Source organism: Pipra filicauda, unplaced genomic scaffold (assembly GCF_003945595.2).
Source record: "Pipra filicauda isolate LSUMZ 115617 unplaced genomic scaffold, ASM394559v2 scaffold365_size864120_pilon, whole genome shotgun sequence".
NCBI classification, from domain to species: domain Eukaryota; kingdom Metazoa; phylum Chordata; class Aves; order Passeriformes; family Pipridae; genus Pipra; species Pipra filicauda.
Genome location: NW_024104493.1, coordinates 412,118 through 556,296, shown reverse-complemented (window position 1 = coordinate 556,296; position 144,179 = coordinate 412,118). Strand labels below are relative to the sequence as shown.

At 40.8% G+C, this 144,179-nt stretch overlaps 2 protein-coding genes and 2 long non-coding RNA genes across 9 annotated transcripts in view; 3 read left to right on the top strand and 1 right to left on the bottom strand.

The window, feature by feature from the left end:
* Positions 1-23,774: 23,774 nt before the first annotated feature.
* Positions 23,775-44,992, top strand: ASRGL1 (asparaginase and isoaspartyl peptidase 1). Of its 5 annotated transcripts, none has more exons than XM_039384638.1 (8): positions 23,775-23,834; positions 24,548-24,665; positions 25,068-25,336; positions 29,004-29,146; positions 34,123-34,277; positions 38,497-38,615; positions 40,579-40,689; positions 43,330-44,992. In XM_039384638.1, the coding sequence occupies exons 3-8, from the start codon at positions 25,150-25,152 to the stop codon at positions 43,563-43,565; spliced, it is 951 nt and encodes a 316-aa protein (XP_039240572.1). In that variant the 5' UTR covers positions 23,775-23,834; positions 24,548-24,665; positions 25,068-25,149; the 3' UTR covers positions 43,566-44,992. The 5 variants fall into 5 exon arrangements, with proteins under 5 accessions (XP_039240572.1, XP_039240574.1, XP_027601367.1 ...); XM_039384640.1 differs by lacking the exons at positions 23,775-23,834; positions 43,330-44,992 and adding exons at positions 23,954-24,028; positions 41,450-43,319; XM_027745566.2 differs by lacking the exon at positions 23,775-23,834 and adding an exon at positions 23,963-24,028.
* LOC120323889 lies at positions 30,056-61,444 on the bottom strand. Its single transcript, XR_005564803.1, has 3 exons — positions 61,316-61,444; positions 50,544-50,627; positions 30,056-30,518 (listed from the first exon to the last, which is right to left on the bottom strand). It is a non-coding gene; the product is annotated as an uncharacterized LOC120323889 (long non-coding RNA).
* A 2-nt stretch (positions 61,445-61,446) lies between these two features.
* LOC114000869 lies at positions 61,447-99,469 on the top strand. Its single transcript, XR_003545380.2, has 2 exons — positions 61,447-61,821; positions 98,819-99,469. It is a non-coding gene; the product is annotated as an uncharacterized LOC114000869 (long non-coding RNA).
* A 42,921-nt stretch (positions 99,470-142,390) lies between these two features.
* OGFRL1 (opioid growth factor receptor like 1) overlaps positions 142,391-144,179 on the top strand; it is a 15,713-nt gene continuing 13,924 nt past the window's right edge. Inside the window, exon 1 of one of the 2 annotated variants that reach the window (XM_027745582.2) lies at positions 142,391-142,748. In XM_027745582.2, the coding sequence (XP_027601383.1) occupies positions 142,500-142,748 (249 nt within the window). In that variant the 5' untranslated portion in view covers positions 142,391-142,499. The remainder of the gene's footprint in view (positions 142,749-144,179) is intronic. The other variant, XM_027745581.2, reaches the window with a different exon arrangement.

The following is a 144,179-nucleotide window of genomic DNA, read 5'->3' as shown; positions in this document are numbered from 1 at the left end:
AAAGAATTTTACTTTCTTTCTTGAAGATAATGCATTTACAATCACTTTAGTACATGCCAGTTGTCATGGTTTGAGATAGACCCAAAATCCAATTCCCTAGCTCCATCCCCCCTCCCACATCTCAACCTAATGTGAGAGAGGTTTTTCCAGACAAAACACACCAGACTCCAAAGTGGGGGAAAGGGAAATATATTACAATGACTGTACAAATAAATACCATATCACATTATACACATGATCATAACTATCTCTACCATGACATATAGTATTTACAATGGATCAGATCTCTTCTCCCCTCCAAATAAAAGTCCAGGAGGGAAAGAAGGACAGATCCCTTCTAGTCTCTGAACAGCAGCATCTTCTAAGGCAGCAGGTTTCTTCTCATCTCATGCAGCAGCTGATAGCTGGCTTTCTGCCAGCTCTCACGAGGGAGGTATCCAAGCTCCCCCGGCCCCATCGCCTCACAACCGAGGGGTCTTCCGTGGTCTTCGTAACCCCAGACAAGGTCGTTTCACCACGTCATATCACGAAGACACAGGGGGGTCTTCGTGACGGTCTGGTATCTCTTGCAGGGCCTCTGTGCCCTGTCTCTCAGGCTGCCACCGTGGCAGCAGTGCGAGGGGGGGGGAAGCCAAGGTCAACTCCCCCTGCATTCCTCTCGGAGCTCTCTAGCTCCTTTCTACAGTGCATGTCACACTTCAAGGCTCTTTCAAGTAAGAGTCCATCATCTTCCTCCTTCCAGGAGGTCTCAAAGGAGTTTTGGGGATCTGGTATCAGTCTTACCCCCAAGAACTCTGTAGCTCTCAGCTGCTGGCTCTCCTTTCCTCGACTCTCCTTCCGGGAGTCTCCTCTGCAGTGCTGCATGTTGCTTCTGCTGCTTCTTCAGTTCAGGTTCTTATCTCTGGCTCTCTGCCACTGTTTCTCTGGTCAGCGTCGGCTGCTGCTCTGTGCCCATGGAGAAAACATCTCCCGGGATACTACAGGCACCTAGCCCAGCTTTATGCTGTTCCAGGTCCCTGCAGCCCCCCAGCCAGGGGCTGGGAGGGGGCCAGAGGCCCCAAGGGGCTCAGAGCCCCTACCTCGTGGCTCTACAACATGGCCACCTCTCCTACAACAACCAAACTACAACCCTTCTTTTCCGGTCTGGTTGTGATATGTTTACATTTCTGCAGGAGCGCCCATTGGGCAGAACTTCAAAACTTCCAGGGGTTTCCACCCCTTGGGGTCTACCACTTCTCTTAGCCTCTGGGGAAAACAAGGTTCAAACCACTACAACACTGGACTTCAAAGCAGCTGCAGATATCCATTTAAGACATGGTTATAGTGATGCAGTTCAGGTATGCAAAAACCAGACAATGTTTTTCTTGGCACTTACTGGAGGAGGAAACACCGCTGTCATTATTGCATAGAGAAAGAAAGAGTCAACTCACAGGGTACAGACACAAGTATCCTCCCAAGGCGGAAGGCTGCTCTAGGGATCACACATCAGTCTTCTCTCCATTAGCTGCACAGGTGACAGAAATGTCCAGTTCTCATCCCTAAACTTCTGGTTTCTTATAGCACAATGGAGATTATGGTTGTGTCTGAAATACTGTATTTGAAAACAGAAAATAAACTTGGTTCTATAGCTGATGATGTCACTGACCTTTCATGACATGATGGTTACAGTAATAGTAAGCACTTTAAAAGCAAGCTGATGTCTCCCTCTGTCATCATTTGTTTCCCCATTTCCTCATGCAAAAGTTATACCCACCATCCTGGCCATCCAGATCCTGTTCCCATTACAGCAACAGTATTTAAGAAGCAAAAAACATTCTCACGGTTGTTAGAAAACCTTGCTCTTGCTTTCTCCAAAGGCTATCTCTGGAGAGTTCAAGGTCACAAATTCCCCAAAACATATCTCTGGACCTTTATGACTACAGCGCACTCAAAATTGAGTAACCATACAGATTTTAAGAGTGTTTAAACCAGTTATCCTTTACACATGAAAAAGTTCTCTGGGTCATTCATCCAAATGCTGTTAAATGAGTGCAGGTATTCCTGGAGCAGAAACAACCTGAAAAAAAAATCAACTCTGGCCATGTTGCCCAGGGTGGGTGGAGGAGGTCTGAGATAGCCCCTTACCAGGAGGTTCTGTGGAAGAAAGGTGAAATGCTTAGCACTAACTAGGAGATATCCCTCATTCACACACAGTGGAAGAAAATGGGTAAGTGGGGAAGACCGAACATCTTGCTGCTTTATCCTTTCATTCCTCTCTGACCTGAACTTCACTATACTACCTTTCCTTTACCAGGATGATATCTTTTCATTCCCACTCTTGCCTCACCCTCTACTTCACTCTTGCAACCCTTACCTTTCCTTTGTAAAACACCAACATTGTCACATGAGTGGCCTTACACATTGGATTCTGTTAAACACATCTGAGAGATCTCTATGAGCTTCTACAGATTGTTGCTTTGGATCAAAATTTGTTGGAAGTTTTAATCTCAAAACCCTCTTTTTCACCCTGCAAAGATGTGCTTAGACATCCGTTGTTGTTGCTTGGTAGTGTTTTCATCTCAGAGGAAAATTAACAGCAGGTGAAAGCTTATCAGGATTCTATGGTGAATCTATTCAATTTAAGATATGCATATTTCCCCCTACATTTAATTTATGCATAATATCTATGAAATATTAATTTACCATATAGGTAACTCTTAAACACTTGCTTATTTGGAAAAAAAAAATATAAAATTAACACTCTTTCTATACCAAATGATATTCTGTTAAAATGCTAAAAATAACTAGATTCCTTCATTATATGATGCAAACAGCTGAGATTTATTCTGGGAATCTTTTATCACACCTTCAGCTGTATCAATTATAATTAGAGTTACATGAAAATATTCCTATTTATTTGATTCATTTTGTCTTTTTGCTGTTTCTAAGTTGGCTGCAATTAGAACCAGAACTCCCTCTTGCTTTACATTGTAAAACCATCTTGAGAACTTGGCATTCTGAATTCATAGCTGAGGAAATGTAACCGAGGGGGGTTTAGACACAGCTCCTCGTGTACCAAGAGGCTCTCCTGGCAACAGGACTTGCTGTCCTTTTTTCCCCGACACTCCCAGACTGAAGGGTGAAGAGGGGCAGGATGCGGTCGCGGAGCCACCAGGCTATTGCTTCCAGTTTCCCCAGCTGGTAACCCACTAATATTTATATACTTGGTTATTTTTAATAATAAATTAGAATAGAAAGGAAATTGAGGGAAGAAACTTTGGGGAAAGAGGTAAATCCATTTTGACATCAATCCTTTCGAAGAGAACTTACTGCCACTCCTTACCGGTGCTACACAAAATATCCTTTAGGGAAGTCCAAGTCCTTCTATGGTACCAACCACTGGAAGGTTGAAAAAACTCAAAATAACATCTTTCAAAGAAAAAAAACAAATTAAAAAGTCCTTAGTTTTGGCTACCATAGCCTATGAAATGCAAAATCTTTCTGTGAGGTTGGAAAGTGTCTTAGAAGGCATTCCTTTTCCTTGCTTCTTGCATCACAATAACGGGAGGGGACCAAGCTTCAGTCTGTGTCTGGAAGGTCACCATCAGCAGAGGTTTCTAAAGATAAGGTAGAACAAACTTTTTGTAAGGAATGACTGAGGTTTAGCTGACTCTGCTTCCTGTGCAGAGGGTAGACTAGGTTGGAATTCCTCAACACAAGATCAGGGAACACTAGCTGCTTGTAAGAGAGCACACATGCCACTCTTGCTGAAATCACTTTCTTGCAATGCATAAACACATTTCAAAACAAGCAAGCAAACAAAATAAGGTAAATAGTTTTTCCAATTTAAAATTCATTTTTATTTGTTTTTTAATTAAAACTTGGTCACACTTACAGAAGCTTGTGTGCGGATATGTTCATAATGATTCTTGCACCAAAAAGAGTGGAGACACGCTGGAGCAGACATTCTCCAAATGGTCCTCTGTGATCTGAAGTTATGAAAACAGTGGAGCCTGGACATTACTCTATTTACTCCTCCCCTCGTATTTTTAAGACATGACTTGTCTGCCCGGTGCTTCACTTTGGTGACATTCTTCAGTGCACTTCAGTCAGCCAGAGAACAGCCCTGCCCAGGAGCGAGGGTTGTTTGCTTCACTTATCTCCACTGAGGGCCCAGCACCAGCTGATCTATCCATCATCAGCAACTTTCAGGAGTTCTGGCACTGCTGTTAGAGGATGCTGTATTAGTGAAATCTCATCACTGTAAGAGCACTTTATTTTATTAAAAGTGCAATTAAAACAAAATCAAATACTTTCATTAACTGCAACAACTAAAAATTACACTCCCAGTTGCTTTCTTCTCATTAAGAAAATTTGCATTTGAATAACTTTTCAACTGTGTGTATTTGTAATTAATGCAATTACAAGCCAGAGATCTGTTCCCAAAAGTAAAGAAAACTTCTTTATCAGTTTTACCATTTTAATTAGAATAAGACTTGCTATACTGAATTATTTAATGTCTGTTATCTGAAAAGTACATATAGAGATAACAAGTCAGCCTCAGTATTTGGGACTGTGCTCATTTATTTTAGAGCTGATGTAAGTCCTGGGAGCCACAGAGAATGAATTGTTGGGTTCAACCCCGGAATACTGAGTATTATGACTTTGTTGGTTTAAAAATAGGGTCTATTGTTTATTTAACTCTGTAAAATGATCTTTTTCTTTTCCAAATTAATATATGACAGATAGGAAGATGAATATTAGTGAAAGGGGAAACAAATTTTAGCTAGGTTGAGGAAAGATAAAACGTGTTCATGGCAAAAAAGGGAAAAACATATAGTTTATAAATATATAAAATAATGCAACCTGGGATTGCCACATACTCAAGGGGTTGGGGCATAACAAAGGTGATACCATGCTGGATGCTGCACAAACACATGGTGTTTGGAGCCTTTACTTCAAATAATTTTCTCTGTTTTCAATCCTGAAACCTTCTTTTGCAAATTTCTCCTGGGACTTCAGTCAAGCCTCAGCATTCACACAGTCTACATGTAAGCATTACTGCAGGACTCTGCATCTTTACACATGTAAAATTCCATGATGAAGCTTAGTTTGAAACAGGAGTCACAGGTGTGTGCTATCAGTAAGCTGACATGGGGCGAAAATGGTTAAAAAGATATATGCCCATAAATTGGACAGTTCATGAACAGCTTAAAAGGTTTTCAAAAAGGTGCATCTATTGTTAAACAACTTAGCTACTATTGCTGGGGTAATTTTTCATAACTACTACAGCAGTGTTCTTCAGAGACCTCTTAAAGGAGGGAAAGATGAAGACCGGGTTCAAGAAAATGTATGTATCACAAATACAGTGGAATTGAGCACCAAGGTCTAGGCCAATGCAGCTCCAGATTAGGTCTAATGAGACACAAAACTGAATTACAATTAGGATGGAGAGAATATATTTTGTGGGAAAACAACATATGAATCTGTTTGTGATTTTAAACTTCACAAAAAAATTATATCACAGAAGAAATTTTGAGTTCTGTATTACAGAGGGTCTGCTCTGCTTTTGCTTCTCATTCAGTTGTTGCCACAGCCAGGTCTGTGACTACATGGAAATTGGTAATCTTTTCTTAATTTTCATTTTTCATTCTGAAAATGTATTCAAGCTGTATGGAGTTTCTTTAAATGCTTTCTCTCCAGCAGTAAGAGAATACCCATCTTCCACTAGTCCTGAGGCACAAATATGTACAGACTTTTTTTATATGATGTGTTCAGAACCAAAACAAACCATATAGAGGGAGCAAACAAGCAGAAAGAAAAAATACATTATTTCCCAAATTCTTCTGCTCCCCCTCCTTTTCCTCCCTCAAAAGTACAGGGCTCACATCCATGCTCTCAAACTGTCTATCTTCTAGCTTTGTTTTGCTGCTGAAAGAAAAAAATTGCATAATGACCTGGACACCAAGGGTGCAACCAACCAGATGTAATGGACAAGAAGGAAATATAGTCCAATCAGGAATAGATTCAAAAATGTCCTGTCCACTACAGAATAGGTCACAATACGGTCACATTAGTTCCTTCAGGGTCATATAACGTTAAACCAGGAATTTGCCATGAGTTACATCTTAGAATCATAGAAATATAGAATTGTTAAGGCTGGAAAAGATCTCTAAGATCATTAAGTCCAACCATCAACCTAGCATCACCACCGTATATCTGTACGGGATTGTTCATTAGCAGCCATTTACTGTTTTCTCGTAAAAGGAGGCTTCCTTCTCTTCCCTTGAGGGGGCTGTTGCAAGGAGGAAGTTTAACATCACAGGAACTCAGTTCCAGAACTGCTAAATTTAATTTTTCTTCATTTCACCCTCATTTCTCTACCCTACTCATTGAACTGTGTAATTTTCCTCTCTCTCTGTACGGTATTTAAGCACATATAAATTGTTATTGTGCCTTTGTAGAGTTTTGGCTATCATGTAGCCAAGTGATTCAAGTTCAGTTTTCCCCTTTCTCTCTTCCACTTCCAAGATGTTTTTATTGCACTTATTGTGTACCCGCTGACTTGTCAAGCCCTTCAGGACACTGACTCATCCAGACTGAAACACACTACATCATGTCCAGATATACCACCAGCCCCACAGAACTCTTCAACTGCTCTTTCCTCATATCCATGAAGTAGTTTCCAGATTCCTGCAACAACTTTCACTGAATTTGGCTGTATGTCACAAGGGTTTCCATCTTGGATCAATACTCCCATCCTCATAAACCAAGAGCAAAAATACTTACATTAAATTTCGTGGCTCTAGGCCACGGATAAGGAACTCCTAAAATCTGTCATTTGAAAGTCCTCTGCAGGTGAACACATTTAGAAAATTTGACAGATTTTTTTCTTACCCATTAAATGAATTAATGGCAATATTGCTATATATTTTTCAACATTCACCAGATTAATTTAAAATTTGAGAGAACTACAGAAATCCATATTCCATCAATGCAAATTTTAACTATGACTCAGCACTTCTCATTTCCATTAAATTTCCACCCTTGTAAGCCACTGATGACTTATCCCTATTTATTTCTACTGTCCTTTTAGCATGAGTGCACTAGTTCAATATAATAAAAAAATTATTGGAGAACTTACAAGCTGCATCACAATCTTTGTTAGAGACTTTTCCACAGTTTCATATTATTTTACAGTGTACTCACTTATAGATTATTTGGAGTTTTGACTTTCAAACATTTGAATACTCTCACTGGCAAGAAATTTATTGGAATCTATTTAAAATCTAGAATCCTATAGATATGCCTCTCAGGTTTGAATTGCAATATGGCTTCTTTGATGGCTTTTCAATAAAGAATGTTTTATACACAACCTTTCCTTCAAAACTGCTCAAGGCACCTCTCTTCTTTGAACATCTTTATTCATGAAACTTGCACAAAATCACCTCAAAGTTTTGTCCCTTCTCAAATTTGGTTGAAATGGGGCACTAGATTCAAAAGTTTTTGAAGGAGTAGGCATGAGGCAGAAAATCAAAAAAGAAAGTTGAGAGGACACTAAGAAAATACAGATCTCATTTTCCTTTAGAAAATATATTGAATGGAGGTTTATAAAGCTATGCACAATCAAAGCCTAATTTTTTCACAATTTACGAATCACAGATTATAACTATATCCTCTACAGTTTCCTTTACTTGGTCTCTCAAGAATTAACAAGCATTCTGTACAAAATAAGTTGCTTTAAACTAGATACTACTGTGATTGCACAAACAATTAATCATACTAAGCTTTCCAGTTAATTTTAAAATTTGAATTAAGGTAATGGACCATAATAGATTTTTGACACAAAGGCTTTATGTTCTTTCAAACAGAGCCATTGATGGTCTGTAAAATAAAAAGGAATAACCTCCAGAAACTAGATTTAGAAATTTATTTGCAGATGTTTTGTTGTATCTTCAGATGTCACACAACAGTTACTTAAAGTTAACAAGAGTGATTTTTTACAATATTATTATTGTTCTGATACTAAAAGACATGAAATTGAGAGTAAGAAGAATGGAAAGATGCTTCTTGATAGATTACGTAAGAAAGAGGGAAATAAGTTCTGTCAGAGTGTAATTATTTCAAGGAAATCTACTGTTCAATAGAATAGAAGTTATATTTTAGAAGAATTCTATAAAAAAAACCAGCTAAGAACTTGTAATGAGGAAATTGATGATTAACAGATGAATCTGCTGTCACCTACACATAATGGGGAAAATATCTCAGATTTTGTCTCACAGGAAATTGAAAAAGCAATTAAATTTCTCAAATTTGAAAGCTTTTTACTAGTGACGGGTTTCCAATATTGTTTTGCAGACATTACTGACTGCACATACTTCACATACTTCAGTCTTTAATTCAAATAGATAGTCCGTGTACAAAAGAGTTACTTGGTATACTGCTGCGCAAACAGAAAGAATCTCTGCACTGCTTAAAATAGACTGGGGTCACTTAAGCAGCATCAGTTTGTTAAATCGAAGTCACTCCTTAATAAAGGTTGCAAATTCAATTTCAACCTTCTTAATATATATGCTGGCAAAATAATCTTAAAAAAATAAATAGTAGGTGTTAGGAGATATAGTTTATGTATAATAAAAAACCTCCTCAAATAAATAAAAAGCAAGCCTGAAAACCTGCTCCCCAAACTGTATTATACTAATTACCTAAAATGTCCATTCTGGAGTGGTTTCTGCTTTCCAGTGCTCTTGAAAGTCCTTTGCTTTCACTGAATGGCTGTGCAAAATTCTGAGTCACTTCAGTATGGAAAGATCTTTACCCAGTGGTTTAAGGCAGTGTTATTCGTGTAACATATCAGAAGATATTACATCTGAGAGATCATAGGAGACCAATTCTGTGACTTTTTGTTTGGAGACACCTTCTACACTGCGACCCCTCTGTATTTATGTAGGTGTATGTCACAAAACAGGCATTTCTCGGTACCTTTCATTTTAGCAAATGGCATTATCATCAGATAAGTAGAGGTTGGAGTCAGACAAACTGAAGCACTTCGAGGTGGAAATTTAGACTTTTGTGCTTGTATGATACCCAGCAAAATGCAGCCTATACTGATCAAAGATATCACAATATAAAATAAAACACAACTACCTGAAAGGAGGTTGTAGCCAGGTGGGTGTTGGTCTCTTTTCCCAGGCAACTATCAGCAAGACAAGTTGTGCCAGGGGAAGTTTAGGTTAGATATTAGAAAGAATTTCTTTACAGAGAGGGTAATCAGACATTGGAATGAGCTGCCCAGGGAAGCAGTGGATTCTCCATCCCCGGAGGTTTTTAAGAAGAGACTGGATGTGGCACTGAGTGCCATGGTCTAGTAACCGCAGCAGTAGTGGATCAAGGGTTGGACTTGATGATCTCTGAGGTCCCTTCCAACCTAGCTGATTTTATGATTCTATGATTAATCTCCCTTAAACAGCCTCTCTTTACATTGTATCTCATGTTCTTTTTCATCTAGACTGTGGATTGGGAAAAGTATTTTGGATGAATGAACTAGTGTAAAAGTACATATTTCGTGTCTGTTCTCATTTTACAGTCTAATCTTAGGCATGCTGAGGCCATAAACGAAAGAATCCAACTGCCTTATGAAACCTCCTGGTAAGTGTGTATCAGGGCCAACAACGCCTCACAAAGTCCTACATGAAGAAAACACTGCACATGTCCAGACGGACATATCAGCATATGGCATTCTGTCAAGAAAGCTCTTCCGCAAAACCTGTCTGCTATGTTTTCTGATAGCAATCAAGTACAAGAGCAGTGTTAGCACTGACCTTCTGGATGCTTCTTTTCTACTGCCTTTGATACTCTAAACACAGTGGCAGAATGAAAACAGGAAGGAAAAAGGAGTTGATTACAAATACCATGAGCAAACCCTAATAAATAATAGAAATCACAGAGATCTAGGTTTGCTAGTGTCCCAAAATGGGGGTGGATCTATTGAGAAGAAAATTCAGCATATCAAGGCCAGTCCTAAAAAATATTTGGATAAACTATTTCTAAAATTTTCCCACAGAAATATTAAAGAAACAGCAACGCAATAGAGCTTGTCTTGCTTTAGACAGAAGGCCTTCCTAAATACAGGTTTTGATAAAAAATGAAATTGGTATCTTCTTGCTTGAGTGACAGCTCCTGCCTTTGTAGCAGCTTTTTAAAGACTGGGAGAGTTAACGAGTTTCCCTTAAGAGATTCTTTATACACATAGATATGTACATATACATCTCATTAAACACTAAATACTTCTCACTGAACACATATAGCTAAAGTGTGAGTCAGACACCTAAATTAGAGGAAGTGTTCTCCACTCCCCATTTCTACACTGCATTCTGCTCTCTCTTACTGGTTGTGTTTTCTAAGACATTTGTATTTGTTGTTGTTCTCTGGATTCTCTCTAATGGTGTGTTGCCCTGTAGTAGCTCAGCTGATGCCATGTAGGGTAGATCGTCTACCTCCAGTGCTTTACATATGATATTTATTTAATGCACCACAGAATAAGCTTTGGCTTTTCATCAGCAGCATTATATTGTCAACTTGAACTGAATTTGCTGTCCACGGTGGTTTCTGTTTCCTTTTCTGTGTAGTCCAAAACTACTGAGGAGGAACTTGGCAAACGTATTATTCTGATAAAGAGTTCTGTGGGTTGGATGAGAAATTGTAAAGAAGGAGTGACATTGAGATGACAATATAAAAATAAAGCTAAATTAGAAGCTTGACTATTTATTTAACTGAAACAGAAGTAGATATTATGTTGGAAGAAAATTGTGTATCTCGTGCAGTGCTTAGTGTCAAAGGCTTTATACTTCCTTTGAATTGTATCTTTATACATATTTGCATGAAACTACTTATAAATTTTTATTACCATATTGAATAATAAAGTTCAGAGCTGGTAGGAACCAAATGATGTATCTAGTCCCAAGGCAGTATCTATTATCTCTGACAGATATTTGTCTGACCAGCTCATAAACAAGCAGGCAGAGAAGCCTCTACAGTCCCTGTGCTTTCAATATGCCTAGCAAAAATAATGTTACAATAATATTTAGTCTGAAATTTTCCTATGATTTAAGCCTATTTTATATTTTCCTACTCCCATTAGCCCACGGCATAGCTTATTCTCTTTTTACTTTCAAGTCTTTTAAATATTTGATATGTGTCATGTTTTCCCAGCACATTTACTTTTTTATAGTAACACAACACTGTTGACTCATGCTCAACCTAAGTACCACTGTCCATTCCTCATACTACATTTTAGATAAGAAATACCATCTAAATAGAGCAGTACTTTGAATTTGTCCCTGAACTGCATCCTGTTTTTCTCAGACTATTTTTCTATATCAATATTAAACCTCTCTTGGGTGTATTTCATTCCTCCCAGCTTTGAATTTTCTGTAAACATAAAATAACTGTAATCAATATTGAGAAACATAGCTCATGGATACTATATATTTGCAAGCCATTGCATACGGGATATTTTCTGCCATTTGAGATCAGTGTGAGACAAGAGTAGTCACATCAAGACATTTATTCATAAATTAAAAAATTGGAGAAGCGATTCATGTAAGCAACAGTATCCCTAAGCAATTCTAATTTATGTATCTTGCATTTACAGAACATGGCAGAAATCCACACTTCCCCAGCTTAAATGGTATGCACATCCATATGCAAGCCTAGCCTTAACTATGCTCTTAAATCTCTTTCTACAGGTGTTGAGGAATATCGAATATTTTGTACTTTAGTAATTTTTAAATTTAATAATTAATCCACTGTTTCCAAATACAATCCAGCTAATAATAATTTCTTATTGCTTTAATCAAATTGGTAAGTATGTGTTCAAAAGACACCCTAATAAATCAGTAAAGCCTCTTCTGTATCTCCCCCAAACCAAGGTTCATCCCATGCTGCACAGTTTAAGGTTTCTCTTCATCTCTTCAACCATACACACACACAGACTTAATCATCTGAAAATGCGCTGTTTAGTCCTCAAACACTGTTTTTTAGTTTGCACTTACCCTTTACAAGTTTTTATATAATCATCCCAGAATGCTTTTACTTTTCATTCTGTGAGATAACCATGGAGATCTGAAGGGGTTGACGTTTCTCAGCAAGGAGGAGTAAGGCACTGCTGCAGAGTCTTTGTAGAGAAAGTAATCCAAAACTAATCCTGTTTATTGCAGCAATAGTTGTTCTACAGCCTTTACCAGTCAACATTGTTCAGAATTTTTAGCAGATTTTTTTTTCTTAATCTGGATGCAATTCTAAGGAAAAAAAAAAAACGCACAGGAAAAAAGAGCATTTAATTTCCGTGAACAGTGAGCAACACGACCACCCATGTCAGAAAAACTGCAACAGCAGCTTCATGTGTTGTTCCCAGGCATGTTAAAGCAGGCTAATTTTAGCAATCCTTATGTATTCTCAGAACATGTGTTCATTCTTTATGAAATTGTGGGACATCTTAGTAGAGGGATTTAATGTAAATTATTTATGATTAATCCTGTAGTTTGGTTTGGCTTATGTCCACTCTTGGTGAAAGAACTTTAAACTTCTTAAGTGGAAGCATGGTGTGAAATATTAAAGAGAAATATTTATATATATATTCTCTTTCTATCTATGGATTTCAGACACGAGATAAAAGGTTTCTATTGTTGATTATTTCAGCTCTCTTGGTACTACTGCAAAGCACTCACTGCTGAGCTTGAAGCTACAGCCTGGGGATTTCAAACTGACAGAGAAATGCTCCAAACTAGCAGTCTCCTTTTGATTTGCCAAAAAGTCTTCTGAGCTAGCACCAGCAGTATTCTTCTGGTATGAAAAAGATCAAATATAATGAATCACATTCATCACCCTCTAGAGAAACAATTACATTTCTCTCTTAAATACCAGTTTGTATGAGGTAATGATTCCAAGAGTCCGCAACGGAGTCCTATCTGTATCATGCATCATTTAAAGTTTTGACCCAGGTAAGGGAGATATTAGCTGACATCACAGTCAGGTTTATATCCAAAACCAGCAAACTTCTCAGAGTCCTTTTTAAACAGATGCACTCAGATACAGAACTTGCCATGCTGTCCAGCCAGTTATCTTTAGAGTATGTTTAAAATGAAAATTAATTCAGTAGCTGCTCAAGTAATTTCCATTACCCTGTTTAATGCTCCCTATTATAGACAAATCTTCTTTATGGAACCATACAGTGACAGATTGGCTTTCCTTGTTATCAGGTATCTAGCAAGTGAGAATCATCAAACAACTCTGGTGACTATAAATGATGTTCTTGTTCCCCTGGATACACCCTTGTGTCCTTTGCAATTTTACCTTCCTTTGTCTTTAAAAGAAGAATTACCAAAGAGTAGAATTTGAACTTATCCACCAGATTCAAGGTTGTTTATAATCTCTAGTGGACACATTCACTATTTCTTACAGTTACCATATAAAAGTAATTTTGTCACCTAAACTCCTTCACTCTGAGACAACGCCCAGGGTAGAGCACTTATAGTTGTTGCTTGTCTTTTGTAATATGCCTCCTTTTCTTCCTGAAAGTCTGGAAAATCCTCTTTCCCCAGGAGATAACATAATATCTATATTGTGCTGTTTTCTCCCAGTGTGTAATTGACTGAGCAAGGCTGATCTGTGTTCCTGACTTCTCTTCACCCTTTGCTGATTTTGTGCTTTATCCATAAACTTGAACTTCCATATTAACAGAAAGGAAAATCCAAGGATTTCGATTTACCATGGCAATATGTTCCTAAATTGTGCAGATGACTTTTCAAACCACAGCAAAACAATTAACACCCTGAATTGCGAAGCTCTGTACAATCTGCATAAAGCAATATATAACCAGTTATTATACTTTCAATGCTACAGTAGGACTGTAGTGCTTTAGGTAAAACAGCTGCTGACCAACAAAAGAATACAAAAATTCATTGTGCTCTTTGATACAAAGCACTGCAGCCTGACAATCTGAATGCAATGGCAAATGGAAGAGTGCCTTATGGTGTCTGTGCCAGGCAGCAGCTCGGTACTCAAGGCCTTGCAGACACAGGAGAGATTAGAATTGTTTATGATTCAATCAGAGAGCACCCAAAATGAAGGCAAACTTTTTCAGAAAACCAAAGGGATTTTGCTGATTATTCTGCACATTCAGGGGGTGCTCTGTTAATTAAGTTACAAGAGGAAAAAAGTTTAAAATTGAGCATATTACACACACTACATACATACATACTACTACTACATTACATTGCATACTACTGCATTAACATTGCTGAGCATACTGCATACATTAACCATGCAGCAGGCACTTCTAATGCAAGCTAAACCTGACATTCAGAAACATATTCTAAATAAATTTAGAAAAGAATTCCACTCTGAATTGATGAGGTATTAGTGACCCAAGAATTATGATAGGAAACAATATGACAAATATTCATGTTGCCCACTTTAACAGCCGACAAAACCAGGCTAGGCTTCCTCCACAGTAAATACAGAGGGATAAGCACCTCAGAGGTTATTTCAGAGGATTCAAGCTAAGCAGGAGCAGAAGCCCTCTGGAGGGCAACCAGAGCACTACCTCCCTGCTTACATTATCTGCTTTGAAGTGTTCCCTGGAGGTGCCAACTCTACACCTACTGATTACAGAAGGTGCCTAGACTCTCGCTTAGAAGCTTAATTTGCTATCTAAAATCAGATGTGGTGAATAATTCCTGAATATTCACTAAGACCTTATAATTTTCAAATTGGCCATATGATGGGTTTCAATTAAATATTAATTAGTTTAAAGCTTAATTTTTTTTAAGTTCTGAAAAAAGGTGCACCTAAAGCAGTAACCAGTGGACAGTGAAGTTAATGTCATGTGCAGATGCCCCCTGCAGAGTGCAGATCTTCATGCTATATTTAAGCATGTACATGCTAACAACCTTTTAGTATATAAATACCAAGCGTAATGGATTTTACATCCAGTATCACTGGTATCAATACAAATCAATAATGGAAACTGATGCAGAATAAATATCATGCTCATTGCTTCATATATTTGTGTAAATGTAAATAACAGTTATCCCTTCCCAGTGGAATTTTTAAGGTGAAGGAACACCTTCTTTTCCTCACCTTGATATAGATTATTTAGCAAAAAAATAAAATCAACATATTTATGAAAGATACAGAAGAACAGCAATGCAGGTCCATCTCTTTTTCAGCAGATACTGCATGATCAATGGTTATACAGACTTTTTCACAATGACTGCATACTCGAGCCTCTTTTCATTAAAAGATATCAGCACTGAGTTCTCTCTCATATTAACTACCAGTCCAGAATTTAGCTATCTAGGGTAAGTTAGTCATCTAGGTCTCCCTCTGTCGTCAGTAGAGTGGCAGGTACTTCCAGAGGATGAGTCATCTCATCTATTTTAGACACATATCTTAGAACAGTATGAATCACTCTGAAAATCCCTCTCCCCACAGTTACAGAGGAAGCCTAGACATCCAGCTTAGCCAGGACACCTAACTTTTTACCAGCTATGTCATGTGCCTGCTACTCAGTGTTCTTGCAAAAAGGATGTCAGTTAGAAAAGACTGTTTCTTTGAATGTAGACACGTGTCAACTGATGGCAATATAGAGACATGTTCATGCTGAACTACCAGACCATAAGAGAATTAAATCAGTATCAGCCTGCCTTGTTTCTGACCTTGAGGTGAAAAATTCCTCATTCCCCTGCCAACTTTTTGTGCTAACTAATCCACAGTTGAACATGTTGATAAGGCAGGCGTAGCTGGGCAAATACCCCAGGAAACACCAAGCCTATAAATTAGTGACTGGACAGTAAATTTTTTCTAGTCAGTTCAAGTAGTCTTTAATCCCTATTGGTTAATATCACTTATTGTTTTTATATCCTTCTGATTCAAATTCATACAAGAATGCTTTTAAACAAATTCCATTCAAAATATGCAATTAAATTAAGAAAAGAATGAAGTATTATCACAGTGCTACATATATATATTCTTTTTTTTTTCCACTTCAAAACGGGCTAGAGAGGGAAAAAGGAATCTGCTAATTAAATTACAAAATTCTGAAGAGGTCAAAATAATGTAGCACACACCAAGCTCTGATTCAAAGAACACAGGAAGCAGTGCAATTTGGATTTGTCATCCTTTGACATAGTCTGTAACAATATAGTCAGGAGTTTGAGCGAAACGCATCTTTTTCATTCTTTCTCTCCCTCTAGGGTCACTGCACTGTGATCTAAAAAAAGGAGTTTCCATTGTTAAAACAAGTTGGATGCTCCCATATCTCACATTCAATCAGAGAGCATTTCAGAAAGCCTAGCGTCCTCCTTTCAACCTGGTTTGAAGTATTTCTACTGGTTATAGACATCGTTCATCCACAATGTTGTAATCATAAAAACTTTCATTTCTTAAAAAGTGAGGGGGGAAATGGGACTTCTAATAACTTATGAATAAATGGTATTGAAATACTGTCTTTAAAAATGCAAAAGCTAGAATAGGAACAAAAGCAGCAGAAAGATAATAGATCTAACTACATATCCTCAAAATTTTAGAGATACTGATGTCCAGATGTTAACTACTTATCCATCAGAATTCCCTTCCAGAAACAGCTCACCAAATATGGTGAATCTGGTACTATCTTAGGTTCTTGAATTTTATATCAACTTTAAATATCAATTCTGCATTGCCAGTTTCTTCATGAAGCCCACTGTACACCAAAGGAAACCTGGACGGGGAAGGAAGGGAGGAGAGAGAAAGACGAAAAAGATGAAAAAAAGAAAAGGACAAGAATGGCAGTTGTCTTGGAATTTATGATGTCTTGCTGATTACAGCATTACCAAACCGATTACTTTGCATTACCAAACACAAAGTATAGTTAAAAAAGCACAGATACCATTTTAGCCATAACAGCCTAAGAAGGAACACAAGCTCCATTGTCCACACCGAGACTCCCATGCACTGTCAAGGCTCACCAGTGTGCTACCTTAGGTCCATGCCACAAACCTCATAGTTTCCAAATACTGATCAGAGTTCAGCTCCCCTGTATGAAACATCCAGTAGTTGTAGAAAACCACAATTCCTGAGAGTCTCCTCTCCTTTCCTGTAACACTAGGAACTATGCAATATCCAAAACCAGAGCTGTTTTGTTTCACTTTATCTCAGTACATTGGTCATAAAGCCTGTTCCAGTTCTCTGGACAAATGTGACACTCAGAACTAAGTTTTTAGTTTCAGGATGAAATTTTGCCCTTGAAAAAAATATGATCTGTGGTTATGAACATACATACCAGGTAAGTTGTTTATTAGATGTGCATACATTTGGATGAAGAAATAAATCTTTCCTGCATAGACCACCAAAACCTTCAGTATAACTTCAATGTGTGAATGACCTTTAAAGCATCTGTTTCATATTGTACCAATTCATACCCAGCTGAAGGTGGCTACAGAATGTAATGGTACGCATGATGATTTTCAAAGTTCTCTTAATAACATTTTAAATTGAGACTACATTAAAAAAGAATATTAAAATAGGGACTTAAGAGATAACATCAGAGGCTGTTCATAGGTACATGAAGCAAAGAAAAAGAAGACTTTGTGGTTCATAAAAGAATTGATTTCCATCTTACAACTCCACCCAAATCTGGACAATAAAGCTTTAATACACAGTATCATGTTTGTATTCGCCTCATTTCTTTACATATATTTCAGTGCTGAAAATAGTAGAGTGGCACCAACATTTTGATCCTTAGCAATGTTCATTTCTACACTTGATACTCTTCTTAAATCAGCCCTAATTACATCTGTTCAATTGTTTGTGTGTTGTTAGCATTGCAATAGTTTTATTCTATTCAGGAAAATACACTGTGAATCCACTCCCATTCATTTATCTTTCCTTGAAGATCAGATGACAAATTGTCTCCTTCTGTAACCTTAGATTAGCACCTAATCCTGAGTTTTCTTTCCATATGAGATTGTTTAGAAATTTGCTGGCACCAGCAACATGATAAAATCATAGATATCCAGTTTTGCAGGCATCTAGCAATCCAGTGTGCATGTGTAAGCTACATTTCTGCTTACTAGAAGGCAAATGAAGTCTGCTGGTCTCAGCAGCATTAGGATAATGGTACCAAAATAAACAATATTCCCCACCCGTGATCAGCAGAGGGGAATGGACTGACACTACGGAATTCTCTGTAAATCCAGTCTTGAATTCTTCTCCAACCTCTCATGAAATTATCACCTTCTGTAGTACAGTTGAGGGCAAACGTCATTGCTTTCATTCCCATGATTGATGAGAAAAACAACATACTGCCCTCACATTCAGCCAACTCCACTGGTTCCCCATTCATATCACAATCAATTTTAAAGTTCTTTTTGTTTCCAGGATCCTTGCATGGCTTACCCCAAGATCTTACACAAATTTCATCACCTGTTACACTGCATTTACAGAGATCTGACATCAATTCTCTCTGTAATAGATCTATGTCTGTGCCTGGCAGACATCAATTGGCTATCTCATTTAGCATTCTCATTTTCAGATACACCTTCTCTCTTTTCCTCGCTTGATTTTTTTTCCCTGCCACCAGCCTTACGACTGACTTCTTTGATTTACACTGGAGAATTTTCTGTTATCATGCTATTTCTGGCCTACTCTCTGTAGTATTCTTGCATTTTATAAATAATTTGATCAAGACCTTAAAAAATCCACCCTTCGATCTGACTTTTAGATTGATATACTACAACACAGGTTTTAGTTACTTCATTAGAACTGGGGTTCTGACATAGGGATAGAAATAAAATAGAAGGTCAAGTTTTCAAAGTAAAACCCCTTAGTTCCTGACATTTCCCTTGAAATTATTTTCACATTAAAAACTACAAGCACAGTGATGTCTTAACTATAAGCTCTTCCAGTTTCATTTTTTATCATTGTTACATTATTACAGATATTGTATTAGTTTATACTTAGGTGGAAATGAAGGGAAATAAATCCAATTCCTTATTAAAAAACAAAAACAGATGTTTGCTCAAAAACAATCTGGCAGCAGATAAGATCTATGGAAAACAATGCAATTTTCTTAAGAAAGAAATTGAGGAAGAACTCTGGAGAGTAACTTTTCTAAACATGTCTTTTGAATCTTGTTTTATGTAAATTGCATGCATTTTTTCTAAACATTTCTTAAAGTTAATCACTACATTATGAAATACTTTTATTGGCTACATAAACCATTTGCATTAAACTTATGTTGTCACTTAAATTTTCATGGTTCTACTGCTACATCTTAGCTTTTTACTTCACTAAAACAAACATAATTCTAATAAATACACCAAACATATGAACTAAGCAAAAGTATCATGCCTTTATTTTTCTTTCTAATGGCCACGCATGGTCCTTATAATCCTCCTGGTAACAGGGCAACTGCTATGTATAAGCGTACCTCCAATAGAACACACACCCAGCAAAATTCCAAAGCTTAATTTTTCCCTGCCCACCTTTCTGCAAAAGTAAACACCTCCACAGGGTTGTCTGCAAATAATGATTATGACACCCTGGAGCTGCATTTACTAAGTTTTTATGATTTGAACCCCATTTTAAACCACAAGAGGGAATATTCCATCTGATACAAGAGCCCTGTAATTCTCTTCAATGCCTGGCAACTTGGTTGTCTTTAAAATGTTACTCAAAAGTAATTATTTTAATTCCATGACTGTGCCCCAACTTAGTTGCATTTTATTCCTATTTCATCTCTCAAGTATGAAGAGCATCTCAAGTATCATACATACACTTGGTATGTATCTGCCATGCTGATGTTCTTTTATTTCCTGCCTTCTGTGATATACTGCGTTTAGGTTCATTAAAGCTCCATACATTTGAGTGACAAGAAATTGCAGAGTAAGAAACTTTGACAGATTTTCATTTGTCATTTTGTTGTTTTTCATCCTGCTCCAATGAGGACATAGGGAAATCTTCTATGAATTACTTTAAACTATTTTGTGCGAAATTTTCTCCCATAGGTGTTTTATATATTTACAAGGCCACTTAAAACCTTTACTGCAGATACATCTATTGGCCTCAGTAAGCCTGCACACATGACAAAATTCTTAGAAGTGTGACTTAATTACTACTAAGGTGTATTATAATTTTGCCTGGAAATTGCTGGAGTGTTTGGAAGCTTGAGGCCTTATCTCAAGTAATATTTAAGCAAACATTTTCTAATGTATCTTAAAAAGTAATGATGGTTTTGCCTAAAACATGGGCTAAGATAAAAACCTTTGTTTTAATTATAGCCTTTAGCACGTTAATTTTATATCATTAAGAACTAAGAGAACTGCATTTTTCCTAATGTAATCAAAACATAAGACAAAATATATTTGAGAGGCACGTAAGGGAAATACTTCCTAGATTCCACAGGTTTAATTGCCTGTAATTGTGCAACCTCTGGAGTTTGCAAGTTTTTTTGGATAGGAGTGTGGGGTTGAGCCAAAGCAATTAAAACTCTTGCGGGCCTGAAGGTGCCCTTTTCTCTGAATGGATCGATCCAGAAGCCCCCTGCACTTGCTGGGAAACTGTAAGCTTCTGTCAGACATACAGACAAGTTTTCCAGCGTGCTGCCTATGATCTGCCTATGCAGATCAGCCAAAACAGGAATGTCTGAAAGAGTTTTACAGAGGGGATGTAAAGCTTGGGATAAACAGAGAATTGAAAATAATCTCAAAAAATTGAACTTGATCTGCCGCCTTTGAAGTTAAAGTGATTAGAATGGAGCAGGCTGGGATTTTAGACTTCACAGGCTGTGGGAGGGACTTCAAAAGCACAGAGGTGATAGATGAACATGTTTTTTCAGCTGTGCAGTGACAAAAATGCAACATGTTTTCAGGGCTGTTATAACAACAGGAAGAATATGGAAACAAAAAGTTCTAATTTTAGTCTCCGCCAGTCATCCATGTTTCAGTCTGATTGCCTCCTACCTAGGACGCTCACCTTGAATGCACCTTCAGCAGAGCACGAGGCTGATAAATACTAAGAAATTCTCAGTAAATACACAGGACAGAGACACAGGAACCACTAGGACCATTTTTAAACTTTAGCTTTGAAAACTGGTCAAACCCACTCCTAGGACCTGAATTGGGATTTCCCATGACTAGTGCTGCATCCTATGCTGCTCTGCCTCCTTCCTCAGTACGCAGGTTTCTAAGAGAGTTGCCCACTTCCGTTTCTCTGTTAGGACCATCCCACTGCATATGAAATACTCAAATACTGGGAGCAGTAAGATGCTTTTAACTTCTCATTTTGGACAATCTCCCCTATTAAGGACATCTGAGTTCTGGGGTTAAAATCTCCCCAAAGCAGTAAAAGGAACCCATCTCCAATTTAATCTCACTTTCAGGCAGAAGGAGAGAAAACATCATGGACACTGGTGAGTCTAGTCCCTCCTCCCAGGAAAATATTTCAGCTAAACTACTCAACATCCAACTCATTAATCAATTAGAGTTGACCACAATTGTATTTTAGTGAATAACTCATCTACCATTTACTGTCCTAATACTGCACATTTCACTGCTGATCTTACCTGAACATAAGTTTAAGAAATACTGCACTTTGCATGAAAAAATTAAACTGACTCTCAGAAGAACTGTTTTTTCCAGCTCCCCTAAATGGTGGCACACACTTTGCACTAAAAATATGGTAAGAAGTAGTTTACAGACTTAATCAAATTGTGCACATTAATGAAGTTATCAAACATGTGTAAGTTTTTGCAGGGCATCCTAATGCTGCAGTGATCTCCACAAGACAGTTCTGCCTAATACAAAAAGATCCATGTTTGCAGACTCTGTGAATTAGCATTCCCTTTCTGCATGCTTATGGCACTTGCTTAAGCAGCCTTAGCCTTGATCAAATCTGCAGGCTCCTACAATCCAATTAATAATATACAGAGCACTGCTTTCTGTTCTACATCATACTATGAAGGTTTTAAAATAGTTATGGATAAACAGACAAGTTGCTACATAAACATTTATTTAAAAAATAGATCTATTAATGAATATGTGTTAAAACAGTTACTTTTAGAATATATTTTACTTTCTTTGCTGGTTCTTAAAATTAAATTTTCAGTGAGATTCTAAGGGAATTCTTTCTCTAGAAGTAGGAGGGCATGTCCTCAATTTACGGGTTCCACAGGAAAATAGAAGGCACAAATACAGCTGTATTTTAGTCACTGGAAATGCAGAGCAGTATCTGCAGTATCAGAGTATTTTCACACACATGTTCCTCACACAGGTGTCCAGATCTCTTACTTCCCTGCTTTAGCCCTCTAGCCCTTACTCACCTGTGGTAACACATTCCCAACTCTTTCAAGGAAGGCACAATCAGCTGACAAGCAGGAAAGCTAATCTTCACAAGGCTACACATGCAAAACCCTAATTTATTCTGTATATTTTAAAATTTATTTATCTAGCAGTTGTATTTTGCAAAGGTGTCATGAAAATTAGCAAGAACAAAACCAATAGATTTTTACAGTAATTACTTAAAACTTATTCTAACAATTTACATAGCCTTAGGACAGGTTCCCGATGTGCAATTCAACGTGGTGATTTTAAAAAAAAAATAAATAATAGTTATAAAACTAAAAGTAATACTTTCCCATCTGCTCTGAGAAGCTTTATAGCATTTTAAAAAGCACATAAATGATCTGACAACAATGGAAAGACAGTGGCCAAGGAGGGCTTCAGGTAAAAAGCTGATGTAGAAACAAATTGTTCTAGTTCTATCAAGTGACATACTTGTTTTGTTGAATCGTAACATTAGACTAATATTAAAATTTCAACTTAAAGTTACTATGTAAATTTAGTGTTCAGCTGTCCATGCAAACAACCGAAATAATTCCTCTAAACTGTTTAATCTAACTAGCATTCATTTCCTGTTTTGACACTACCTGAAAGCAAGATAAATATTCTATAAAAACAGGGAACACTCTTAAATAATTCACATAAGAAATTTAAATTCCTCTTTGTTAATCCTATCAGTGACAATGAAAAACCATCAGGAGTAGTTCCTTTTAATTAAACCACACTAATTAATTTTCAACCAACCAACCTTCAGGATCAAAATAGATCTTGAATTGAGTGACTTTTGCATCGCCACATCAGTGACTCCCTGCATGGCCACAGCAGGCTGCATCCACTGGTCTCCCTGCAGCCTGGACTACAGCAACACAACAGAGACAACGAAGCAGAGCGGTGGTGAACTAAGCAGGAATGGTCAGAGAAGGCGTCCAAATGCTTGCTGGGTACAGTTTGTATAATTTTGAGAATTATTTGTTTACACTTCTAATTACAAAGGTAAGGAAATTCTGAATTGTGGGGTTTTTTAACAAACTCTATTTTTTCCACCAGCAGCCTATAATTAAAACTAAAATAAACATCAGGCTTATTCCTTGTCTTTGCTGTCAGTTTTGCATCAGTGGGGCCCCATACACCTTATCCACACCTGGCCTGTGCCAACCTGACACAGGCTGGGATACACGATGCTCCCCACAGACCAGAGACCCTTTTTCGCTTACGCAACTGCACCGGCAGCCCGAGCTTTGGGAACGGGAATAATCTGGCTTGGACAGAGGGAAGGGGAAGAGTGGGCACACGGGAAATGCTGCTAGGCATCGATTTTCGGGGAGTGGGGGGTGTGCCATTTTCCTAATTTAACTGGAGGAGAAATCGGGCGGTGGTAGGCGATGAGCTGATGCGACACTGCAACTATGGCCTCGCACAGCGCGGCGAGGGGAGAAGCACGCCGCGGGGTGCACGATGCGGCAGCACCCACTGCTGGTAGTCCAGGGCCGGGGGGAGCGGGCCGGCCCCTGCAGGGTGCTGGGCGGTACCGCCCGGGAACGGGTGGCAGCAGCCGCCATCTTAACTGCGGGCATGCCTCAGCGCGCGCGGGGGGCCATGTCCGTTAAGGGCGGCTGCGGGGCGCGGGGCTCTGCGGCTGCGCCCGCCCGGGCCGGCGCCCAGGGCTGCAGGTGGGGTCCGGAGCCGCGCTCCCGCTCTTCGCGGGGCGGGGGGCTGGCAGCGGGCCGGCGGTACGGCGGGCCCCGGCTGGGTGCGGGGCCGAGGGGAGCCCGTGAAGAGCATGGGAAGAGTTTAGCTACTGGTTGAAATAGAAGCCTGCACGGCCTCGCTTAGGGGATGTTTTGCCCCACGGCGTTCCAGGATGGGGTTTGCTGGGCTCCATGCCTGCTGCCATCCCGTCCGGCGGCCCCCCGCCCTGGGGCAGCAGGAGAGAGAGGAACTGGGCTGCGGGAGTCTCTGTCGGAAAGGTTTGCCTGCAGGATGAGGGAGAGGGAGTTAAGAGTTTGTTCTTCACAGTCTCCAGAAATAGTTGTCCCCGAGAAACTTTCCACGTGGGGAATTTTCACTGAGAGATGCCCTAGATTTCAGTGGGAGATGAGGCTGCTGCTGCTTCTTTGCTGCTTTCTAGAATCAAAAAATGTGATTTGCATCATCGGAGATTCGTAGCAACAATCTCTTTTCGCTCTCAGGAGGCCGTGAGCAGCAACAACAAGCTGTTGCCTGCCAGGTGTGAACGCCTTGTTTTCCTGCACGAAGTTCAAAGTTTTGCAAGAGGTCAGAGGTCTGGGATCCAGGTGGTTGAGCTGGGTAAGCTGTTAACTCAGGTCGGGTCAGCTGCCTTTTTTTTTTTTTTTTGTTGCCGGTTATATATTACTCTACTCAGACAGTGGAGCTACCCATCTAAAATAAAGAGCAGCTAGCAGGACCTCAAATGCTTGTTTGTCTGTAATGTATTATCACCAGACAGGGTTCATACTAAATCACAAGATTGTAGCATAACTTGGGCTGAAAAGGGCCCTTCCTGTGCCACCTGGCCCAGTCCCTTGCTCAAAGCAGGGCTGGCCTTAAAAGTTGTACCAAGTTGCCTGGGGCCTTGGCCAGACCTGAATTAGGAGCTCCCTCGTGAGTACTTCACTTCCCGAAAGGTAAAATGGTTGCAATCAAACTGCCTGTATCTGTTAACTAACCTGCAGTCTTCTCTCCATGTAGAAAGGAGCACGCGCTACAGACTACTCTTTCCAAACAACTAACAGGTGTGCTCTGCTAAAAGCCTTGGGAGGAACTTGGCAGAATGAAGCCTGTCATCGTGGTGCATGGTGGAGCTGGACGGATCTTCAAAGAGCGAGAAGAGGGATGTCGTGCTGGCACTGTCAGAGCTGCGCTTCAAGGTTATGGTGTTCTGAAACGGGGAGGCAGCGCCGTAGATGCAGTTGAGGAGGCAGTACAGTCAATGGAAGATGATCCTCATTTTAATGCAGGTAATTTTTCAAGAATTAAGTGGGCTTAAAATCGTCTTGTATTTCAAGTGTTTTGCCCTGATGCTTCTGAAAATCCTGGCTTGCGTTATTACTGAATTATGCACGTTGCAGTGGAGTAAATACTAGTGTCACAAAACAGTTGATTTCTCAGGATAAAACAGCATGGAGTGTGTGGCAGTTTCTCATGAGTACACTGAGGAAATTGAGTTACTCTGTTAACATTCTTCTTCTCCCATTTCAGTCATGTGGAGCTGTTCATTACTGTGTCATTTATATTCAGTTTTAAGACATGGACTCTATTATGGAGTATATGTTTAATTAACATTCATTTTCAAGGCACTTGGATATAGCTTGCAGCATTTGTTTAAGCCTTAACACTTGTCCTTTATCAGAGGAATGCTGTTCTTGGGGATTTTAGGTGTTTTCCTCTTCATTAATGCTTACAATTAGTTATTTTGTAAATAACGTTACAGAAGTAATGCAGTAATGGTATATGAGTCGTGAATCTATGCAGAAAGAGTTCATAACTGGATTTTCTAATGAGTAATGTAAATTAATGTTAATGGAAGTTGTCAAATATTTTCTCCTCTTGATTTGACTCATTTATGATTTTGATAAGTTTCAGCAAAAAAAAAACCACATTCTCACCAACCTATGTCAGGAATAAACATGGAAGGAAAGACCTGTCAGTGATCAGTGCTTTAGATAACATAACTATTAGTTATATGCTCAGTTAGTTTGCAGAGGTTCATTTTTTCCTGCTTACCTTGCAATTGAGAGCAAGGGAGAGCTTTTATTTCATATGAAACTTTCAGTGTTTTGTTACTGACTTGGGCTGAACATTTTGATTTTTAGAGCGTCCAAGCTGAAATCATGAAGCAAACTTAGACGTGTGGTGTGTACTATTACATAGTATCAGGGTGGCATTCTCTCATTTACTTTTTACTTAACTGGACTTGAGCCTTAAGCACTTGTTCAGGTTTGGCTGTGCTGATCTAAGTGTGGCAAATAGTCTGGTAATCACAGATATCTAATTGTCTTAATGCTCCTTAGATACAACTGTTCACAGTAGCTGGCAAAAATGAGGTGAAAGCTATGTGAAGAGGATGCTGATTGGAGTGCCTGTTTAAAACTCACTGTGTGGTATTTATCTTTATAAAAGAAAAAATCTGGTTTGCTGTAATATTTTCTAGGAAAACACAGACATTGCTAAGAGACAACGATAAACATGGGGAAGAATGGGCATAACGATCAGGTTGTGTCCTTTTTTGAATTACAGGGTGTAGCCATTCTGTGTAGGTTCATCTCGATGTTGGCTTGGTAGAAGGGCTCAGAAGCTATACTGTTGTCTAAAACTACCATTTTAGTGACTTGTGCAGCATAATGAAGCCATCCAGTTCTGCTTGTGATGAGGAAGTGGCCTTGGTTATATTTACCTCATGTGATTGCTTTGGCTAGCAGTGTTCATCAGCTTGGTGTGAATACTGCAGATACATGAATTGACACTGTAGTGGTCCCTGCACACTCTTCCGCAGCCTTTGCAGGGCACAGGACAGATCTGTCTGTAGACAGAGGTAACTGGAGTACTCCTCTCAGTACCCCACGTGTGATTTGACTAATCTTATAGGTTCATTATTTATGTCCCCTTAGATTTTCTGTCTTCTGTTGTCTCTGTTCTTTTCCCAGCCTTTTGCTTAACAAGTGAGCCAAACTTTTTTTTTTTTCCAGCACTGCTGCCAATGGATACCATGCCCTTGGTGGCTGGTAGTCCCTACCTATTGCTTTGAAAGATGGATGAAAAGGCAGTCTGTAACCATCCTACTCATCCTACCTGAAATAACCTGAAGTTCAGTATCTAGGTTTGTTGTAGTGTACAGACTTTCATGGTGGTCAGTGGAATGAAAAAGGTGACTATACAGCTAAGATGTAGGAATTGTGGAAGTAGTGGATGCCCCATCCCTGGAAGTGTTCAAGGCTAGGTTGGGTGGGGCCCTGAGCAATCTGATCTAGTGGGTGACATCCCTGCCCATGGCAAGAGTCCCTTCCAAACCAGGCCTCTCTATGATTCTATGGCAAGTGGGATGAATTGTTCGTAGGGAGCACCTGTCTCTCTTCACTAGCTGTAAGAGGAGGCTTTTGTAGGAAGCTGCCTTTGATTGAAGAAACTGTCTGCATCTGTTTTCTGCTCAGGAAATTTTAGGAAATCCTAAACTGTATCCCATGAGAGATGTCCAGTAGACATACGATACTATTAATGCAGTGGTGAAGGGGCCTGGTAGAGTTTCCCTTGGCATTGTGGTTCTGGTCACTGATACTTAAGAATCTCCTAGTTCTAGTGGGAATTTCAAGGTCATAGGCTAGAAAGCCTACCTTGTCAAAGGAAGTTAAAAGAGTATGGCAGGGTTTAGCTAAGTAAACAAAAAGTACTAACTCCTTACCAGCATAAAGGAAGAGCTGGAAGAATTATGTTAAAGCGGATGGCACAAGGCAATTAACCTGTAAGCTCTTTACAGATCAGTGTAGTCTAGAAATTAACACATTGTGAATGATGCAGGGCTGAACTCTGGAATAGCTTATGCACTCGCAGACAGGCAAAAAATAGCTTTTGGGGAGTGTGTCTGTATGTGGCAGGGGAAGTTTTGGAGATTACAGGAGGAGGATTACAGGATTTTGTTGTCTCTTGTTACAGGGGATTTAACTTCATATATTCAGGTCTGAAGTACACTGGTATAGAAGTCTTATGTCAGTTATTAACAGTGGTTTCTGACCTGCTTTAGTACTGGTTTAACAGAAAGAAAAAAAATTGCTTTAGCTATCTGCAATGTTCAGGTCTCTCTACCTGAGCTAATGTGTAAATCTGCCATGTTTTGGTTTGGCTTTTTGCTTCTTTTTAGGTTTAGTCTTCACCATCCTTATTAGCAAGGCTTGTGCATTTGATGACTTAAAACGTGTTATTCCCCTGAGATACAATTATTGGCATTACTTAAAAACCCCACCCTATTTGCATTGTCTCATTTTTTTATCTCATTAATTTTCAACTAGATTAGTAATAGCACTGATAATTATAGAAGAAAATAACTACCCAACATTTTATTCCTTAATTTTTATTTTTTTAAATTACTTTACTGTTTTTATTTGGTAATGAAGAACTTATTTGAGGCTTTTGCTACAGCAGTGAGTGGATGCTTTTATTCTGCTCCGTTATTTTGGCAGTTTCTTGGAGTGCTGTATGACACTAATCTGTTGATAGGATCAAATGCTATAGTATTTCTTTAGGTTATGTTGTATCCTCCTTTGGAAGAACTGTAAGGTAAAATACTTTTGTGCACTCAAAAGTGATCTGAGGAATAAAGAATTCTGTTTGTGATTGTTGTTTTAGCTTTTGGACCAAGTATATAATTTGGGATGTGATTGGAAGTGCTTTTCATCTTACAAAAAATAAAACTTGATTTTAAAGTAGATGTTGTACTCTGTGAGACTTCTCTTAATGGCTGGATTTTGTGGTTATACTCAGCAGTGTTTCTGCTGAGATACTTTCAGTAAGTCAGCAAACTGGGAAAGAGAAAAGTTGCTTGATAAGAGCTAATAATTGAATCACCTGGTGGTTAGGTCTTAATGACTTTCTTCTCTTTGTCTTCCTCCCTAATTTTTTTTCTTTTGTCTTAAGGTTGTGGATCTGTTCTAAATGAAAAAGGTGAAGTAGAAATGGATGCCATTATAATGGATGGAAAAAATTTAGACTCTGGAGCAGTATCTGCAGTTAAATGCATAGCAAACCCAGTAAAACTTGCTCGACTTGTTATGGAAAAGGTATGCTGGTTATAAAGCATGTTTTTCCTTAGAACTTCATCCAGTATATTGATACACATCAATGATGATATTTGTGTAGTGCTTTAAGGCAGGAAAGAAGGGAGAAATGGATGAAAGTGTTTGGAAGTTATGGTCATGACCATGAAGCATTTTTATTTTAAGGGTTTTTGAGAGATATTTATAAAAAAAAAATAACATTCTAAGAAAACATAAATTCTGCTTTCTCAAGGAGAAATTGAAATATGCATGTTGGTCTCCTGTAGTTCCACAGGTGGTGTTCAAGATATTTATTTTCTTTATTTTGTTCCCTTGTTTTTTGAAGAGCTTTTATGCTGTCACTGAGTCTTCTGCTTGATCTCGCAAGATTAAAGTTGGATAATACATTGTTCACTTTGCAGTGATAAGGCACTGGATTAAATGACCCAATTACGTATTTGGCCATGTAATGCATTCTTACATTGTTCCAGATAGTCTTCTCCATTGTGACCTGTCAGATGGTAGCTCTGGTGCAAAGTTGTAGTCTTCCAGCAGTAGAGGGTAACAGTAGCTCTGTTGGGTGGTGACTGATTTTTCAAGAGACTCAAATTTATCAGGGCAGCAAAATGATTATTACTTGACCTTCTACATAAGATCAGTCCCACATTACTCCACTAAGAAGTCCACCTAATATTTGCCACAACAGACTTCTCTTATTTTTCAGAAATGGTGGCTACTGGTGTGTGTCAGGATGGAGTAGATCATTTGTGTGATATTTGCATCTGTTTTACTTGGCAGTGATCAGAGTTTGTACTGTCTTTGGAGTTCACACTTTTCATCCTGCTCATGCAGCTGCCCCGTTGCTGAAAAGGGTTTCATATTCACTTATGAACAAAGAAGACTTTTATGTTTCTTTAACCTTTTAAAGTGACTTTTGAGGAAACCAAACCTCTTTTGGTGATCTATAAAGATGATTGAAATTTAATTTGTCCTCAGTGGCCTCCAAGGGAGATAGGGTTTTTTCATGTCCAAAACTGGAGGATGGTCCTGTTCTTAGAATCAGAACATTTCACTAAAACATTTAATATAAATACTTTGTTTTCTGGAAGACATACATTTCAATAATGTTAAAACTTGCAATGAATAAGGTTTTTTTCCTTCAGTTGGCTTTTATTTTGTCATTCAGCTAGAACAATAGTAAGTATAGGTGGTAGACAGCTTCACAAAACCAAATTTTTCAAAATTTGTGAATGTAGATGAAGAGTTGGGGGAGAGATGTCTTTAACGTGTTGTATTTCACTTAATTTCATTCTTGGAGAACTTCTTTTAATGCCCATTGTTCACTTCATATTCCAGAATCACTGATTTATTTTCTTGTCTTGTCCATGACAAAATCCTATTTAAGTGAACACAATATTGTTGGATTTTGAGAACATAACTTTACAAATTCTGTTTTAAAAATCAAAGAAACAAAAAAAAAGTCAAAAAAACCCCACCAAACAAAAAACCCTCTCCTTTGTCCATCTTGTCTCTTACAAGGTCTTTTTGTCATTGTGTTGTTTCTGGTGTTCAAAAGTTTTGAGGCTAAATTTGAAACAAAATCATAAATTCTGCTCTACAGGACCAAGTATAATGGTGTAGTCCTAAAGCCTTAACATTTTTGCCCAGAGACAAAAAAAAAATCTCTGTAGATGATAAAGTTCAAATGTAAATGGCCTAAATGGCTTAATATAGCTCAAGATGAGTTTCTGCTCCTTCTCCATCAGGTATTATAAATGGGAATACCAACTGATTCTGCTTTTCTGTTCATCTTGGACAGGAATTTTGGGACACCAACCCAAGCTATTTCACAGTATATTTCATAGTGTGTTTTGTTTTACTGTGCATAATTAATTTTTTTTCAACTTTGTGACCAGTGGGTAATAAGACTAATTTTCCTGGGGTCTTAAGCATGTGTAATTATTTTCCAGTGTTTTTGAGATGCCTCAATGCCATAAAGAATTTTGAAACGTGCAGTTCCCGAAAACAAACCAACCAACCAAAAACACCCTCCCATCTGCTTGTAATTGTATTTCCATCATATTATGGAACAGTATGGGCTCCATCTGGTGGCCAGAGTAGCTCCTCGAGATTGTTCTTGCACACATTTATCCCTTTGGGATGTCAGTTTCCCACTGGGCTTAAACTTGTCCAAACCTGTCAAGTAGAAAAAAGGAGGACACCACAATAATTTCTATTCAGCATTTACCATGCTGTCAATCACAGAGCTTCTAGAGGTGCAAGTCTTTTACTATGTTCACTGATGTTACAAATTCTTGAGAAAACAGTTACGTGTTTGTTGAATTATTCCTGTTTGTAGTGAACAGAAATGGAATGATACATTGAAATGAATTTTTTTTTTCAAATAGGGGGTGTAACCCCTCCCAGCTCCAACACTTCATTAGATGGGCTTCTCATGAACATTAGAGAACTAATTTATTGCTATACATGAACTGCATATGTGTTCCCCTACTATATTTGCAGCTCTTTACATTGGACAAAGGAGAATTTAGCTTAGAACACAGACTTCTTAATGCAAAGGGCTGGATTTTTGCTGTGCTCTGCGCTGCCAGAATTGTCAAATAAAGAACCGTGAGGATCTGAATTTCAGGTCAGCTGCAGAAGTTTGGGAGATTTGCCCCATTTCCCATGAAATTAACTAAACTTGCCAGCATTTCTTCTTGTTAGTAAGATGTCTGGAACGCCTTTTTTTTTTTTTTTTTTTTTGTCCTTTTGAATTACTTTTTATAAACGTCTCCCAGAAAAATTAGGCGCTCTAAGTTAGCAACCATATTCATGAAACTGTGGACAGATGAGACAGAAAAATGTGCTTTTGTGTTGTTCTACCATCTCTTTTGATTGACAAGATGTGTTGGAGAGAACTTCTTCCAGTAAGGACTGAAAAAGAAAAAAAGAAGACAACCACAAAAGCCTATCATAGAAGCTTACTCCTCTTTATGCAAGTATTTCTTGTTTGTGCAGCTTAGGAAGGTATGTTATCTGAATCTGCGTATGGGAGGGAACACTTGGAAAATGTTTTTAGAAATAACTTCCATTTATCACTGTAAAATACACTTAAAAACTGTATTTTTAAAAATCTTATTTAAAGGACCATTAATTGCTGAAGAAATCAAGTGATGGAGGACACATCCTCCTGCTACAGATAAAGACAAAAGAAAATTGCAGTGTCTTTCCTGAAAAAAAACTCCACCAATCAAAAAAACCCCACACTTACAGATAAAAACCAAAACTAGTTTGAATTTTGGATCGTGTACTTCTGATTGGGTTAGTGGCAGTGGCAGAGGGGGGCAGCATTGCACTAAGAAGTTGGCTTTCAAGTCAAAGAACACTACTCACCAGCTTTGTTAGAAATAGGTAGGTCTTATGTTAGAAATAGGTAGGTCCAGTAATGTCACTCAGCACGTAAGCCTGATGTCCATTCTTTCACATATACAGAGGACCTATTCCTTTTAACCTTTATTCTTGTTCCCTAAAGCAATACTCTCACGAATTGAGGATTAATTAAAAGGCATTTAAATTTTAGAAAACGTTTGATTCAGGGCCACATCATCAGGAATGTTTCTGAAGTGTAGCCACATTTCCCTCTTCTGTAACTGTCCAAAGGGGTTAGTGCAGAGGCTGTGATAGGCTTAAGTAGAGATCAGTGTCTGATTTGGGGAGATGTTTGTTTGTTATCCTTTAATAAACAATGCAGTGCTATGGGTTGGTCATGATAGTGATTACTTGTCATTGCTTTAGAAATCAACAGAAGTTGATGGTCTGCAACATTGTAAAAATGCAAAGCTTTGAGATCTAAATGTCTTGCAGAATATAGCATGACACAGAAATGCCGTCCTAGCTTCTGGCTGAGAGCTGCATATGTGCCACTTTGGTGCTTTGCAAGGCTCTGCTGGCCTGCTGCCTCCAGCATCAAGTGGTTCTACTTTTTGGACCTCAGCTGGTGCCTGTGTGCTGTGATGCTGCGTGGTTATAAGAGCTTGCTTGAAGTTAGGTGCTGTGCTCTGAAATTGCTCCATACTGTATAGTCAGACCACTGCTCCTCCAAAACCTTCCCAGGCTCTGATGAGTGATTAACAGCTGTGCAGTTGTGCAAAAAGTTGATGCTTACTTTTTGACATAGATTTAAAAAAAAAAAAATGAACAAACAAAAGAAATCAGATTTTAGAGCTACTACTAAAGTTTAAGGATTAATTAAACAAATTTATCTGGCAAGTTTTTCTGAAATATTAATTAACCCAGCTGTACAAATTTTGAAGCATGGAATTAACTAAGGTTGTTGAATTAAAATCTGGTCAAAGTGCTCTGTAAATAAAGGAATCCAAATAGAACTTGCAAATGTTCTTAGAAGAGGGCAAATGTATTTTGGTTGAGCCCATTAGAACAGTTTTCTGTTCTTAAATTTGAAATTGAGTCTATAAGAATAGCAGCTAGTTGAAGGATATGTTTAAAATAAAATTGTTCTCCTGATGTTAAGAAGCACTTCAGTATATGATATTTACATTTGTTGGTTATTTTACTATGTGTAATGCCTTTAAATGGAACAGGAGTTTATTTACCATTCCTCTAAGTAAAATCCTTCTATATCCCTTAGTTAACTGGACTAAACAGTTAGTTATGTAGTGATTTGGTGATTGACTGGAAACAGTACAAAGAAGTTGCATACAAATTAGCAAAAGAACAAATTTACCAATTTTTCTTCTCCCGTTATAGGAAGTGTGCACTAGATAAATGCAGTTTTCTACTAATGATGTGCTTTGGAGAGCTGACTTTTTTCAACTGTAGTGGAAGGGCATATGGACATAGAAATCTAGAAAGTTTAAAAATAAAATGTGGAATTTTCTTTATGTGGATACATCTAAAAATAAAGAGTGATTGTACAAAGCTGCTCAGTACAAGACAAAACAAGAACTGTCAATGAATCTCATGTCTATCTTCTGCAGACAAAGCACATGCTGCTGACTGATCAGGGTGCACACCTGTTTGCTCGGGCCATGGGTATTCCTGAGATTCCAGGGGAGAAACTAGTAACCGAGAGATCCCGTGAGAGATGGAGGAAGAACCTTGAACCAGATTTCAACCCTGAAGATTTTCAGAAGTAGGTAAAATTTTTCTTGAATTCAGGTAATTTAATTTGTGCCATCTGGTTACCAAAACACAACCCACAACCAAAAAAACCAACCAAAACCCCTTAAACAAACCAACCAAGAAAACATACAAAACCAAAAAAACCAACCAAACAAACAAACCCCCTTGAAGGCCTGTATTTCAAATGTTACATGGTTTGATACAGTCTTTACAGTATGTCTTCAGTGAAAGTACTGGAAAATCAAGCTTTCAATGAATTTGCTCAAGTTTAAATGACTGGAACCAACTCTAATAAACTTGTTGCTGCTTAAGGAGATTGTTTGTCACTTTAACATAGCATAGGTTTTACAAAATCAGAACTCGTTGTTCCTCTTAAAATCGCCAGTTACAGAAGAGCATAGAGCAGCTTTAAAAAACAGCAGGTGTACTTTTGTATAGCTCTTTTTCATGGAGGAACTGTGATTTTAGAAAACCTCCAGTACACATTTCAAAACAAGTCCATGAAAAAAATTTAAGAAAGCTGATCTCAGTTAAGTAGATGATCAGATTTGTCTTTAAACTGGACTAGGTAGTTAAATGACATCAGATTTTGGCCAGTAACTCCTTCCGAGTGCTGATTGTGGCTATTGTTTATGAAAAGGAATGAAAAAAATGACCAAGAAGTTCAGTGGTGGGTATGAAGGGAGATGCTACTGGATGGTATTGCCCAACAGCAAAACGAACGTCACTTGAAAAACAAGCCAGTCTCATATAAAGTGAAGGGGAAAGTGAGGTGGACATGAAAAGGAATGAAAAACATGAGGTGTCAAAAATGGGGTTTATGCCTGTGAGGTAGGGATAAATACCAAATTGTTTTGAGCTTCCATTTGTATGTCAGTGATTGTGCCGCAGGACAGCGCTGTATTACATTACATATATGCTGTACTATGTGCTGTTCATCTGATTTTTTTTAAATAGTAGTAATGAGAGAAGCAGAACTGAATTTGTAGATCAAAAGAAGTAAATTTCTTCTGTGGGCATGTTAATTAAAGACTTTGAAACAAGGCTATAAACTACAAGCTGTATGTTACTTTCAGTAGATTGCTAGAAGGAAAAAGAAATTAATAAGGCAAGCGTAAATATGGTCTTGTAAACAAAGTGATGTTGCTCCTTGACCATAAGGTCTCAGTCATAGTTCATCTTGTACACAAAAGAAGTTTTCTTTTGATACATGGTCTGTCCAAGGACTGTGTGGTATTGCCATTCATTATGAAGAATTTTGAGGATGGTGTAACCTCTGCTGCCACTTGGTCTCCTACACGTATCAGTTGGAATGGTATGGCATCTGTCTCCATTCATTCTTTGTAACTGCTTAATTTTTAAAGTTTTTTTCTGATAACAGTGTTAGGCATCTTCAATTTCAGCATTGTCTTGCTCTGGAATATCTGATAATAGAAAACTTGTGTATCTCTGAAGGGCTCAAGACTTTTTCTGGTGTTGGCCACGCTGTTCTTTTTCTGAAAACCAGTGCCCAAAACATCAGCACAAGTTCACAAAGTTGAAAACAGGTCGTTTTTTATGCAAGCTCATTTCCTTCTGTATCACATGTGGAATGTTCTTTTTCTCTGTTATGTCCACAGTGATTACACAGAAACTTGCCTGAGGCAAACAGACAGAAGGTGAAGTAGTGTTAGTCAGAGGCAACATAATACCAGATCATACTGGGAATTTGAAGGTTGATGTGTACTTAACTTCCAGTGCTCTGGTCCTCACAATGTTGGAAACCATGGGATTTTATAGGCTTTCCAGGCAAAGTCTGGTGTCTCCATGAGAGATACCTTTCTCTTCTGCTGATTAGGAGCCTGCATTCATTTATGCTAAAAGCTTAGGATTCCGTTGCATGTACGACATTCCATCTTGCACACCTTTTGCTGAGAACAAGGTGTGGTTTGATTTATCTGCAGTCTCTCACTCCAAAGATTCTCTGGCATACCTTTGATAAGAATCACTGGAGGTTGCCTTAGAACCCCACAAAAAGGGAGTTGAGTGTGCCTGTAGTAAATGGGCTCCTAGCCCCTCTGTGAATGCACTGCATGAATAACTCGAGGAGGTGTTAAATAACAAGGGCCTGACAGCAATCAACAGAAAACCCTACTACTGATGCAGGGCTAAGAGACAAACAACAGATACCTTATTAGTTGAATGGGGATAGAATAAGTACATGTCACTTCATGGATATTGGATAATGAAAGATTTAGACAAGAGGGAATGAATAAATCCAACTAATATATTTTGTATCACAGTATATGCAGTATATAAGAATAATTCTTGATTGAAGAAATCCCTAATAGCATCCTCTGGTATACCAGAGGTACTTGCTGAGGTTTTTGCTACTGTCAATAACTAACAATAGAGATTGCATTATAGTATGATATTTCTACTTAGGCAGTTTTGCCTGCCTTGGTAATATTTTGGAGTCAACTATCCATGCAAAAAACCTGTTTATATCTTCTTTGCCTTTGTTCTGAAGATGAACAAAGAAAAGGTTACACTGAAGCAGTAAAAAAGTTTAAAGGGGCAGTAAGAAATACAGTATAGTTGTTTATGTGCTCCACTGCAGATAAGGTATGTTGGACACACTCACTTTGGAATTTATCAACAGTTGTGCTCTCATACCAAAACAGATAGCTGCTGTCTGTGTGATCTGCGTGTTTTTATTCTCACAGTTTCTTAAGATAAATACTTACCTAGAAAAATATACATCTGGATGTACCTTTCTTAACATCTGAGGAGGATCTAACTTTAGTTGGTTGAAGGGTGCCGCATGAATGTGCAAGAGAGTACTGAATTTACTCATGTTCTTTTCAGCAAATCATTTGTAACAGATGGATGGGTGGGAAGCCCATCTGCACCATCATATCAGTTTGAGATGAGGTCCATATCCACAGAAATGTCAGAGCAGTTTGTAAGGCCTGTGATTCATCAGTCAACTTTGAATTGCTGTGAATGAAGTGTAGGGACTGACAGTATGATATTTTACATAAGCAGGAGCGAACAGGAAGTTGGTTTTCTGAGAAAGTGACTGTGGGTTTCAGGGTACACAAGGACTTTGTCTGACTTAATTAGCTGAGATTTTGTGGAGCTATAGAGAAACCCTCACCAGTGTCCAGGCAACTTCCCAAGATATTCCTGTTCCAGTTGCCTGTTGAGTTAGTTCCTTGAAGGATTATTACGAATTCTTCTCCTGTGTGGAAGGATGCAGATTATGCCTTTTTTTTTTTTGTATGCTTCTAGCCAGATAGTGGTTTATGTTCCTATGTGAAATGCTGGAATATGTGGACATTTAAACTGTTGCTTCTCACTAGTGTCTTGCTTCTCAGTGTTGCAACTGTTACAGTATAACAGGCTTTTTTTTTCTTCGAACATGACTACACATGTATGATTTGAGCAGTCTATTGTATATGTCTTTTCTGTGCTGAAGAAATAAAGCAATAGTTGAGACTTCTGTTTTCTTCAGTGCATGAAGATTTTTAAAATGATGTGCAGTTTCAGCGGATTCTACTGGCCAAGTGATTTAAACCTCAAGATTGCTTAGCTACAGAGTACAAAGATGAAAATATGTATTAATGATGCATTGTGAGCAGTACTAGTTGAAAGGCACATAAATAACCTTTTTTTTTTTGTAGCATTCAAACATTAGGGGGAGTAAGGAAGAGGAAAGAGGAGGAACAGGAAGGAAATGATTCAGTACGTGCATAACATTACTGTCCTTTTCTGTATTCACTTATTTACGTACATTGTCATTAATAATTCCGGTTAACCTCCTCTTGAGACAGTGGAGCCAATTGTTGCATCTTGGAGTTGCCATTTAGGGGAAAGTTGTGTGTCAGTTTGTGTGTCAGCCAAAAAACTACTCCAGAACTATGATGACTAGAAGTATTTCTGCCCTGTCTGCTTTTGCTTTGTGGGTTTTTTCCTCCCCAAGTCGAAGTTTCCATGCTATGAAGGTAAACAAGTCATGGGGGGAGATTAAAAAAAATGAGTGTTTTCTACTCTGTTAAATATAAAGTGAGAATTGTTACATATTGCTTGTTATTTTTGCAATGAGAAGCATAGCAAAAATAGCTTTATGATGAGCAGTACTTCTTTTGTAGTAATCTTTTTTTAAAGCTACCTGGAAAATAAATGCAACATGCTTTGGCAGGTATGCTTTAATTCTATCTAATTTTGTGAACTGTTTTTCTTGGCAGAGACCTTGGAACAGTCGGTGCTGTTGCTATAGACAGTGAAGGCAATGTAGCTTGTGCAACATCCACTGGAGGACTCTCTAATAAACTGATTGGCCGTGTTGGTGACACACCATGCATAGGTATGGGGTGTGGGATCTTACCTTTCATTTTTTGGAGGTATCTCATTTAAAGAAAGAAAAATAAGTATTGTACCACTCTCCTTTTCATTAGTGAAACGCACATAAATACTAGTACATCTGAAATGGAGATCTAACATTTGGATGTATAAAAGCTCAAGCTTCTTACAGCACGGAGATTGCAAGAAAGGATTGGGAGTAGAGGTGTAGTGCTGTCATTATTATTGTCATCCAACACTTTTTTGTATGGAAAATGTGGATGGAAATTTCTTTTTTCTGCTCTTTCATAAATGTTAACAGTTTTTTCTTGTGTTTCCTTTCTGTTGATTCTGATAAAGCTGTGGTTTTTTACATCTGTGCTTTCAACTAAGTCAAAAAATGTAGCCTGCTGTATATTAAGATGCTGTTTTCTTGATACTTAAGGAAGTAGGTGTAATTGCAATTACTATTTGTTTTATCAGTGAGTGAGAATTATAAAGTGACTGGCAACTTTGAGTAAATTCCTGTTCTTAGAGAGCCCTGATAAGACTACCTCAGAGCCTAATAGATGTGTTGTGGAATAAAGGAAATATTTTAAGAGATCTCTTATACAAGTATAAAGAAACACTTAAAATCCTTTCCACAGACTTCTTCCTCTCATAGAACAGACTTGTCATTTGATTGCTTTAGGGTTCTACCATACAGCTGGGATTTGGAAAATAATTATTTTTAGTAAAGCATGTTCCAAACTCAAGTAGCACTACTATTGGCAGTATATGATTATGAAGAAACTAGTACTATCTTTATTTTGCACATGAAGTTGCTAATGTTTTGGTACCCTCTGCATTTTGACTATTGACTATATAGTCAAAATATATTTGACTATATTTTCAGCTTCATTTCTAGCTTCAGCTTTCTGACTGCAGATATCCTTCTGTGTAGGTTATGTTCAGGGTTCCTGTAGTTTGGGACATGGTTCTATGAAGGACAAGTGAAACTGGGCGCTGTTGAGCATATTGCTTGTAACTTCTGGTCTCACTAGACATCTGCAGGCTTGGAAACAGAAAAGCTGTGCTTTTAAACATCAGAGGTCTAGTAAAGGGCCTTTGACAGACTGATTGTGGCAGTGTTTTTCCATGTGTAAATCAGGGTCCATTGAAAGGGTCTGATCACGAAAGTACATGAGGGAAGAAACTTTCATTGCTCTTCTAAGGCTCTTTCCCGTCCCGCAGTACCTTGTTTATAATGCTGTGGTATGTTTCTTTCTAGCTCCTGGGAAATATTTTTCTTAGGAGATGTGCTAGAAACATGGGTATTGAGCAAGCAGAAGCTTGGTGGAGAGCAACAGGGTGTGGAATGTGCCAGCAAAACAAGGATGGGACAAAAAAAAGGGGGGGGAAGGGGAGTTCAACAAAAAAACCACTCTGCTTGTGATGAGGACTTTGAAGATTCTTCAGGGGTGCTTTGTGAGGTTTCACTAGAGCCCAGGCTCTTCAAATCTTTTACAAGCTGTTGTGGGTAAGTTCCCCTCAAACTTTGGTCAGTTCACCAATGTCCTCACAAGATCTTCCTTCGTATCTTCTCAGTTGGTAATGTTGTGTGACCTGGCATTCTGCATCCCATCACTATCTTGCTGGTCCTTAATATACCCTCCCTTGCTGTTCTGGAAAATAGTTTTGCTTATCCCTGTGGAGTGTTGGCCTGCTTCTGCTTCTTGTACCACAAGCAGATCAGTAGTCTCTCTCAACTTGGCAGCTGACTTGCTCCCACAGTTGTTGATCTCTTTCATATATTTAACTTTTCAAACAGGCAGAAATGAGAAAGAAGCATTAATGACACTTTGCTCCCAGAAATGCAGAAAGCTAATGGACCTTTAGGATGAAATATTCGGTACCTATTTTAAACAGTGAAAACAATGAAGGGCTTGTAAATTATATTATAGAATTATAATATAGAATTTTTCTTTTTTTTTTTTCCCTCTGAAAAGGAAGTGGAGGTTATGCTGATAATCATTCTGGTGCCACTTCAACCACAGGACATGGGGAGAGCATTATGAAAGTGGTCTTAGCCCGACTGATCCTCTATCACATGGAGCAAGGTATATCCCAAACTTCCTGTAAGCTGAAATAATGAAGATATGAAACATTGATAATGACAGGTTTCAGTTTATCTACTACCATGCTAGAACAGGTGTCAGAAGAGTTGCTCCCAGGGATATGCGGATGGGTCACCTCTCTTTAAAAACAAAGTGAAGTACTAAAGTATTAATAAAGGTAAACTAGCTGAATTGGACAGAATTATCTCTGCTGCCTGATATTTAATCATGCTTTAGATCAGTGTACATTGAAAGACATTACTGTCTACTTTGTTTAACTGAAGTTCTCTTTAATATTTTTTCCTAATTATAAACTAAAATTTTGTGAACAGGAGATAGAAAACAAAAGTAAGATACATTTAAGGAAGCAGTAAGGGGGAATGCTAGAGACACAATTGGAACTGAAATTAGAAGATATAGGATATTGCCTTTCTAATAAACTATAAAGGTCTTTATTTTAACAACTCTGATTACAGCAACAGAAATTCTTTTAAGACTTTTTAACCATGATTTCAATTTTCATTTTGTTTTGGAAAATGTACTAAACTGACTGGGTGGGTATGTGGTAAACAGCTGACACAGTATGTCTTATATGACTGTAATATAATCTGACTGTGGGATGACCCTTTGGAGCTTTACCTTCCTGAGTTAGTCTGTCATCTAAACCCTTGATTATGTTACAGCCTATAAACATAGCCAGACAACATACTTGTATTGCATGCAGTTCAAGAATCATTAATATAGATATCACCATTATTTTTAGAAAGCTGTAGCTTCGGGGCAGTACAGTGTAACTTGCTTTGAGATCAACCAAACTGGAAATAATTGGAAAATGTTCAATTAACATTTTCATTGGAGAAGCAGTAAGTACAGAGACAAGTAACAGCTGAGAATATTTTTGTTATGCTTTATAGAGCTGTTTGCATATAATGGGTGAATTTCTCTAAATCTTTGATATGACAGTTTCAGCATAAAATACAACGTACAGATTATTTCCCAAAGCTCTAACACATTATGCTCTCCCTTACTCTCTATGTTATGTCCCTAACTATTCAATTTGTGAATAGAGCCTTCTAAGCTCTATTCAGTCTAAACTGTGTAAAGCAGTTTCTTCTCTGGCTTTAAGTTAAGTGCATTGCAAAACTTATGCATTGACAGCAGTTATCTGGCTTGTGATTAATCAGTATGAAAGGCAAATGAGTATCAAATTAAAAAGTTTATTGAAAAAAAGAGAAAAAGAAAAAAATGAACCCATATGTATTAATGTCTAATTGATTTGCTCTTGTTCACCCTGCCAGTGCTTGCTTTACCTTCATTTATCCTGCCCAGAAGTATAACTCAGCTGCCAGGAAAATATGTCAGCAATAGACTCCCCCTGCCCCCCCCCAAAACATTTCCATGAAGGCACTGAAAACAAACCCTCAAGTTATTGTAACTTTTGAGTCCTTGAACTGAAGTTGCATATTCGAGAACAACTACAGAGCTCTCATAATTCTCTTTAGCTATTCAGTAATTCACTTACTAAATATCTTCTTTTGGACGAATGCTGCAAAATTTACTTTCATATTTTAGGAGTGAATTGCTTTGCCATTCTTAGCAGCTGCTGGAATCTTTGTCTTATGGTGGCAGCTGTTGTCTTGGTGAAAAATCAAACAGTGAAATACTGACCCTTTGAAGACAGTGCCACTGACTTGAATAGTCACAGTGTCACCCGCACGTCAGAGAAAGGAGCTTTATCCTGTCAGTCACCAGTGCTGTGAATAATCCTGACTCTGATGGTTTTATTTGGTCTTAACTCAAAATTTGCAGGGAAAGAAAGCATGAAGGTCAGTTTTTGTTCTGTAACCTAAGCCACATAACATTACTGAGGGAATATATCTTAGGGCAATTAGGCCAAGCCAACTGCGTTCCTGAATGTTTATTTAAACTGGTAGTGAACAGGTATCTTGCAGCTATTAGAGGTCTGTGTGTATGACATTCACATTCAATTTGATTTATTTAGAAAATATTCCTGTTAATGCAAATCAAGTAATGAAAAGCTAAAGTTACTTTGCTGGTCCTTTGTCTGATGTCTAGTACATTGAGACCTCATCTTGCCTGATAGTTTCAGAAGTTTTAGGAAGAGTAATGCTGATTTTTGGTTTTGATAACTTATGACAATGTGAAGTAATGTGCTTTGAGCTCTGTTGCAGCCAGTGCACTTGGAACAGAGATGATGACTGAAATGTTTGATTGTTTTGATGTGGGATTTTTCAAACTGTAAATGCTTTAGACCTAGCTTGTGACAAAGCTGTGATGAAAACCTTGCAAGTTGGCATTTTTCCCTTCAAATGATGGCATAAGAAACATTGTCTCTTGAACATAGAGTTGGTGAGTTAGTTTGTCTCAAACACTGAAATGGAATTAAAATCTGAAGCTATTCAAATAAATATTTGCAGCAGCACCACACCACAGCAGCTCTTAGCAACTGTACAGAGCCTTCCTATAAACAGTTCCTTTGATACACTGGAAATTTCTTGCTGATTTAGTTTTTTAGATTTTAGTAATTAGATTTGACTGGCTCTGTGGGGAGGGGTAAAACTTGGAGTTTTGAAACTAGTGTCAGGACAGATGCCATGAAAGTGATCTTATTTTTCTTTTCAGGAATGTCACCAGAGGTGGCAGCGGACACTGCATTAGACTACATGAAGACAAGAGTTGGGGGCCTGGGGGGTGCCATTGTTGTCAGCAAGGCAGGAGAGTGGGCAGCAAGGTTCTCCACCAAGCAAATGTCCTGGGCTGCTGTAAAGGATGATGAGCTGCATTATGGGATTTGTGCTGGGGAGAAGCATGTAAAATCTCTTGATGAAGCACTTGTATCTGCAAGTGAGGGACTGTAAGCATGAAGAAATGTTGGCTGAGGAGGAATGAAGATCTCCAGTTTTCACTGGAGGACAATGACAGTTGATTTTGTCCTTCTGAAAGATCTGTACTTCTTTGTGGAGTGGCATTGCCACATTTACATTCAAAACAAAACCTAGATGTAGTTCTCTAGTGGACATGGATATATGTGTAATCTTTTAATACCTTTGTGAAGTCAAGAGATCCTCCTTTTCTAGATAAGAAAGAGAATGGTCAGTAGGTTTTGTGGGTAGCATGCCGTAATCCTACATTAAAGGGAGCCTGAGTTTCAGTATTAGAGAAACTCCTTTCCATGCCCATTTTCATAGACTGCTGCCAGGATGATTTGAGAGATGAATACCTATTAATTAAAAACCGAATTTTGAAAATCCAGAGTCTTTTGAGCAGCCATCCCATGATAACAGATTGCTAACTGTCAGTGACGTACCACCCAAGAGCAGTGAAGAGTTAAGACTCAGTGATCGTCACAGGCTTGAAGTAACTGTCAGGGGAAATAATGGAGTAAAAAGAATAACTTTTCTCAGAAAAGGGAAATGTGATGCAGTCTAAGGAGCTGTAATTCTGTGCACTGACATCAGACCAGAGACCACAACAAAGTAGGCTACAATATTTCAAAGTATATGTGGATAGTTAACAGGAAAGATATTGATGTAGTATCTGGGGTAATAACGAAGGTCATGATTTCAATAAAAATAACAGCAGTCTTTACTACTCAAATGCAAAGGTGATAGGCACCTTTTAAGTGTAAATCTGAGACAGAGAGATGCTGATTAACTGGAAAAATAATTCTCTAAGTGATGAAAACAAGCTGTACTAAACCAAACAAAACTGCCTCTTAACAAGCTTCTTGTATGAAGTCTGAAACATCTGCAGAGATTTTCTTTTTTAAAAAGAACTGATGTTTTACATTACTTCTGATACAGTTTCTTTGTTAGGATTTTGGGGTTTTTTTCTATTTTCTGACTCAACCATATAATTCTTTTTGTTAAAAACTGTAATAATTTTATGGATTTCAACTGGTGACTAGGTTTCCTCTCTGGGCAGATTTGTATGTTCAAATTGCATGCCATCATTCTGTGGTTTGTTCCTTTACAAGATAGCCCATAAAAAAAATCTTAAATCAGGGTTTTAAACTACTAGTGTCCTAACTACAATAAACTGTGTTACTGAGTCGGCGCATAAAGAATGGTAGGGTTGCCAAGACTGTCTGACCTGCTCTCTACTTTGATCCATGGTTTCTTAGATGTTGCAGATGACTGAATATGGACAGTGATGGTTCAAGAGAAGATGGCACATGCAAAACATAACCTTGGAGTATTCGTGTACTTTGTTCAACAGAAGATCATGTAGAAAATGGCTACTATGTGATCATCAGATGTTAATAAAACAGTATCAGTATTTCTGATGTGCTTATTGGTATTTTACTTCCTTTGAGTAAAAATTAAGTTATCAGTATTGGCATAGCTTCATTTCCAAAATATGTCCAAAATATTTGTGATATTTACCTCACCTGTCCATAGTGGAAGATTAAATTCAGGACAGGTAATAGAAAATATGATCTCCATGAGTGCAGCCAAAATTCACTTTTCAGCATTGTTTTCATGAAATTGTTCAAATGAAAAAGAATCAAACTTGAGGGATGCTTTGTAGAGCTAAATGGTGATACATAGGCATGGATGCAGGCTGTACACAAGAATACAAGTATCTTGTCATATACCAGCTTTGTCAGATTAGCTTCTCTGTAGAAGGCATACACCTAGTAACATTTCCTTTGCTTGAAGTAGCTGGGGGGAGGAGCATTTAACCAGTACTGCTGTAACACCTGCTGTACCATCTTTGTCAAGCTCTGTTTATTTGTTATGTTTTCCTATTGGATGTAAGCCTGTTCTGGTCACAGTCCAAGCTGACCAAAACCCAAGTGATGGTTAGTGTAGCATCAAGCATAAGCTAATACGCCTGCTGGGTGGTTTATTGGCAAGGGCTTGGCACTACGCTAACCCTGACAGTTGGCTTTTGGCTAGCTTTGAACAGGTTCACATCAGCCGAGAAGGTACCGGCAACCACAGCAGCACTACAGACAGGATCTCGGGGATGTCAGAAGGAGTAGTGAATGTCTACTGTGGTTAATTCACCTTAGCTGTTCTCAGGAATATAACATAATAAATTTCTGGCACTTGACAAAGAGCATTATCCTCTATAGGTTCTTCTGTTGCTTATCACCAGACTAGCTGGGCACCTTCCAGCAGTGCATTAGCAGTGTGACTACCCTCTGGTCTGTATGATTTGTTCTGTCTAACCTGCCCCTCGGTAGCATGCTCTATATTCCTTTCGCATGAAAAAGTCTGTTTTTCAAAAACATGCATGAGCTGTTATGCCTCTCCAGTTCATGTGGGACTGGGAATGAGGAACTGTGCCTTGCATATGAATTGATGACATTTGATAATCCTTAGGCTGCAGTTTGCTCCTCAGTTCAAATGACATCAGCTCAGGCAAAGCACTGGTACCAGCGTTCAGGGCTACATGTTTTTCTTCCAGCTAGCTGATCAAATTAATGCTGCTCAGTAAAGGTATGTGATTTCCTCACCGAATCTGGACAGCAGGTAGACCTCTTCTCTTCCTTGTAAGGGGGGAGTGATAGCAAATGGTCAGGGATGGGGTAGACCTTATTTTTGAAGAAGCTGGAGAGCTGGGGATGGAATAGTTTTTCTCTCTCTTGCTTTACCCTTTCAGTCGTGTTCTTTAGCTAGAACAGGATGAGACTTTGTTGCCATGATGTAAGAAGTTGCTGGTGTTGCACAGGACTGCCTAATTTTTAAATATGCTTATGTGTCCCCTGACCTTTGTGAATACTGAGAAATTACCCTTTATAAGGGCTTTAACATTCAACAGCTTTTATAAATGTAGTTGCAAGATGCTGAACTTAAGGGAGATACCAACAGCAGGACGGGAAGTTGTGTACCCCTGCTGTGCACTGCTGCTGGAAATGAGCATCTAATCCAAATGGCTGTGACCTGGATATCAAAGAAGGAAAATTAGAGGTCTGTTGCCAAGAAACTGGGTGTCCTTGGCATCTAGCAAAGCAGCAACAGTTTTAATTATCTAATTAAAGTGTGGCATACCATTATTTTATATCATTTAGAAAGCCAGTTGTGGATGTTGTCCTGTTTCTTTCTCTGTAGAAAAGAGTCCCTGACCTGTGCAGGTGGCCATGATGGGTATACATATCAAAGCCAAGACGTTAACAAAACCATCAGAGCAGTAATCATTGACTTTGTTCATGTATTGTTAGTTCTGTGTGGGTTTTGCTTCTTAATCTTTGCAAGTTACAAGTAATTAAAAACTGTCCTGTAGGACACCAGTGTTTGGAAATTTATTTTTTTTCAGCATTCTGCTTTGTCCTACATTTTATCTCTGTGTCTCTGGGGTAGTTTTTGTTGACTTTGAAATCTAACTTGGCAAAGTTTAATGGCACTCACTGTTTTGTTTCTCTTCTGGTCTGCTTTTCCTTTGATATGCTCTGATAAATATTTGCTGTGGGACAGATTTCAATCTCAGTTACGTCAGTATAAATGAAAAGCAAAAAGCACAGTCACTGAAGTCTGTGATTATGCTAGAGGAAGTGAAATCAGACATGGGTTCGCATGTCCAAAGTTGGTAGCTCTGTATTGAAACAGCCTTTGCTAACAAGGGGGAGAATAGGGAGAGGCCAGAGAGCCTGCTGAAGAGAGTCCCTGCGTGAGGCAGAACTCTGGTCGCTGGCAGTTCCAGGGTGAAGATGATGCCCAGGGATATAATTAAATATACACACTGGGAAATAAATAAGTGTCAAATGATTCACATGACAGAATCTTAAAAGCACACAGGGCAAGCACAGAGTCATTTTGTTTTAGACACGTAAACCACAAAGGAGGGGAGTCTCATTTTCCTTTCCACTGAACTCCTTGCGCTTGGTTTATTGGGGGCATGTAGATACCCTGCAACCTTTGTATAATTGAGTTTTGCCAGACCTCATCACATGTACTATAACTTCAATTATTTTTTACATTTACATTTTTTACATTCTTGCCTTTTGGCCTTTAAAGTTCTCCTTGGTTGGAATGAGGCTCATTTTCTTATGGTTCCTCCCCAAGTCCTTTTTCCACTGAGGACAGGATACGATGCAGTGTGCATGGGCTTTAGCCCTCCAGCCCTGCACTTTTGACCCTTTACTCCTAGGGCTTTACTACAACTTAAGCTATGTAAATGCATGGTAGCATGCAGCTTATTAAATACTCAGCTGGTTCCAGACTTAATGGCTCTGCCTGGTCCTGCCTGCTTAGCGGCATAGCAGGCTGTGTGCTTAGCAACCCCCGCTGCTGGGAGCGTATCACCCCCATGCACTGCTTTCCCTGCTGCCTCCCCACCAAATCAAATATTTCCAGCTTTTTCTGATGCTACGCAAAACCTTGCTACCACCTGCCAGTTACAGCCCGTGCTAACAACTGTATTATAACAGCATCATGAGGGCTGACTAGTACAGGAGACAAAACCCTGGACCATTAGAGATACTGGGCTCATTTCTGCAAGGACTAATGACTGTAAAACAAATATACATACCAGTAAATGTAGACCCTATTGTTTTAGCACTTGCTTTTTTCTTAGCAATTTCAAAATGTCCACTCATAAACAGTTTCAAGAACAATTCATAAACTGCTGCTCTTTTGGGCTGGACAAGAGCTGGTACTCTTGTCCTCTGTAGGTGGAACTCATTTGCTGCATGGAAGAGAGATACAGCCAGTATTTCTCTCCTTTCCTATATTATAGAAGGTTATCTGTGGTAGTGTTGGTTGGTTAATTTCTTTGGTTTGTTGGTTTTGTTTTTTAAAAGCTGAAGAAAGTCATTGTGACTTATCTTTTGTCTCACCTCAGGTAACCCTTCTGAGATCCTTGGGAATGAGTGCAGCTCAGCTAAGCCTCTAGTAAGATGATTACTCAGAAACTATGATATTGGGGAAAATGAGTGAAACATGAAACCCAACACATTTTCAAGGGTTTTTGAACCCAGAAGAAATCACAACTACTTTCTAATCTTTCTTCCTAATAAACAGGCCATATGTAGGTCCTTCTCTTGTTATTTCTGCATTAAGCAAATAACTTCTCTTGAGGTGTGGTCTACTCCTGCCATGAACAGAATAAAAATGAGGATGTTCTCTGAAAGAAAACAGCTGAATCATTTTTTAAGTAATTCTGTTTTAACAGATTGGATAAAAAAAAAAAAGGGGGGGAGGCAGGGAAAAAGACAGTATCGTGGCAGATACCCTTGTGGCTTCTGGGTTTCCACCAGGCTGTGTATCAAGCCTCTATGGGGCAAGGGCATCTGCTAGAAAATAGACCTGACATTTCAAATCCTAAGATACAGGGCATGTATTTTCCTAGAGACAAAGTCCTGCATGTAATAGTAATATTTATATAACAATTCAGGTCTTCAAAGAAGTGTACAGAAGCTGTGAACTGATCTGCACAGCTCTTCAGTGGAGTTTATTATATTTGAACTGTTTTATCTCTGGTAAGCATGCAGGGAGATTAAACAACTACTCTGGAGCCACCAAATGCATCTGAAGCAGGGCCAAGATTAGAATATTGATTTCTGGCCTCCGCAGTCCCAGGCTCAGTTCACTACATTATGTTGTCTTTGCAGATAACGTTTAGACAAATAGATCTTGACATATCAAAAGCTCAGTAGCCTGCCAGTAAATTGAGCAGAGCTTTAGCTGTTTAATTCCTATGATTTGTGCATGCCTCACACTTGGTCCCAGTAATGTCAGTAGCTATTGTATATTTACATAGAAGCCCACTTGTATCCTGAAGCATACTAGACTTTTTTTTTTATCTCTGAGTAGAAATAAGCCTAATTATGATACATTTTGCTTGTCAGATTGAGATTTGCACATACGTTACCTCAAAGAAATTTTGCTTCAGTCCTCTTTAAAATATCCCCACATTGGTAGAGATTCTCAGTCCTGACCAACGGTAGCTTGTCAATCTTTCTAATTTCTTGAGTAAGAAGTCAGAAAAATGGGAAAAGTCCTGCAGGCCCAAAATTCAAATCCAAGTACTTTTAATGAAATCACCACATACCAAGCATACTCAGTTTCTGATATCCAAATGCCAAAGAAAAGGCAAGTATGTACTTGAAAGCTGAAATAAATTCTGCACAGAGAATAACTCAGGTATATTTGTATCAGAAAACTTGTCTCCCAGTACCCACAGAGGTGTAAGAATATTGTCATTGCTACAACCCAGGAAACCTCCAGGCTACCTGAGCTTGCTGACATGTAGCCCAGAACCTTTTTTCCACATTTCTAAACTCCAGGTATCCCATCTGCAGCTAACAAAGGACCCTGCTTACTCTCACAGAGCCCACTTGAAGTTTGACAGTCCTACAAAAGCTGTACTAGCGTTTCAAACACTTCAAGTTGTCTAACAGCCTTCTCCACCCTTCTTTGTTACTCGATGCAGTAGCACGATGTCATTTGTCAGAGTGCCAAAACTGGAGACATGCTGAATATGTGAATAGCGAGGAAGTGGTTTCCTTAGCAATAACAGGCATGTGAAAGTCAAAACTTCCTTTCCTCCTCATGTGACCTTTTTCAAAGCAATTCAGCCTGGGGACAATAGGACTGAATTCCAAGCACCCTAGTGTTCCTGCACTGCTCGACAAGGATCTGCCAAACGGCCAATGTATCGTACCTATTTATTAAGGTAAGTTCATATTTCTCTTTAGATGTTCTCCACTAGAGATTCGGTGTGTTTATATGTACAGGAAAGTGTTTCTTGAACACAGAATTACCTAATGCCACAGAAACAAATATATAGAAGATAAGTAATTTTCTTGCCATTGTGGACCAAAACTTTTGTTATGCATAAAATCGAAAGTCCTTTCTGTCATCAGGAAATAAGGGCATGAAAACTCTTACCAGTTTGTTTTAATAGGTGGACCTCCCTGATGACATTTTGCCCATTTCGTATAAGGTGGAAATCAACAGTCCTTATGAAAACTCCTAAGGAAAAAAAAGAGAAAGGGAGATGATTTATGAAGGCAAATAAGAAGAAAATGGCATTCATCTCACCCATCCTGGAAACGAGCAGTATCAGTCCTCTGTTGCTATTCTTATTGTATTTGGTACATCCTTTTCTCATCCCTAAGGAGACAGCAGTGATAGCCAGAAGTACTTGCACAAAGCTGCCTGTCCAAGAATCCTGAAGTATTTTCTAAAAGTGCCTACTAAATTTAAATCTGAGCTGTCTATTGAGTTAGGGAACTATTCTCTCCATTTTTCCAGCTGGGGAGGCAATACAACAGGTAGTTGTCAAAAGGTCAGAGAAAATTCCTGTCGGAGCTGGAAATGGTCCTTCAGCATACTTTCCATATTGTAACATGCAAGAGACAGGCTTGAATTTCAGAAACTCAAGAAGAGTTCTGGTATTACAGTTCTCCCCAGATTTGGTGTTGGTGGGCCACCCATATGCAGCCCACACCAGCTGCCTTGCTGCCCACCAAAGGGCCTGTATTCAAGTCCCTGGTGATTCACAGAGAAGGGATTGTCTAGGTCTCAAGGACCACTTATTATCATCTTGCTTTTAGTCACACATGCTGTGGTTTGCTTGGGTTTTCCTCACCACTTTCAGCACTTAGTTTTAAACTCTAGAGTATAAGTTTTGAGAAATAAACAGTGCAATGTGAATAGCTGAGTTTGGAGTTGGTCCCACCAGGCAGGAGAAGAAATTTGACAGGAGACGGTTCCTCTGCAGCTTTCTGTGATTCTGGGGAAGAGATTTGTTATGGATTCAGAGCCTAGGCAAGCCATCTGCTCCCACAAGCACTAGCACATCAGTGCTTTGTGCCGGTTACTCCAAGGTAAAATGTATTGTCTAACTAAACATTCATGTCCAACAGAGTGTGTAAGTACCTGTGATGAATTGTTGTATGAAATCCCAGTCTGCTCTTGGCAAAATGTCATACCAAGCACATTCACATTTAATGCCAGGAGTTATGCAATTGCTCTGCAATATTCCTGTAGTTTCTGAAGGTGGACTATCACGAGAATGCTCGAGGAAGGATGTGGATGGACTGTTCTCAGATGAGATATTGGTACATGGCAGCAGCCTCTGCCATTGATTCCGTGCCCAAGGGAGTAACATTCAAACCAATTTTTGATTACACCCTCATAGCACAGGCAGACATGACCAGAAACAGAGGCAGCCGAAGCAAAACAGACATAACTGTGGTGAACAATTGCATTGAGTCTTTCTGGATATGGGACACCTGTCCTGCACAGGGAACAGAGAGCAGGATAACCAGGACCATGCTTCCCATGGGGGAGCAAACAAGCAGCAGCTGGATCGTGGCTACAATGGCACCACCTCAGCACAGTGCAACATGGAGGTGGGCTTACTGCCATCAGGAGGCTTAGCAAGTGATCCCATAAGCCCAAAGTACCACGTTACTCAAGCTGTGTGAAGAGCTTGGAAACAGACCTGGAACAGCAGTGGAGATGAAACCAAAGGCAACTGAGTGCACCTAGACAGTGCCTTGGCATAAGAAGGAAGGACTCAGAAAAAGGCCCCTGCAATTTTTTTCTGGTGTGGCAGAAAAGGATCAGAAAAAGGTGTAGGAGAAGCCCAGAAAATCCTCTCTAGCAGACAAAGGATGGCAATGGGCTGCTCACAAATCCCCCTCCAGCAGTAACTATATAGGCTAGCTCAAAGTTGAGGTAGCCAGTACCCTGGCGACACAGTAATACCCAGTAAACTACTGCACTACCAAACAATGCTGATTTTATTATCTGTCACTGCCTGTATGAGTAATTCAGAAATTATTCAGCTATCTCCATGTTACTACTCTGTGTACAGCGCTTTCTAATCCCTCTGTCACCTCTGCCAGAGGGTAAGAGCTGCTGCTGGCTCTGTGAAACTGGAAAGGCACTGGAAGATTCTGGGATGGAAGTGGACACAGTGAGGTTGTGGTGGGGACAGGGTTCCTGGGAGCCCTGGGAGAACATGGCACTCAGGAAGGGCACTCCCCTCCCAGCAGAGTCAGAGCAGAGCAGAGGTCCCTCCAGCACCCAGTCTGTTCCACAATGGAGGATGTCTCTGTGGCCAAGCTGGGGGCTTAGGGAGATACAGATCAGTGAGGGGAAAAAGCAGCTTTGATCAACACTTCAGTTCCCTCAGACACCACCAGCCCACCACCATCCATGTATCTTGCTAACAGCACATGAAACATTCAACTGAATTTCAAAGGCTAGAAGTCTGCCAGTGGGGAAGCAGCGCTGCACACTAACCCCAGATTCCAGGAAGAAGCACAGACTGGTGCAAAAACACAACAGCCGCAAAAAAGTGAAAGACAAGAGAGAGGTGTGCCTGGGGCTTGGAGTCTTGGAAGAGCAGAGATGGCTAGGGAGCCTGGCAGCAAGCTGCCCACTTCTGGCTACAGCATTACCTGCTGGGGCTCAGGGAATAGTTTTCCTATCAAGGACAAATTTGAACATACAGGCTCAGTGCATTATAATAATCCAACAGAGCAGACTGCAAGAAGTTTGTCACATGCTGTGGAAGTAGGCACTACTTACAGCAATCCCACAAAAGTGTCATAGGATGATACTCTCAGCTACATGTTGCTAATTAATAGGGGTTTTTAATTCTGTCTTCCTTTGTTCATATTAAGGCATACTTTATTTCTCTTTATGTGTCATATAGCTCAATAAATTTATTTGAAAAATTACTTGACAAAAGTTTAAGCAAAGATTCTATCAAAGTTTTTGTTCCTTTTGGAGAAAATCTGGCCAAATACCTTTCTGTTCCTTTACAGGAGAATAATACAGTTGGGATATGCCAGCTCCTCCTGCGCAGTCCAGTTATTTTTTTTTTTCTGCTTAGTTCTTGTATGCTTCAGTTTTACGATTGCTCCCACGAGTCATAATAAACCAAGATATAAAGAAAATATATTCAGCATATTTTGAAAAATAACAAGCTGTATCCTTTACAGGAAGTGTGGGCTGAGGCATACTATACAAACTTTTGTCATGTCCTTTAATCTCATTTAACAAGGACATAGTTCAGCCATGCTGGTTTCTTTAGAGCATGTGCTGATAGGTTTTAATTAATAAATCAGACTTCAGATCCTGTGATTACTAGAAAATGTTCAACAGCAAAGTAATTTTGACAGAGCTGCTTTTCAACATATTATCCTTCTGCTGAAAGATCCCCCAATGAATCCAACATTTGTCTCAAACACTGAAGACAGCAATGACCCGCAATAAAAAACACTGCCTGGCAGTCAGAGCTTGTCATCATTAAGTTACTGCCACAGCAGCTTATTCCCAAACTTGCTGAATAAACTTATGTATTAAATCATTCAGCTGCCAAAAAAAAAAAAAAAAAAAAAAAAAAAAAAAAAAAAAAAGCAGATTCCATTCAAATATATGTACTATGCTGTTTCTAGACTTCAGTTTTTCAGTCGTGTATTTTAACAAAACTCTGGCTTTCAGAGATGGGAGTGCAAGGTAAGGCAGTGCTATATACCTTAGTATAGAAATTTTCTACCTGTTTCAGCACAACAGTGCTATCAGTTCAGTGCACTTTTGAAACTTCCTATAAAATACTATGGCAATAATGAGAACTAAGCAGATCATTCTGGATCTTAAGAGTTGCTCCTGGGGAAACCCCCAGCAAAAAGAAAAATTCAGTGGCTTAGAACGAGGGCAGGATGCAGAGACAAGGGTGGGATGCAGAGACAAAAGTGGGATGCAGAGACATGGTGGGACGTGGAGATGAGGGTAGGGTGCAAAGATGAGGGTGGGATGAAGGCCTGGACAGACACGCAGCTTGTGTGAAAGGGGTCTTTCACCTAACACTGGTTGCATCCTTCCTCTCAGGACAGACACACAACCTCGTCCCTTCACAGAGGGTCTCTAGGCCCTTTAGTGCTAGAGGGCTGTCAGATACCGACCAGGATGACTAAATTAAAAAGCATCTCTGCAGGAAAGCAACAGTGTGCTCCAGAACTCTCCTGATAATTAACTTGAAAATGAGTAATCACCCCCAAAATGTATTATTTGCATTGTGGACAGCTGAAGGACACACAGAAATTCAGCTTATCTACCATTGCAACTAACCAGACCTGAAAAACAGGTTTGTTACCAGTTACCCAATGGAAGGATATGGATCTTGTATCTGTGGTTTCATTTGTTCTTGGTGCTTGTCACTTGATCAGGCAGATTTGGTCCTATTTCTGGTTCATTCTGCCTTTGTTCCAATCTGTTTCACAGGCAGTGTTTGGGAAGAGCACCTGCCTCTCCAGTACTCTTTTGCATCAGCAGATCTCCAAGAACTTTACAAAATGAAAATAAATGGAAGGAATGAGGCAGATTTTGGGCAGTTGGCAGGAGCGAGTGAGTAGGGAAGCACTGTTGATCAGTGGATCATCCTCAGAAGAGGCAAGCAGGTGGAAGAGCTGTCATGTGAAAACATAGTGTAGCAGGTCCTGGAGTGATATCCAAGCTCCCTGAATCCTCTGTGGCTGCTGCTACTGCTGAAACACACCGAGCAGACATGTTCTTGTGCTGGTCTACCTACAGAGAATAAGCTACTGCTACAAGAAAGCACATGCTGCTTTCAGCAGCTGTGGTTTCCACAGGAAACCTAAACATTTCAGCCCCTATGTGCCATACAGGTATGACTATGGTGCTTTGGGGGTTCCCTCCTCCAATTTTTAAAGAAAATCACTTGTAAAAGCTACATTAAAAGAAAGCCATGAAATCAAGCGCTCACGTATTATGAAATGTAAGAATTACAGTTACGCTCTTTAATTCTTTGTCCCTGCATGATACAAACTTTAACTACATTCCACCTGCTACACTTTAAAGAAAAATGTTACTGCTTTCCTTTACTGGTAATTTACTAAAGAAAATAATACACTAAACATGAATGACATGTTCAGTGATTTAATATTACCAAAGTAACAATGTGATAAAATACTGTGGCATTACTTGTTTGCTCCTTATACTGTAGTTACTGTACTGTACTGCTTTACTGAACAGCACAGAAAGCCTGAAGCTTGAAAGCATCTTTTGAGGGAAAAAAAAAGACATTTAGCTGATAAAAAAATTTATCTCAAAAGAAAGCAAAGGATATTGACTAATTACTTTCCTTTGTTGTCCCACACATTCAGCTAGAGGAGCCTTACAAAACTCATATGATACTAAGCAGCTTGTCTTGTAAACCATAATTGTTAGTTCGTGCTGTTTGATCGCATTTCCCCAATGTAAACAAGGTCCTGATCCTTAAAAGCTCATGAACAGTGTGTCTGTTTATGTTACAAACATTTACCATCACAGAACCATCCAAAAATGAGTAAATCGTTGTTGCAATACAGTATTTCATGTTCTCCCCTCTTTTGTTTCTGTATTCACCTCTACGTCAAATTTTAATTTGTTAGGAAATTATATGCTTAATATTTTCTGGTCTATTCCTGGTGGAAGATAAAAAAAGCTACAGATGTTTACTGTTCTCTTACAATCTTACAAATATAAATTGCTTTAAATTTAAAACATTATCTAATATCTTGTACCAGGAGAACTGCAGTCTTTGTCTTCAAAGACATTTATTAGAAATATTTCTAGTTATAATGTAGTCATTTGCCTCTTAATATTAGATTCTTTCACTTTTTACTAATATCAGGTGGTAGTAACTAAATAGTCCTGTTGCCTTTAGCAAGACAACTTAAGGAGAAAATTCCTTTGATACCAGAATGTCAAAACTGGGCTCTCCGTTCTTTAAACAACAATTCAAAGTCATGCTGCCCTTATTGTTGGCCTTCAGTACTAAAGATTTTCTCATGCCTGGCTTCACTTTGACTTCATGGCTAAGGTTTCATCTGGTGATGCTATCAGACAATAGCAGAATGCAATTCAAAATGACGACTGGAAAAATCCCTACCTCCTTCCAAAGCTACCAGGTTAGGATAAAAGAAGAGCTATAATACCTACTGTGAAGCAAACACAAGCATTGAAGCTATCAGGCGTATATCTGTACGTTGATTTGCTCATTACTCTTTAGGGTTTTGTTGTTTCAAATGTAAGTTGAGAATGGCTTGAAAACAGAGCGAGATTCCACATCTTTTGAAAACTGGCTATAGTATTTTATTTTATTCTTTTCAACCACAGCAATTCTCTGGAATTAACTATTGCATTGTCCCATGAATCTCACCAGAAATGACAAGTGTATGCTGTCATGGTCAATACATCATACCTAGTCATTTTGTTAGGGAACTCAGGTATTTTTTGTTAGCATATGCTGCTTTTACTATGCTATATGGAGGTAAACTATGGTATTAATAATTATGGAGAGAGAAGGGGGTAACTGGTAATAGCAGGAATATCAATCCATAAATTGAACCCTATCAGTGAAGAATAATATTTTGTTGAAGTTGAGATCTGAAGTCTAAAAATCACTTTTGATTAAATTGTAAAATAGTATTTTCTAGGTATTTTCTAAGCTGGGTTAAGTTACTTTGAAGTTCAGATACAAGACAATATTCCAGTTACTCTGATCATGTTTGTTGAAGGTTAAAGACTACATGCCTCTCTCTAATTGTGACTCACTGAGTGCATGATAGAAGTACTGAATTGGACATCTGCTGCTGTCCTCTTTGCCAGTGAGGCCACTTTAAAAAGCTGTCTGCTGTGCTTTCAAAGAAAACCATTGCTGTGCTTCAGCACTGAAGACAATAGTAGAGGGCAAAGATGTAACCTCTCGTCTGAACGTTATATATTCATATTATATCTCCTGCAGATGCGAAACTGTCATTGCAATGAAAAAGAAAACGAATTTTTGAGCAGTGAATTCTGAATTATTGTTTCAGTGAGAAATGAAGTGGCAGAACTGCCCGGCCAGTATTATTCATTAAGAAGTTTCATTAAGAAGTTTCATTATGGCTGTATCTATCAGCCAACCAACATCAGATCCTCTTGTGCTATACATTATAAAACCAAGAGCTGTTCTGAAAGTTGGATTATGCAGAAAAACATTTTATATTGCTGAAGTGTGTTGCCTGGAGGAGTGCTTAACTTTGTAACTTTTTTAGTACAAACATTTTTAGAGTGTAATGTAATGGTTTAATATTAATTTCACACAAAAGCTCAGACTATATAGGCCCTGCTACAAAGAATCAGAACATCAGCCAGAATGTGTTGCTTGTTTGTGACTGGAAAGAGCCAGAGAAGAGGCAGAGACAAGTGGTCACAGCTGCAAGGGAAGGGTGGAAAATGCTGACTGAGAGAGACACAAGGAATCTTTCTGGTAGAAAATACACTGGAAGAAAGCTAGGAGTACTGAATAATATTGAAGAAGGTATGTTCTTCCTCAAGGAAGCAGAGCTTTTGTCACTGCCAATTCCAACTCTACCCTTGACTTGGTTTTTTTGGTGGAAATAATCTGTGAGGCCATGAGTACTGGCTCAAAAGGGGTTTGAGACATTTCTTGAGTTTGGATCAGAAGAAGAAAGAAGATATTACTGGTTTTGCCCTTAAAGTTGCCATGTGTTTGTCCTTCATTAAAAAATAAAATTAAATGACTGTGCTTTTTCTTCCTTCCAGCCTCCAGCATCAGATGCCATGTAGGGAAGGTGTCTCTTCTTTCCTAATGCCTTGTTTAATCTCCTCCTTCCCTTCTGTTCAGTTTCTCTTATACTACAATAAACACTGGGCTTTGTCCACCAGTCTGTGTGTATATATTAGAGCCACAACCTTGTTTGTAGCTATGATGACCTCTGGGGAGAATATATCACCAACTTTTCATCTCACTACAGCAGTGAAAGTGAGTAAAACACAGTTGTTTTGTCTTTGAGCAATGGATTTGATGAGGAAGTTATCTCTGTAATTAAAAAAACCCCAACCCCCTCCACCCCAAGAATTCTGAATGGCTTCTCTATTAATCACTACAAGGGCATCATTGACTTACCACGTTTCTGAGAGACAAGCCCCTAACAAAGTAGACACAATTTTTTTCTAACTCAAAGAACGTTTCATTTGCCAGAGTCTAATATCTTTCACTCACAGGTATTACAATAATAAACTGTGACTGAAAAAAGATAATGAATATAGGCCTGCACACCTTTAATATATGACTGAACTTTCTACATTTACCAAGCTATTTTAAGTGTAAAACAGTACTATTCAGGTCTCTGAAGGCCAGCAAGACTGGGCTAACCCAGCCTTCTGACTGATCCATCTGATGTTAAAGGCTGCTGAGAGCTCACCACTGATGGGGTTACCAGAGGTCAGCCAAGCCACAAGGCGCATCCCTGCTCTTAGTCCATGGCAAAAGTGAGATGAGATGCTAACATCAACTTCTTCCACACCTGTGGAAGTGTCTTAGGAAGTGTTTTTCTAACATTTGAAACAGCTTATAAGTAGGAATCTGGCCAATTACCCTAGGTCAATCAGTGGCAGCTCATAAAGGCATTGCAAACCGCTATGTATCTGCTGTGACCAATGGATGTCTTACCCATATATCGGGAAGCTGGGCATGGCTTTTGCAGAAGAGATTTGTGGAGCATGGATATGAGCGATTCCAAATTTTTTGCCCTGCTCTGCTGCCGAGATTTGGCTGAATCCTTAGATATATTCCTTGTATAAGTACTAGATGTCATTGGTCCTTCAACATCTCTTACATCTTGTCCAGCTTGAGCTGTGGGTTTCTGGGGGTAGGTTTATCTTTAGCAAGATGTTTGTACCACAATGACATGCCTGGGCTCTGCCCCTGGACTCATGCCTGGCTGTGACAGAAATGCAAGCCTTTCAAGCAATAACAATGCCTGAACTTCTCAGATAAAACCTGCAGACACCAGAAAAGTACCAAGTTAGCTCAGCAGGTGAGACCTTAATTGAGAAACAGAAATTCAGCAAAAAAATCTAACCTAAGGCTTTGTTTTGAGATACACAGGAGAGGATGCTGGCACCAACATGCTTACACACTGATATTCAGCTCTTAAGACAAAAGGCTGAGAAACAAGGACTTCCATGCAACATATGAGAAAAAAAATCCAAATTAGCCAAGTCTATTTCTGTTAATTGTTATATTGAGGACTCTTCCACGGCCATATTGTATGGCATACAAGGAATTAGCTTCTATTACTGTTGTATCTATGGCATGAGATTCCTACTGTGGCAATCTTCACCTCTTGAGTCAGATGTTCTTCCCCAGGCAGGAGGAAGCCCACATGGGCTACCCACTATCGTGCTCTTACTGCCAGCATTCAAAATCAGCACCAACAACTGCAGACTACTTATCCACCGCCATTAATCACTAAGGATTGAGAGCAAATGTGTAAGGAGAACGTAATGAAACAGGTGCAAGTAAGTGGAAAGTGGGATAAAACACAACAGCACTTTACCAAAGGTATATTTTGTGAAGCAAACCCAGTACCCTCTGTGAGCAGTGAGGTTCTTGAATAAGGAGAAGGCAGGAGATCCGCCATGACTAGACCTCAGTCAGCATTTGGTACATGATTTCATGGAAAGCTGTTACAGGAGTTGGTGAGGTGCTGCAGAGTGGGTAAGAAGTTGGCTAAAGGGAAATGCCAGAGAGGAAATGCTTCACAGAAAGATGTTCCAGAAAGATCAAGCATTATAACTATCTAAACTTTAACAGGTTCATCCACATGCCAAATTATGAGGTGTACTGGTGAAATTTCCTGATGGCAGGGCTGTGAGGGACAGCCAGGAGAAAGGTCAGGGTAGCCTGAAAAAGGATTTGCCTGAACTTGAGGACTGGAATAATGACCGAAGTTCAAGCACCAAGCAACAAGATTATGTACTTTGGGAATAAACCATAAACACATTGGGTTTGAGGTGTGTAACTGTGACTTACTAGGTAGGATTGAGTGGCACATACTTGTGGGTCAAATGAGCATCAATAGTGAGAGGACTCAAGGAAATGGCCTTAAGTGGAGACAGGGGAGATTCAGATTAGATATTAGAAAAAAAATTTCAGTGTTACGGTGGTCAGGCTGGAATAGGTTGCCCAGGGAAGTGTTAGAGTCACCATCCCTGGAAGTGTTCAAGGGGCATTTGGATCTGGTACTGGGTGATGTGGTTTAGTGATTTAGGGGTTGCAAGCGGTAGTGCTGGGTGGATGGTTGGACTTGATGATCTTGAAGACTCTTCCAACCTTGATGACCCCATGGTAGCCATGGGAAGGGCAGTGAGACCTCACGGTAGTGGCTTTCGCCCCTGAGCTATTATTATTTCTAGTGCTCACTGCTTGGGTATATAAGGGACTTCGTGTTCCTTACAACATAAAACTGACATAAGGGCAAATCAGACGAGGCTTTTGGCCGCGTAAGAAACAACCACTAGAGACAGACAGCGCTTCTCAGACTGTGCGGCTGCTCCGGTCTCTACCAACTCCTCTCTCCGGATCCCCAGAAGGGACGTCACTCTGCTTTTTCGCAAGCCCTTTTTGCCCTCGACTCCTCCCGCCTCCCCAGTCAAGTCTCGTCGGAGGCAGGCGAGGCCTGCCCGGGCCGGCCGTGCCGCTGTGGGACCCCACGGGGCCGGGAAGCGCTGCCCTCATGGAGCTCGAGGAGCCCCGAGAGGCCCCGCGGCGCGAGCCCCGCCGCTTCCCCGCTCCACGCGCCGCGCGGGGGAGGCGGGCCCGCCCGCCGCTCCGCGTCCCATTGGCTCACCCGGGGCACCCTCCGCGCTCCGCGGCACCTGATTGGCCGAGGCTGCCTCTCTGCCCCGAGCCGATTGGCAGAGCGCGCCGAGATCCCGCCGGCGGGGGGCGGTGCTGGGCGGGGGTGGCCGCTCTGTCACCTGCGGCCGGGGCGGCCCCGCCGCGCTCCGCCGGCCCCGCCGGGGCGGCCGCGGCGCCGGAGGAACGGCCGGGGAGAGCCAGACAGACAAAGAACATGGCGAGGGGAGGAGGAGCCTGCGTTGCCTCCTCTACCGCGAAAGGCGCTCCGGGGGCGTACAATGCCCGGCACGGGGCGGGCTCGCTTACCCCCGCCCCCTTTCCCCGCCCCTGTGGCTGGGCCGGCGGGGGGCTGGGCTGGGACGGGACGGGACGGTCTGGGCTGGGCTAGGCTAGGCTAGGCTGGGCTGGAGGCGGACGTCGGGAGCGGGCCCACTGCCTGCCGCAAGTTTCGCCCGGAGTGGGAAAGTTGGGCGCGGCCCGGCGGGACCCGGCCAGGTAAGGAGCGGGCGGGGGTCCGGGCCGCCTGCGGGCCGGGCCGGGCCGGGCCGGGTGTCCGCTCCGCCCGTAGCTCCCGGATTGTGCCCAAGGGCGCCGGCCGGGGCCGCAGGTGCGGCGGGATGGGGCGGCCGTGCCCGGCGGGGGTCAGGCAGCCCCTGGGGCTGGGAACTTTTTAGGAACTTTGAAGGTTGTCCGCCCTAGTCCCTATCTGGGCAGAGCCGCCGCTGCCCGCGGCACCTGGCCCGAAACGCAGCGGGGCTGCCAGGGCCGGAGCGGGAACCTCCTGAAAAACTCATCCTAAAATCGCGTGGAGTTACAAGCCTACCTGTGGAGAGGTGCCGGGACCGCTGCCCTTATAGAAGGAAAACTCTGCAGCCCGTTTTCCTCTGGCGTCTGCACAGAGTGCGGCTCTCTGCTGGTTTTTCTCAACTCTCAAATGATTCTTTAGCTCTGGTCTTGAATAAATATTGTTCGTGTCAGAATGATTATAGTACTGTTGTGAGGCCTTGGTCAGGATTTTAATCCTTTTAGTTTGTACTGAGATGGAGACCTTTTTTTTAAAACTAATGATCTCATCATCCAGTTGGAGAGGTGATTTAAATGAATCTGTACTGAGTGTTCAGTTTTTTCAGCATTAATTTTAAGATGTCTTGAGCTAGTTAGCTGAAGTTTGAATTCCCAGAAATGTTTAGAAGCGAAGAGATAAATTGCTGGGCTGCCTAAAGTCATGATTAACATGTTCATAATTAATTCAGTTACAGTGCTGTCCCCCTCTTCCTCCTCCAGATTTATATCCAAGCAGCTCAATTGCATATCAAAAGCCTCTTCTCCTTTTCATATAGTAAATTATTAGACTTTCAAACTGTTCTTGCTCCTTTTCTTCTCTCTTTGCTCTCACCCTCAACAGCTGAAATGAAATTTTAGGGTAAGCGTCCCTGTGTACTTGGTTAGACACAAGTAATAAAGATAGCTTAGCAATAGAAAAGCCAGGAGTTAAACAGCCATTATTTTCTATCAATAGTTAATTAGTTATCATCTTTATATCTGCACGTGTAAGTATTGGATGGGTAAAATTTTAAGATGAAAGTGGCACAGCAGCTCTGGAAGGTACTGTTACACATCACCCAACTTAAGAAGAATATCTCTTTAAAATGTGTTGACATTTAATTGACCTTTGAAAGTTCATTCTGTTAATCATACTCAAAGCACTAAAGCTATGGTTGACTGATCTGGTGTTCGTACATTCAGCCGTGCTCAGCATATAAATTCTGCAGCATAATTGCTACTTATTGAGCAAGAGTTTCTTTTCTTCTCCGAAAATGAGAAAGTTTTACTTTGCCTCCGGCTGGGTGCTACGGGTAGACTTGTGAATCCAAATGCTTTTCTGCCATCAGTTGATGTGGCGGGTGCGGCCTCCAGCCAGGCAAGAAATTCCTTTGCTGAAACTGTGTTTTTTTCCTTCCTGAGGCCGCACATAGGGCAAGGTAACCTTGAGGGTTACTGCTGTATCTGCTTTGAGTCAAAACACAATGGGGCACTTCACTTTTTTTTTGTTTTAAGCTCTTCTATACTCCAGCTGTTTGGATGGAGAAGGCAGAGTTTAAAAAGCTTGATTGCAGAAGATACAACCCTCCCTCAAAAAAAAATTTGGCTCTTGAAGTCAAACCTGATGCACCCATGTTAAAACATGTACTACCTGCTTTATGGCTGTTGTCCATAGCTTTGTTGTAACTAAAACTCATACCAAGAATGGAAGTATTACATGTGAACTCCCCGTCAAAATATCTGGGTAAAGATTAATTTCTGCTGTGTTCACTTTCTATAGGATAGGTTTCCTGCTGAAGTTAATGTTGTTGGCAATAGTTTTTGTGTGTTGAGATCTCTTGTGTCATATCTTGAATTTATAAGTCTGTCTTTTGCCTCATGAGAAATGAGGGAAATACTAAATGTTAAATGCAGTGTCTGTGATTCCTAATAGATCATTAGCTCTTTGCTGTTACCATTGAAAACTAATTAATAGCTCTTACTCTTAATTATAAATCTACTTATAAAGTTAGAGCCCTGGCAGTGCTGCTGTACTTTTCTAAGCTGTTTTCTCAATGCTGCTTTTGTACTGGAATCCCCTTCCCTAACCCTGAAGTCAGATGTGATGTTCAAGCTGCGTGTGCAGCCAAGTAACTGCCCTGACACGCTGCATAGGGTTGGGAGCTGTTAAAGCCCAGGGAGGGAGAGGGTGTCCTCTGAGCGAGTATTTTCAGCAGGACTGAAAGCATGCAAGTGCTTTGAATACTAAAAAGTGATCCTGTGGTTGAATTTTGTTTATTTTAGTACAATAGTTACAAGTGCCACATGTGATTAATTTCACTGATTCTTTAGAAAGCTGAGCGAAGATAAACAGACCAACAGCATGTCTGTACTTTCAGTACAGTTGACAGAAGGAGGAGGCAAAACATCCAAGGTAGCTTAAGGGCTAGAGTGTGCAGATGCTTGACCTGCAGCTACCCTGATGCCCGTAGCCCAGAGTTGGCCCCTGCTTTGCCTGTATGACCTGCAGGGAAAGGCCATGCAAGGTGTCCTCTGGCTACCCCTCAGAGGAAAACAATCAGAGTGTCTCAGGGACCAGTAGGACATGTAGAGAGAGATCTGCTCTGCAGCTTAACTTTTACAGAGGCTTATGTCTTGGGTCTAGCTAGGTAAAGGTGTCAATCCATCTGTATTATTTGCAGTTACAAACATTGTCCTGGAATGAAATGCCTGAGCAGGGTCCCCTTTTCCAAAGGTTCTTCTTTAGATCATATTGCTGATTTGGGAGAGTGATTTGAATATGGTGCCCTCCTGGGTGGCAGAAGCTCCGGAGCTGAGCTTCTTCTGTTGAAAGCACTGGATGAAACATGGATGGCATTACCACGCAGTCACAAGAATTCAACTGGAATAATGAAACCTGGGTTCTGGGTTGTGGCTGAGACAGGTCTAGAGATGGATTTAAACCTGAATGCTTCTTGACCTAGTGTTTGTGTTGTACAAAACTGGTGCAGCTAGTTGATTCACAAACTCCTTATTTCATTGGGATAAAGGACAGATCTGGAAGTTGCACTTCCAGAGACGTGTTCTTGCGTTTCAGCAGTTGAGGAGCGAGAGGGCAAGCAGGGAATTTGAGAACCGTGTGGTGGTTTGGACGTGCGGTGCTGGTTCAAGCAGTGTTATGAAGGCTTCAGTGTTGGCACAAGTACCCGCTGGCAGAAAGTTGTGTGCTCAGAGAGTAGTAGCAGCCAAGCACGGATGTTTAAAGTTTTAATAATATCTAAAACTTTATCGGGCACCTAAACCCTTGAGGGTTAAGAGGGAGAGTCTTATGAAACTGATGGTTGATGTTCTTTGTATCTGCACTCTGAGGAGGATAATGTGAAGTTATTCACTGAAAACTGTGGCATTACATGAAAGGAATGTAACACCGGGCCATAAATTAACAGGAACAGGAAAAGCTCATTCTGAACTCTGGTTTATTAATTCAACCATTTACATATATAACCCTTCACACCAAAAACAGGTACTGTATAATTGTACCTTTTATAACAACAGAACCTACCACAGCAAATAGATTTTTGCACAGGAAAGTTCTCCCTTCTCTTTTAAATTCAGGTGTGCAGAAAATAAGTTTTACATTATTCTCTAAGACTGCTTTTGCCTGTAACACTTCATGTTGAAGTAAAACACATTGATAATGTGGTCTTGATCAGTGTTAGATCCACAGATGCCTTTCCTCTGTAACCATTTGAAATTTTAGAAGCATGTGCTGGGAGTGCAAATGTAGACAGGTTTAGTTGCATTTTAACATACTTGCTGGTCAAGGTGAGCCCAAGCCATCCTAATGTGACATGCCTGACATAATTCCAAGGGGATCAGTTGTTAAGACATTTGAAAAATAAAATCAGGTTTTGCTTCAGTGTTTTTCTTCAGTGACACATGTTCTAAATAAAAGCTTTTGCAGCAAGTTGATTATAAACTTTCAATGAGTCTAAGCAACTGAGAGCTGTTATTGGAGCTGTCAAGAGATATTCTAATAGCTCTAATTTTTAGCTGACTACAAAAGCTATATTTATCCACCAGGGATTTTCCTTGCTAATAACCATCAAAAAAAGGTTTTTTTGGTAGGAAGCTGTTTTATAGGTGTCCTCCTGCTTCCTTATCTGTTTCTTTTCTTTAACCTCTGGGCAGTTATTTCTGCTGTCAGAAGCAAAATGCGGTTACACGACCTGTTCGCGTCTGTGGAAGGCTGTGTGGGTGCAGCACTTTTGTGACTTAAACTGGAAATTTTGGGATAAATTCGCGATACCTGAAGTTAACAGTAGGGTTTCTTCTCAGTTTGTGCCTTCTTCCTACCTGTCATTTCTCACATGCAGCTCTATTTTAGCTGTTCCAGTGGGGCTCACTCTGCCTTTTCCTCTTACAGAACTTTCTAGTGTGTGCTTTCTTTGGCATGTCAGTGTTGATTACTGTGTTTTTTGAGCACTTTGGAGCTTCCACAGTGTCTTAACATTTATGCATTTATGCTGGTAAGCCTTCTCTCCCCTTGCTTCACTGCTCAGTCTAATGCTTTCTCCTCACTTTGTAGGACTGAATTGTTCCTCTCTTTTAACTTGATGGATTTTTTTTTTCCATGTGCATGTTAGTCTCTTGCAGCTTCTGCAAGTTGGGAAGGAAAGTTGGGAGGAAAGACCTTTTCAAGGTGATGAAGATACAGGTTAACATTAACAAGATTCAGGTTCGTGGCCCTATCGGTATGATGTTAGCATTTTATCCGATAGGTCAGACTGTTTAATTACAAACTGTGGAAACAAGCAAGTGTTTAGCTACCTTGAGGCTGATGTTCAGCCTCATTCTGTTCCCGCATGCCATAAGCCTGGTCACACCCAGGGAAAGGGGAGGCTGTTGGAAATAAATGAAGAATGGGACTTGAGTAGATATATTGCCCTAGTCTGTATGTGTGCAAAGGTTAATGCATTTGCTGTGTATGAACTCTAGTTTCATTCTTTAAATGTTGCTGTTATGTTTTACTTTCATAGTGCTGTGAATAAATAAGCATTTTGTAAATTAATTTAGCACACGGTGTTGTTAATGAAGTTGCTTTCTACACACTTTTAGTGGATGTTTTGCTTAACGTAGTACCCAGAAGTTCTCTTGCATCTAGCACTAATTTATGGTTATGTTCAAGTACTTTTGGGACAAGAGTAATCAATGCATAGCACAACCTCATAGGTAAGGATGTGTGAGCTGAAGCCATGCAGACTCTTCTGCAACATCTGGGGTTTGTTCACTTTGGAGCACATTAAGTAAAAACAGTGTTGTGGCCAGAAGTTGTATTTGTTTTGATATACTGGAAATGAAGGACAAACATTATGATTGGATTAATTATTTTGAGAGTCTTTATGTCCCAATTGCGTGTTTGAGCTCTGTACAAGGGAAGGAGTGATGGGAGAGAAAAATGGCCTTCCCTGTATTTGCAGGGGAGTTGGGATGGGTGCCGTGTCCTGGCTATGGGCAAGCAGAACTGACTCCTCCATTGATTACCGGACCCTGAAATCAGAAATATGAGGGTAAACGTGTAGCATGTGAGGTGTGAGTCACTGGACCACCAAAAGGATCAGAGTTCGAGTCTGTGCTTTTCCCAAGAGTACAGCAAGGTATAAAATATGTTCTCCAGAGAACGTATTTTCAGCACAAATTACATGTCCTGAATAAAGGACATAAGAAATGTGAGTTAGAAGACAGTTTGCAAAATATAAGATGAAAGCATTCTAGAAATTCTAGGAGGATGTTGGGGCAGAGTTTTGTGTTTGAAGATGGTTCTGGTCAGCCCAAACGTGTTGTTTGCTCCTGTCTGCAGGGATCTCTAATACGTGCCATGCCTGTAGTGTGTCCCCTGTGCCAGAGGCTTGTTACCACTGCAGCTGTGTTTTGCCTTCCTTTTGAATACGGACAATACAGCTGAATGAGTTGTGTGCTATAGGTAGTTTGATCATGCTGTCAAATCTAAATAAATGTTCTCTGCTAAGCTTGGGATCTGTAATGTTGTGCTCTCGAGTAATGCTTCTCCCAAATAGCCATGAGAAGAAATTATTGCCACTGGGGACTGTTTGCTGGTTCAATATATGCTCTTTATTCTTGTTTTGACCCACTACATAGTCTTTGTACTTGCCTGAAATAGGAAGCCATGAAGTCAACCGTTCTGTGGTGGCAGCTGGCACAGCGATGCGTACTTAAACGCGGCTTCGGGCTGGTCGCTGCTCCACTCATGGTGCTGGTTCTGCCAGCAAGGAGAGCAATGCTCTGCACCCCCTGGGCATCACCTACTTCTGCCACCTGATAGGAGAGGACAGTTGAACCTGTTGCATCTTCCTTTCTGGCCACTAAAGGTTTGTGGCATTCATAGCGATGCCCTCATGGCACTGAAATGGAGAGCAGAAAACAACACTGTACTTACTACTGTTCGCTGATTCTATAGCGAGCGTAAGTGGTGCTGATATCCCTCCTTAGCCTTCACTTGTTGCTGCAGGTCGTTGATTGATGGAGAAGATGTGTTTATCAAAAGCATCCTTGTTTCATGTGGTCACATACAGATCGGGTTCAAGTACCTTCCAAAGGTATCAGGAGTGCAAATTGATTAATAATAAACTTTGAGTATATACATTTGAGTTAATAACTCCTACGTCCTGCACTTCTCTTGGTTTTGTTGTGTGCTCATAACTTAAATTTCAAAACTGTCATGTGAGTGTTCTCCTGCTACTTTTGACTGGTATACTTTAGTTCCCCTTGTGTTCTTTCTATGCTCTTCTCAATCTCTATTTCTGTATTTCTTTGGTTTCCTCCTAATAATCTAGTTCTGTCTTGTGTGTCTGTCCATCCCTCTGCAAAGGGCTTCTGTATGTCCCTTTTTGTCTAGAATGGTTGCATGAATAAATTCCTTCTCCATCTTAAAGGCATAACTAAGAGGACTCTGTGGGGATTTTGCTTTTTTGAAGTGATGCTCAATCTCAAATTTATTGTATGGTTGGTTTTGGTTGTGTAATCTGTATGTTTCTTAACATAATAAATAAGAGAAGTTGTTATACCTACCTCTGGGAAATTTAACTACTTCAGTATAGGTTCTGAATACTTAAAGCTGCCTTAGCAGTTAAGCTTTATCTCTTCTAATTGAGAGACAGCTGCATTCAGGAGTAATGTGTCACTTTAAACACATTCTGAGTTTTAAATGGCTGTACCAGAAAAAGGCATAGTTTTAATAATGGTTGTTAAAAGCTATCTGACTTCTTGCAGTGAGAACTATGTGATCTGAGCTGCTGAACTTCTGGAATTACAATAACTTCTGTTCATATATGTGATTTGAATTCCTGGAAATCTAAGGAGCAGTCTTTGGCAGACGAAGAATGTAATTCTCCCCAGAGGTGCGGGTATCTCTCCTGAAGGAGACTGAAGTAGGATCAGCTGGTATCCAAGAAGTAAGTTCTTGGGGGTTTTTTCTACAGATGTATTGCTAGTGAGGTACACTAGTAGTCATTCACTTGGATAGATTAAAAGCTGATTAAAATTCTTAATGATTAGACATTGAGTTTTGGGAAGAGGCTCAAGAAAATGCACTGCATGTTGTTCCTGATTTTACCAATAGTTCTGACATCTCGTTCCCAAACATTTGGATATTTTGTATCTCATTTTGGTGCGTAATTTCAACTGCTTGTCTGTAACTGTCTTCTTAGCGCTGGGAGAGCCTCCTGCTTCAGGCATTTTAGAATGAGTTCAAATGCAGTTGGGAGAATCAGATTCATCTGCAACAGTTGGAGATACTCATGCTGTATCATAACAGCTGTGAACTTGAGTTCATATAAGTAATGTGTGCTGTCAGTGACAGCAAGAGGAGGAGTAATTTTTCCCATATTTAATGATCTTAAAGTTTTTGACAAGCAAATTAGAAAATGTAGACTACAAAACTAGTTAGGAAATAATTTCCAAAAGTTAAGTTTTTTTCAAGTTCTATGCAGCTTTGAATTTGCATTTTTGTCTGTTGGTATTCCAGAGTTAATCTGGCATGGTTAAAAACTAATTTACTTGTCTGAGTTTCTATATCACCTCATCTATATTTATATGGAAGATAACAGAAAATATAGAGGCCCTGGTTTTGAATTCTAGGAACGCTTGGAAAGTTTTGGCTGAGTTGCTTTTTTTGTTAGCTTGTTTTTGTTGTTTTTTCTTTGTCACCAATGGTGACAATGGTGACAATGGTTTTTTCTTTGTCATCTGGCTTGGAAATTTCAGAAGAGTGAGAGAAAAACAGTTGAAAGCTTTTTTTTTTAAACCGAAGAAGGCTTAAGTGCTACCAGTTCGCCCCTTGCTCCTTCTGTGACATGAACTGTAAATTCATAAAGACATTGAAAAGTCGGACTGTTGTTCCTTTTGTCTTACCTTTGTTTGTTCACAACCTTATCAAGATGAACATGTATCAAGCCCTGTTGTTTACTATTCAAGTCTTGGACACTTTATTCTTATAGAGGTGTTATGGAAGACTTTACAAATTAAAAATCAGTATAGTAAAGATAACTGATGGAATTCTCTTGCATAACAGTCCCTACTATGTGATAAAGTGCCACAGTTTTAGATTGACCTTGCTTTGACTTTCATACAGATATAATCTGTTTGATGTGTTTTAAAAGTGGAAAGGAAGCCATACAGGGAGTGGAATTGCATATTGTTCCTGACATAATGTCCTTCATCTAATTAATTAAAAGTATTAGGATTTTATAGGCTCCCTACTTTGTCCCCCTTAAAATTGTGGATATTAGGCCAGTACATTTACAAATAAAAGGCTAATTTCAGTTTCATGACTAGATGTAATTAAGGTGAAATATTTTCATTCTGCAGTCAGTGCTTTGCATTTGAGGATTTTTTCGTTGACCTTTTTTGTTACAGTTTGTACATGTTGTTGTACAAGGTGACAAGTGTTTTTCTTAGCTGGCTTAAGCTAAATAATATAGAACTTGCCAAAATAGTAACTCTTTTTCTTTTTTTTTTTTCAAAAGTATTGTTATAGTAAATATATTTTCCTACCATCCTGTTCCTCAGTAGACCTCACACAGGAGTGTCCAGTACCTCCTTGTATTGTGAAACTTTGTGAAAGTTGGGGACCTTGCTGAGAGTTTCATAGCTTGTCATGGTAGCTCTCCTAAGGAGAGTGAGTGGATCCTGTGACTCTGGTGTGGTATATAGATGCCAAGTGCCAGGAATTTCTGGAATGGAGAGTTGTGCAGCACTGATAAAGTTTGCTTTGTTTCCTTAGTGACTTGACCCATTGAGAAAATGTGATTCCCTAGGAAGCTTTAATAGCTCAAAGTTGGTATTGAATAAAGGGAAAGGCCTCAACATAATTCTGCATGTTTTCACCTGCTGCCTGAAAGATTAACTTTCTTAACCTTAGTGTAGAAAATATAATCCTGAGTTTTGAAAGTGATTTATAGAGATCCTTCACATTTATCAGTTTGAATAAATACACCACAGACTTCTGAATCCCAGTCTTTTCATAATCTACTCGGCTTACAGTGTGGTAATTTCATTTGGGAGCAAGAAAGTTTCAAGGAAAAACACCTTCTAATTAGAGTGATATAATCACTCTGCTGGCCTGCTGCGGTTTCATATGACTTCAGAAAAATAGTTGAGTGATTAATCTTTAATTTTCCCCATCATTAACTTAAGAAGGAAATGGGAGATGGAATGGAAAACAAACAGCAGAACTGTACAACCAAGATGTTGTTTAGCCAAATCTTTCTGGCTTTTTTTCTTTGGTGAGAAGTGCTATTCTGTTAGCTACATGAAGTGTAACAGCAAATTATTAGCTCAGAGAATTTGTAGAATCCTAGCAGATTTGAACTTTACTGGAGCCTTTGCAGAGCTTGCTACGCAACTTCTTGCCTCTTCCTCATAGTCCTCAGTGGCTTGGGTGGTGGGGTTTTTTCCATGGTTTTATTTTGAAGCAAATGCTGCATAAACTAACTTCTAATATCATATAATTCCCTCGCACCCACCTTTTTGTGGGGCAGAAGCCATCCCAGACGCTGTAGTGAAATACCCTTAGGAAGGATTTGGTTCTATTTTCATGCCAGTCAGTTACTATCTTTAGTTTCTGTGCTGATAAGTGAATTTTATTGTAGAGTAATGCAGTTTTTGTATGAATGTGACAGGATTGCTCAAGTCTCTTGGAGAACAAAACAAACGCAACAGTGGAAGCAAGTTGCCCTTTTTATACGCCGTTATTTAATTCTTACTGGATCTAAAATAATCAACATAATTCTAGAAGTGTAATGCTTGAACAGAAAATACGCCTGGCTGTTTGCAAATGTTCCTCTATTGTACTTTATTTCATTAAGTAAATACTTACAGTCCCGTGTACATCTGCGGGCAGCAACACAGCAACAGAAGTTGTAGTGATCTTAACTAACCTGCTTGGAGGCCTCTGCATGTTAATAATATAAAATAAACAGCCAAGGAATGTGTATTGCTGTTGACAGTAAGCGACTGTAAACATCCTCGACTGGAAGCTGTGAAGCAGCAGATGGGGCTTTCAGTCGGATGTTTGCAGCTGCCAACTGCCACAGACGTCAAGAAATGTTTGACACCTAAAACATAGTTGTCTGTTTAAAACTTCTATTTGGTTTGTCACAGACATACGAATTAGGCCAAACTTTTCTACCTACTGCTTAATATTTCTTGTAATGTCTGTGTCTGAATATCTAGAAGTCATCCAATCTCTGATAGGAAAAAGCAAAAATGAAATCAGTTATATTTTTAACTGCAAATTCAGTTCTAAGTTTTCAGAGCTGCTTGGTTCTACAGGTTGGTTGGCTTCATTTCTAGACTCCACTAGAAAATTTTTACAAGATTATTTCACATTTTTATCATCTTTGCAGTGGCTCATTTAGAATTTGAAATCCTAAGCCATGGCGGAAGCAATCACAGGAGTCCTGGAAACTAGAAATGCACCAATTAGAGAAACCATGGAGAAAAAAAAGCATTAAAAAATTAATTTTTCTTGGAAGAGGCCCAACCCTGCACAATGATGGGGACGTCAGGGAGATTTCATGTGGCCGGGTTCACCTCTGACGTATCACAACAGCTGTTTGAGGTTCAGTTATTCTCACCCTTCACCCTTTCCTTCTCCTTCCTTCCTCCCTTTCAAAAAAAAAAAAAAAAAAGAGAAAGTTCTAAAAGCTGATTCATGCTTTTCTAGAAGTCACTTGAGACAATTTCAAGACTCCGGTCATGCCAAGTAGGTTTATGTGTGGGTGGACCCTAGTGCTTAAATATGACCCCAGGACATAGAGAACAGTTTATGTGATTGGGATGGTATTTAATCATCATTGCTGTCATACCAGAAAAAGAGCAGTGAGGTTGTAGCACATAACTGATTTAAGTTGATACTGAAAGCACTAGTGTATTCCCTCTTGAGAGAAGATATGTGTCTGCTTGGTATGTATGTTAAATACCTATGCCTTTGGTAAGGAGAGTTTTGTTGTTAACTTGTTTTTTCTTGTTGTCAGTATCCTTTTTTCTCAAATATGTTTGTAGACATGTTTGTGTAAAAGTACAAGAGGACATAATCTAAACATTAATCTGTCCCTTTACATTCCACGTAAGAGACAGAAAACCAAAGACTTTCTGCACTTTCCGACTTTTTTATAAAGAAGCTAATGTCCTGCTCAGTGTTCTTATAAACATTATTGCCATGTAGGTAGCTAAAACAGTATTTGCAATATCAAGAAAACATGCTTTATATTTGAGGAAACTTCACTAATCCATGTTTTGCAAATAGCTTTCAGTGAAGATTTGTACATTTGTCATAGGTTCAAATTATACTGTGTTTCAGTAAAGCTTGAAGGTTCCTCTTAGGATTTGCACTTTTATTGTTCGTAGTAAGGTATAAGCTCTCCTAAAAAGGATTTACAGTCTAATTCAAGATCATTGGCATCAAAGGAGAATCCAGATGATGTGGGCAGGGGTCAAATGGAAAGAGCAAGAGAAAAACCCGGGGGACAGGGGGTTGGGCTGAGGAGTAACTGTCCATGCATTTGTTGGTGGCTTTGAGTTGTTGCTAATTAAGATGTGGGAAGAGAGAAGACATATCTTCTTGGCCCATTATTTATCTGGCTGCAAATATCTTGAAAGATGATGGTTTAGTTGGATGGTATATGGATTTCAGTTGGATGGTATATGGAAGTCAGGACAGACACTGATGAAGCTGCAGTTTGTGGTCGGTTGTTTTTTCCTCTGCAGGCGAAGCAGGTGAGATGGACATAGGTTTCCAAAAGCCTTTTCTTGCAGAACTAAGAAATACTGAAAATCTTGTAGTGAACTCAGAAAAAAGTTAACAAATACAGCATTTGACTTAAAAGAGTTGCAAATTTAGTGATGTACTGAGCAAGTTCAGCCAAGTTCAGAGCCAGGGTAGTTGTTAGAGATATGGCTTATATGCATTGTAGAAGTAGCTGAATTTTTTGTGAGTATTTATAACAAAGAAAATTGGAATTACTGTCAACAGTCAGGGTATATTTGTGATGATAGAGGTGGGTGTTACTGTTGACAAAGTAGGACAGCAATGAACAGAGCTGTGGTTCAACAATTAACAAGTGTTTGGATTAGAGCTTCTGCAATCTTTCTGGGCTTAAAACTGGTTTTGTTGACAACTCAGAGAACTTTCTAAGTGACCTCGTAATGCAATTTACGAGACTTGGATGCACTTGAGAAATGCCATCTAGACAGAGGATTCTTGACATAATCTCCTCATCTGGAAAGCTTTGCAATAGTTTTGAAGAGGATTGAGCAATAGGAGAGGACTTGCATAGGCAGAGTATTTAATATCAAAAGCATTAAGTACCTCCTGTGAAGATTTACATATTGATAATATTTGTGCTTTGGCAGGAAATTCTTTTAATACCCATTCTATTACTCTTCTTCCTGAATTACGTACTGTCTCAAAGTTCAGCACGTTTCCTGTTGGAAAATGTAGTAGTATGTTGGGACTGTTTTCTTCAGCCTCTAATCTCACTATATGCATATAAAGAGTTTTCTTCCAGGAAAACAGCTTCAGACATGTAACCTGCTCTTCTGCCAGCTACCTCTTAAAACCTGCTAGAGCTAAACTTCAGAAGAATTTATGGTGGTTTGACCCTGGCTGGATGCCAGGCACCCACCAAAGCCACTCTGTCACTCCCTTCTGCAACGGGACAGGGGAGAGAAAATATAACAAAGGTTCCTGAGTTGAGATATGGACCATGGGAGATCACAAACCGAATACTGTCATGGACAAAACAGACTTATCTTGGGGATATCAGTTGAGTTTATTACCAGTCAAAATTTGAGCATAGGGTAATGAGAAGTAAAACAAACCTTAAAAACACCTCCCCCTACCCCTTCCTTCTTCCTGGGCTTTGTGTCCTCCCTGCCAGCGGCAAAGGGAGATGGGGAGTGGGGCTTACAGTCAGTTCATCACAGATTGTTCCTGCAGCTGCTCAGGGAGAGGAGTCCTTCCCCTGCTCCGGTGGGGTCCCTCCCACGGGAGACAGTTCTCCATGAAATTCTCCAGCATGAGTCCTTCCCACAGGCTGCAGTTCTTCACAACTACTCCAGCATGTGTCCCTTTTCATGGGTTACTGTCTTTGAAGAACAGCCTGTTCCAGTGTGGGTACCCCCAGGGTCACAAGTCCTACCAGGAAAACCTGCTCTAGCGTGGGCTCCTCTCTCTGCAGGTCGACAGGTCCCTGCCAGGAGCCTGCTCCAGCATGGGCTTCCAACGGGGTCACAGCATCTTTTGGGCTTCCACCTGCTCTGGTGTGGGTCTCTTGCACAGGCTTCAGGTGGATCTTTGCACACCCACAGGCTGCAGGGGAATCACCTCTCCGGTACCCAGAGCACTCCCGCCCCCTCCTTTTCCACTGACCTTGGTGTCTGTAGATGTTCCTCTCACATATTCTTACTCCTCTCTTCTCTAAGCCAAATTACTTCAGCACAATAATTTTTTTTCCTTCGTAAATGTTATCACAGAAGCGCTACTACCTTCTCTGACTGGCCCAGCCTTGACCAGTGGCAGATCTGTCCTGAAACTGGCTGGCATTGCCTCTGTTGGACATGGGGGAAGCTTCCAGCAGCTTCTCACAGAAGCCACTCCAGTAGCCCACCCCCCCACCACAACCCCTACTACCAAAACTTGACCACACAAACCCAATGCAAGATTGTTGGAGCAGTGGTCCTCATTTTCTGCTTGGGGTAGAAGCTGGCTGCTAGCTTTGTCTTAAATGCTGGTGTATGCTGGTGCCTGTTGAGGTCACTGTCCCCCTTGGAAGACAGTTTGCTTTCAGGCCCTGGCTTCCAGATTTGGGTAGGTCAAGTCAAGCCCTCTTCACCCCTCTACTGAATTAATGGATATGTTCTTAAAAAATAATCTATCCAAAAAGAATATACCCCCAGCCCTGTTTGAAAGGGAAGAGCAGTTCTTGTCTGAGGGGTCTTGGGTTTGACTCTGCGGAAGTTCTGTCTGCAGGCCAGGAAGGAGGGAAGGAAAGGAGGAAAGTTAGGAAAGTTGACCAGCACTACTTATGTGTGTATGATGTTTATGGAAATCATCTTTAAAATGATGGGGCAGCTGTTGGAAAAGGCACAATCCCTCTGCCTACATATGCACTTGTTATGAAGAGAATACAGTTGATGTGAATGGAAAGCTTTCAGTACAGAGCTGCTGTTCCTACTCAAGCCGCACTCAAAAATGTGTATTGTTCAGATATGTGCTTTAACTCTGCTTGAAAAGTGACATTGTTTAATAGCCATGTTTCTTAGGAAGTTTTCTTTGTTAATTTTATGTGAAATAGGTATTAAACAATGTGCTTGTTTTGTTTAAAAACAGTAAAAGAAGATGAACTAATCCCGTATCTCCTACAACAAATCTGAATTGGAAAGGATGATTCTTCTGAGTTGAATTAGGCATATAACTTTTTTCCCTTTAAGCAGTTATTTATAGACCAAGATGCATGAAATCACTCCTTTTTTTTTTCCCTACTGATATATGCAGACTGTTTTGTTTTGTTGGTTTGTTTTTTTGGTTTTTTTTGTGAAGCTTCAAATAGTTATTATGAAACAAATAAATGAACAAAGGATATGAGAAGGAAGCCACGTGCAATGCAGTGACATAGTGTTTTGCCAGATGATAGCTTGAGGCATCTTTCTAACTGTGGATGTAAATATATCTGCTTTTATTTAACAATACGTCTCCTAATTTAATATGGATAGCCAGCATTTTGCTTTAATTCAGGCTTCCTGTCATAGGTACTTGATTTTTCTGGTGTGTAAATTGGAAATACTTTCTGTAACTTTGTCTTATGTTGCTGATGTATTTTTCCTCCCCCCTCCCTTGTATGCCCTTTGATTAAATACATACCTCCTTTCACAATGCAGAGCATAGAAAATTAATTTAAGCGTTTCTGCATATAGCAAGGCAACATATCAGTGGAAGAGAGGGATATTGGTCATAGAAGTTTTTTTGCAGTCTCTTTTGTGCATTCAAGTGTATTTCAGTCAATAATTGGTACTTCAGCATTTACCTGGAGGAGCTCTGAGCTGTTCTGTTCTCTTCATTGCACTCAATTTTTTTTTTCATCTTGTGTAAAGGACAGAGGATTTGCATTTAGCTGTCCAGGATGCTGTGCAGAGATCACTTGTCTCTTTGCTTTCACCATATCACTCATCTCCTTGCCTTCCCTTGACTCACCTTTATTCACTAGATGCAACTTAAACTGCTTGCTTTTGTCTTGAAGGCCATCGCAGCCTGTGTATGAAATAGCTCCCACATCCAGTTGTCCTGTAATGCTATTCTCTGTTACTGACCTGAACTTTTTTGATCTTTTTCAAACTTTTTTTTTTGCTCAATCTAACAAATAAAAGGCTAATCAGTCAACAACCTTTCTTAACTACTTTGTTGTAGTAAAAGCTTTGGGAAGAGTTTCTGCACTCTGCTGAAGGCCCTAGCCTGTTAAGAGATCTTCTTACAATAATGTTTATAGTACCTTTTTTTTCCTCTTGCCTTCCTCACCTTCTGTATACTTTGAGAATAGGCTTAATATTTTCGTTTTGCAGTGTTGACTTTGCAGAGTTGATAGCTGCATTTCTGATGTGTGCTGCTATTTCTGGGGAAGTTGTCTGCTTTGTTCTGTGCAGAAGAGTTAAAATGTTTTACTTTCTCCAGAGAAGTTCTCACCATTCTGCATAATAACTTGTTTATCCTTTATGTTCCTTTTTATATATTTTTATATACATATATATACTTGAAAGTTATTGTATTAAGAAATTTCACTATAAAAGGCTGATATACTCTGCCTTGTATTTTTATTTGTGTGTGTGTACATATGTGTATACACATGCACATACCTGTGTCAGGGAAGAAGAGGCAAAGGAAGCTCTGCAAATGGCTCGTTTTTTTCCACTCGTTGCCTAGATGTGCATGCTGAGCAGAGTAAACCAGCCTTGCGTTCTAGAATTTCTTTATACAATTAGTTTCAAGCGTTCTGCTTGTAGTTTATTTATGATATTATTGCATGGAATATGTGCTTATCTGAAGCTCTTGCTCAAAAATTAGTGGCTTTAAAAAAAATAAAGCAACTGAATACTTAGTCTGTTTACATTAAGTAAAAATGCTGCTCTTACTTTAGAGCAAGGATTTTACTAGTGTGTCAGCAATCTAATTTATGGAGGCTAGAATGAGCCTCTCTTTTGGCTGTTGAAAGCTATGTAACCTTGAAGCTTTTCTACATATCTGATGCGATTCTGGGATTCAGAGCAGTGATTAATTCTATAACTATAAATGTTCATCAGTAACATCCTGAAATGTTTTCAAAACATACAGAGGGTTTTTTGACAGCTTAAACTAAGCAATGGTGTAATAGTAGAAAGCCTGTGTGAAACACATTTACTTACTATCTCCTTGCAATTGTACCTGCTATGAGGGTTTTTGGTCTTTCGTATGAGTAGTGATGTCCCTTGAGATGCTCCAGCCAGTAATTGGAGCTTCTGTGTGATGCATGGAAAGCAGTGAAAGGAAAGAAACTAGCTTAGGTCCTAGACTTACAGGGCAAGGGCAAGACCCAAGTAGCAGCAGTGGGGAAAAGAGTATGAAGTGGCACTCACATGGCTCAGCAGGGTTGGCACAATGTTCTGCCTGCTAAACCTCCTCCAGCTCTTCTTAGAGAAACTTGCATGTACAGCAACATCTTCAGAAATACTTGAAAGACACAGGTCAGACCCATTTGAAATGGCTATATATATTCTGCTTGTTAGATGAGGCCCAGGGCTGTGACCCTGCAGATGTACAGTTCTGAGTTCTCTGTGGCTCTAGATATGGTATAGCAGCCATTTGGCAGGTCACATTAATACAGGTCTCTGTGAATCAGTGAAGTCCCTCAGAAAAGATTATTTGCTTATTTTCTGAGCAATTAAACTTCTTCACAAAGAAACAAATAGAAATTACATTCTGAAAATAAATATGGTGGTGTCTTAAGGTGGAAAACCACTGGATATCTGATTTCTCTGTCCCACAGTGTGTTTGTGTGGTTATCATTCCCTTTGAATCCTCTGTGAGCATCCTAATTGTTCATGAAAGTTGGTAGGAAATACCTATAATATGGATTCATATTGCTGAACTTATTACACCTGTGCTGTAGTTAAATATGGCCGAGCTGGACTGTTTTAGGCTTTTAATGAGTAAGGAGAGGCCCTTTTACAGGACAATTCTATATGAATTTAGGAATAGCATGATTTATCCCCAGTTGCCCTGCTTATTTCTCTCCTTTAGCTTCAAAGTCAGTCTAGGTTAACTACTTAAGGTGTGGGTATCATGGCTTATAGAGGTCCGTTTCCTCAAAGGAAGAAATTCAAAAGGTAGAAGGCTTTTAACAACACAAGGGGAAAGATGAAATATGAACAGAAAAAAATGTAACGCTTTTGAATGGCTTACAAAAATCTTACTGGTTGTGGATGAATCCACAATCAAGGGAGATAGCAAAGATAAAAATGCCTGAGAACAGAGGTGGAAATGGCGCTTAAAAATATTCTTTCCCTTCCTCCTGGCACAAGAAATCCCTAAATAGATGTCTGTCAGCTTTTATTCCATGAATATAAATTAGCAGATAATGAAGCAACGTATAAAATTAGTAAGAAAATTACATGGGTGAAGGGAGGACAGCTGGACAGTCAGAGAAAGAAAGATTTTTATTAGAAACAAAAGTAATTTTAATGTTGGTGTTTCACAACCAGGTAGCAGTCAAAATTATAGAGCAGTGCCTAAAGACTATATTCTATAGATTTGTCAGGTATGTGGTTAAAAAGCTGGATTTTAGTCAGATGTTGATGGCTTTCTTTCCACTTTAGCAGCCAGGGGGATGTTTAACAACAGCTATTAAAATAGGACATAGCTTAGAAGATGCCAGTAACTTGTATCGAAGAATGCGAGAGGAGTAATATAAGAAACTCTGTGGATTGCTAATCTAAAATTAGAGTACTTCAGATTACAGATGGAAACTAAGTTGTGCCAGGGCTTAACTGGGTGAGTAGAGTGTACAATTTCTTATAGACTGTCAGCTTAACATGGTTTTGCACAGAAATCCTGAAATAGGACTTGGACCAAAGTAGATAAGTGGAGTAGGTCCTGCTGGGAAATGAAACTCATTTATTATGTTGTCTTTTTATTTTATTTCATGTTAAGTCAGGCAGATTGATAGCCTCATACAAGCCTTTATGATGGTTTTCAGGATATTGAAGATGGCAACCCAAACATCCTGATAAAATTAGCATATCTGAGGGATAATAATTTGGTGAACAGATTTAAAACTCTCAGTGAAGAATCATCACTGAGTGGTATGTTTCCCTGGAGTGGAGAGACTTTGAGTCTTTCTCTTCTCTTGGTTTATTTTTTTGTTGGTTTATCTAGAGGAATCCACAGGTATTCCTCTAGATCCATAGCTGTATCTCTTAGGAAGCAAGTTGGTACTGTTCAACGTGAATGCAACCAAAATATGTATGTATACACATTTAGAAACCAGAAATGTAGGGTATGTTTATACTTGATTTTTTCTGTTTGTGAAAAATACATTATAGATGCCTACTGAATAATGGGTTAAAGAAGTTTTAAGAATATGTGCTTTTAAAAGGCAAAGGAAAGAATTATATGAAATGCTATGCCTCCAAGATGAATTTATATTATAACAGTCAGGAGCTAGAAAAATGACACTGTGTAAGCCTGAGCAGTATTTCATATTTTTCTCTAGCAGTATGTGCTTTGAGGATAGTTGGACCATGGCTATGACCAGGTACGTCGCTCGTCTTTTGTGAGGTAATGTCGGGAGATGGCGGAATGGAGAGAGCGTGAAGAAGGAAGGCCTTGCCCAGGAAAAAAAAAAAGGGAGAAAAAGCAAGCTAGTAAAGCTGAAAATGTGGAATGGACAAACAATGGAGAAACAGTAACAAAACCTTGAAAACAAGTACTGCAGATAATGTTTTTGAAATACTTCAGTATTTTCACTCCATGTTTTGAGTCAAACTGTAGAGCATGATTCTGTCAGGCAAGCTATGTCACCAGCGTACCTCTGATGCATCTGATCAAAAGCATTCCTGCGTGCCTCACTGACAGGGTGGAAGCAGAGCACTGACTGGCCCTGTGGGGAGTGAGGGTAGGGACAACAGCGTGGGAGGGATCAGCCTTTAACTAAAGGGGTCTTAAAGGGCTGTAACTTTGTGTTTGAGAGAGAGAGAGAGAGAGAGATTGAATGCTTAATCTCTTCTGAAAATCAAGGCTTTAGGATTTATTTCCATGCAATCAGCAAAGAATGCTGAGTTTGTCCTAAAACACAGTTGTGTTGTTTTGACTCCTAAAGTGGATCTTCAGGATCATCTTACAGCTCGTGTTGGATAGTACTTTTGAAAGGGGCAAGAACTTGGCTATATAAAAATAACACAATGAAACTGTCGTTTGAGAGTTCAGAGAGTTGTCTGGTCTCAGACCTGAAGTAACTGTGCTATGGATTACTTCTAGCACTTCAGCATGCAACACCACTATGAGCTGAGGTTAATATATCAAATTCCTAAGTCAGTCAGTCTCTGATTCATCTTTAAGTGTTGTTCCAGGTCTTCAAAGTAAGCCAAATTATCTACAGCAACAAATATTTCTATTTCTCTGAGCATATTAAACAAGTAAATAAGTCCAGCAAAATCTAAATGCAGTTTGGCAAGCCAGGATAATGCTGGAAGTACTTACCAGAATTGCCTGGGCAAAAGCTCTTCTGTTTTCAGTAGATTTGGAATAAAATGTGACAAAATCTCAGCTCTCTCTCCATGGGAACCTTGTGACTCTCTTAAATATCCCTACTATTGGGTGGATTGTGTGTAATGAGTATAGCTATAGAAGCACGGGATGCCTGGTGGTTTCCTTGCACAGTGTCCCTTATCTCTGAGCTATGAGAACTGGGTTATAGCTACATTAGCAGAATCATTCCGGTGCTTGTTAAATAAATGGGAAAGAAAGCAGAACTACTTATGCCTGTAAACGTGAAGGGACAGTATTTTCCCTAGTGTTTAAAAGTTAGTGGTTGTTCTGTCCCAGTCCGGACTTGGTGAAGGTCTGATTTCTGTAGGCAGAACGCAGTCAGGAGTGGTTCAGGATTAACAGCCAGGAAATTAATGATCTTCTCTTGGAAACAAATCCCAGAAGATGGAAGAACCAAAAAAATGATGGAAAGAAGGCTATGCCAATACCCTCCAGTGTATTGGTTTTTTCTTCTTCAGATTTCTTGTAGTGCTGGTAGTAGCACAAGTAGACATTAGATGCTACTGTTTCAGTGTAAACTGTTTGCTAGCAGTGGGGAGTAAACAGTTTGGGGCATTACTTAAGCTTTCTAGGCATATGTGACAATATGGAAAATAATATTTTTACACATTGTTCAAACAGTAAAGGTAAAGAAATATAAATAGATGATGTCAAACAATAGCATTTGGGGCATGAATAAGTTACACTCTAAAGGGTGCAAGAAAACTGCCATAGAATTTGAAAGTTGTCACATGTCTTGTTTCCTCTCCTGTTTATTTTTGAGTTTTGAATTCCTGACCTGACAGAGTAGAATATGCAGGCTGTAGCAAGATGCTGGTGTGGCCAGTGATGATGCCTAAGATGGATGTTTGAAACAATTTAAATGCCAGAAATTGGACAGCATCTCCCTCTGGAGGTCTTTAAAGGCATCCTCATGCAGGGAACTTGTACGTATTTTAGGAAGACTGCATCATTAAGTTCCTAAACCTTGGAATTGTCCTGGGTTGGGTAAGATCAGGTGGTAATTTCTAACCTCACCCTGCATGTTCAATAAAAGCACAGTGTATGATAGAACCAGACTGGTCACTGACTGAATGGTAGAACTAACCTGTTCTGTATGAGTGGGTTTTATGCACTGTACTAAAAAAAAGTTGATTAAGACAGTTTATGCAGACCAGGTTATATAGAAGTTCTTGGCAAGAAGATTCTAGACTAATCTTCTGGCTAGTGAATAAGGGATCTAGAGAAGAAATTACATTTGGCTGCTTCTGTAGAAAATGGGACCCTAAAGTAGTGACTGCAAAGGCCAAAACTCTTACATAGCGCCAGAACCACAATAAAGAACAGTCTAAGAGTATTCTAAAAGTGATAGCTAAGTTCTTGTCAATTGTCAAAAGATAAAGGATGCATTCTGTTCATGACTGATGAAGAACATTTAAGTTTCATCCTTTTGCACCAAGTTTCTGTGCTCTCTGTCTTCCTAGTTGGTGAAAATTTCCTTGGTAGAGTCAGTGGGGCCTGGATAGTAGCCCTCTGGTCCCCTACCTAAACCTAGTGCCAATTAGGATCACTAAAGTGTTGGTGAAAATTGCATAAGGCCACTGGAAGTGAGGTGAAACTCTCAAGGCACTTAAACTGACAGCCAATACCTGTGTCTAGGTACCTGAACTAACCCCAAGTGTCTGCTGTAGGATAAACTGAGTCTTTCTGTAGGCTTTTTTGACTGTAGCAGAAGCTGTGTCTTTATATGGTTTAGGTGTCTTAGAGAGTTGAATCTTACCGTAAATGTCTTTGTCTTATTTTTCTTGAATCTGTAAATAGACGGGCATACCTGTTTGGATAAAACCTGTGTAAGAAGTTCTCAGAAGAATCAGGATTTTGCCTGACAATATCGAAACAAGCGTATTTTTTTTATAGGTCCATGCAGTGTTACATTGTGGTGAAGTGTTGACAGTGTTCAAAGCTAATCTGGCATTTCATTCCCAGAGTAAGTCTCTTTTCTCTTTAGTAAGTCTTTCAGGATTTAGCATGGCTTTTATTCTTTTTGAAACTAGATTGTCCCTACTGTCTGTGGATGTTTTTCTCTAGATCTGTGCAGAAAATGTGGGAGCTTTATAAAGTTGCTAACACTGTGTTTGTTCTCTATCATCTGACAGCCTAAAGACAGAAAGCTGAAGGGTTTCAATTTCAAGATGGATCAAGTGGAGCATATTGGAAACCTGTAAACAAGAAGTCTGATCTCCCCTCTTTTTCCCCTTAAGTCTGCACCATAGCAACTATCTACACAGAAGGATTTTATGTCTTGTATAAGGAAATCTGTAAAGAAGCCTTGTTGTTCTTTTGTTCATTTCTGTTGCAAAGATATTTTATACGAATATATCTAGTGCTGTCCTGGAAAGTTGGGTGTTTCATTCCTGAGAGGAACTGACTGCAGATACCAGCTTTGTTAACAGATCTTATTTTTCTGTTACGTTCCCTTCCATGTCAGTGTGCTGAGCTGAGAATCCGATTGTAAACGAGATGTGAACTCATACTGAAAAATAACATGCAAGTTTCCTAATCTGAGCATTTCTCCTTTTCAAAAGGAAGATCTTCAGGTTCTCCACGTTAGTAAAATGGAATTAGAAGATTTTCACATGTTAGTTAAATGGAATGAAATTGGTAGCTTTAGGAAAAGGAGAACACGACAGGATTTGAATAACTAAAATTTGGCACTTGACACATTTTTGCTTCAGGCATTTTGCAGTTGCTGCTTGTGAGAACAGTGTTATTTTGGAATGATTTGGATCTTCTGTCTGTATCACTGATGTTAGAGTGGTTTAGCTCTTATACTGCTGAGTGGACATACATTGAGAGGAAGAAGGAATAACTGTTTCTCATTATGACACAGACAAAAAGCTGCAAGCATAAAATAAAGGTATGGAAATAATCTTCCTTGCAGTGGTGTCAGCTGAACCCAGTTCTAAGCCTTTTCTGTGGTTATACATGTGTCTTTTTTCCACTGCCAACTTAATGTTTGATGTTTATGAAGGTGCTCACACAGCGGGGCAGAAGCTTAGATATTCCTACCTGGGTACTTACCTTGAGGTGTGTGTGGTTTGCCTTGTGTTCAGAAGTGCTTACTGTCTACAACTCCTCTTGACTATGTAAATGTACTCATTCATCATAGCTAAAACAGATTTAAAATGTTTTTAGGAAAGATGTTGGTGCTTTAAGTCCCTAAAGCTTCTGACTTTTAACTGTCTGATGTCTTAGGACATGGGTGACTATACTTGGTCATACCATTGTCAGTGCTCCTCTTGCAGAGAAGTTTTCTAAACTGGTGGCAGACCGCATTTGCTGGGTGTACTGACTTAAAGGTAGTGTCATATACATTCTCCTCCATGAGAGCTATAGAACAAGCCAACATTTCTAACTGCATCTGTAGAGCGTCCGCTGTCTGTTTTGGATACTGGTGAGGCATGTTTGCTCCTAGAGATTCAATAGCTCCTAATAAAACACATACAATTCAACTTGTAATGTACAGATAAAGCATTTTTGCCTTAGAAGCAAGTAATTTTTAACTTTCCGAAGATGTTTCTGTGGCTGCAGCAAATCTGTTCTGACATGTGAAGTATATGAGCAGAAACAGCATGTGCTAAAATTGCATCATGAACTAAATCAGGGTTGTGACATACATCATATATTAAGAAATAGTTTGCATTGAATTTCTTGAACTGTCTTACAGAATATCAGTTGATTACTGAAAAGAACATCTGAAGGTATAAATTCTGTAGTTTTCATTGTAAGCAGTAAATCATCACTTTGATTTGATTGCATTTTGCCTCGTTGCTAATACTCTAATTTGCTGGAATTGATTCGTGAAACCATTTTTCTTCTCCTTGGAGAGAAATATCAGCTGGCGGGACGAACGATTCTTTGAGCTGACCAAAAAAGTAACTAATATACCTTGAATGCAGTCATACTTGGAGGCTAGTATATATTATAGGCTTTTACTATATTTTGTGTCAGCTCTCAGTTTATTTTAAGCCTTCAGACACTTTAAACAATAAAATAAGGTGTATGCTTTCAGATCTGGTTAGAGAAATTAACTGTTGTTGCCATAAATTCTAATGCAGCAAACTTGTGTCAGCATTCTGTCTTTCTAAAGAAGTCGAAGACACGTGATGTAAAATTGAACATCATTCTGAAGTGATAAATCACAGAGTCACAGAATATTCTGAGTTGGAAGGGACCCACAAGGATCAAGTCCAACTCTTAAGTTGGACTTAAGTGAAGGGCCTGTACGGGGATCGAACCCAGAGCCTTGGTGTTATTAGCACCACGCTAATAACTTCCACCAACTGTGGAAGTGGAGATTGAATGAAGCGTGTTGCTGAACTCTGGCTAACACATCAGTTCCCTTAGTAAGAACCGTAGAATTGCAATGCTAGTAAAAAATATCTCTAGAAAGGAAGTACACAATCTGCTTACATCCCTTTCTTCTCCCTTTAATACTTGGCAGACTTTCATTCCAGGAAGTTAAATGGAGTCTATCTGAAATAACTAGCTGCCTGCCCTCATCTTTAACCAGAAAGGGCACAGGCAAACTGTAGGCAGTTGCTGGCTTCCTTGCTTTATTTATTTATTTTAAAATTATTTTCTTTTTTTTTTCCTATGCTCTTTCCAAACTTTCCTGGTGTTTTAAGAGTTGGGAAAGAAAATGAAGCCTCTGTCCGCTATTTGGTTGGGTCTAGAAGAGGTTTCTTGCAAATTAATTTTGTAAGAAGTAGCCTGCTAATTTTTGTACAGAGAGAACATCTGGAGGTGAGTAGCACCATTTCATGTTTGCATAAATATTCACAGCCCTGAACAGGGCATCAGGATGAGATTTAGCAGCTTCAATGTGGGAGGAGGCATGGAAAGTTTAAAAAATATTATTTTTATTGCCAAGCCATTTACTTATGAAAAGTCTTATGCTAGAGCCTATCTCTGCCCTTATCTTCTGCTGCTGACCCTAAAGTTTCTTCCTTCCTGCTTCTTGGATGGAGCCTGGATATTCACGTTGTCTCTGACACTTCTTTGCCTCTTGCTTCCTACCAGTTGTGTCTGTCATAGTCCTCAGGCAGATTGTAGACTGGAAGTGAGGTAAAAGCAAGAAAAAAATGTGATGCATTTTTCTCTTATGCCTGCTTGCCTTGTCTTATACCTTGACCATATGATGTTACAAGTTTGATTCATAGGCAGAATGGATGCTGAGAGTAGCTTTCTGCTCCGTTCCTGTGTTAGTAACTGTGAGATTGAAGCCACTTCAATTACCAGATGGACTGGGTTTTCCAAAAGTTATAATTCTCATGAACTTCTTGAAACTTAGAGTTTATATTTATATATCTTACTCTTGGATTATAATTTTCTGTATTTATTTGTTTAAGTACAGGGTACAGGGTGTACTATTTTGATGTGCTATTTTTGATGACCACTGTATTGTTCCACTTCCTTAAAATAAATAAAATAAAAATAGACTAATACTTAGCAGCATGCTAAGTGGTGAAAGGTTGATACTAATTAAATCAGGTTGTCAAAGTGCATGTATGAAGAATTACAGATGGTGCAGAACCTTTGTAAATACTTCAGCTACCCTTTATATTTTCACAAAGTTGGGGCAGTCTTAAGTTTTTCAGTGTGTTTAAAAAAATTAAAGCAAATCCCACTACAAAAAAAGTGTTCTTTTATATTAGCACTACTTGGGCTTCTTATTTGTACATATGTAAGTTAGGCAGCAAGAGGAGAGGTGGGGATGGAAACACAGAACTGTTGCTAAATTGGTACCTTTCAGTTCCTTTGTTCAGCATAAGATTTACCTTAACCACAGTAAAATAGATATGGTTTTTAAGGAAGCCTCCATATAAAATAGCTAAAAAAATTGTATCAACATTTGACTAATGCTTAATTTACTACTTTTTCATGCAAAAAAAATACTGCTGCTTCTTTTTTCCTTCAGACTATTTTTGTTCCGAAGTATTTGAATCTCTTCTATTGGTGACATTGCTGTTTCTGTAAACACTATCCATGGGCTGGCTCCAGGACTCTGTTTGTTCTGAGCAAAAGCTGGGAGACTCCCTTCCAACAGAGGAAATGGGACGATGTGTTAAGCTTTTGCTGGAGATTGTTCACATCCACAGAAGCTATATCCTCTGCAGGAAAACAGGGCTTGGATCCGTGCCACAGCGTGTTCGTGATGTTAACGAGTGGGAGAAGCTGTGTGTTCATTGCCTGCTTCAGCAGTAATCTGCTAATTCAGGGAAGGGGTGAGAAAACAAAGTGAAGTTTGATAAAATTTAAATGTGACACTTAATCCTGTTAGCACACAGAGGGAGAGAGAGAGGAGCTATTGAATTTACCTGAAATCTATGCATCGGGAAGAACCATATCAAATGGGATCTGGATCCATGCCTTGTTTCAAATACATGTCTTTGCTAAACAGAAACCTCAGCTGAGTTTCTGTAAAAGTGAAGCCCTGCTTGTTTTCAACCTGCAGCAGCTGTTGTTTAATACAGATGAGCAACTTGATCTTCGGTTGCTCACATACCATAGTGATTAGCCTCACTGAAATACTAATAAAGAAGTTTTAAGTTTACTGCCTATTTAGGAGAAAAGAAAGTATGTTCAGGTGAGATTTTTTGCTGTCTATGGCCAAGTGGTGAAATTATTGCTGAAAAAGTTTTGGGTTTTTTCAGTTTCAGTATTGCTGCTTCAAATAATGACTGTTGCTGCTCTCAAATTTTTATTTGGTGTTGCTAATTTGTCAGCCTGAGACTAAGTGACTTCATAAGTTGTCAGTCAAATGTTCAGTGTGACTGCAGCATGTTGTGGTGCCGAGCACCATGGTTTCTGTGAAATCTCTAGAATAGTTCTGGATCCATACATGTAGATTAACCTATCCATGAATGGTTGGAGTGTCAGGTGAGGCAGTGCTGGTGCAGCTGGTAACTCGGTAACACCAGTTTGTTTCTTAAATCTTTTAGTGTAGGCAGTGTGAACAGGAGGACTCTGAGGAAGGCTGGGGACTCAGAAATTGCATTTCTGTTAAGGCAAGGTAGAAAAAAGCACAAATGAGCCTTAACAGAAACTGTAACATGGACAACAGAGTCTAACCTCATGTGATATTTGAGGTAGAGAAGATGTCTTACTGAGGGCAAAGATGATTGTAGGCCTTGATAGGCCTTAACCATGATAGTAGCAGCTGTTTGATTCAGCTGAAAAGGGGCAGGTAGCCCTGTGAGGATGTAAAGAGATGACTTCTTAGAGTATTCTTTCTGGCAGTAGGTTTCTGAATGTACTGTAGTCACAGCAAGATTTTTGCCTTTCCTTCACTGGAGAATGTTGTGTGAAAGCAAACCTGAAAGAGGAAGAGTGATGAAATGGAAAGATAAGGATCAGTTGAAAGGACTGCAATTTAGATTTTATGCATAAAGAATCTGCAAAACTAGGTGTTTGGCTGGGTCTGTGGAGTTGCGAGTATTAATGATGTGTTTGAGTTGGCAGGTATGTTTTTCTCGAAGTGATGGAGAGATGAAAAAAGATTGCATGTGTGCCATTGGATACAGATTTGGAGTAGAGGCAGTTTTCTGGACCATGTTCACAATGGGGGCAGGTTTGTTTTTTTTTAACTGCAAAGTAGACCTTCCAGAGATTGAATGGGCTCCAGTAGAGCTTTTAAAGATCTACACTTTAAAAACAAATTGAATATCTTCTGATAGGGAAGGAAGGAGTACAGGAATAAAAGAGCTGGTTCTGGACTGTCATAGAAAAGATGATTGACAACTAAAAACACACAGGGATGGAACAGGGCAAATATCTTTGGACTTTGTCGAGAACACTGTTAGCTAAGTTGACCTGAAGAAGATCTAGGATGAAAATAGGAAACTGAAATTTAAGGCAACTACTGTGCTTAGAGATGAAATGAAAATCTGGGTATTTAGTGAAGAATTGAGTGATCTCGGGTGAGGAAAATAGCTCAAGGATGAAAATTCCCTAATAGTGCATACTTTTCCATAAAAACTTATTTGTAAATCCTTGAAAAGGGATTTTCATTAAGAACAAATCAACCAACAAAACTATTTTAACATGCTTATAGGAACTATAAGCTATTAGCAATAGGAAATGCTTTCTGCATTGCTTAATTCTTTTTTGTGAATTTAATAGAACTCTTAAACCAACAGCAGCAAGAAAACTTGAATATACAAGCGTTTCAAACATTCTGCTAAACCTTATTCCCACTTGACTGTATAAAAATGACAGCATTTCAGGTTGGCAAATACCCTTTATTAAAAGCATCTTTATCTAGAACCTTTTTCATTGAGGAAAAAAGATGCATCCACCATTCTCCATCTGCACAGTCATTGAATACTGCCATGTAACTATTGAAATGCCAGCCTTTGTCAAAGTCTCACAGCTTGAATGTCATTTGCTGCAGCTGATTCAGCAGCAGACCTAAATACTTGGTGGGTGTAGAGGAAATGTTAAAGGCTAGCTGAACATAGTTCAGGTAATGTAAGAAGGATGCAAAAACCCCTTTGAAAGTCAAGGGTGAACTTTTAATTTAAAGATTTTAGGAAATTAGGTTGTGCTAAATAGTAAGTAACTGTAAGCTTCTTTCTACTCAAACTTTGCTGCTGATGTGAACTCTTCAGTAACTTTTAAGTGCATCTTTGCAATTTTACTCCTGCAGAAGCTGAAATTCTTCTTTACATTCTTAAAACTTTGATTTTTAAGAAGCTAGATTTCCCAGGGGAAAGGAGCCACCTATTCTATTATTCTGGCATAGTGTGCAAGCTGGCTGTTGAGTCATGTACTCTTGATGTAATGTTCTTGAGATTTCCTAAATAGAGTGTGACTGGAATAGTACTTGTCACCTGGACATAGCAAATTCAGAATGAGCAAGTGGCATGTGTAAAACTTAGATGCTTGGGTTTGGGTTTTGCATGTTCTGAATGTGAAAAAAGTGGGGAAAAATGACTTGCAGAAGAGCTGTTGTAGAAACAAGTGTTTACGTGTAGAGAATTTGAGGGAGAGAGGTTAACAGAGAGAAACTATGAGCCTCAAGGGCCTTTGTTACAATTAGAGCCAAGATCATGAATTAAAAATTCCAATTTAGAGAGTGCACATAAATTACCTCTTGTTTTAACCTGACAAAGACCTGCAGTTGTATGGAACAAAATAGGAATTGTGAAAGGTTTCCTGATGAAACTCAAAAGCAAGGTGAAACACGCTTGTAATTTTTATGTTTAATTAAGCACTTAGTCTGCTTTGCAACAAAACTTGCCTTCCCTCTTTGGTGATTAGATTCCTCCAAGAGAAACTTCCGATATTTTATGGCTCACCTGAATTGAAAGGAGGTTTCAGGGCTTAGTTTAGATGAAATTAGAGGCACTCTTCCTTGGGACACAATTTGGATGCCATTTTAAGTGGTTTGGGGGTTTCCCACGAAGCAATGTACTTCAGCTGCAGTTTTCTGTACTTGCTGCTGCTCAATTTATAGGTATTTTGTACTCCATATCCCCCCAAATTATGGGAGATAAATCTTCCAGGATGCTGTCTTGTCTCTCTGCTTTTTATATCTCTTTTTATATGAATATCCCAAGTTATCCAGCTGTCTATGTTAAAAAAAAGAAATGCTCAAAAAAAGCCTCTGTGTATCTGTACTTCTGTTGCTCTTCCAATTTTATTCAGCCTGAGATATGAAACCATGCAAAGGAAATCTAAGAGTGTGGTTGGTTTAATACTGAAGCTGAAACCTCAGAGCTGTGCTAAAACGACCCCGTAAAGCACAACAGAGATATTTCAGTAAGTTCTCTTCCTAGCCATCTGCCTAAAGCGTTAATTTTCTGTTCACAGTTTTTAACTTAACACATTTCTTTTAATTATATTATTTTCAAGTTCTTTACATTGGACCTAAGAATATACCACTGAGTTGTTTGCATTTGGTAAGAAAATACAAGAGATTTTTGTAAGATTGTGCAACAAGGCAGAATTAAAATTATAAACGTGATTTCTTACATTAGTCTTATACCTAAGAAATGAATTGCAAATGAAGTTTTCGTGATGTAAATATCCATAGGTCAATGTATATTGCTTTGCTTACCTGCATATTTCACACAAAATGGGAATCAAGATGTCGCCAACATCCACTGGTTCTACGTCAAGCAAAAATTTTAAGTTAGGTTTCTTAATCACTTGACGATTCTTTTCTGGTATTTCTACAATTTCTGGTGTTCTCTAAATACATGTTTTTGCTTCAAAGACAGACCTGTTGATTGTGGTAGGACAGAAAGCTCGATCTATAAACTAGCAAAGTTGAAAATACTTGCTGAAACTAAATAATCTAGATTATGTTTGGGTTGGGGGAGTGGTTTCTTTCCTTTTTTGATTGTTTTTCATTTCTGCACCAATGGTCTAAAGTAAGTTCTGCTCTTAATTTAAGTAGCCTGTGAATCTTCTCTAGTTAACAGTAGCCAGGTGTGTAACTGAATTTGGACATGAAGCAGCAAAAATGTTTTTATGCTGAAACTAATTTCTACCATCAAGAAATTTTAGATTTTGATATTTATTTGCATGAAGAAGTGAGATAAAGGGTACTGTTAGAAGTTTTGAAGCAAAATCACCTCATTTGGGGATGCTCTGGAGACACTTTCCTTTGCAACTCTTGTCAAAAATCAGAGACGGGGAGAAGGTGGAGGGAGCCTCTGCTGTAGCACAAGGACAGAGATGGTAATGCTTGTTTTGCAGAAAAGCTTTATTTAGCTTAGCAACCTGACTGCTAAATATTCCCTGACACTTTGCAGCATAATCTATGGAGACTAAAGCTATTTGGGAACAGAGGGAATGGGAATGTGTGGGGCTAAGATGAATGCCATAGTTAGAATCTGACAAGTATGAGGAAGGAAAGCATTGAACCTTACGTAGAGATTTAGTATCAAGTTGGTTCTTGATGTCCTGCAGCAGTAGAAATTTATGTCTATTCTTCCAGCTTTGTTGCTTGTTTTTTATTTCATGTTGATAACATGCAAATGAGATATGTCAAGCCTTGGGGCTGCTTCTCTGTGTGAAAGGGAGGCTTTCTATTTCACGTGACTCTTTCCATTCAGGACTGGTGGCAGGTCTGGATTTGTGTACCTGGACAGTTGTGGGAGATGTTAAATTAATACCTTTATCAGCCTTGAGCAGAGGGTCGAACTAGTAATTCTCTAGGCTGTACTGACATCTAGTGGTAGTTTATATATTTGTATGGTATTTGAAATATTTTTAATTCAAAGATGTAATAATGTGGGCTCAGTTCAGCGCACGCTGTGTCTCACCTAAAAAATCCACTGCGCAGGCTGGAAGGGTTAATGACCTTTCCCAAAAATCTTCGCTCGCGAAGACTGGCCATTATTATTATTATAATTCAAAGATGTCTAGAATCTGCTTGCTTTTGTATTTTGATCTATTCCACTGTATTTTGTGGCTTCTGTGTTGTGGCTGTTCTTCTCCCACTGTGTTGCTTCTGACTCTCAGGGAAAAAAAGGTTTAAAATGGTTGAAACTTATCTCTCTTTTACGCTGTTTAAACATATACTGACTTTGATTTCAGATTTTTTTTCTTGTGTTTGTGTGCAAAAGGAAACTTAATTATTTTTTCTCCCCTCCCTTCAAAGAGTTGCAAGGCTCATGAAGACAATGAATGGGATAGGTTTCTTTCTTTGAAGCTGATGGCAGATGTAGCTGCTAAAGAAGAGCACCGAGATTCACCTCCATTTCTAAGTCTTCCCCATCAGACAGTGACCCCGGTGTTCCTCTTAACATTCTGAGATTCTCTTTACATTCCATTGTTTCCACAATGGAACACAGAATATTCAGGGTGGGAGAAAACAGAATTCATCATCATGGGCTTGAAGTAATCTTAGAACCATGCCAGGGTTTTTTGGAGAAAGTTGGACCAGTTGTTCACTGAAGCTGTGTGCTCTTCCAGGAGCAGGCAGGTGAAAAGGTAAACTCGGCAATTTTGAGGGAAAGGCTGCTTTGTGGACAAGGAGGGCAGCAGAAGTGGGAGTCTTTTAGTCTTCACAGCTACCACACAATGAAGACACATGAAGGGGGATCTAGCTAAGCTTTGAAGGATGCCTGCCACTTTGCCTGCTCCTTCCCAAGTCTAAATCTCAACTCTTACTTCAAACTGACCTGGCTGTTGTACTATAGATGTTACTGTCTACTTCTAGAGGAGTGGCTGTTCAGTGGAAGAGGTAATTTGGGAATATCTCCAAATGTTAAGATCACACAGTCTTTACTGCAGGACTCCACCAGGCAAGGAAGGAAGAGTTTTAAATACATTGCAGTCTTCACTGGGCCTGCTGCTTTTTAAGTTGTCTGTATTCGGAAGGGGCATTCAGCACAAGTATTTTGCCCCTCAAGTAGGTCACTGCAGGTGGATGAGGTAGTCTCTTCGTAGGTAGATTAGCCTTCCCTGTGTGCATTATAGATTTTGAAGAAGCTTTTGGAGACTGTTTTGAACTTTTGTAAAAGGCAGTGTAAGAGGGCTTAGTATATAAATAGTTCCTCATTAATTTTGCTAATGGCATAATATCCATAATGTTCAGTGATACTTTCCGTCATTTTAATGGTGTGTCTGATGCAAAGGTAGCAGAAAGATTAGCTGTTTCAGAGGGCCACGAGTCACAGAAAGTAGCATAATGTCAGCTTATCTGACAAGGCTGTAAAGGTGTTAGACCTCACAACATATATGTAATTTTCTCCCTGTTTACAAACAGGGTTATTTTTCTTTTTTTTTTTTTTTTTTGGTCATTTGTTGTTGAGTGATATAATTGAGTGATTCAGACTATAACAAATATTCTGTAAAGTGAGCAGTGAGTAATTTGCTTACATTGGCACCCAACTTCTTATCATTACAAGAAATTAAATACCTAACTTGATGTGCTGGTTTAAAGGTAAACCAGCAGGGGAAAATGAACTCAACCGAAAAGAGAGATTAAAAGTCAGAATAACAATTTAATAAAATAATACAATAGGTACGATTATACAGACAAACAATTGGTTTTAACCCACAAAACCCAAATATATAACCCAGCACCCTGGGGCACGAACAGAGTGGTGTTTGTTGGGCCCCCTGAGTCCAAAATAAAGGGAGAGGGGGAAAACCTGTTGGTGAGAGTGCTGTTGCAGTCTGTCAAAAGTGGTTGTTGCAGTCCAGTCGAGAGTGGTGGTCTGCAGTCTGGTTGAGAGCGGTGATCTGCAGTCTTCCTCTGGATCCCATGAGTGGTTAAAAAAGTTCCAAGACTCCAAGATTATATATTCTCCAATTCAGGCAGGAATGCCCAGTACTTTCCTCAGAGCAGGGAGTTTCACAAAGGGTATGAGGAACAGGGAGCCACCCTCCTACCTTGCAGGCCTCTTAACACCTAGTTTATAGCCTGAGGAGTCAGGCTGCTCTGGGCAGAGGGTGTTAATAGTCTATTGAAAACAGTTTCTGGGAAATGGCATGGAAGGCTATAGAATACACAGTTTTGGGTTACACCCATCCAGTGATGAACTGGTCCCAGCTGTCCTAACTAGGACACTTGATATAAAGGGAAGAGACAGGTTTTCTATTCAGACCCTCTCTTTTGTGCCCCCTTGTGAAATGAAAGTGAATGAACGAATGCAGTCTCTTTATACTGTGGCATTTATTGAACAATTCACGATCCCTTCTTTTCCAGGTGATGGCAGGGCAGTGCTTCAGTTGGGTTTTGGGGTTGTAGGTTTTGTTGTTGCACTACATTCTTTTAGCAGTTGCTTCTTTCATAACTCTCTGTACTGTATTTTACAGTCATGTCCTTCAAGTGTAGGACAGTGAAGCCAAGGGAGGGAGAGCAGGTTCTAAGATGGGGTAGATACCTGTATCACTAGCACCTTGCCTCTTGGAAGTCTGGGGGGGAAAGTTTTTTTTGCAGCAGCAGTTCATCCTTGTTATTGTGATAGCTTTGCTGAGACCACGATCACTTGTGTGGCTATCTGTGCAGGTAGTGCCCGCCCTTAGATCTTTCAGCTGCAGGATTTTAGCCTAGCTTTGTGCAGGACTTGCTGGCAAATCAAAAGCTTTATTTCTTCTCAGACACCTGTAGAAGTACGTGCTTTGCAATGAAAGCTGAGGCAGGAGGGTTGCTGCTGTCTGGGTACCTAGACACAGATGAGGAACTGTGCCTAGCAAGTGGTAGGCATCTATTTTGGCAAAGGGGTGTGACGTGTGTAACTTCTTACCCCTCCCCAAGTATGTCACCTAAGATGCATCTTTGACTTCATCAATACTAATAAAAATAAAGTAATTACCTCAAACGATTTGGAAGTCAAAAGCAGTCAGTAGAGAAGCAGTAGAAAAACAGTGAACCTGTGCTTGAAGTCATCATTTAATTGCTGTCATGTTCTCCTGTTGCTCATTTTGACTGTAGGCCCTTCAGAATAGGAATTACTATGTTGAATATAAATGAAATTCTTGCCAGAAGATTTCCTTAAATTGTTTGAAGTAATGACTGACTGGTGCACCTTTCAGAAGCACATCTGCAATATATATGTAAAACTGACTTTTAAAGTCCCGTGTCATATGTGTCATTCAAGTAAATGCTGGAGCTGAAGAATATATAATAAGTTGCAAAAGTGTTTGGGATTCTATGATTCTGTGAGACCATAATATATTGCTTAGTTTTTATTCTGATTTTTTTGTTCTGAATTTCCAGATTGTTTTTCTTTCATGTATTTATTTCCCTGTCACTACACCATTTGCCTTGACAACTCTTCTTCCTTTGTGTGCTGACAGTATGTTGCCTGTTACTGCACTGGCTCTCATAAGTTTTCTTGCATATGAAGCCAACAGCTCCAATGGTTCATAGGCTTATTTTGAAAGCAGAATTTTTTCCTGCTATAGAAAAAAAACCAAACCAGACAGTTTGCGTTTTTTTCTTGCTACTTACTTTTTAGCAAATATAATACCCATGCTTTCTGAATTTGCATAGTTGGGTGGGTTTTTTTCTCTTTGGGACATACTGGAGAGGGGTAATTTTTTTTGTCTACATTATTTTCCATTTATTAAACTTGGAAAAACTGTTTTAGTGTTAGAGTCTATCATAGGTTAATATTTTCCAAGTCAGCTGTCTGATTTTAAGCCCTGAAATTTGAATTGTACAGGAAAAGTAATCGTAAATAGCGATTCTAACCAACAGTAATAAAAGATGCACATCAGGATGATATCATGATTGGTCATGTAATATAAAAAAATTTGTCATAGCCATAAGAGGATCAAAATAGGATCTGTTAGCAATAGAAATATTAGATGCCTGTCAGCTAAAGATTGAGAGTGCTGTGGTAAATTCAGTCAGGGACGACCACAGTATTTCGACTTTGTAAAGTGTTGAAGTGCCTTCTGCACATCATACATAAACTGGAAAACCTTGAATGAGCAATGTAAGGTGTCTAGCTGCAGTTCATGTGGGATTCCAAAACTGGCCCTGCCTCCACCAGGCCTGGAACTAGATGACTTCCTGAGATTCACAAGTGGGTTATTCTGAGATTTACTCCTTTTTCTTTTCTGAAAGAGCAGCTCCATGATTTTCTTTCTGCACTTTATGCTTTTGTTTCTACAGCTGGATTCATTGTTGAGCCAACACCAGGCTCTTCTGTTTCTTGCAGTTACCTGGCACTCTGACTGGTGTGGCTGCTTTATTAAAGACTGGGATTTTCCTCTTCTATTGTATGCCTTAGAGAGATCCAACCCATGGACCTCATTGACATGAAATATTGGTGGAATGTTTTAGGAGAAATGAATCCTAGTACAGAACTAGCATAGGTTGTTTAAATGCTGACCAGAGAGATGATTTATTGAGGACAGACAGCTTGAGAAAGAAAACTTTTGATTCTTTCAATTTTTGCCCTTTGCCCTTGAAGTCCCTATTTTATAGTAGACTAGAAGGTGAACATGATCTCTACCTTCAGATTTATTTCAACTTTTCAGGCTCTTGCAAATCTCTAGGCTTTCTTATGCACGGTCAAGTGCGGTGTGCAGTTACATAGTCCCCTCTTTCCTGTTGGGTTTTTTGGTTTTTTTCCGGTTGGTTGGTTGGGGTTTTTTGTTTGTTTGGGTTTTTGGTTGGTTGGTTGGTTGGTTGGGGTTTTTTATTGTTTTTATTACTTTTTTATTTTGTTTGGGTTTTTTTCCCTTAGAGGTGATGCATTTAAGGAAACTGAATACTTAATCATTTTCTGAGAGGAAAATACATTCTCAAACCTACCTAAACTGCTGTTAACAGTCATATGTTGTTATTTAATCATACTCTTCAATTTAACAAGCCATGTCTTTAAAAGTATTCTTTTCCTCATAGTATTCCAAAGTGTCCCAGAACCATCATTCTTCTGATAATTAAAAATACGCTAGATATTGTGGGCACTCCTGTAAGCCAGCACTTCAGATATTGCTTTTAAATTGTCTTAAAAGCTTCAAGTCCTTTGGAAATTAAATGATGGCTTTTACTTGTGGAACGCAAAGACCATTTTTCTGCTTGTTTGTTAGATTTTCTGTGTGCACTCATTAAAATGGTGAATTCTCTGTTTTCTGCAGGCACAACTTCAAGACATTCAGGAGTACTTTGGAGTGAACTGGCAGTAAGCCTGCAATACAGTGGTGGCAATGACACTGACTGTCCTCTGGAGATGCTGAAGCTCAGCTTTATTTTGAACTTCTTTCTTAGACCTTCCAACTTTTCCACAAAGGATTTAACATTGATTTGGATTCATATGGTATACAGTAGTCATGGATATGGATTTTTTCTTCCTGTCACTTGACATCTGCATCTTTCCAGCAGTCAGTGAAAGAGTCAGTATGAGGTCTGCTGACATTTGGTCTGTTTTCCAGAGCTCTGAGTGACAGGTATTGTAAACATCCTACACTCTCAGCTGTGGAAACTAAAAAAGCTGGGAGAAGGCTGTTTACTCTTCCTGCCTTGGAAATCGTCCAGAGGGCAAGGATGGAATATTGTGAGCTCTGTGTTGATTGTATTTCTGACAACCTGTATTTCATACTTTACATTATGGTGTCAGTAAACGAATTATGGCATTATGTCATGTCATCAGTGTCTTGTGTTCTGACCAGAAGGGCCTTATGATGTGCTTTGGCTGCTCTGCTGGCTTGAGGGAAGCTTAAATAGTAGCCATAATGCAATACAATACTTTCATTCTTAAGAAGTGATTAAAACAGACCTGTAACACTGTTTATCTATAGGTGGTGGTACATAAAAGTCACGGTGTGGACATCCTCAGGTTTACACATCAGTAGTGTATTTAATCCAAATTAAAAGGTTGGTTCTTGTTTCTAAAATTTACTCAATTCTCGTTTTCTACCCAAAAGAACTAGAAACAGAGGTTAGAAGGCAAAACACTTCTAGGGGGCTTCAAATGTCAGTTTCTTTTCAAAGAAATTCAGATGTCAACATTAACTCTAAATTAACTTAATTAAAGATACAAAGGTATTTACCTTATGTTTTCCACGTGCTGTTCCCTGCCACTTGGTCCCCAGACTGTGTGATTCTTTGTACTTTGTCCTGGCAATCTTCCTCTTCCTTGTGTTTCTTTCATTCTATTTGCTGTTGGCCAAATAGAACTTCCCAGTTTAAATGTAGAATAAGATGGAAAAAAATTTCCTTTTAAATCTAATATCCTGCTGACATGGTCTAAATATTCATAAAGTGAGTTTTGCAGCTTTTCTTAAGCAGTGACTTTGGCAGAAAAATATTGTTCCCCTCTTTTATCTTTTTTCTCATTTATTTGGGGGGACCGCACCTTTTGGGCTCTTTAAGAAATTTTTCATAATACAGTTGAATTCAAAGATCACCTTCTGTTCTTTTGCAATAGCATTCTTATGTCTTCAGATCCTGCTGCTTCAGCTTTTTAGAAAAGGTTTTTAAATATAAAATCTTCTAAATAAGGGCTCTTACAAGAGTGTAAGAAAGGTTTGGAAAGGGATGGTCATGGAAAGACAACAGGAGAATGGTAAAAGATCATATAAGGATTTGAAGTAGTACTTATACAAAATGGACAAAAAAGAATTCAAAAGAATGCAAACTGTTATACAGAACTAAAAAAAGGCAGTTATTTGAAGCAATAGTTATTTTTGAGTCTCTGGCTTGCCTTCCTTTTGGAAGAGGGAATTGGAGGGGAAGCCAGAGTCACAGGGCCCGTTGGAGTGCTGCAGCCAAGGACTAAGTTGATGAGTAAAAAGAAGGTCAGGGTCTGGCTATGTAGTAACAAACACCAGCTTTTCAGGTTTTAAGTCATGATTTCTACAGTAATTTCTAGGAAAAGCAAAGTTAGCCTCTTAAAATGATCATTTTTAAGGAGACATTAGCTGTTCAGACTAGTCAAACGATAGAGGGTAGCATTTCCTAATGCACATGGTTCCCTTGGCAGAGAGATATTTCTGAGGGTGATGAGGCACAGTTACATCCTCCACTGCATGACAGTACTGGTTGTAGACTATGCTGTCGAGGAAAGACAGCCTCCTGAAAGAGAACTTCCTGAATTTCTGAGATGTGGTTTTGTATATTATTTTTATTTAGATTTGCTTTGGGTTTGGAATCATTATTTTGTGTAAACTGAAGAAACTGCTCTATACTTAGCACTCCTTGTGCATTTAATAGTGAAATTCCATCTTCAGTTTCATCAGTGTAAGTCGGGACTGTTGCAGTTTTTCTTGTACATTCTTCCTTGGCCACACTTTCCTGCCCTCGTGCTGACATTAATGTTTGTTTAAACTGCAGGCTAATTCAGTGGCGTGACCCCACTGAAAACTAATAAGCAAAACAGCTTTTATGTGGATCAGCTGAGTAATGGCTTATTCCACCACTGTGCTGTGGTCTGAAATGCTACTGAAAATGCTAGTTCGTTCAAATGTTCCTTCCTCCTGAAGAGGAAAAACAGAGTTTATTTTAAATAGATTATGTAATCCTAAAACAATAAAATGATGAAATTACAGGATTTTTAATATTTTTTTATTTTATTTGATATTAAATTATTCTTTAATGCTCTCCAAACACAATTGCAAGCATGGAGATAAAATAAATTCAGATAAAATTGTTTTAATTAAAATGTTTCATTTCTTGAACACCATTTATGCTTCTCTTCAAAAGATTTGTTTGTAAAGTCTAATAACTAAATTGGTTTGGTAATAGGGAGCAACTGGTTACTTTGCTGTGTCCAGACCTTTAATTTAAAGGTTCCTTTGATGTATTTGCACCATACTAAGCACTGTATAAATTGCATTATTTCTAGATCACAGTTTTTTTCCCCCAAGTGTCACTTGCCAAGCCAGAGGCAAACATTATGTCCTTTTCTTTGGTTAAACTCAGACTTCAAAGAGTTTAAGATTCTTTCCAGTCTATCAATTAAATAGAGAGCTTTTCCATTGTGAAAAAAACAGAATGGGGCTGTTTCAAAAGCCTGTTGCCAGTAATGAGCTTTGGATTGGGTCCACGGACAGGTAATCTGGATAGCTACCACAGCAAGTCATCTGTGGCAAATCCCTGATTGTAGGCATGTTCTTTTTTTTTTTTTCTCGAAGGGTGATTCTGCCAAGATGCAAGAATGACTTGTTCCAAGTGATTCTTGGCACTACCCACAGCAATATTATTCTTGCATGTTAAGCTCAACATGATACAGTGATTGTGTTTCTGTTATTTTTTGTTATGAGGAAGAAGAGGATAGTTCTTATGTTTCCTTATATCTAAACTTGAATTTAGGTATTGTGGTTTTCTTCCTCTAAACTCTTAACGGAGAGATGAAGTAGATTTTTTTTTCCCCTTCTTTGTTTTTCGTTTGGTTTTTTTTTTTTAGCTATATTTTTGATTATGTGGTCCCTCAAGGTAATTGCTGAACATCCAGTTTTGCTAATAGAGGGAGCGACTGTGGGAGGAAAGAACGCATGGGAGTACTTGGGCAGAGCTGTTACTTGTATGGAGATTGCAACCTTGAGGTTTACAAGTGAAATATTAGAAAAACATTGTATTAAAAGTTTCAAAGAGCTGCTGGTGAGGGAAAGGAGGGGTAAAGGGGGACGAGAGGTCACTGACTTGTCATCCAAAGAATGAAAAGTAATGTACTGTTGATTTTAAGTGTAAACACTTCCTTGATGATGCAATGAAAGAGAGCAGCAATTTTCCTTAATACTCATACAAAAGTCAAGTGGTGTTTTATGCAGTAAATCTCACTGTCACTGATTCTAATTTAGTACAGGGGAATTCAAAAGTCTATGACAAGCTATTCTACTTTGAAGACCTATACCTAAATTGAAAAAGGAAATAATAGTTTGCTTTGAATGAAAAAGGAGAAGAAAACCATATCATGTGGACTTCAGTCATAATTCCCCTGAAATGAGAGAGGGAGTTCTAGATTTGAATTTTCTCTGTGCTGTGATTGAGATAAAAACATTTAAAAGCAACTGTCCTGCAAAATGCAAACAGGTGTGAAACATCTGCAGTATAAACATTCATATGCAAACAAACATTTTTTACAGTTTAAAAATACATGAACTTAAAATCTGAGCAAATACTTTGATTGATTCAGGTTTTATTCAAAATTAGGTTCTGTTTTTAAAAAAACTTTTAATGTAAACTGATTCTTTTAAAAAGCATGTTTAATTAAACAGAATGCAAACACTGAAGCTACTGTTACTCTTATGTGAAGCTTTCGCTTCTCATCAGCTCTGGGCTCCATCCAAGACCTACTTAACTACAGTTAAGCTTTTGTTTCCTTGTTTTTGACCTTTGTTTTTAAGAATGTTAGCATGAATTAAATGGAAATGGCCTTTTGTAGCGAGCACTTTATATAATAAGCAAACTTCAACTAAACAGTGCAGACTTCAATTAAACAGTGCAGACTACAACTGCAAAGCTGAGGGCTTGTGTATTTTAAATAGTGTAATATGATAGCTAAATTACACCTTATTTAACTCTTCAAAGGAGAAAGTAGAGTGAGGCTGTGTTGTGTAAGCCTTATGTATGCAGTGCTGTTCAGTTTTGTTCCTGCGGTTCCTGGGAATTTTTGGTTGCTGCCTTGGTGCTGTTATTAAACTGTTAAAATAATCCTTCAGAGAGCTAGGCTCTAATCCTGGCTTATTGTTCATCAGACTCATTGTAATGAAGCATATTTCCCAAAATCGTACCATCACAAGCTACTTTATCTCACTGTGTTCCAGCCTTTCACTGTCATTTAGATTACACTGCTCACTTGTATTGCTGGCGGAGCAAAAAGGATGTGCAGGGTTATCATAAAGGCTGCTGAGAGCTCCTCCTTGTGCTTCTGTTGTGATGCCATCCTCCCATGGATGCCAAGTCAGCGTACAGAACTTCTGCTAGTGGTCTTAAGTGTGTGCTTGCAGGGCAGCCCACAGTTTGTACCGCTGTACTCAGGCTGCTGAGTTATTGAGAGCTGCCCAGCTATAGCAGCATGAAAATCAGCTCCAAGCCATCCTCACTCTGCTTTGAGACCCTGGGTATATTCTTAGGCTATAGGAGCGTTCAGCTCACCTTTTCTCATTATTTAGTTCAGGAGAAGTACACTGAGCATTGTCACCAACCAGGGATTTCTGGGCTTTCCATCATTTGAAGGCTGCACCTCTCTGGTTGTTTCGGTATAGCCTAAAGCATCTGCTGGCTCAGGTGTTTTGAAAATAGTGCTGCTAAAATAACTCAGCTCTGATGGGCAAGGAATAGGTCGATGTTGACAAATGAAATAATTCCAGGATCTGTGAAAGTCATGTTCTGTTTCTTGGCTAGAAATAGATGGCTCTGTATAGCTATGAACTTTCTAAGTAGTTGAACTTTGTGCAAATTGCCTAACTTGCAAATAGTTGTTGAAGGATGTTAGGATGCCACTAGTTCACAAGTGCAGATGAAATATGCATGGTGGTAGATTTTTTTTTCTTGCCAGTGACCATACTCACTGCATAGATATTAATGGAGTTGCTAATTAAAATCTTGAAGCTTGATTATGTGCAGTTTAATGTGAGGTATTAAAAGATGTGTAGATGTGGCACTTAGAGACATGGTTTAGTGGTGGACTTGGCAGCGTTATGTTTATGGTTGGACTTGTTGATCCTTAAGTTCCTTTCCAACCTAAATAATTCAATGATCCTCTGATTCTAATTGATGAAAAGCTACAATATGCTTTGTGCTGCATGGAAGAGCAGATCAAATCTAAATTGAAATAGATCATGTTTTATTGCCTTGGGGTAACTGCGCGTAGCATACAGCTTTTGAAATTAGAAATGACAAAACCAGTAGTCTCTGTTGCCACTCAGAGTAGGTGTGTGTCACAGCATATAGAGTTGCAAAAACAGGAATGACCAAACTTGTCTGTTCTTCCTGAAGTTGTGACACCCATTAAAAGTCCCACAGCTACTCATGTTCATGGCTAGAAGTCTGTGTCAGTCTGGGGACCCTGGCCCTTCTAATGACGATTGCAGTGCCTCCGCTCCAACCCCAGGAAAGGGCTCTCCAGAAGGTATTTATTACCTACTTTCCCTGTTGAAAGTGAGAAATATCAGGTGCTTTTTGTGATCAGCCTTGTTGAAGTTTGCATGCTCTAAAACTCTCCCAGCAGGTAACTAGACTGAGAGGAGCTTGGTGATTCTGTATCTTGGGAGGCAAGCTCAATGGCTAACGAAGATCTGTTTTTTGATACTTCCATTGGCAAACTTCGTTCTGACAGTGTGTTTTCACCTATACTTAAATGTTTTTCTCTCCTGCAGAGATGGGAGAATCTGTTAGCCCAGCTGCTCTGCAGTGAGACCTTCCTGTCCTTGAGTTTGGAGGTCTGGTTAGAGCTATGTGAACTTGCCATATCCTATGGCTTGGTTAGGATAGGAGAGGAGGAGGACTGAAACTCAGAGGACAAAAGAAGTTTGGTGGAAAATATCTAGTAAGATTTTTTTATGAACTGCTGAGCTTCTCTAAGTAGGGAAGAAAAAGGATCAAAAATGAAGACTATTAAAGACAAATTGATATCTGAATTGTCAGTACAGGAAACTTTAGAGACAAACTGAATGGAAAGTTTTCCCCCGAAGTCTCCAAGGAATTTCTAAAGACAAATCTGAATGGGCAATAGCGTGGATTTATGTCTTTGTCTACAGGACCAGAATAATTATTGGCAACCAGAAGAGAAACTCCAGGTTCTTGGCAGAAAACGAAAGAGGTCTGGCTCAGAGAATTGAACTGAGTTGTTTTAAGGTCTTTCCGGGGCAAGTGTAAGGTTTTTGTATGTACAGTAGGGCAAATTCGTAAAAATGCGGAGGTGGGAGATTAAAAATGTTGCTTAGTACTTGAAAATATGTATACCCGGAATTGGTTTGTTTGAGTATTTCTGCAGGCTCAAATGATGTCTGAATATACACCTAATACATTTTTTACAGCAAGCAAGGTAACTACCTATAAAGGAATATAGAACTTCCCACTTCAGATTGTAGTCTGCAACTTAATTTTAAAAACAAGACTTATTTTGAGTATTTTAACAAAAATGCCATTTCTGTTTTGCATCTTAATCTGAAATGACAGGAAAGGTAGTTGATGCTGTCATCATCTCCCAGTTTGTGCAATCTGAAAAATATATGTGGATTTCAGGTGCATAAAAGTTCACAGTGATTTCTTGGTTGCTATAGGGAGTGGTTTTGGTTTTTTGGGTGGGGTTTTTTGTGTTTTGGCTGTGTTTTTTTCTTTTTCTTTTTGAGTAGATAATGCTGTTCTTTTGATATATTTGATATTGCTGAAATCATCTAAGGCAGTATTAGGCTGGTTTTAGTCCCTTCCTTTCCTCTCTGTCTAGTCTGTCTTTGTGTCTAGTGATGCAGAGGAAGTAAGGATTTTGCTTCGGTACATCTGAGTCAAGATTCCTGTGCTGTGCAAAGATTTTTGGTGAGGCCTTTGCAGGCTTTTGTGGCTGGTACTAAACCAGCAATTAGTTCTGCAGGATGTGAGAGATGTCACAGACTGCATGCTCTGAGGCTTGTGCAGAGTGAGATCCTGGCAGGGCAGTGGCAGTAGACTGGGCTCTGCTTCCTCAAAGCCTTCCCCTCCAAGCTCCTTTGCTGAACTAAACAAACTTCACAGGTCTGTTCAGTTTAATTTCTCTTCAGATTGACCAGAAAGATGGACAGATGCATATGGCTGTCATCAATAAGGCTAGTTCACATGGCTTAGCAATCTAAGATGTTTTTTAATGTCTGCTCTTCTGAAGAGAATTGGAACTGAGACATCGAAAGGTGAGCAGGGGAGAGAGCTTCACTTTTTCAAGAAGGAGCATTGGCTTTTTTGTTACCTGGCTCTGGGGACTTGCCTGTATGTGGACTTATTCTGAACAACTTTCCCCAACGTTTCTTTAAATAGAACAGATATAATAAAAATAATTTCATTTTTAAATCATCCATTGCATCTGAAATGTGTACTCTTCCTCCTCATGAGGAAGTTGTAGACTGCAATGAGGTCTCCCCTCAGTCTCCTCCAGGCTGATCAGACCAAATGACCTCAGCCACTCCTCATACGGCTTCTCCTCAAGGCCCTTCACCATCTTCATTGCCCTCCTTTGGACACTCTCTAAGAGCTTAATATCTTTCTTATATTGCAGTGCCCAAAACTGCACTCAGTGTTCAAGGTGAGGCCGCCGCAGAGCAGAGCGGGACAATCCCCTCCCTGGACTGGCTGGCGATGCTTTGCCTGATGCCCCCCAGGACACGGTTGGCCCTCCTGGCTGCCAGGGCACTGCTGACTCAGATTCAACTTGTCATAGACCAGGACTCCCAGGTCCCTTTCCATGGCACTGCTTTCCAGCATCTCATTCCCAGTCTGTACATACATCTGGGGTTGCCCCATCCCAGGTACAGAATCCAGCACTTTCCCTGGTTGAACTTCCTATGGTTGGTGATTACCCAGTCCTCTAATTTGTCCAGGTCTCTCTTCAGTGCCTCCCTGCCTTTGAGGGAGTCAGCAGCCCCTTCCAGTTTAGTATAGTCTGCACATCTCTTAATTCACAAATGAAAGCAAATCTTGAAATTAAATATAGTTGTTGTATACTATGAAGACCTTGACATTCAGCCTTCTCGAGAGTATATTTTTCAAATTAAATCAACCTAATTTCTCATTTCTTTAAATAGAAAAACATCCACTTACATTTGGGATACAATTTTCATATGGGGAAAGGAGTCTGAGGAAAAAGAATCTATCAAGGTCTAATCATGCACAAAATAGAGAAGCACTTTTCAAAGGGCCAAAAGGTATAACTTAATCCTTGCTGATGCTGACAGTCCTGTAGTGATCAACATTCAGCAGACAGGGCTATACTCTTCTGATATTGTGCCTTTAAATGTTTCCTCCTTTGGAGCAGCATTTTGGAGGTAGCTCTGTGTGTCTATAAGGTTCATCCACTGCTGTGGTGTAGAACGTGAGCTGGCTGTGCCTCTGCTGGTCCCCGGGGTGGCTGCTGTGAGGGACCTGAGGCAGAGCTTTGAGAACGGAGCAGCAAACAAGTTTAATAACATGGATTTATATTTCAAGATTTTTTTTTGTCACTGGAGGCTGCAGGACTGACAGAGGTGGGGGCTGTCTCTGCTGCCTCTGGAATGTTAAAAAATAATAATAATAAACCAGTCTTCAGCACTGATGCTGCTTTGGTATGATGCAAATTTGCTCTTTTTCTTCAGCACTCTGTTCTCCATTCAGCTAAAATCTCAGCCGACAAAATTAAAAGAAATAAAATTATTTCCTCAGTTGTCCATGGGGTCTGTTGTCTGGACAGACAGTGGTACAAGGCCACGGGGCTAGCTGGCCTCCCCAGCTACCACGCAACCTTGCTCTGCCAAGGGACTCATCCTCCAGCTCGAATACATCGAGTAACTGCCTTACACTGCTGTGAGGAGAAACTGAATAATTGGAAGTAATGATCTAGTAATAAAAGTCAGGTTTTAATGAGTGAGGACATAGCCTAGCTTAATAACTCCTGTTTTCTGTTTCAGGTTAGGAAAACTGATTCCCTGCTTTGCTTCAAGGTGAATGTTGTACTCTGCTTTGTCTCCTTGCTTGTTTAGGATTTAGACAATAGATAGTTAAGGAAGTCTGAAATATTTTTTTGCAGCTAGCTATCCATGAATTTTAGCAGATTTGGCCTATTTTTGAAGAGTTTTGATGCAGAGATGTTTACAACAGCTTCCAGGAAGGACAGGACTTGCCTTGGTAAAATTCTTCTCCATTTGTCAGCATCTGTGTATCTTGGCCTTGCTGCTATTTGGTTTGTAGGTGTCAGAAACTATTTTTTTTTGCCTGTCACATCCGTGTTTCTGGAGGTAGGGAGAGGGAAGACCTCCAAACCTAGTGGAAGCACAGAACTCTTCAGATGAAGCTCCAGCTCCAAGCTGCACAGCTGGAGAGGCCAGTGATGGTCACATCTTACATCTTGTTTGCTTTTTTCAATTTATTTTTGTCACCCCACGAGTACTACCTTCTCCGTCCTGCTATATTCTGGAAGAAATCTTTGAGGAAAGACAGCAAAGGACAAACTGATAGCATTATACCATCTGAGATGGCTTTTTAAGGATGGTATGAGACTCCAAATCATTCCTTTGATGCAGGAAAGAGAAATGTTTTATTTTGAAGAAAGGTGGTGGATAACTCTAAACTCTAGGGCTTTCAAGGGGAGTTTATTTCCCATTTTTGTTTTTCATTGGGCAGTAAAGACAGAATGCTGGGGACCTGTGGGTGGCTTCACTTTTTACAGTTCTTACAAGAAAAGATCAGAAACAGGCAAGGCTTGTTAAATTTGTGTTACAAGAAAGCAGTGTGCTGGCTTGTCTGTCACTGCAGTCAGTATTTCATCCATCTGCCCAGGTTTTCTGAGTTAAACAATGTGACTGTGTTGATTTCTTCTTGCAACATGGGGAGTTTCACTGGACAGATACTACACCATTCAAGGTCTGATTGTCTTTATAACATGAATAGGGGAGAGAAATGCCATTCTGAGTGTGTGCCTCATGTCTGCTGACTCACAACTGTGGTAGGAAGTCGGAAAGCACACTTGACTCAGGCTTAGCACCCTGGTCTTACAGCACAAGTACTGATTTATTTATTTTTTAATTGTAACTCATGAATGTGCAACGGTGGTTTTTTGTTTGTTTGGGGTTTTTTTTTAATTCCTCTTTCAGGGGCTCCAAGCTTCTGCTTGGGATAAACAATCAAACATAAAATCAGCATTCACAACTCAAGAAAATCTGGAATTTCAAAATGCTTGCTGTATCAACCCGGGCATGACTTGGCAGTAATTGCTGTAGGATATCTAAATTAAGCAGTGAGGCTTCTGTGGTGGCAACTGTTAGGAAAGACTGCAGCACACATCAGCTCTTCCAGGACCCCAATGCACTTTTACATTTAAGGGGGAGTTGTTGGCATTCAGATCCTCACATACAAGTTGCTGAGACTAAATCAGCAAAACACTTTCAGGCATATCCTTAAGCACTTTGTTGTTGATGAAGGGGAGATATAAGTTCTTAATTATCTGTGCTGAATCAGGGAGCTGGAAGGTTTCTTGAGTATCTTTTAAAACACTAGCTGTGCCCTGGAATGCAGGGTCTGAGAAGCTGCTGCCTTACCCTCTCTCTAGCTGCATTTGTTCTCTGAGAGTATGCTCACTAACCTTCAAGTAACTGGTGCCTTACATCTGACTCTGGGGGATTTTGCCTATCCCAAGTGCTTATCAGTTTAGAAGAACAGGCATAATGCTGTATTCAACTTTAACTGGAGCACTTTTGATAACTGTCCATCTTATTCAAATTCTGCTGAGTGTAGGATTATTAAATAATGTGAAAGATAAATGGAGGATGAAGCCTGGAGGGGAACTGACTGTGTCTTTTATATGTTTGCATCTGTATCATAACCAGGTATTTGTAGATACTTCAGCCCTATCAGCTCAGCTAGCATGTTGGAGTTCACCACAGGAGCAGAAAAAGGGAGAAAAGACCCCCCCACACGTGCTCCCCAAAGCAGCAGGCAATTGCAGCTGTTCTCAAGGAGAAGATTTGTGTCAGCAGATCTTACACAGCTATGCTCAGAAAGTTTGTGTCAGCAGCCATAAAAGCTGGCCCATCAGCATTTCTGTTTTATTCCATACACAAAATGCATATTACTGAACAGTCATGCCAAAGGCAGGGAATATTTCTTGATAACGCAACTTGGAAGTAGAATCTCCCTGTGGGAGCAATCATGTCACGTGCCACAGAAGTCTGTGTGGGTTTAGATGCAAATCCTTGTTGGTGGTACTTCCTATAAGATTGTGTTGGGAACCAAGTAATTTGGTGTCACATCTTGGCCAAGGTAGTCTTGGCCTGACCCAAAGTTCATGGAAAGTAGTGAATTGTTTGTAATTCTAAAAAGCTTTCAAGTGTGTTCCCCAAAAGCCTATTTATTAGGAAGCTTGGTGATGTTTAGATTTTTGGCTTCCAAAGTCTTTAGAGAATACATAAAATACACACTGATTTCAGTGTGTAGTTCAGTCTAGCTGTTCTAAAGGGCAGGATGGAGAGCTGGGGTGAATTTTGAATAAAAATTGATTTACTGCTTTAATCTATGCTTATTGCTCTATCTCAACCACCGTTTAACTATGTTTTGGTTCCATTAAGAAGGATGTTTTATTCTTCTTTTGTCAGAAGTCAGAGTTCAGAACAAATGTTTAATTTCACGTTTTATTGAATGAACCCTGCTCTTCTCTCCTATGAATAGACAACAACTTGCTGCACAGTCCTCATCTCTGCTTATTGGTAAGCACAAGTTCTTTAAGAAACAAACCAAAAAAAACCCAAGCAAAGTATCATGCTTGGAGTACTTAAGGAAGCAGAAGACATGGATCATAAAATCGAGACTCTCGTTGTGGATTTGCTCTCTGTCTGTGTACAGGGGTTTGACTAATTAATTGCATGAGTCTCCAAGTCTGATTTCTGATAATACATACCTCTGTTTGGACATGGGGACTGTGATGATCCAAGTCAGTGTGGAAATTGCTGTGATGCTGAAATCCACCTTGCCTACTTATTGGTTGTTACCAGTCTGCTGCTGGAGGTTACTGCTGCCAGTCCCTCAGCCAGCCCAGCAGATTTTATAAGGCACCCACTTCTTTTAAGCAGCCCTCAATAGTATTTATGATAGATCTGGATACCTGTGCGAGGCAGTAAAGGGAATACAAGGATAACGTGCTCACAAGTGTGCTGCCAGGCCACTGGTGCCAGGTGATAACCTTCAGCCAGGGTGTGGAGTGTCACCATAACAACCCAAAAAAAAAAAAAAAAAGAGAGAAAAAACTCCCACTGCCAACAGCAGTAGCAAAGCCTGTTGCAAGGGCATCTGACCACAGCTGAAACCAGACTTAAGAGAAGACACTGTCTACCTAAGACAGTGCCAAAGGATGGAAGGTATGATTTCATGGAGTTGCAGTTTCTCTTTTTCTTTCTCTTTTCCCCTGAAATCAGGACACTCTCAGAAAAGAGAGAAAAAAAATCAAGCCATTATGTATGTTTTTTGTTTTCTCCATGGACCTTCTACTAATATGGTATTCAGGCAAATACATGAATACAACAGATTTTACTGTGTTGTGTTTATGAGAGAATGACCCAATTACTAATTTGTAGCCATATATGAAAACACAATCCTGTTTCATCTCAGAAAATGAAAATAAATGCCCTGAGGAATAGCTGTGAGTCTTTCTGTATAAGCTAAAGCATAATTCTTTAGTATATCGTGCCATTTTAAATACCTCCCCACCACTTAGCAACTGAGTTGATAGTCATGTCCAGTGTTTGTTTGTTTTTTCAAAACCCTCCTCTACAATAGTACCTGTAGTGGGTTGAGCCTGGCTGGATGCCAGGTACTCACTACAGCTGCTCTCTCACTCCCCTCTGCAACTGGACAAAGGAGAGGAAAAAAACAGTGAAGGATTCATAAGTTGGGATAAAAGCTGGGAAAGGTCACTGACTGATCACCATCATGAGCAAAACAGACTCAAAGTGGGGATATCAATTGAATTTATTACTAACAGGGTCAGAGCAAAAGGTGAGAAGTAAAATAATCTTAAAAACACCTTTCCCCCACTCCTCCTTCCTTCCGTGTTCTCCCTTCTCCCCCCAGCGGTGCAGGGGGACAGTGAATGGGGGTTATGGTTCAGTTGTTGCTTCTGCCACTGCTCAGAGAGGAGTCCTTCCCCTGCTCCCATGGGGTCCCTCCCACAGGAGACAGTCCTTGATGGACCTCTCCAGCACGAATCCATCCCACAGGCAACACTTCTTCCCAAACTGCTGTCCCATGGGTCACTCCTCCATGGGGTGCAGTCCTTCACAGATGAGCTGTGCTGGCGTGGGTCCTCCACAGGGGCCACAAGTCCTGCCTGGGAAAAATCTGCTCCAGCGTGGGCTTCCCTCTCCACAGGCTGCAGGTCTGTGGCAGGACCCTGCTCTATCTTGGGGCTCCCACAGGATCAAAGCCTCCTTCATGCATCCACCTGCTCCAGGATGGTCTTCTCCATGGGCTGCAGGTGGGTCTCTGCACCCTGATGGTCCTCCATGGGCTGCAGGGGCACAGCTGCTCCACCATGGTCTGTACCACGGGCTGCAGGGGCCTCATCTCCGGCACCTGGAGAGCTCCTGCTCCTCCTTCTGCACTGACCTTGGTGTCTACATTGTTCCCGTGTTCTCACTCTGCTCTTCCCTGGCTGGAATTCTTCACTGTGCAATAGCTTTCTGTTCTTAAATATGTTATCACATAGGTGTTACTATCACTCCTAATTGGCTTTGCCTTGGACAGTGGCAGGAAGTCCATCCTGGAGCCAGCTGGCATTGGCTCCATGGGAAGGGGAAGCTTCTAGCAGCTCCTAACAGAAGCCCCCCCTGTAACACACACTCCCCCCGGGCTACCAACATCTAGCCACAGAAACCCACTACAGTACCTTAGTGGCTCTAATGTGCAGGATACTATGTGCCTTCTCTCATGTAGATTCAGAGTCCTGCACTGGCCAAGAATGTTGGTGGATACCACAAATGTTTCCATTAACTTCCTCACCTGACTGCATACCTTCCTGCAGGTTATCTAGAAGGTAGGATGTCCTCTCTGCATTGGTTAATGTATCCATGAGGTGGGTGAAACTGGAGGAGAGAAGCTCCTGAGAATTTTTTGTGATCCTTCAACAATTCAAGTAATTTTAGTGACTCGTGAAAAGATAACAGGCACCAACTGTTTATCTTTGAGAAACCCCTCTAGTTGCCTAGGAGGGAGGAAAGGAAGGGAATCAGTTACACAGAATCACAGAATATGCTGAGTTGGAAGGGACCCACAAGGATCATCGAGTCCAACCCTTAGCCTGGCACAGGACCATCCCCAAGAGTCACACCATGTGCCTGAGAGTATTGTCCAAACACTTTTTGAACTCTGTCAGGCTTGGTGCTGTGACCACTTCCCTGGGGACCCTGTTCCAGTGCCCAACCACCCTCTGGGCGAAGAACCTGTTTCTAATATCCAACCTAAACCTCCTCTGTTACAGCTTCAGGCCATTCCCTCGGGCCCTGTCACTTGTCACCTCAGAGAAGAGATCAGTGTCTGCCCCTCCTCTTCTCCTCATAAGGAAGTTGTAGACTGCAATGAGGTCTCCCCTCAGTCACCTCCAGGTTGATCAGACCAAATGACCTCAGCCGCTCCTCATACGGCTTCCCCTCAAGGCCCTTCACTATCTTTGTTGCCCTCCTTTGATTCACTTTTTCCTAACACAGAGCTTAAACTGGTATTTTTTTTTTCAGTTTCAGGCCTTGACACGAATACAACCAATCTCAGTGGAAATATTTCTCTTCAATATTTTTCTTCTGTGAATATTTATATAATTATCTAGCTCTTTTCTTTAATTGTTCTCCCTTTAGGCCAAATAAATTTAGTTCTTGTCTTATTTTCAAATAAGTATTTTTAAATAACAAAGCAGTGTTAAATATATTTGAAAGCAGACAACATAATGCATCTGAGATTTCACAATAATTTCACAGTTAGGCTTTAGAAGACAATAGTGTCCATTTTACTAAGATCAGTAGTACAATATTATTAATTAGTCCCTTGTCAGAAGTTTTTGAACATTTGAAATAATAACTGTCTTTTAAAAGTAATTTACTCTGTGTTGCTGGCATATAAAAGCCTATTGTCAGACTGTACATAAATTCTCTATCCTGTTTTAATACTAACTAAAATGACAACTTGAGTGTTTAATTTTTAAACACTGAATTAATTTTTCTTTTGCTTATTAAAACACTGTGAAATAGCTTGGAAACTTTTGTGACATCTGACACTGGATTTCATAATGCCTGATGGAAGGTGTTGCATGTTTCCTCACATCCTGCTCTGGCAATGTTAAAGCTATTCATTCTTTAGCAAGTTGGGCTGAGAAGTCCAGGCTTATCCATCTATTCCTGAGGGAACTGGAAGATCCAGGGGATTATAGGATTCAGTGGTTCTTAACTTCTAAAGAATTTGTTTGAATTGCTAGTAACTGAAAAGTTTAATATACTAAATATATTTGCAAAGCCTCTTACTTAAAATTTGTATACCAAATGGATGCAGGACTTGAAGGAATACTAAGTTTGCAGAACATACAGAACTGGGAGGGGCTGTTGACTCCCTCAAAGGCAGGGAGGCCCTGAAGAGAGACCTGGACAAATCAGAGGACTGGGCAATCACCAACCATAGAAGTTCAACCAGGGAAAATGCTGGATTCTGCACCTGGGATGGGGCAACCCCAGATGTACGTACAGACTGGGAATGAGATGCTGGAAAGCAGTGCCATGGAAAGGGACCTGGGAGTCCTGGTCAATGACAAGATGAATCTGAGTCAGCAGCGCCCTGGCAGCCAAGAGGGCCAACTCTGTCCTGGGGGGCATCAGGCAAAGCATCGCCAGCCAGCCGGGGGAGGGGATTGTCCCACTCTGCTCTGCGGCGGCCTCACCTTGAACACTGAGTGCAGTTTTGAGCACTGCAATATAAGAAAGATACTAAGCTATTAGAGAGTGTCCAAAGGTGGTCAACAAAGATGGTAAAGGGCCTTGAGGGGAACCTGTAGGAGGAGCAGCTGGTCTGTTCAGCCTGGAGGAGAGTGAGGGTAGACCTCATCATAGTCTACAGCTTCCTCACAAGGGGAAGAATCGGGTGAGGCACTTTTCTCTGAGGTGACCAGCGATAAGACCTGAGGGAAGGGCATGAAGCCGTCTCAGGGGAGATTTAGGTTGGATATCAGGAAAAGGTTCTTCACTCAGAGAGTGGTTGGGCACTGGAACAGGCTCCCCAGGGAAGTGGTCACAGCATAAGCCTGACAGAGTTCAAAAAGTGTTTGGACAATGCTCTCAGGCACATGGTGTGATTCTTGGGGTGTCCTGTGCAGAGCCAGGAGTGGAACTTCGCTGATCCTTGTGGGTCCCTTCCAACTCAGGATATTCTATAATTCTATGTATCCTTCAGTTATATGATATGGTTTTCCCTTTCCCCAGAGCCGACGTGGGGGAGCCCAGCTCTAGTTCCTTCTCCGTCTGAAGAACCATTTCCGACGTCTTGTGGGACGGGGAAGGGGGACTCCAGAAACAGGGTTTTTCAAGCCCCGAGCCTGGAGGGGAGAGGTGCCCTCCCCTCCCCCCAGCACCCACGTGGCTCCATGGCAGGCACAGAGACAGCACACCGGGCGTGGAGAGGAGGCAAGAGCGAGTTTATTGTTGGGAAGGGGTTTATAAGGCTTTTAGGAGGGTCAAAGGGGAACCAATCACAAGTTCAGGGTCACACAAAAGAAACCATCAGGTAAAGGGTCAACAGCCAATAGGAAGGGGTTAAACAAAGGACCAATGGGACGCCTCAGGACACTTTTCCCAGGACACTCCTGCATGGGAGATAACAGTTGCTGTGGGGGGGTGCTGGGAAGAAGAAACACGTGTTTGCAAAGGGACCACAAAGAGCCATTTTAAGACATGTTTAAACAAGTTTCTCATCAGGTATAGTGCTACATCCCAACCTTATTTATTCCATAAAGATGAATATGTCTTTATTGATATATGGATTTTAAATTTACCCTATTCTCTTAGTGTCTGAGGGTGTCCCTATAAAACAGAATTTAAAAATGGTTTTATTGATGAAACAAGTTTTTCACTGGCACAAACTTTCAATTTACTGCTGAACCAAACAAACTACTTATTGCTGTTAATTTTAGTTTCATTAGAGTCCAAATGGTTGTTTTCTTCTGTTTCTCGGAGGCAGTCTCGGCGTCCGGAGGGGGGGCGGCGGTGGCTGCTGCGGCCGCATGGCGGGACGGGGGGTTGCTGTGTGCAGCAGGAGCAGGGCGCAGGCGGGATCGGCGGGGCCGGGGCCGCCAGCAGTGCCGGGGTCTCAGTGGGGCAGCGGCACCGCGGGTGTCCGGTCCGGTCTGTTGCGGGGCAGGGTCCGCCCCGAGCGGCTCGGCGGGAGCTGCAGCAGCGAGGCAGGAGCGGGGCTGGCTGATGTCGGGGCTTCCCCGGAGCCGCGGCACGGCAGGGCCGGCCCGGGGCCGGGCGGCGCGGGGAGAGGCAGCTGATGTCGGGGCTGCGGCGCGAGCGGCACGGCGGGCGGCCGGGAGCCGCGCAGGGGGATTGCTGCGGAGCTGTTTCGAGCAGCTTTAACCCTTTTTTCGCCATGCTGGCGTGGTAACTATCTTTCAGGTTAGTAAGCAGTCTTATTAGATGACTTGCAGATGGAATTACATATGTTCTTTAAGCTTTCTTTTTCTCTCTTAAAGAGGCATGCACGCTTCTTGTAGTTACAGGTTTACAGGGGGAGAGGTTTAGGGAGTATGCCGAAGTTTCCTTAAAAGGGGATATGCCGGGTCTGCTCCTACCTGAATGTCCTCAGGAAGGTTGAAGATACTCAGAACAGGCTGCTCTCTTGTGGTGATGCAAGCCTGCTAATATCTTTTGCCGCTTAGACTCCGTTTCGCCGTTGACACAGACCTCGCCCCAGTCTGTGCTTGGGATTGCTTTTATCTTCACAGAAGAGTTCAAACAATCGTGGCCTCACCACGTGGCCCAATTACGGCGAATTGAGGGGGATGGGGGAGACTTCGGGGCGCCGGGGAACACAGATATCGCATCTGTGCTTTAGGAATCCACCTATCTTCATAGAAGAGTTCAGCAAGATTCGTTTCCTCACACGGTGAGCACCAGATATGGGTTTCCCTTTCCCCATCCTCGACGTGGGGGAGCCCAGCTCTAGTTCCTTCTCCGTCTGAAGAACCATTTCCGACGTCTTGTGGGACGGGGAAGGGGGACTCCAGAAACAGGGTTTTTCAGGCCCCGAGCCTGGAGGGGAGAGGTGCCCTCCCCTCCCCCCAGCACCCACGTGGCTCCATGGCAGGCACAGAGACAGCGCACCGGGCGTGGAGAGGAGGCAAGAGAGAGTTTATTGTTGGGAAGGGGTTTATAAAGCTTTTAGGAGGGTCAAAGGGGAACCAATCACGAGTTCAGGGTCACACAGAAAAAAACATCAGGTAAAGGGTCAACAGCCAATAGGAAGGGGTTAAACAAAGGACCAATGGGACGCCTCAGGACACCTTTCCCAGGACACTCCTGCATGGGAGATAACAGTTGCTGTGGGGGGTGTTGGGAAGAAGAAACACGTGTTTGCAAAGGGACCACAAAGAGCCATTTTAAGACATGTTTAAACAAGTTTCTCATCAGGTATAGTGCCACAGTCTACAGCTTCCTCACAAGGGGAAGAATCGGGTGAGGCACTTTTCTCTGAGGTGACCAGCGATAAGACCTGAGGGAAGGGCATGAAGCCGTCTCAGGGGAGATTTAGGTTGGATATCAGGAAAAGGTTCTTCACTCAGAGAGTGGTTGGGCACTGGAACAGGCTCCCCAGGGAAGTGGTCACAGCATAAGCCTGACAGAGTTCAAAAAGTGTTTGGACAATGCTCTCAGGCACATGGTGTGATTCTTGGGGTGTCCTGTGCAGAGCCAGGAGTGGAACTTCGCTGATCCTTGTGGGTCCCTTCCAACTCAGGATATTCTATAATTCTATGTATCCTTCAGTGAGATTTTCAGTCAGCATTCTCTCCTGAAAAAGTTACATAGAAGTTAATAAAAACGTAATTACTAGAATTTGACAGAATTTATGTCTTAGCTCAATAATACATTGCTACATACTTGATTTGTTCACTCTAGTTTTTACATACAGAATTGCTAAGTCATTACCTGGTAGAGTATATAGATTTTCTGTTTAGCTCAGATTTGTAGATATTCTGTTGACATTAAAAGTGGTAGTGGTGAGGATTGGAGGTTTATCACTGCTTCCTCACTAAGATCTTGACTACCACTGGTTGAAACTTCCAAGTGCACTTCAAGACAGAGTTACCACGATGACTCCAACATGACCAAAATATATTTTGGACATGGATCTTTCTAATGGTTTGACCAATAATTCAGCTTTGCAAACTCATGCCTTTGGTTCCAAGCACTGTATAGTTTAAAGCAGGCTCATAATGAGTGATGGAAATTTACCTTTTCCAGGTGACACTTCTGACACATTGCCAATATACCTAGTTTAAATTTACTAAGCAAGTAAGCAATAAAATAAAGTCTACAGAGATATATAAAACTACAGTTGCTTGGATTTACTGACAATAGATGCATGATGAGTATGATTAAGAGGCACTTTAAGCTGACTTTCTAATAACTCTCTGCTAAAATATGTATTTCAGGCAGTTCTGTCAGCTTCAGCTTTATTGTTACTTTTTAATTTTGGTTTAAGGATTTTTATCAGATGTGATTGTTTCCTTGGGGCATTATAGAATGCATAAATTTCTCAAGACGAGAGAGTTCCTGTGATTAATTTTTCTTGGGCTCTGTTGGTTAAAATGAAACTCCTTACCAGTGTCTGTAGTGTTTTTTACTCTGAATTCTCCTCTCAAATCTTCAGTTTGATATAAAACTACTTATAGCATAGAAAAAATTTCCTTTCTGTATGAGTGCAGGAGGGTCTGTATACTCCACTGTGTGGATATAGGAAGCCTTTTCATTGTTGGAAAGAAGCAGGACTTGAATTCCCATAATTTTGTTTGTACTACAACTAAGTTTAGCCTGTGATTGTGCTGAAAGAGGCAAGAGACTGAAGTCCTCTGTGAAAACCTCCTGCCCTAAAACTAAGTGTACATTGTTTTATCTAAATTTTCAACTAAAAGTAATTTAAGCCTCACGTCTTTAAAATAAATATTAAAATCATGTTCATCTTGCCCATGACATAAATGTGGCTTGCTTGTCCAGCACAGGCAACTGCTGTGCCTGGTCTGTCTGGCTTCTTGCTTCTGGTCCAAAAGGGCACTGGTATCTCATGGCTCCAGTGTCACATGGGTCAGCCCTGTGCAGACATAACTACACTGAAGACCACCTCTAAAGTCTAGGAAGACTTCAGAGAAGAAGAACATAGAAGACTAAATTTTACTACTACTTGGAAATGGGTGGGTGAAAGTTGATACAGAGTCTGGTTTAATTTCTTGTAAATTACTTTGACTTTCCAGTAGTAGCTACTCTGGGCTCAGTTCAGATCCCGAAGCACAGCTATTTACTGTATATCCTGCCTCGCCTCCAGCGGCTGCTCCAGAAGATTCTGTTAAATCCTGTGTCCTACATACCAGCCTTGTGCTGGGTGTTCTGGATCAAGCTGAATCAATCTCCAGGGTCTTTTGACAATGTCTGCCTTGACTTTACAAGTAGGTCACACACCCAGCTCACAGGTAGACATGATTAGGTGTCCAGTGCTAGCCAAGATGCCCTTGTGCCGTCCTCCTGGTTCCTAGCTACTACTCCAAAAAGACCCTGGTCTCACAGAAGTCTCATGTCATATCTGCAAGTCTTCCTGAACTCAAGAGTCTCTCAGCAGTTTGTTTCGTCTAGAAGCTGGTGTCAAAGCAGAGGGCCCTGCTCTATCTGTTGTTGTGAAGGTAGCTAGGCAGGCATACCGACTCTGAATCCATGCCTGGGGAATTGTGGCAGGATAGACCCACCCTGATAAGACCTAAAATCCAATCAAGCTATCATGCAAGATCAACTGCTGGAGCCAGGGTGTTGTCTTGGTGATAATTATGCTGCTAAAACCATCCTGGTTCACCAGACTTCCAATACACATTCTGCTTTTTGAAGTCTGATTTGACAGATAAGCTGGTAGCTGACCTGCAAGTGTGGGACTAGCAGTCAATCAGTTTATATTATAGAAGTCCAGTCCCCTCTCATGCAGTCAGGTTATTCTGACATAAACCTTCTCGAGGTGTATGTGTGAAGATTCCTCCCTTGGCTGGAGACGCCCTCCAAGGATACTCCTCAAGGCTGAGAGAAAGAGATCTCCCCATGAGCATTGGTTGGGTGAGTTACATCAAATCTCTACTTAATAATTTCTTTTTGCTAACTTTAATATAACTGCTTCAATAATTGCTTTGTTACAGTGCACTGTACTACTTTATATTATACTCTACTGGTAGATTTTTAGTGGTTTTATTGTGCAGTAAATATTTCTGATTAAGATCTTTTGTCTGATCATTTTTAATAATAAAATATTCATTTTATAGAAATATTCTCATTTGGCCAGTCATTAAAACCTGCGGGACAAAAGTGGTTCAATCACACCTCTATAATTCCTTAAATTTAAACTATTGACATAATCCAAAGCTAAGATTGGATCCAGCCTCACCTAGACTCCTCTCTGAGAAGGAGTCCTTTCTGCACCTCGTGACTCAACAGTAGAGCTTTTTAATAACTCTGTCCAAGCTTTCCACTCCCACCCGCGACAGGAATCCACTATCTGACAGAGCTACAGCCCACTCAACTATGCTCAACCTGTTTCAAAATCACCCATTAATGAACTCGCGAAGCCATTTTATGTGAAATTCAGTGTGGATTAGTTGCTTAAATATTTACTCAGTTTCTCAGGGTGGGTTATGGCATATGCCAAGTTCCACATTGCTGCTGCTGCTACACTACAGCAGCACTTATGCATGCTAGCCTTAAGGTTAATTGAAATTTTTCTAGAACAGCTGCACTAAACCTGCAATAGAGACATAGTTCCTTTACATGGAACTGCCTGTACTTCTTGAGCAATCCTCAGAGGCCAATAACGACACCCTTTTCCTCTTTGTGGCATCAGAACTTCCCTGAAGAAAGTCCCATGGTGTTGGCCGTGGGCTGACTAACCAAGTGTACAAGATTGTTGCCTATGAGTGAACATTGTGAACTTCGTAGTTGTATGGTGATCTAAAAGCTGACTCCTTTTTTGCTCTCTTTGTCATCCTGTCATCCTATTATAGATCTATATGCATACCCACACATGCATAGCCACACACACACATATATTATATATACACACACACTGTAATGGGGAACGTGGGTGGCTGTTCTCATCATTCTGTTTGGAAAGCTAAAACTAGGGTTTTGGTGTTAAAAATGGCATATGGTGCCCAGAGCAGTGGTTCAGCTTTGCCTTCTTTCCCTGTTTGCTGGGTAACCATAGCTACTGCACTTTCCTTAGCAGGAGCAGATTTCTGAGAGATTCCTTCTTGCAGAATTAGTGATGTAATTACTTTACAAATACCAGCAGAAAGCTTCTGCAATGGAAGTCCAGTTTCTTTTCCTGGCTTCAGCCTGTTTCCTGGCATATCTGCTCAAGCTATGAACAAAACCTGCCCCTAGTTTGCTCAGTCACATACCTGTCACACCTTCACTGGTTTTAGTTGCCAGAAGCACCTGACACCACCTGTTCCTAATCTAAAGAAAATAACCAGCGGTTCTGGCTTCTGCTATGTTGACACTCAGCCATAAGTCTTAATAGATTGATTATCCTGAATTGTTTTCTCCAGCTATTGGGGATGCAAGTGTTAAAAAAGTACATGCCCCTTTATAAAAGCATGGGAGGCTTTCAGGTTTCCTGCAGAGGAGGCAAGCTAGCAGGGGAGAATAAATCATCACAGGCACTGTGGTACTGATGATTTGTATTCTTGTAGCACATATTCCTTAGTCCTGAACAGACACAGAATAAAAGGTATTCCCCTACCCTAAATGATGGATAATCTTGGCATAAGAGAAGGAAAATAGCAGATGGGTGTAGATGCATGGGGGAATAGTCAGCCTGGGTCACAATGATGCCAGCCTTAGCTTAGCAACTGTCTAACTTCAGTTGAATTTTTGAGGCTTTATGACTTTGGATCATTTTAATACAGAAATATGACATAAATGCTGTCATTGTGCTGTCATAAAATAAAAGGAAGGAATGTTTTGTAACATTTCTAATAAGTAAGGAAAGATGGGTTTTGGGGTTTTTTTTGTGATACCAATTTGCTATGTGGTTCTTCTGTGAATAACTCACTGCTGTAGTTGCCACAACCTACCTCCAAACCACTACACTCTCATGGAAGTAAAAACTAGGCAAGGATGATGCCTTACAGTAGGTGTCTAGAGCCTTGCTGCTGCTGTATACTCCCATTTCAGTGAGATAACAGAGGGCCTCAGCTAACTAGCCATGAAATGTCTACTTAACAGCGGGGCAAGTAATTTTTAGGCTTCCTGAGCTGTGTTGGTTAGGTTGTCATTGACTGCGATATACCTTGTTGGATTCCCTTGGACATCTCAGATGTTACCACACACCTGAATCACAGCCTCTTTCCCCGCTGTCTAACACTGAAGCATATGAACATGGTGTACAATCTCAAGCATTGGTGTAAGAGCAGCAGCTGAAAGAATGGCTTCGTAACTAGCTCTTGCTTAGTGTTGGAGGAATGCTCAGCCTATATATAACATCACACTAGGGACAAAGAACTCAATATGGGAGTGGAAGAAGCTGATTTTTGCTACCTAGGCTGAGTAGGCAGAGATCCTTACAGAGCATGTTCTCAGTTAAATTCTTTAGGTTACTGTTTACTCCAACAGCTGTCAATGTGTTATTCTTGTTTTGAATGCATAGCCGGGTATGTTACATCAAGCTGAACACTGTCTTTGTACGCAGTGACTCAGCTTTGCAGGGAAGAGGTGCAGCAGGAGCTACCCCTCAGGGGACAGTGGTGTGGGCATTTCTGTAGCCTGTGCTGGTGTCAGCCTGGGTGCAAACCTTCTACCTTGGCAGCAAGCAAGTCCACCTGCATCTGAAGAAGCAAGGTCAGCTCTGCTGCCAAACTCTGCGGTCTGTGCCCTCAGGACAGGGCTCTGGTGCTGATGTGCACTTCATGTGTTGCAGGGGAATAGCATTGCACAGGATGGGTGATTATATCTCATGACTTTTGCCTGATGGGAATTCAAAAACCTTGGGGCTAAGAAACCCAGTCTTGCACCATCTGCTTGCAGCCCACTAAAGTGAAGGCACACCACTTTCTCAGTGTTACCCATCTCATCCACCTTCCCTTGCTATTTCTGTTCAATTTTCACATCACTTGGTTGCATTTTGTCTTAGTTTCAAGCTAGGTTTGTAGGTGAACAGTGCTGCTGTACTGCCATATGCTATGCGACTTTCGCAGTAGTGCCTACATGAGCTGAGATCCCAAATGAGTTACTCAAGGTTAGGGAAGTAGCTGCCATGGCTTTGTACAGGGGCATGGCACATTAAGTCCTTGACTGGGACCTGTGGATGTTAGTTTAATACAAGCAATGACTGGTTCATTTACAAGGAGAATGGGAGTGATGCTGCTGTTATGAAAAGTAGGCATAAGGAAGAATGTAACTTTTGTTCACAGCTGAAGCTGTATGATTTTTCTAAATTGTTATATCACTTAATTTTGTTATCTGTCTCCATTCTAGGGTGAAGTAAATGCTTCTAGTAGAAGAATTTGTGGTTGTTTTAATGTATACTTCCTTTGCAAATGAATAGAAAGGGTTAGAGAATGAAGAAGCAGCATTACATTAGTGTGTAAAGTGTATTATAAGCCAAGATACCTAAGGAGGACCAGAATTGTCTGTACTACCATGGAGAGAAAATACAATTGTATTAATGTCTGATTATATTTGAGGAAAGTAGGAATACTTTGAACAAAAATCTCAAGAATTGATTTTAAATTCTGTTTTTTAAAGAACATTAGCTACTAAGAGATGTATTGAATTGTATCCATTTAGTCTTGTACAGAGTATGCAGAAATTAAATTTTTGTGGTTCCTTGCAGAATGTTACATTTAGCCTTTCTGGTGTTTTTATGCTATCTCAGAAAATCAGTGCAACAAAGTTTGAATTTTATAGGTATAGAGGTAAAGTTTTCTATAGATATTTTCCCTATAGATATTTCTCTGTTTTACAGAGCAAACCACTAACGAGATAGCTTTGTTACAATATACTTCAAAAATATTGGGCTTTTTTTCAGGGGTTTTTTTGGTCGGGTTGGGGTGGGTTTGGTTTTTTGTTTTGTTTTGTTTTTTTAATAAAAGATATTATGATCCTTTGGTAGTAGCTTTGATAGAATTTAACTCTGAGTAGCCTTCTCAGGAAAACTCAGTGTGTGCACATATTCAGATTAAACTATGAAGGACTGAAACAGTTTACTTCTCTTTAAAAAAAACAATGTAACTATGAAAACACGGCAAATCTATTTTTTTAAAATCAGAATTATTAGAATCATATCTGTTGGAAAAGACCTCTAAGATCATCGAGTCCAACCATTAACCTAGGAATGCCAAGTCCACCATTAAACCATGTCCCTCAGTGCCACATCTACACATTTTTTAAATACCTCTAGAGATGGTGACTCAGCCACTTCCCTGGTCAGCCTGTTCAAAGATGCTAAAAGAACTAAGTATGCTAAGTATGATTTTTTTTCTTCCTGGGAATAAAAGTGTCCACTTGTTTACAGGAAGGATAAAGGCTTTTGTAACTTCCCTGAAAGTGTGCAAGTAAATTGCATGAGAAAGACCTTAAAGCTTGTGAAGCAATGAAGGCACTCATAGATAATGTCATGTGAAGCAATTCTTGTAATGATCACTTGGAGCAGCAGCTCCAAAGTATAGTGGTCTGGCTGCGACAGAATTAACTTAATTCATAGCAGCCCACATGGTGCTGTGTTTTGGATTTGTGGCTAAGACAGCGTTGGTAACACACCAGTGGATCAGCAGTGCTTGGCCAGCATCAAGGTTTTCTTTTATTTCACTCTGTCCATCAATGAGGAGGTGGGGGTACACAAGCAGTTGGCAGGGACAGCTGACACAAACTAGCCAAAGGAATGTTCCACATATGCCATCATGCTTAGCAATAAAAACTGGGATACAGGAAGAAGAAAGGACAGGGGGGTGGCTTCCAAGGTGGCCAGTGTTCAGAGACTGGCTGCGTATCAGTCTGCCCATGGCTGGTGGTGAGAGACTAACTTCCTTTGGTTTACTTGGTTTTTTTCTTTTTCCTTTACCTTTTAAACCATCTTTGTCTCAGTCCACAAGTTGTCTCGGTTCTGTTCTGCCTGTGTTCCACTGGAGCGGGGAACACAGGGAGCAAGCAGCTATACGAGTGTCTGACTGCTGGCCAGGGCCAACCCACCACAGTCCTTTTTGGCACCTGAGAGCTCAAGGGGTTCAAGATGACAGGTTTGATCAGGGTGTGCTCGACTGAGTTTACAGCTGTTATAAATATTGAGCTGTTACTTGGCAGGCTGGTACTTGGTGGTGTTAGCCTCAATGATGGCTTATTAGCCCCCTTACCTGCTCCATTACTTTTGCCCTTTGTCGCTGTACATTGGATTCCAGAGCTTGTTAATGGCTCCATTTGGCTTTTGCTGCTTCCTGTGTTTTTTATCATTTTGTTTTGACTTACCTGAGAAACCTATGATAAAAGCACTGTCCTGGAGCCAAGTCTGGTATTTGGCCCTTGCATCACTGCCTCCCACTTTCTGGAGAACCATTTTATGGAGACAGCAGCAGTTACACCTTCTTCCTCTCCTCTAGGAGCTGCTTTGTGGTGAGAGTGAAGAATGGCACCTCCTTCTTCTCCTCCAGGCTAGAATGTTTCTTATCGGTTTCACAGAATCACAGAGTCAATGAGCTTGGAAAAGACCTCTGAGATCACTGAGTCCAACTTATTACTGAACACCAACATGTCAACTAGACATGTTCCTTAAACACCTCCAGGAATGATCATTCCACCACCTCCCTGGCTAGCACATTCCAATATCTAATAACCCTTTCTGCAAAGAATTTTTTCCTAATGTCCAACCTCAACCTTCCCTGAAGCAGCTTAAGACTACCTCCTCTTGTCCTATTGCTGGTTGCCTGGGAGAAGAGGCCGACCCCCACCTGGCTACAACCCCCTTTCAGGTAGTTGTGGAGAGCAATAAGGTCCCCCTGAGCCTCCTTTTCTCCAGGCTAAACAACCCCAGCTCCCTCAGCCTCTCCTCACAGACTTACACCCCCCACCTTCACCAGCTTCATTGCCCTCCTCCAGACACACTCCAGCACCTCAATGTCCTTCCTGAATTGAGGAGTCCAGAAATGGACACAGTACTCGAGGTACGGCCTCAGCAGAGGTGAGTACGGGGTCCTGCTTCCCTGGTCCTGCTGGCCACACTATTCCTGATATAGGCCAGGATGCTGTTGGCCATCTTTGCCACCTGGCTGAACTGCTGGCTCATGTTCAGTGGCTGTTGACCAGCATGCCCAGGTCCTTTTCTGCTGGGCCAGTTTCCAGCCACTCTGCCCCAAGCCTGTAGTGCTGCATGGGGCTGTTGTGGCCAAAGTGTAGGACGCGGCACTTGGTCCTGTTGAACCTTGTGCCGGTGGTCTCAGCCCATCTATCCAGCCTGTCCAGGTCCTTCTGCAGAGTCTCCCTACCCTCCAACCAAGATCGACACTCTGACCCAACTTTGTGTCATCTGCAAATTTGTTAATGGTACCCTCAATCCCCCCATCCAGATCATCAATAAAGATATTCAACAGGACTGGGCCCAACACTGATCCCTGGGGGACACCACTAGTGACCAGAGGCCAACTGGATGCAGCACCGTTCACCACCACTCTCTAGGCCTGGCCATCCAGCCAGTTCTTTACCCAGTGAAGAGTGCACCTGTCCAAGCTGTGGGCTGTCAGCTTTTCCAGGAGAATGCCATGGGAGATGGTATCAAAGGCTTTGTTGAAGTCCAGATAGACTACATCTACTATATCCACAGCCTTTCCCTTATCCACAAGGTAGATGACCTGGTCATAGAAGGAAATCAGATTAGTCAAGCAGGTCCCACAGACTTGTGAGCATCTAAGTGGCTCAGCAGGTCACTAACTGCTTCCTCCTGGATTACAGGAGGTCTATTCTCCTCCCCGTCCCTGTCTGCCAGCTCAGGAGGCTGGTTATCCTGAGGATAACCAGTCTTACTCTTGAAGACCGAGGCAAAGAAGGTGCTAAGTACCTCAGCCTTTTGCTCATTCTTTTGGTGACTATATTGCCTCCTGTGTCCAATAAAGAATGGAGGTTTTCCTTGCCCCTCCTTTTACTATTAATGTGCCTCATCTCCTCAGATGGTAAGACTGATGGGGAGATAGACAACAGATTAGCAAAGGCATATAGTGCTTTTGGAAAACTCCATAAAAGAGTATGGCGTAACAAACACTTGAAGAAAAGCACCAAGATCAGTGTTTACAGAGCCATTGTGTTGTCTACTCTCTTGTATGGTTCCGAATCATGGGTCATCTACCGCCACCACCTGCGTCTCCTAGAACGTTTCCATCAACGCTGCCTCCGTACAATCCTAAACATCCACTGGTCAGATTATGTGACCAACACATCTGTTTTAGAACAAGCAGCAGTCACAAGTATTGAGGCCATGTTGCTGAGAACACAGCTGCGCTGGGCAGGGCACGTCTCCAGGATGAAGGACCACTGCCTCCCTAAGATCCTGCTCTGTGGTGAACTTGCCACCAGTTGCCGCAAGAGAGGAGCCCCGAAGAAAAGATACAAGGACTCCCTGAAACAACATCTCAGCCTCGGCCATATTGATCATCATAACTGGTCTACTCTGGCCGCAAACCGGGAGGCCTGGAGACACACCATCTATAACGCTGCCGTTTCCTTTGAGAACACACGTAGGATCACTCTCGAGGAGAAAAGACAACGCAGAAAGAATCGTATCCTGCTGAATACACCACCTAAGGAGTCTTTCTGCTGTGCCTTTTGCAATTGGATATGTCTATCTCATATTGGCCTCATAAGTCACCAGCGTGCCTGTAACAAACGTGGATAGTGCCTTTCTAAATCTTCGTTCGCGAAGCCTAGCCATGATGGATGATCCTTTACAGAAGTGGCCAGATTAAGTTCTAACTGAGCTTTCGCCTCTCTAATTTTCTTTCTGCATGTCTTTCCTGAGTTGCCTGCCTCTTTCTTCAAAGGTGATACACCCTCTTTTTTTCCCTGAGTTCCTATGAAAGCTCCCTGCTCAGCCAGACAAGTTGTATTCATCACTAGCTCATCTTTCAGTACACAGGGAAGGCCTCTCCTGCTCCTTCAAGATTTCTTTCTTAAAGTATATCTTTCTTAAAGTATTTCTTGAACCTCCCTACACAATCAGAGCTCTCATACAGATATGGGCTGTGAACCTGATTTTGTCTTTTTGTATGGGCAGCTAGATGTGACGCAGAGGTCTGCCCTGAAGCAGCTGATCCTGGGTGGCCACAGCAGGTACACTTTGAAGCATTGGTAGCAGTACAAGAGGTCATGCTGGAACACCTCAAAGCATGTGGCCATGGATAAGCCCACAACAGAGACGGTACACCCCTGGAGGGACTGCTGCCACAAGTAGAGGTTGGAGCAGGTTTCTTCTGAAGGGACTGTGACCATGCATAAGTCTAAGCCACAGGAGGTATACCCCTGAAGAAACTGTGGCTTATAAGAAAGGCTCCACTTCAAGCAGGTAAAACTTTAAGAGATTCCAGTCAATGTATAAGGCAGCAAGGTCAGTACTGCTAGAAATGGTCTTGGTGCTTTGTTTTGCAGTTTGCCTTGTTCTTTTGCAGCCATGTTAACTGGTAGGTAACACTGTCTCGGTTAGTTTACTACAATTTATGCTTGGATGAAGTCCTGAAGCTACTGCTATAAACAAAAGCTCAATTTGTATTTTGAATTTACCAGCCATATCAGACAGATAGAGGTAATCAACAGGTATTTTACAACCTCAGTTAATTCACTACCTCATGCCTTGTGCCAGACTTGTTTCTACCTTTGATTAATGGATGTTTCCTTTGTTAAAATACTGAATTTTTGAAAGCTAGCCCACTGTCCATTTGGCAGTTATTTGTTTCATTCACTTTTTAGCACACTAATTTAGCTATCTCATCTTCCTAAACTCCTCTAGTGGTTAATGGAGCAAGGGACTCTTCCTCCTGGAAGACACATTAGCAGGTAGTGCAAACCAGTGGCAGATGTGAAGAGCAAAACAGTCAGTGCTGAGAACCTGACACAACACTATAAAACTGTAAGTGATTTTTTTTTTTCTTCAGAATAGTCCTAATCTGGTCCTATGGACTGAATGCCCATTGCATCTGAAGTGTATTGGGTACACTCCTGGATTCCATCTTCAAGTTTATTTATATATTTATTTTATCTAAAAAAAAAAATAAAGTTCATGTTCTCAGAGACTGTGTGAATGAATAATATAAACCAAAGCCCAGAAGTGGAAGGATTTGGAACTTGGCTTTAGAAGATCTCTTCTGATCCAGGCTAAAACAGTAATATAGATGCAGCCTCAAAGCACCAATGTCAGATTACAGTTGTGAATCTCTTGCTATGGCAGTGTTCCTCTTTCTTCATTCCCCATAGAGCAAGTCTGTGGAGACTCATCAGCTATTTCATTTCAGAAAAGTTGGGTGCTGAGAGTTGTGCTATGACTTCCACGTAACACCACTGCAGTGTAGAGCTGCTCTCCTGAAGGACCAAGGTTTGCAAGAGTCCTTTAAAGCAGCTGAGTTTGTCAGTCATTCATCAGATGTCCAAGCAGAATAAGCTCATGTAAATAAAATGTGTCTAGGTACTGAAATATGTCTTCAGTAACTTTAGATATCTTCAGAGTTGGTGTCTACATGCAGGTAAGTCAGCTGCTCTCCCTTTATAAAGTAGGCAGAGGTACTTCATCGGACCTAGTTTAAATGTCTCTTTTCGGATTAAATGGTTCTTGACCTAAAGTTCCACTTTTTCTCCCCTGACCGTAAGGGCACTCTGAGCAACCATTTAGAGATACCCAAAGCTGCATGAGAAGCCCGTTTCTTCTTTCCATATCTGATCCAGACTTCATAAGATATACTTGAGGGTTGGTTTGGTTTGGGGTTTTTTTTGTCCGATTGAGTCACTTGTCTTATTTTCTGTCATTTTCATACCCAGTGTGCTAATGATGACTACTTTCACATGTTTTATTCAGGTCCTGGTGCTTTTTGCCTGGCCCAAAATGTCTTACGAACATATCAACCATCACTGGTTTTCTCCCCATGGTCAGATCTCCAGTCCCATTTAATCTCAGGACTGCATACAAAAATACTGACGCTGGAACAAAGTTTAATTTATGTCTTGGTGGATGGTTAACAGCATTGATAGCCTGCAGCGTATTAACATACTGAATTATCAAGCCCCTTAAAGGAACAATGAATGCTGCTTACACTGACTTCCTGCCAAAAACATTCCTTTGTAATGTAAATGAAAGAACACACCAAAGCAGTTAGATACAGGTCCCACCGCTGTGTCTGCTCAAACCGACGGTGCTGAAAAGGGCTGTTCCTATTCTATCTTTTTAGCCCTAACACAATGTTTACATTACCGCAGGTGCCTTATTTTTCACTCTGGCACGCCCTCAGACCTGTCAAGTATTTCCCTGCTTAAGAACGACTGTGAGTGGTGTTAGAGGGTGACAAATTTCATAGAAATGTAATACAGAAATGAATAGTTGTTTTCATCTGAAGCAGAACAGGGAGATGATCATTGCATTCTAGAAACAGCAAGCACCTGCATGAAAGTGAATTGTTTGTGTCAGAGTTTCAGCCAGCTCCTCCCCTCCCAAAAAATCTAGAGCGCTCAATATTGTTACTCATGCAAGGCAAGCAATCTTTATTTTCTGGTTTATTCTGATTCTTTTGAAGAATTCATTTAATGAGCACAAACATGCATCATGCATTTTTTCTCCTGTGTCCCATAGAGTGTTAACATTATCTCCTGATCTTAACCTGTAGCCTCTAAACTACAAAGAAACACTACCACAAACACCACAAGCCAGGAAATGCCAGGAATTGCTTTAATGGCGTTAAGAAAAAAACAACTGGGTTTTGTCCTTTTCAATATTAATATCAAGAAGAACAATTGCCTCTTTTTAGCTATACATTTGTTGTAGGACTAGTGTGGGAATTTTTTTTGGCTATGACAGTGATGATGCAAGTGTATTATTTAGTTGTTCTTAGCCTCTTGGTAAGGATCCTTCTGTCCCCTGAGCAAGCTGCATTTACCCCCCAAGGAAACTGTTCCTTACTTCCCATCCCTAGTCTGGATCAGTCCTTTACTTTAGTGTCTGTCCTCAGGTCTGCCTCCTGAGTCTGGATTTGGCTGTGCTCTTTTGCCTGTGTCCTGATGTGTGTTTTGCTTTGTAATGACCTTTGTTTGACAAAGTATCTTAACAGCTTTATCCACTGTTAGTTCTGAATTTATCTGTAATTATGGTGACAATGTGGGCTTTTTTTAGTTTTAGTATTTCTTAACAATGCTATTGATTAACGTGTTATTTTTAGTTCCTTGTTCATCTCCTAATACTGGAATTTCCCAGCTCACTTAGGTGGTTTTTTTTTTAGAAAAAAATTTACTCCTCCAAACACAGCTGCAAGCAAACCCCTGGTTATGATGTAATGAAGAAGTAAAAAGCACCCATTGTATTTTAGCACATTACCACCAATATTTTGCTGACCCACTTTGCCACATCCAAAAGGACAATGATGTGCTTATTTACTCATCTCTTAATGCAGCCCATTTGGATGCCACTGGTTCATTCAGCCTGGTCAAAAAACAATATGAAAGTATAGCAACCTCTTTCCTGAGCACATCAAAGGCTGCTTGTATTCCAGCTGCTAGGCGGCTTCACGCTGTAATAGGGCATGTTACAAAACGAAATGGGCTAATTCTGGAGTACTGCACGTGCTCACTGTGTTCAGATAATTTTGTTCACTGCATCAGATTCCTAAAGTGAACATTTGTTATCGTTATTTATTACCACATAACTCAGTGTAGTGGTTTGAACCTTGTTTTCCCCAGAGGCTAAGAGAAGTGGTAGACCCCAAGGGGTGGAAACCCCTGGAAGTTTTGAAGTTCTGCCCAATGGGCGCTCCTGCAGAAATGTAAACATACCACAACCAGACCGGAAAAGAAGAGTTGTAGTTTGGTGGTTGTAGGAGAGGTGGCCATGTTGTAGAGCCACGAGGAAGGGGCTCTGAGCCCCTTGGGGCCTCTGGCCCCCTCCCAGCCCCTGGCTGGGGGGCTGCAGGGACCTGGAACAGCATAAAGCTGGGCTAGGTGCCTGTAGTTATGCCGGGAGATGTTTTCTCCATGGGCACAGAGCAGCAGCCGACACTGACCAGAGAAACAGTGGCAGAGAGCCAGAGATAAGGACCTGAACTGGAGGAGCAGCAGAAGCAACATGCAGCACCAGAGGAGACTGCTGGAAGGAGAGCCGAGGAAAGGAGAGCCAGCAGCAGAGAGACAGAGTTTGGGGTAAGACTGTACCAGCCCCCCAAAACTCCTTTGAGATCCCTCTGAGAAAAGAGGGACATGGACTCCTATTTTGGAGAGCAGTTTTAGACATGCAGCACCGGAGAGAGAGGAGCTGAGAAGCTCAGAGCGTCCTGGAGCTGGACCGGGACAGCCAGATGGAATGCGGGGGGAGTTGACCTTGGCTCCCCCCCCCCCTCGCACTGCTGCCACGGTGGCAGCCTGAGAGACAGGGCACAGAGACCCTGCAAGAGATACCAGACCGTCACAAAGACCCCCCCTTCCTGTGTCACTGTGATAGCTTGAATACGTGGGTACATGAAACCTGCTGGCTGGGGTTGGTGGTTTCACAGGAAGACCCATCTGTTTGTTTGGAGCTAGGCGATTGGGGGCCATGAGGGTCTTGCATGTTTACTATCCTGTACTGGTGGACAGCTAAACTGAAGAGCACTGTGGATCAGTCAGTGACCATTAATTACTGAACAGAAGTATCCATGCTTCAGTCTCATCTTCACAGAAGGCCATGCTCCAAAGCAATTTCTGCAGATTTATGAGAAGGGAAGGGTTCTACCATTCTGATGTGGACCCAAGGCACAGTTGTATCACTTGTGGTACAGGGGAAAAGCAGGTACAGTGGAGCATCAGTGAGTCATGAACATATGTACAGATGACGTACAAGGCACGATATAGTTTGTGTGATTGGCTGGAATTAAAAGTTTGTTATCCTTGATGAAGCGTATGAAATCCAAAATCATCCACCAAAAAGCAAACTACAAAACTGCACAAATGCATATCATTTAACATGGACTTTTTCACTGGTAGGGATCCTAAGACTCCCATGAATCACATCAGTCTTGACGTCAATTAGATCTTTGAAATAGCTACGCTGCACCATCCTGACTACATAAATTCACAGTCACATAAAAACTCAGCTAACAAAGAACGAGCAGAGTCTGTGGTCTTGAAATAGTGGTTTCTTGGCAATACCTTTTACAGGGACAGCATGAGCTCCTAGTCTAGTCAAACAGAAGTATTACTGCTTGTGTATGCTCCTCATTCAGCTGGCAGAGGGAGGCCAAACTGGTGATGGTTCTATGTTGGTACCGCTTGGCTGCACCCACAGATGTTCTGACTTTATGTCACCTTAAAGTAAGGCCTTTTAATGCAAGCAGAATAGAAGAGGATTCAGTATTGCCTACTCATGATGGATGGGAAAGGGGCTCTGCATAATTTCTGCTGTGTTTACGTGAGGATACAGAGCACAGCAAATGACATACTGGAGTTGTATGATGCTATGATCTCCTTCTACCCTTTCATACTTCTCTGCTGGTCATAGAGCCAAAGATTGGCTATTCATTCAGATACCAGGGAAGAGGCAATTTTCTTGTTCATCTCCATATCTTTTTGATCTTATGTATAAGAAATTCAATAGGATGTGACAGGAAAGTTAAAGCCCTGTCTCTTCCTGAAAAGACTTGAGCTCTTGAGTTCTACACATTTGGCAACAGATACTCTGAAGCAAGGGTCCTCTCAGCCTCTCACTGGAAGAGTAATACATGGTATGCCAGGGAAAGGGATGCTCACCACCAGCTCAGTTGGGTGCCCTCTCTGTTCCTATGGAAGCTGGGTATTCTGTTCAAAATTTAGTAGTTTCAGAAATCCTCAGGAGCGTGGGACTGGGTCATGTAATGTAATTTTTGCAGTTTAAAAGTCTGATGTCTAAACCTGAATTTGACTAGACCTTGGCTTCCTTTATAATCAGTAGATACAAAAAACTCTCTAGTGATTTAGCTTATGTATTTAAAATGCCTGTTTTAGGATGATATGGGCACTGATACCTCCTTTGGAGGTACCCGTTTTTCCTCTATTGACTACACAAGGACCACGGTGTGATTAGTTCAGGCTTAGGCATCTACATGTTAGATACCTCAGGACATACAGATTCTCCAAATGAGAAGCCTGCTCAGGCTCCAGAAAGATATCAGTCTGTGTCTCTGTTTCTTGTCTCAGAGAAGACAATCAAAGTTTTGGGTGGGTTGGGCCTACTCTGAGTACACTTAATCAGGTCCTACATCTGGCACAGGTAGAAAGTGCCTTGTTAAGAAATTCTGGAAGTTGAAGACAGGAGATCCTGTGTGCTGTCAGGTCAGAAGTGTCCATTTACATATCTATTGCTGAAAGCAGTCTGTAGTATACCTTCCCAACTGAATATGGATGCCCAGGGAGATTAGGGGCAGGATTGAGTTTAGTTGTTTACACAGGGATGTATGCCAAAAGCTAACTAGGGGTGAAATAGTCCATTAGATAAACATAGCTGTGGTCAACACAGTCCAACTAACCAGGCTTAGTTGGCCTATGCCTGTATGTGATAAGCATAGACCTCGTAGGTGCATCATTCCCTTAGAGATGACCTAGAGTAGCCAATACGTCTTTATGGGGCTGGCAGCTACACCATGGGACCTACCGAGCCTATAGAGCACCAGTGCGCTTCTGCAGCAGAACACGGATACACTGAGGGATCTCCAAGGGCACTTGGATGCCACATTTGGGCTTCTGAATCACACTCTATCTTTCTAGGTTCCATTGCCAAAATTACTAGCTTGCCAGGTGCAGTCCAGGAACCCTTCGGCAAAACTAATGATATCACTTAACCCTGTGTGAATTTCTGGTTAATAAATGTTATTTCTTGTCAGTGATGTCAGGCAGCTGACCTGCTGATGGTGTGATTAGTTCAGGCTTAGGCATCTACATGTTATGGATACCTCAGGACATACAAATTCCCCAAATGAGAAGCCTGCTCAGGCTCCAGAAAGATATCAGTCTGTGTCTCTGTTTCTTGTCTCAGAGAAGACAATCACAGAGTTTTGGGTGGGTTGGGCCTACTCTGAGTACACTTAATCAGGTCCTACATCTGGCACAGGTAGAAAGTGCCTTGTTAAGAAATTCTGGAAGTTGAAGACAGGAGATCCTGTGTGCTGTCAGGTCAGAAGTGTCCATTTACATATCTATTGCTGAAAGCAGTCTGTAGTATACCTTCCCAACTGAATATGGATGCCCAGGGAGATTAGGGGCAGGATTGAGTTTAGTTGTTTACACAGGGATGTATGCCAAAAGCTAACTAGGGGTGAAATAGTCCATTAGATAAACATAGCTGTGGTCAACACAGTCCAACTAACCAGGCTTAGTTGGCCTATGCCTGTATGTGATAAGCATAGACCTCGTAGGTGCATCATTCCCTTAGAGATGACCTAGAGTAGCCAATACGTCTTTATGGGGCTGGCAGCTACACCATGGGACCTACCGAGCCTATAGAGCACCAGTGCGCTTCTGCAGCAGAACACGGATACACTGAGGGATCTCCAAGGGCACTTGGATGCCACATTTGGGCTTCTGAATCACACTCTATCTTTCTAGGTTCCATTGCCAAAATTACTAGCTTGCCAGGTGCAGTCCAGGAACCCTTCAGCAAAACTAATGATATCACTTAACCCTGTGTGAATTTCTGGTTAATAAATGTTATTTCTTGTCAGTGATGTCAGGCAGCTGACCTGCTGATGCACTGTAGACAAGCCCCACAGCAGGAAAGCTGATGGTGCCAACCCAGGCAACTGGCTTCAGCCCATCTCAAGGATGGTGTAGGATCCTAGCTATAAATCAGGGGTTGCTGCACAGCATCTCATTTAGACCATGTTGCATCCTACAACTGGATCAATTTGCTCTCAAGAAACTGGCTGCAGTCTTATGCTGTGTTTGAAAGGCCAGTCTGGGAGGAAAACAAGCAGAATCCTAAGGCTTAAGGACTAGACTGAGACTACTTCTCTGACCACCTACACAGATAATCTTAAAGTAAAACACTCCTTTGGCCGTAACCTTTTACAGACCCTTAGTGCAAGACACTCCAAAAAACAGGGCTTTAGTTAAGGTGTTCAGGGCTGAAATCATAACCCAGCAAAAACTGGAAGAACTTCCACTGGCTTTAGTGAGCTTAATACACTGATCTGTCATGTCCAGCATGATTTATGTGAAGCCTTTTCTTCTCTGCAAATTAATTTCAGATTTCAACAGAAACAAATTTAGGCAAATATGCAACCTGACTTCTGAGTTTACAGTTAGTTAATCATTTCCAATGACATTCACTAGAGAGAAATTATGGAGAACTTTATAAATTAGATTCACCTTCTATAGCTACTACATCAAGCTTGGCATTTAGCAATCTGGGGCATTACTGAACTGAAGAAGAGAATTAAAATTCACCATAGTCAAAAATAAGCCAGTGAGGTTACAAACCCCACTAAAATACCAGTCAGCCACAGCTATTGCATACAAAACATTGTCATACCTGTATGACTTTGGACGCTTGCCTGAATGTACGTAAATAATACTGTAGCTCCCAGATATTTCTGTTGTATTGCTGCCTTTCTGCATTTTCTAAATGTACCTTTGTATGTTTAAGTATCCACTATGAATCGCTTTACATTATCTCAACTAAATTTCATTTTACCAACGTTATTTATTTTACCCTCCTCTGTCATTTATCAAAGTGGTTTTGTAGTCTGCTATATCCTCTAAGGATGCATAATCCCTACCAGCTTTATATCACCTTAATATTAGGTTGGTAAGTCTCTCCACAGTTGTTAATTGACCTCTCTGGTATCCTATTCAAAGCATCCTCCCAAGATAATGATAAAGTATTACAATTACCTAATTTTTAATAATTTTTTTACAGTTATCATAAGATATACATGCAGCATTAGCTTTGAGAAAGCAATGTGGTTTCCACTTTGAAGTCTTTATAAAACAATGACCTCATGAAAGAAAAAGAAGTTGTTTTGATTAATCCATGCTGTTTAAAATGTATATAAGTGTACATAATCAGAAGTTAAGTGCTTATTTTTTTATAAGCATTATGAAAGTCTGTATTTGATGTACAGTGGTTTGCAGTCCCCTAGGTCTTCTGTTGTTCTTCACCTCTGGCCTGTGTTATGTGACAGTCAGACTATTTGATTGATCAGGTCATCTTGGCTTTAGCACTTAGTAATTTTCTGTTGCACAGGAATACTTTGGTGAACTCAAGTGCCGAAAATTCACTACCTTTGCAAAAATGACTACCAGTTATGACTGTGAGATAACTGAATTAATTTTTTTTTAATTAAGATACATTTTGTGGGAATCTGTTCAAGCTCTCAAACACCACCCTAAGAAGCTATGTAAGGTGCTAGAGCCTCTGCATGAATCCTGACCGCTTCTAGTTCACAACGAGAACTAGTTCACAGCTGCAACTGTGAAAGTAGACATTGTTCATGGGAAAAATGCACACACCTGACACACACAGACCTACCCCACCACATCCAAAGTTTAGAGTATTTTTATCCCAAAACGTCCAACCTGTGTCCTTCTGGGCAGCTGAAAGAGTTGCAAGTAACTGAAGACAAAAACAGATTACATTTTCAGGGGGGGAACTCTTCATTCCTCATTCAGCTGCACAAGAGCGCTGACAGGTCTCAATAGGCACAAAGCAGATGCCCCATAGATGTCTAACTAGCACTTCTTGCTGCATGTTGATATTCGTAAGAGCTGTTTAATCTTCCTTTCCTCAGCAAAACTGGCCACTGCCCAATGATAAGACAAAGGGTGAAAACCAATTGCATAAGAGCTGACCCCAGCTAAAACTGAAATTATTTGTATGGGTGTTTGAGACACAGTGAAGGCTTGCGTCATTGGTGCCACTGCCTTGTTTTAAAGTTCCATACCAACAATCAGTTAATTCAGTTTCTAATTTGAGACTACTTCTAGTCTACCTGCTGATGATAAGCTCCTTTAAAGCAGTGACTAAAGCATACAACATTTCTGGTTGGCCAAGAAAACCTGAACCACCCTGCACCAGCACCAATGGATTAGGTTTCAGCTGGCCTCATTTCTGCCACTTCTTGCGTAGATTGCAAGCAATATGGTATAATTAGTTACCGACCCTTAAGAAACTTCAAAAATATGTTCCAGTACTTCAGGAAATTTCATCACGTCCCTTCAGCAGCAGACTACTGTAAGTCAAAGCAGTCTCCTGCTTTTGGCACTGGTTTCCCATGGCAATACCAAGTCAATTCACAGAATCAGAGAACTATTAAGTGTAAAAAGATCCCCAAGATCATCAAGTTCAAGCCAGTTTTTGACCCCGTGAAGAGTGCACTTGTCCAAGCCATGGGCTGCCAGCTTCTCCAGGAGAATGCTGTGGGAGACAGTATTTATGGCTCTACTGAAGTCCAGGTAGACTCCATCCACAGCCTTCATCACTACGGGGGTCACCTGGTCATAAAACAAGGTCAGGTTAGTCAAGCAGGACCTGCCTTTCCTAAACCCATGCTGACTGGGCCTGATCCCCTGGTTGTCCTGTACATGCTATGTGATGGCACTCAAGATAAACTGCTCCATAACCTTCCCTGGCACTGAGGTCAGGCTGACAGGCCTGTAGTTCCCAGGACCTTCCTTCCAACCCTTCCTGTAGATGGGCATCACACAGGCCAACCTCCAGTCGTCTGGGACCTCCCCAGTTAACGAGGATTGATGATAAATGATGGAGAGTGGCTTGGTGAGCTCTTCCACCAGTTGATTTGACTCCCAGTTCTTACAAGTGCTCTGAGATCCAGATCTTTTAAAAATCCACCTAAAGTTCTGTGATGAGATTTGGCTGGCAGCTTTGAGACTTGGCTGACAGCTTTGCTCTTCAGGTAAACCAAGTTTTCTATTATAAGGTGCAGTTATTTGCACAAGAAATTGAGCTTTCTTTCACGAAGATCTTTAGTTTGTGAGATTAATTGCCATGCAAACTGAATATCATCAAAACCTTCACCTGATTTTCTGATGCATGCTCAAGGCATGCTTTTGAGGCTCTGCTGTCCCTAGTATAAACACAATCAGTGTGAGGGAGCATTGACAAAAGGTGTAGCAGGGGGAGGAATCAAAGCTGGTCTGTACTGGTTGATGTTGGTCCATGGGAGTAGCTAGTCAGCAGGTAAAGACAAATGTGTTCCAGACATCAGAATTTCTTAAGTCAGTTCCTTCAAACTATGCCAACAACGTGGGAGGAGATGCTGCAGAAGCAGGAAACATATCTGCCTTTCCTCCAAATAAGGTCAAAGAAGAAGGAACTATCAAAAAATGTGAGACATGAGTTTTACAAAGGATTCTGTTCCCCCAACTGCAGTTCTAGCATCCAGCCTTACTGCTTGCCCTCTTACAACCTTTCTTGTGCTTTCTTGATGGGGATTTTTTTATTCCTTATTAAAACAATGTACACTGTCAAGACCAAGGCTGGACCTTCCTGAATATCACATTTCAAAAAAGTTCCAGTAGACCTTGAACACCTACAGGGTTGGGGGCGGAGGGGTTTCTTGGCTTGGGTCATCAGCTTTGATCTTGGACTGAGTGGGAGTAGCTGGATCCTAAGGAGCGCAGCAGCTGGCATGATGGTGACTAAGGGGTGTTGGAAAGGCTGAATGGGCTTCATTAATCTCCATGAAGAGGAGGAGGAGAAGGGCAAGGCAGGTGATGGTGGGAGGTAGCAGAGGCATGGGCACTAGAGGCAGACTGAACTATATGACAGGCTCACAGCTCAACCACACAGCTGTGGCTGCATCTCCAAATACGTTTGCTGAAACAAGGTCTGACAAACCAGGGCATTCCCAGCAATTTCTTGTTCTCGGTGTCAGTATGCACAGCTCATACACTTCAAATGAATCTGAAGGGGGGTTATGTGTGAGAGTGACATTGAGTGCATCTAAGCATGACAATGTGGCAACTTGAATTAAAATGAACTTTCAGTTTATAGAAAGTGGATGGGGAAACAAGGATATATAGATGAAATCACCTCTACACTGCTGATCCTGACATCCAGTTAAAATGCTGGTACCTGCACTTGAAGAGGATGCTAAAACATTTCCAAGCAACAGCAGAAAAAACAGCACAAAAATGAGTGAGGGAATGTGAAAGGTAATTTATGGCGAGAAGCTGAAGAAGCTCAACCTGTTTGGTTTACCAAGAAGAGGACTGAGATGACTTGATGATAATACACATCTTTAGGAGCAGTCACCAGACACCACATAATGGTCTTTAAGGAAAAGGCAGAAATTCCTGAGTGTGAACTAAAGCAATCCTGGTTAGAAATGAGGAACACATTTTTAATCAGGAGGGCAAGAGCAGACACTAGAACAATGTGCTAAGCCTTTAGCTCATCAGGTCTTCAGGCAGTGTTTCTGTCCCAAAGGCATGCATTAGCCACATACAAAATACACTGCCACTGCTACTGACAAATCCATCCCCGAACATCATGTCAGTTTTATCCCCAAACTCTCAGGAGCACAGCTCATAAACTTGGCAAATGAATCTAGGGGGGTTATCCTGCCCTCTGTGGCACTTTCCAAGGATATATAGATGAAATCACCTCTACACTGCTGATCCTGACATCCAGTTAAAATGCTGGTACCTGCACTTGAAGAGGATGCTAAAACATTTCCAAGCAACAGCAGAAAAAACAGCACAAAAATGAGTGAGGGAATGTGAAAGGTAATTTATGGCGAGAAGCTGAAGAAGCTCAACCTGTTTGGTTTACCAAGAAGAGGACTGAGATGACTTGATGATAATACACATCTTTAGGAGCAGTCACCAGACACCACATAATGGTCTTTAAGGAAAAGGCAGAAATTCCTGAGTGTGAACTAAAGCAATCCTGGTTAGAAATGAGGAACACATTTTTAATCAGGAGGGCAAGAGCAGACACTAGAACAATGTGCTAAGCCTTTAGCTCATCAGGTCTTCAGGCAGTGTTTCTGTCCCAAAGGCATGCATTAGCCACATACAAAATACACTGCCACTGCTACTGACAAATCCATCCCCGAACATCATGTCAGTTTTATCCCCAAACTCTCAGGAGCACCTGAAATTGGCTGGTTACCACAGTATTGCCTCCCCTCCAATTCCTGCCCTCTGTGGCACGTGTATGTTTCTTGACGTCCACCTCACCGCAACCCTTCCCGTGTCCACTGGACAGCCGGTGCTCGCACACTGCAGGTAACACGACTGCTTCTATCACCGAACAAGCACCTCTTCCCCCCCCCCCCCCCCCCCCCCCCCCCCCACTGCTCTGGGGCAGCCGCCATCCCCGCTCTTCTCGATGAACACCCGCACTCACTTGCTTTCCTCACAACCCTCAAGGGACACCGCGAAGAGAACTCCCCGCAGGGCGCACCTCCCGGAGAGAGACTCCCGCGCTCTCTCCGGGCGCGGGTGTCCCGGGGCCGGGGCGACGCTGGGTGGTCCCGCCCGTCCCGCGATGCCCGGCGCTGCCCGGCACCCGCCGCCAGGGCTGGGCGCGCGTGTCTCCTGTGGAAATCCCGGCGCCTCCAGCTCCGCCCCGCGCGTGTCCGTGGGCTGGGGCCGGGCGGGGGAGCAGCCCCGGCCGCCGCCGCCCCGCCCCGCCATGCCGCAGCCGTAGGCAGCCCGCGGCCGCTCCCAGCCCTCGGCCTCCGCGGCCTCCGGGCCGATGGGCAGCCTGCTGAGCGGGGTCAGCTTCAAGGAGCCCACCACGGTGGAGGACTGCGACTCCACCTGGGAGACCGACTCGGAGCCCGAGGCGGCGGAGCCGCGGCGGCAGGAGGGGGTGTGCGCCGCCGCGGGAGGCGGGGAAGAGCCGGCCGAGCCGCCCGCCGCCGACTGCCGGCCCCGGGAGCCCCCGCCGCCCCCGCCGGAGGACGGGGAGCAGGCAGAGCCGGACGCCGCCGGCCCCGAGCAGGTACCGTCAGCGCCGGGCGCGCCCCCGCCCCGCCTGCCCGGGGCCCTGCGGCCGGAACGGGGGGCGGCGGGGCCGGGCGGAGCCAAGCCGAGCCCCCGGGCCGGGCAGCCCCGGTACCGAGCCCCGGGGCCGGAGAACGGGCGGGGCTGGGCCGGGCCGGGCCGAGCCCCGGGCCGGGCAACCCCGGTCTTCCCCGCCCTGCGGCACTGGCGATCCCCGGGACCTGCCCATCGCACGGAGCGGCTGGGGATAGATAACCCAGCTGTGCATCTCCAGTAGGGATGCGCCCGTTTTTATCCCCACCGTCATTACTGGGAGAAAATTGAGGCCTTGAAGTCGTTGTCACTCCCGCTGCTGCTGTTTTCCAGGGAAGGTTCTGACTTAAATGTTGTATGTAACTTGGCCTCTTAATTAAACTGGACACAAATCTGAGTATTGGATCGTATGTGGCAGTGGATTTGTGACTCCTTGGAGGATGTGAGGAATTTTTAGAGCAAGTTTCTGTTCTGTAGGGAGCTTTGGAAATGCCGACGCTAAAGAAATAAAGTGTTCCTTTGACAGTAATTTTATGCGACTTACAACTCAATGCAGGGTGGACCAGCTGGGTCGGTTTTTGTAGCTTGCTAGATGTATAGTGTTTATATTTGGTTCAGAAATGTGCAAAATTAAATAAGCATAAGCATCTTTCCTTTTCTGCTTGATACCTGGTAATACTACTGCTAAATAACTGAGTGTCAAAGGGTGTTGCTTGTTCGAGCAAGCTTACTTTGCCTGAAGGTAGGTCAAAGCTGGTCTTTCGAAAGGAAGAATGGAAAAAGATGTTTGTTTGTCATTAATGTGGAATTGATAAGCCATGGAACGGGCAACAGTAAAGGCAAATGCCCAGTGCAGCCAAAGGGAAATTCCCCTTTTAGGCTTGACTTTAACCTATTGCATGTGTATTGCAAGGAGTGGAATTAATTTTTTTCGGTGACTCTTCATTTCTTCCACAGGGTGCAGTAATAGCGAGTAAGTCTATGTACACATGACAAATAGTGTGATTTCCTGTTCAAAACTAGTAGTGTCTCTGCATGTTCAGTTACTTATTTAATCTTGTACTAGCACTTGCTAGGTTACTTTGAAGTCTTGCATTTGGAAATTACAGTCAACCTGTTGATTTAAGTCTGATTCAGCCTTGTTGGAAGGATATTTCATAGTCTTGCTTTTGTATTTTGTATTAAATTTTTTAATTTAGGTTTAAAGTGTGTGGTGTTTACACTTTAAAGTGTAAAGTATTGAGTAGGGAGATTTTCAGTGTTTGACCAAACAGACGGCAAATACATGCACTTGTGTTTGTTTACATTGCTGAAATCCATCATGAAAAGTAATTATTTTAATATTACACAAATTCACTATTTAGTGTATTTGTGTATGATGGTTATCTGCTTTCTG

What these genes read in the sequence shown, in the direction of transcription:
- ASRGL1 (XM_039384638.1), top strand. Translation starts at nt 25,150, where the DNA reads ATGAAGCCTGTCATCGTGGTGCATGGTGGAGCTGGACGGATCTTCAAA. An exon ending in AACCCTGAAGATTTTCAGAA is followed by an intron (nt 34,278 to 38,496) that starts GTAGGTAAAATT and finishes TTTTCTTGGCAG; the next exon opens with AGACCTTGGAACAGTCGGTG. An exon ending in TGGTGACACACCATGCATAG is followed by an intron (nt 38,616 to 40,578) that starts GTATGGGGTGTG and finishes CCCTCTGAAAAG; the next exon opens with GAAGTGGAGGTTATGCTGAT.